The sequence below is a fragment of the Dipodomys merriami genome, unplaced genomic scaffold (assembly GCF_024711535.1).
Source record: "Dipodomys merriami isolate MVZ:Mamm:240054 unplaced genomic scaffold, mDipMer1.0.p SCAF_165, whole genome shotgun sequence".
NCBI classification, from domain to species: domain Eukaryota; kingdom Metazoa; phylum Chordata; class Mammalia; order Rodentia; family Heteromyidae; genus Dipodomys; species Dipodomys merriami.
The window spans coordinates 2,567,294-2,711,472 of NW_027202993.1; the positions used below are offsets into that span (position 1 = coordinate 2,567,294).

The 144,179-nt window shown below is 39.5% G+C and overlaps 1 long non-coding RNA gene across 1 annotated transcript; it reads right to left on the reverse strand.

The window, feature by feature from the left end:
• Window positions 1-24,995: 24,995 nt before the first annotated feature.
• Window positions 24,996-108,223, reverse strand: LOC138828816 (uncharacterized). Its single transcript, XR_011372374.1, has 3 exons — window positions 108,136-108,223; window positions 25,979-26,020; window positions 24,996-25,108 (listed from the first exon to the last, which is right to left on the reverse strand). It is a non-coding gene; the product is annotated as an uncharacterized lncRNA (long non-coding RNA).
• Window positions 108,224-144,179: the final 35,956 nt, after the last annotated feature.

A 144,179-nucleotide genomic window follows, 5' to 3' on the forward strand; every position in this document is an offset into this window, starting at 1 on the left:
CAGTTCTCCATCAAATGTGAATGCTAGCTTTGCCGGGTAGATCAGTCTGGGTTGGCAGTTATTGGCTCTCAGGGCTCGTATGGTGCTTTCCCAGGCTTTTCTTGCATTCATTGTTTGTGTGGAGAGATCTGCAGTAATTCTTATTTTTTTCCCATTGTAGTATAGCTCCTTCTTCATTTTTGCTGCATGCAGGATTGTTTCCTTATTATTCAGATCTATCATTTTTACTATAATGTGTCTAGAAGTGTTTCTCCTGGGGTCTTGCTTGTTGGGTGTTCGATAAGCTTTTGTGATGTAGTTAAGATGGTCGTTTTTGAGGTGGGGAAAATTTTCATTGATTATCTTGTTAAATAGGTGTTGCATTCCCTTGCTCTGGAATTCCTCACCTTCGTCCACTCCAATTATGCGAAGGTTAAATTTTTTAGCATTATCTGCTTGCTCTTGAATATCCCTTTGGTTTAATTTGAGTAATTTTTCCATATCTGTCACTTTTTGGTCCAGTTGGTGTATTCTGTCTTCTGTATCTGACACTCGACCTTCCATTTCATTCACTCTGTTGACAGTGGCTTCTATTGTGGTTTGCATGGAGGAAATGGATCCCTTTATGGATTCAATGTTGGTTCTCAGAGTACTGATCTCACCTCTCAATGAGGTATGTATTACCTCTAATTTGGCATTTATCTCACTTCTTATTGAGGTTTGTGCAGCTTCTATTTTTGCATGCATCTCTTGTTTGATACCCTGTATCTCTTTGGATAGTTCATCCTTGTGCTCTTTCAATTTCTGATAAATTTCTCGCTTTATTTCTTGAGTCATTGCCTCCAGCAACCCTTGGAAGTAGCCTTTGTCTTCCATTCCTGCTTTGCTCCCACTGGGGCTCTCCCCTGTGTGGCTGCTGGCTTTTGAGGTGAGCTTGCTGTCCTGGGTGGTAGTAAACCTTGTGATTTTTCTCTGTGATTTTCGCATGGAGGTTCAGGAGACTGCTCTTCAATTTTGTTTTGGTGTGTCTGTCTTTGCTTGGTTGCTGATTCTGTATTGGTAGAGAGAGTCTGTGCCTGATCTGGGTTCTGTTGGGAGCCTATTTCCAGCTGCTATTCTGACTTACTTAGGATTCTCAGCTCTCTGCTGTAGATTGCTGACAGTTCCCGCCTTTGGAAGGGTTGAGCAGCCTAGACTGCTTGTGTTTGCTCCTACGGGTGCTCTTGTGAAGAACAGATGCTCTGGATGCACTCTCCCAAATGCTGGAGTCTGCTATGGGCTCCTGATGTGTTTTTGTTTATTTGTTTTGGGCTGGTTGTGGGCTTGAACTCTAGGTTTGGGTGCTGTCCCTCAGCTTTTCAGCTCAAGGCTGGCACCCTACCGTTTGAGCCACAGCACCACTTCTGACCCTTTTTGCTTTTGTGATGCTGAGGAATCAGATCCAGGGCCTCATACATCCAAGACTATCACTCTATTGCTGAGCCGCCTTAACAGTCTGAGCTCCTGCTTACTATCAGGTGCTGGCAGCCTGTGTTGCCCAATTCCCAGTCTAGGGTATATGGGTGGAGTTTTGGTGGGGTTTGGGCTTCTCTTGTCCTGGGCCTCCAGGTCTTTTGTTGTCACAGGCGTGCTTCCCGGGGGAGTGTTGTTTCCTGGTTTTCTCCCCTCTGTTGAGGCGTATGCTCAGCTTTTTACTTCAATTGGGAGGAGTTGGTTGTGTTGTTCAGGTGCCGGATCCCCGGGCTTGGTTCCGGCCCCAGCCTGGAGCGCGCTTGTTAGGCCTGTGCTGATGTGTATACCCCCTAGGTTATACAGCCTGGGGGACACAGTTCAAATTTCTTCTACTGTTGGTAGTCTTGACCCAGGGGCGCTGTTCCTGGCTTGGGCATTTAAGCTCCCTTCCAGGGGTGCTCTTGCTCTAGCCTGGCCAGCTGAGTGTGCTCCACGGGCTGGTGGAGCTCTCAAACAGTTCCCAGTTTTAGTGGGTCCTGTGGTCCGGGTGCTGGGGTAGGGAGTCTAGGTCAGGGTCTGGGGATTCCCTCCAGCTCTGGTCTCCCTTGAGGGATACACTTCCCCTGTGGGGTACTCACCCTGGAGCTGGTTGTTTCTGTGTGGTGTAGGTCGTCAGTTGTTGTTGCAATCCGGGCTGGGTTGGGCGGTGGTGGCTCTGTGTGATTCTTTTCTGTCTCTGCCTCTGTCGAAGCTGTTGGGTCAAGAGTGTCCACGCTCAGGCAGCTTCTTCTCGGTACCTCTGGGGCCCAAGTGACCCCGCCGGGTTGTTGCGATCGTGATCGGGCAGGCGGGTGGTCTGCAGACAGGACCCTTTGTCGCGCCGAGCCGCTTTGGCGGGATGGAACCTCTCTGCTCGGGTGGAGAGTGCTGGATCGTTGCGATCGCGATCCGGCGGGCCGGGTGGTCTGCCGCAGGTCCTTTTGTCACTCTGCTGATGCCGAGCGACTTTGGCGGGATGGAGCCTCTCTGCTCGGGTGGAGAGTGAGGGGTGGGGGTGGGATCCTCGTGGAGACTCCCGGCTGGTAGGTTTCTCTGTTCCTGGTGATCTGCTGTTCTGCAAACCAGTACCAGATGTTCTGAAAGTGGCCCCCTGTGTCTCTGCTGTTTCTCTGGGGCTCCCACAGCCCCCGCCGGGCCGGCTGGCCGGTGGCTTGGCGCGCTGCCGCGCGGCCAGTAAAGGTTGGGGGAGGGGTCTTCGCTTTTCTCTGTTTTGAAATTCTTTTCCTCTTTCTTTTTTGTTATTCTCCGCCTCTGGTTTTTCTCTGAGTGTTCGTCTTTTTGTTGTTGTCGGTCTCTTGGGGAGATTAAGCGTTGGAACTCGAACTCTCTTTTTGGTTGGAGAGAGCTGTGGCGTTTCCCTACTGCCCCGTCGCCATCTTGGTCCCCCCTCCCTCCCCTCCTGCTTTAGCTTTTTTAATTCTAAGTTTATTCTGTTGTGGTCTGACAAGATATGGGAATTCAAATAATTTTTCTTTCAATTTGGATAAAATTTCTATGTGATATAGGATATGTTCTATTTTGGAGACTCTTTCATGAGCTGCTGTGAAGAATGTGTATACTGATGCTGAATGTATATTCTGTAGATGTCTGTTAGGGCTAGACATTCAATGTAGTTATTTAGGTCTTCAGTTTCTTGGTTGAGTTTTTCCTGCATGACCTATCCATGCATTTCAATGATGTGTTGAGAAATGTTTTTTTGGTTAAGTAATATTTGGTTGATGAAGTGGGGTGCTCCAGCCATTGATACTTAGACTTGATATATATACCTAATGGAGATGTGCTTTTATCAATATATAATGTCTCTTCCTAGTAATTTTATTTTGAATTCTATTTTATCTTATGTTAGTAATTCTACTGTGGCCTGTTTATGGTGTTCATGTGCTTGAAAATTTTCCTTCCAGCCTTTCAGTTTGAGTATGTGTTTTTTTTTTCAATAAAATGTGTCTCTTGTATATATTACATGCATGCGTCTTGTTTTATTATACTATTTAGTCTGTTTTCTAATTGGAAAGTTAAATCCATTGATATTGAGAGTTAAGTCTGTGAAATATCTCATAAGTCCTGCTATGTTATTCACCTGCTGTTAGGCTCTGTGTCTCATCTACTCTAAATATATTTACCTTGTTCACTGGTAGGGAGCATTTTATATAACCAGTTCCTGTTCTTCATGAGCTTCTCTATGTAGGATATATTTGATTAACTTCTATCCTGTTGATTTGGTGGAGATACATTGTTTCAAGATTTCTTTGGCATGAAATATTTTTATATATCCTTTTAATGTAAAGGAGAGTTTGGCTTGGGACCATATTTACGGTTGGTAGTTGATTGCCTTTAATGTTTGTCATATATCATGTGAGGCTCCCCTTTTTACCATATCAGCTAAGAAATTTGTATTTATTCTGACTGTATATCCTTTATATAATCTGTCTTTTCTCCTGACATATTTAAGAATCCCTTCATTGATGTCTAATGATCCTCTAATGGATTATGATGTGATGGTGGTTTGTTCTGTTCTTATACTGTTTGGTGTTCTAAAGGGCTTCTCTTATCTTAATTAGCCTCTCTGCTTGATTTCCCTGTCTTACAATTGGTTATTTTTTTAGGGCTTCTATCTCTTTATTAAAGCTTTATTTTAGGTTTGTATGGATTTTCTTTACAACTTTTTATTGGATGGTGGCTTGGGAGGTATGTGTTTTAGCTGTATGTTCTCTCATATCTTTTAACTTGGCATCCATTTTTCCCTTGGACTCTCTTGCCTTCTCAGAATTTATTTTTCTTTGTGTTTGGAGTCTCCATGAAATATTTTGCTGATCTTTGCTTGGTCTCATCTTGTTCTCAAATTTCCTTGCAGAGGTTTTGTATCTTTTCATTAATCACATTTTTCAGCAGTATTTGTAATGTATTTTGAAAAATATCTTCTAGATAATTGATTGTTCTAATGCCCGTTCATTTACTGTGTGAATTATATTACCTTGGCATGACTTTTCTCATAATTTTCTGATTTGTTCTGTCCATTTGAAGTGTTTCTTGGCTTTCATTTGGGGGAATGTATGATTTTAATAGGTGACTATCTATGTTCTTGGATGATTTGTCAGGTGTTTCTTTGGTCTTCTGTTGTGATTTGTTTTTCAGGAATTAGGTTTTTGTCTAGATCATTAAGTGTAGGAGAAGAGATCAGTTGTGAGAGATGTTGTGAAATTAATACTTGTGGTTCCAACGACAATTCTGACTATCCAGTGGTAAGGTGAATTGTGCCTGTGTTTATATGTGACTGTCTCTCTGTTCATGATTTTTTTTCCCAAGTGGCCCTTTCATTTCCACACTGCAATTGTGTTTTTGAATATGTTGGCCAACACAGTCACAGCAGTCACCTTCCTGCCTGGGTAACTTTTCATAGATTTCTGTTTTTTTGTGAAGACAGTATAAAATATTCTTTTGAATTGTGTATCAATATATAATTATGCCTAACTTGGTGTGACACCCTAGAAATGGAGTACCTTCTAGGACTCTAAATCTCTGTTTCGTTAGGGAAATCTAGGGTACATTCCTGTTGTTATTCTGCCACTGTTTTTCCCCTTCCTCTGGTTCATTTATTATATTGTGGATTTTTTTCACATAATTTAGGATTTGTGATGGTTGTATCAAGTTATTTTTGTTTTTCAGTTTGTGTTACTTTTACATAGTGATTTCTGGCTTGTATGAAGAGACAGTAATAATATGAAATGTGAAGAGCTAAAAGCTTAAAGAGGCACAATGAAGGCCTAAGTAACTACATTTCAGGCTAGCAACCATCTTGTGAGGTATGAATTATGAAAATAACCATGGGTTGGACCCAGAAATGACACAAAAGAAAAACACTTCCTGGACAACTGACACATAAACAATCCTCGGGAAAGCCACAGGAATTTTCTCCAAATGCATTGACCAAACATTGGTTGGCCATGCAGGACACGGTGACCCAGTGGCCAGACACTTCTTGTCAATAACACCTCAATAATATTAGCCAATCACATATGTATAGCTTAGTTTATTTAACTGTTAATCAATCACGTAATTTCTCATTTAAAACTTCCATAAAGTTGTTTGTTCAATACTGTAAAAACTGTGCTGATTCTATGCTTGGGGTCTCTTAGTGTCATGGGTTACCGATTGCACAGAGCACCAGCCTGGAGCTTGCAAATAAAAGATGCCTTTGTTACTTGTATTGGTTGGGTGGTCTTCGGGGGGTCTTGAGTCTAGTAAAACAAATGTAAGTTATTACATTGAAAGAAAGAGTGCAGGCATTTTAACCTATTTGCCACAATTAAATTAATATTAAGCAAAGCTACTTAACTCTTATTTACTCTTCAGAGGATGAGTATAGTACTGTTGGATATCTTGGAGGAAAAGACTTTAGACTGATTACAACTGATGCCTTTCATTGAAATTACTGGCTAAACATTCTCCTTCAGAAAGGCAAATGCTCCATTTTTTTTCGTATTAGTATTATAAAATCATAACATCTGCATGTTGAATTGATTTCCTCTGCTATTTTCAATACCATTCTTCATCTATTAGGTATCTAGGGCTTGGAATGACCCGTTCTTTAAAATACCTATATTGCTTATATTGTGATATAAATCTCAGTAATATTAATATGAATTTATCACTGAGTCTCATCTTGAGCTACATTCATATGTAATTTATGCAGTCTCAAGCAAGAAACCTATTTTACTCTTTTCTATTCTTTAAACAATAAATCTATTATCTTTAGAAATATGTTCTAAAGAAAATATGTTCTTTTATATTGTTCCAGTAAACATCATTTATTTCTAGTACATTTACTGAAATAAATATAAAGTATGGAACATGCAGACAACCCCCCCTTATCACTTTAATGTATATCCTTGGGGACTATGTTATATATAAAAATAAAAAAGTGCAATGCACATGTTTATACATGAATCATCTAATGGTTATGTCAATTAGACACAAGAACTATCATACCACATCAAGTCTCAGTTTACTTAAAGGCACCAACATATTAGTGTTCATGAATATCACTCATCTTTAGAAAATGACAAGTCACAACAAAGTTTATATTTCAAATTTAAGAAATAAAAATTACACCCAGATTTGATGTGAATATCTTGTTTCCAGGAAAACAGTTATTCAGCAAACAGGGAAACAAAAAATAAGGGCTTGTCATATAGAAAGAAAGATGTAAAAGCATACTGTCTTATTTTAAGATGATACATACATGCAAATCTTTATTCAAAGATACTATAAAAATTCATGAGCGGATTTGTGATCAGAAGTGATAGGTAAGCAAAGTAACTGGAAAACTGTATTTGTAAATAGTGCTTTCAATATATGATTACGTTTTCAATAAATACGCCTATAGATGATGATTTTGTATCTGTAACACATATCCAGTATTCTATATTTTAGACATACTCCCATTCTCTTACCTCGTTTCTTGATCAATATTCTTCTACTTTCATGATGTCAATTTCTACTATAGTAACAAGGTGGGTGTTCTCTTGGTTTCTACATCCAAAAAATTTTAGTATTTTGCAACGGTGTATAAACTCATGGAGTTTGACTGGGATGTGAAGTTTGAGGATACTGTATTCAGGGTATTAATTGGCTTGAAGCAGGCAGGAACCTATTGTGAATACACAGACACTCGGTATACTAAGAATTAGGGACTTGAACTCGGGGAAAGATAAAGGTCCAGGAAAGATCTTGAAGCTGAGATAAAGCAATGCAGCAAACATTAATCAACAATCATTACAAGGGAATGGAACATATATCTGATGTGTCTGGGTGGAAGTGGTGTGTCTGTGTGCTTGTTTGTGTGTGTGTGTGTGTGTGTTTGTGAGTGTGTTTGTGTGTGTGTGTGTGTGTGTGTGTGTGTGTTTGTAGAGAATTTTAGTGTGGCTTCTATATTTACAGTCCATAGGGCATTAATTGTTAAGGAGAAGGTGCCCTTACCAGAGCTCTGATACCATTGTCATCACTTTTTACTGCAAAAAAAAAAAAAAAAAAACACTTGCTTAATCTCTAACTAAAAAGGGAAAAATAAACTAACATCTTACATGATTGTTCTGAAAATTAATTGGCAAATTGAAGGCCAAAGGGAGAAATTGGAGATTAATACAATCTTTTTCCTCACTTCTGATTACTAAACTGTAATAGCTGTGATTTTCAGGAATCTCCTGTAATGTACTTACTGCTTAATTATTAATATGTTTAATAATATGAAACATATGATAGAGAAATAGATCAGCCAGCAAGCACAAAGACCTAGTGATAAGATTGAGCTTTTGAGCAGGGTTGCCACATCTTTTAGTAAAGCAATTCCTTCATATGAATTTCAAAGGTTATGGCTTTCCCTGTGTGATTAAAAGGTAAGAAAGTACTGTAGAAACAAAAATTCCTGTTCAGCCAAGTAGAAAGTGCTCATGTTCTCATCCTCATGTTGCAAATTTCCATTCCGTAAAGACTCTTTGTTAGTGTGCTTTCATTTAATATACTTCAGCACATCATCCTTCCCTGTTGGAGACGGAAAAAAAAGATAATTTTTTTGAATATTATCTTACATAAGTTAGTGTGTACCGGCATGATTTGTATAATTACAGAAGTTTGTAATTAATATAAGTAGGGATCATATCACAACTAAAAAATATAATTAAAATCACATAAGACTAGAAGTTACAGAATTTTGTGCATGAAAACATACATTAGATTAGTTGTAGAATTTCTATTTTGAGACAGACTTTATATTAAAGTATAAAGCAGTTTACTAAAGGTTAAAACATTTTAATAAAAAAAATATTCTTAAAGATATTTTTGCTTCATATTTTAAGAAGAAAAATGGTCCCAAAGTAATTATTTTTAAAAAATTATTTTCTTGTTTCCATGTGATTAACCTCCTAATTAGAAATCCAGATATTTAATTTAATTTAATTTAAATTAACCAAAAATATTTATTGAGTATATGAAACTTCTGCTCTCTACATTCTTCACACTAACTTTACCAAATATGATGAGTCTGAAATAATCAGTCTCTTTGTGACCTGTGTTGATATTATTTACAATGTGAGCAAAATCTTTAAAAAGTAGTATATAGTTTAGCTTAATTTCTCTGAAGAGACAATAAATGATATAATCAAAGGCTGAAAATGATAAGATTTAATTTTCAGAATTCAGGAAATGTTTTGACCACACTGGTTATTGGAGCCTTTGCAACAACCTCATGAGATAATTTATATTGATGAAGCAAAAATCCCAGTGGTTAGACATTTATGAATACAAAAATTCTGTCATTCTGAATATGTGGAGCTACATATCAAACATAGAATTTTTAACTTTTAAATACTTGAATATGCTAATACATTTAATTGCAGGGTAAATACTTGTTTTGAAAGGAGATAAAATTGCATTTACATTGAAAAGTAAACCTAAGTATTCATTTGAATGAAAGACAATGTTTAAACATCACACATTAAAGAAACAAGATATACAGTTAGTTGTTTGTCATGCCAATATGTTCTCTAAAATAACTAGATTAGTAAACCTAAATTATTGCTTCATAGAGAAATAGAAATTTAGTTTCCTAAAATTCATGACTATAACTTTTTCTCAATTACTAAAAAACTGTTTTATGATTTTTTCATGGAATCTTATTTGATATATTTTTCTTACTAATAATTGACCAATAACAATATAAAATATGCATGAACAAAGTTTATCTAACACAAGTATTTTATTCACAAGACATATCATGGCTCTCTTAAAAAATACTAGACAACAGTGTGTTCTTTATTAATTTTTAGTTATTTTGTTAATGGTTATTAATGTCAGAAGTGGCAATTCCATAATATGTTTAAAGCATTTGATTATACTCCCACCTTCTATTTTCTTTTCATTACTTCTTCTTCCAAAGATCTTCTGTATTTCACATAAAGTTACATCTTTATATATGCACATATAATCTAATTTGGAAAAATAATTAAGGTAAACTGCAATTTAATTCAACTTGTATAGTGGATTAACAAGATGAATAAAAACTTGAATATTTTTATTAACTTCTGAATTTAGCTATCATTATTATTATGGTTAGATTTAGGATCCCAGACAAAATTAGAATTAAGGTTAGTGAAATAGGTTCAATACAGGATGACTCATTGCAACAATGATACTCAGAAGACCCTATGTTGTAAAGGGATTTTACACCAAGAGGAGGGAGGATTAAGGGAGGGGGGCTAGTAGGAGAACAACAAAGAAGGGTGTAACAATGCTCAACAAGAAATATACCCATTACCTTACTCGTATAACTAATCTGTCTTTAAAGCATCTTTACAATAAAATAAAATTTAAAAATATAATAAAGATGGGTGTCAGTGGCTAACACTTTTAATCCTAGGTACTCAGGATGCTGATGTCTGAGGATCAGAGTTCCAAGCAGCCCAGGCAGGAAAGTCTGTGAGTCTCATATCTCCAATAAACTACTAGAAAACCATAAGTGGCGCTTTGGCTTAAGTGGTAGAGCACTCGCCTTGATCTGAAGAGTGGAGGGACAGTGCCCAATGCCAAAATTTAGGCCCCATGACCGACCAAAAAAAAAAAAAAAAGAAAAAGAAAACCTGACAGGAAATAGAAAAACACTTAAAAAATGTAGGCTCAAAATGCAAGTAAAATTTAGACCTACATCCTGAGCAAGAGAATTAAAGTGCAATAGAGGCTTGCTATTAACATTATGATTCGGTTATATGTAGGTTTAGGATTAGGCAAGGTGTTCCAGTTAGAGCTGGGGTTAGCATGAGAAAAAGATGTAAGATTTAAAAAGGTGCAAAATTGCAACATATTTTAAGAAGAATGAATGGCATCAAGGTTAGAATTAATGAAAACCAGTGTCTGTGTAACTTTAAACATTTAGACATAATTTGGCTTAAAGGTGAATTACATTTTGTTCTCCTTAGGTTTAGGGAAGGATAAGCTTTAGTGTAAAATTTAGTTTTCCAATAAGAAGTAGAAACAAAAAAATGTGTGATTGAATAATCTAGACAATTTTCCTTACAGTAACTATTTGGTGTTAAATCAGATTTTGATTAGGATTAGGTTTCTGGTTAAAGGGGGTTGAGAATAGGATAAATAAATTGGTTAAACTAGTTTCTCGTGCCTATTATCTTAGCTAGTCAGGAAGCTGATTTCTGAGGATCGCAGTTCAAAGCCTGCCAGGGCAGAAAGTCCATGAGACATTTATCTCCAATTAACCACCAGAAAACCCAAAAGTGGTGCTGTGGCTCAAGTGGTAAAGTTTCACACCTACAGCTAATGAACTGAGGGATCATGACCTAGAGTTCAGGGATCATGCCCAGGCCCAGAGTTCAAGCCCCACGTTGGACAAAAAGAAAAAGAAAAGAAATGTGTTAAATGTTAAGTAAATCTGAACTTATTTTAGGTTCTAGGAATTCAGGAAAAGCTTGGATATTGGAAGTATAATGTATTTCATAATATCAGGATTTGAGATCAATGGATATAATGATTCCTGTTAAGGAACAAGATAGATTCAGAGTTAAAAGTGAGAAAATCCATAGGGTTTAGGAAAACCTGCAATTTATTTCAAGAATTACAGGTGAAATTTCAATAATGATGACACAAAACAGGCATTTTTCATCAATTTTAGAAGTGAGATACTGTTAGTGTCAAGGATATGGTTACGATTCTAGCCATGATTGGATTTAGAGTGAAGGAGAAAAAAATGAGAGTCAAATTGAAGGTAAATTTTAGAATAAGCCTGGCAGGAATTAGAATGAATGTGAACTAGAGTATTGCTATTAGTATTAGAATCTACTTGCAATTAGGGTTATGGTTATTCTTAATGTTCCAGTTAAGATTAAGTTTAGGGTTAGAAAATGACTAAGATATTGGAAAAAAATTGAAACATATTTTTGGAAAGCTTATTTGAATCAAGTTAGGATGAATGAAAACAAGTTTACTTGTGTTAGTGTTAGTATTGACATATAATTTGGATTATCATTAGGGTCAGTATTTTGTTCTGAGTATGAATAGTGTTATGAATAGTAAAGTTTTTAGTATAATATTAAGTTTTCACTAACAAGTGGAAGCAAAAATATGAGATTAAACAGTAACTAGACCATTATCATTATATTTATTTCTCAGTGATCATTCTTGTAATGATTAATGAGAGTTTTCCAGCCAGGTTTAGGTTGAGAGTTAGAGTTAATTAATGGACTAGATGGTAAGGAAATCTGATATTGTTTTAGGGCACAGGGGTTCAGGAAAAGGTAGGATCATTGGAAACTACAGTATTTTTCCTGATTAGAGAATGTGAGGACAACTAAAATAATGGTTCATGTTAGGGAACAAGATAACTTCAGAGGAAGAGTCAGAAAATTTGTGGGAATTAGGGCAAACAAACTCATTTCCAGAGTGCAAACTGGAGTATTCATTAGAATGAATAAAAACTAGAGTATTTTTCTTAAACATTAGAATTGGACTATCATTAGTGTGAAAGTTAGGTTTTAGTTCCAGCTGGAGTTAGTGTTAGCATTAGGGAAATGGAAAGTTTAGGGTCCAACTCAAAGTAAATCTTCGAATAACAAGTCTAGTTAGAATTAGGATGAATGTGAGATAAGAAACTGCTAATAATATTAAGATTAGGGTATGGTTATTGTGAGGGTTAGCTTCAATATTCCAGTTAGGGTTATGGTTACAAAAATGGCAAGATAATGAGTAAAACTACAAAGTATTTTTAGAAGGATGAGTTAAATCAAAGTTAGGATGAATAAAAACTAATGTATTTTTATGACCTTTAGAATCCAAAGGCTATTAGTTCTAGGGCTTGGGTTGCTTTTCTAGTTCAGGTTAGACTTAGGCTTAGGGAAGGGTAAGCTTTCAGGTAAAACTGAGTTTTCTGCTAACACTTTCAAGTAAAATAAGTGTGAAATTTAAAGAAAACTACAGAGTTTTCTTAAGTTTATTATTAAGGGTTCAATAGGGTTAAATTTAGAGTTAGGTTTCTAGTAATGTTTAGATATATAGTTAGGGTTAAGAACTAGAGTAGATTTTAAGTAAACCTGAAACTTCTTTTTGGAGATAGAGGAGTTCATTAAAAGTTAAGATTAGTGGAAACTACAGAAGTTTTCATGATATGAAGATTTGAGGTTAATGATTAATAATAGGGAACGATTTCAGAGTCCAAGTCAGGGAATCTGTAGTATTTGGAGCAAAGTCCAAATCATTTCAAAGACAATGAGTATCTGTTAGGATATATTTTCCATTTATTTTAAGATTGGGTTACTATTATCATCAAGGTTATTCTTAGTGTTCTGTCCAAGATTTGAGTTAGGATTAGGGAAATGGAAGATTGAGAACTTGAGTGACTTACTTCCCCTGTGTTTGTATATGCACTATTCTAAGGCGTGAACTTTAGGATTGGGTTCTGCCTCTGAGCTTTTTGCTGTAGGCCAGCATTCTACCACTTGAACCATGAGTCCACTTCCAGCTTTCTTTGGCAGTGTGTTGGAGATGAGAAACTCACAGACGTTCCTATCTAAGCTGACATTCAACTGAGATCCCCAGATCTCTGCCTTTTGATTAAAGGTAGGATTAAAGGCATGAGTTACCAGTGCCCAGGAAAGTGCCTGAATTTTACTGATTGTTTGTACTTTTGTTCGAGATTGAGACTTGAATTCATTATCTGACAGCTTTGCTCACTAAGTAGCATTTTGCCACTTGAGCCATATGTCCAAAATGATTACTATAAATAACTGAAAATCATTAAATTTTCTTCAGGTGATATGTATCATTGGTGTTGTTCTAAAACTTATCCTAACAAAAAAAACTTATAGACCCTGGAGTTGATCAGAGCAAATTTTCATTCTTTGCTTCTAATTGCATAACAGTTTAGGGACATGATTTTTTTATTATTATTTTAAGTAGAAAGAAATTTTAAACAGTAAGAAATTATCATTAAACAAAGCATTTTATGCGTACAATATACCTTGATCAGTGCCAACCCTTTCAATGTTCTCATCCATCCTTCCTCTATGCACTTCTTCCTTCACTCTTCTTAATATTGTAGGATGTTTATTGGATTCCTTTCTGCATTTTCCCCCTTTTCTCCTGGTCATTCATCTACCTTTTAACCCTTCACCCCTCATTTGACTACCCACTTCCATATGATCCAGCAACTCTACTCCAGGCATTTACCTGAAAGATTACAAACCAGGATATAGTAAAGGTTTCATCCAGACCATTCTTACTGAATATGCCCAGATAACCTTCAAGAGAAAAAAAATCAAGAAAATGTAATACACACACACACACACACACACACACACACACACACACACACACACACACACACACACACACACACACACACACAGAGGAAATTCTACTTACCCATAAGAAAGAATATTTTAACATTTGTATCTCTCATTTCTAATTTCATCTGCCTAGTATCCCACTGTTGTCCTACTGTCCCTGTACTGCAGTAACTGAAACATGCAAACTGATGTAAAAGATTTTCAGGGTTATGGGCTAGCCATAATTTCCTGAATATGAGTTCTTTGCTCATTCTCTTTGTCTATTCATGCCTTTGAATAGTGATTATACAGATTCATTTGTACCATTTGCTACACAGAATAGAGATGAACCACTTGTATGTATGTATGTATATATACATACATATAAATACATATACATATATGTATGTATATATACATATATATACATACATACTTGGATATACATATATACATGGACATATGCACACATATGGATATATATTAAATACTTGAGTACATTTCATGTTTTCAAGAATTACAGAGCTAACAAAAATCACATGTATTTTCCTTTTCAATTTTTTCAAAATCTAAATAACTTTGTCTCTTTTGAATACCTAATTTTAAAGAGAATGTCATCATCTCTGATCTGTCAGGCTCCTTGAAATTAGATGTTCAAATAGGCTAAAATTATTTAGGATTTGGTGGAAGGGTTCTATTCAGGGGTTCCCTGTTTGCTAGATAGGACTCTGGTTGAATAGCATCAAGAAGCTCAACTACTTTTACCATACTTCTAGTCCATTTAATTACTTGAGGTCTTGAACTTTTTGCCCGGGTCTGATCTTAGATTGACTGAGACTTTGCTACCTATGCCTCCCACATAATTAGCTAGGAATACAGATGTGAACCACTATGGAAAGCTCATTCGTTAGGATGGCCGTCTTGGCAGTTTTTTCTCTGGCCTGGCCTCAGACCATGATCCTTGTCATCTCTGCTTCCCAATCAGCGGGAATTACATATGTGGGCTGCTATACTTGGTGTACATGACACCTTCTGTTTTATAAAAGAGGTTTTTACTGTAAAAATATGGTATAGAGGGGTTATAGTTACATGAGCAAGGTAATGAGTACATTTTCTATGAGGTATTGTACCTCCTCCTTTGTTTTTCCCCTACCCTTTCTTCCTCCCACCTCCACAACTACACACCCCCCTCTCCTCCCTTCCCTGCTTCCCCACCCATATTGTAAAGATTCTTTTTCAACATAGTGTCTTGTGCATCTCATTGTTACAACGGGTCAGCCTGCCCTATTTAAACATTTTGTTTTTTCCCTTGCCCTACCCAAGTTAGAGAAATGGTGTATACAAGATGCAGGGCACATACATTAAATACAGTGAAAAAAGGAGTTATACCTTGGTGGGGGAAAATACAAAAACAAAAACAAAAAGAAATCACATGGTAAATTATAAAGCCTATCTTGGGATTCACTTCGCTTAACATCATCTTATCTGTTGGTATGTACATAGCTTTTGAACTCTTATGCGTGTGCCAGATATACACTAGTTATTCCAAATAAGGGAAACCATGGGACCTATGTTTCTTTTGTCTGACTTACTTTACTTAATATAATTTTTTCCAAGACTCCACTTAGAGCTCCCCTATACCCCAGCAATCCCACTTTTGGGCATTTACCAAATGATAACACAGAAGTCCATACTAAGCTACCGGCACAACTATGTTTATTGCAGCATTATTTACCATAGCTAAATTATGGAACCAACCCAGATGCCTCTCAGTAGATGAATGGATCAAGAAAATGTGATACACACACAAACACTGGAATTCTATGCCTCCATCAGAGAGAATGAAATCGCCCCATTTGCTAGGAAATGGAAAGATGGGGAAACAATTTTATTAAGTGAAATAAGCGAGGCTCCAATAAGCATAGGTCCCATGGTTAACCTCACTTTCAGAAAGTAGTACATGGTACCATATAACCTTATAAGAGAATGTTATGTGAAATAAGATAGGGACACAAATGATTGTTTTTATTCCATGAGATTCTTATCTCTATGTTATCCCCCAAATAAAATTCGAAGGAGAGCTGTGGTTGAAATACAGAGCACCACCCTTGAGGGAAAAAGCTTAAGTGAGAAGGTAAGGTCCTGAGTTTAAACCATAATATCAGCACTAAAAAAAGTGATTTCTTTTCCTGGAGGTTTTTATTAAATTGCTCAGAATATAATCAACGTTGTATTTATGTTTAGCATTATTATTAAAATCATGTTACAATTATTGATGTTATTTTCTTAAATTTAACTTACACATTAATATCCAATACTGATAAGAGATGATTACTGTTTCACAAGTTTTTATGTCAGCTGAATATATGGATGAGAGGTGTATACAAGGAATTTGGGCTGAAAATAGATGTTTGAAAGCTCTTCACATAAGTAAATGATTGCTGAAGAAGCTGTGGACAATTATGAAATAAACCAAAGAAATTAGCAAGGAAAGATAAGGTATGATTCTGGAAAGCACACAATTTTGGAAGAAAAAAAACACAAGGAAAATATGTAACTTTTGGTAATAACGTTGTAACCCACCTACTCATTTGATTCCTTATTTCTAGTGGAAGGCATTTCAGTTAACTTCATTTTACAAAATTAAACATGATTGACATTTAATATTAACTGGCCTCTGTCTCAGGTAAGCAAAAAGCCAGGTGCCAGGGACTCAGGCCTATAAACCTAGCTACTCAGAGGGCTGAGATCTCTAGATCCTAGTTCAAAGCCAGGTTGGAGAGGAAAGTTGGTGAGACTTTTCTGTGCAACTAATCACGAGAAAACTGGAAGTGGCACTGTGGCTCAAACTGGCAACCCAATCTTGAGTAGTAAATCTCAGAGACAGAACCCAGGCCCTGAGTTCAAGCTCTCTGAAATTATTCTTAAAATACTTGTTATCAGGATTTCTTTAACTTGTTTAGAAGAATGTTTTAAACTTAGGGATTTTTAATTTCATGTTGTCAGCATTGATTTTTAAGATGTGCAGGGAAAAAATTATTTATAGTCAGAAAGGGTTTGTATTGTTTTGTATTACACATTGCCTCTACATCGAGAGATCAGCTGGAAAGCAGATGGCCAAATCCTGGCTGTTGGCAATGAAGATGGATAGGTATTTCTTTTAGCAAAGAAAAAAACTTATGAATTGGTAGCCTTTATATATAACACCTTAATAGTAACAATAAAATTAATATTATTACTATTACTATTTTTTGTCAGTTGTGGAGCTTGAACTCTAGGCCTGGGCATCGTATCTCAACTCTTCAGCTCAAGACTAGCACTCTACCACTTAAGCAACAGTGCCACTTCACATTTTCTGAACCTTTAGTTGGATATAAAGGTCTCACAGACTTTCCTGCCCTGGCTGGATTCGAACAGTTCTCAGTCTCCTTAGTAGCTAGGCCTGGCAGTAAAATTATTTTGAAAAAGAACAAACCCACGATTGTATACTTAAAAAAATCACAGTTTGGCAAGTGTATCTATAACATTGTTGTATCAATTAACTATAGGCACCAATCATTTTTACATCTCACTATGTTCTTTCCAATGCCAGATAATATTTCATTAATTTATTTTAATTTTTCCTAACAAAGTTCATTATGAATTCCCAACAGCACTATTTTCTAGTGAGTATAAAAATTCTTCAACATATTTATTTCAACAAACAGCATTTTGCACTTGTTTTTTTTTTTTTAATTTTGCCAGAGCTGGGGCTTGAAATCAGGGCCTGTGCACTCTTCCTAAATTTCTTTTGCTCAAGGCTAGCACACTACCAATTGAGCCACAGCACCACTTCCAGTTTTTCTGCTTACGACATACTGAGGAATCAAATCAAGTGCTTCTTGCATGTAAGGCCAGCATTCTACCACTAAAAATACTCCCAGTCACTGGGTCTTTTGTTGTTGTTGTTTTAAGATAGCATTTTACTATATGTCCTTCTGATTGCCTAAAACTTAGGCTGGCCTCAAGCTAACTTCTAAATCAGCCTCCCAAGTTCGGAGATTACAAACATTGACCACTATATTCAGCTCATGATTCTTTGTGAGAGAATACTCTTTTCAGATATAGAAAGTTATTCGGTCTTCCTTTGGATGGTTTTTGCATTCAGCAATTTTAATCACATTTCTTGTCCTGGTATGTTTCCTCTTCTAGATGAATAGAAATATTTCAGGTTCTTAACTTGAAGCTGATCCCTACTATCCAACAACATCACATTCTGGTGAATAGCACCAGCTAGCCTCATGAGCATAGCAGCCAGCTGGAGCTCAGCTATCTGATGGCTTTGGGCTCCAATAATGTAATTATTTCTGTGCACAGAATGAAAACTGTCATAGGTAATTTTGATTTATTCCATTCTGTTCTCAGCTACTTGCCATTCTCAGCTTTGTATGTTTTAAATTCTGTTAAACGTTAATGACTATTTCCAGTCACTCTCAAATGTAACATATATGTATTACTTTAAAATTCATTCAAACAGGCAAAAATATTAACGTAGTTGATTTCCACCAGTGGCTCATATTTTAAAACCTATCTACTTTAGAGGTCAAAAACTGAGGATTCAGGTTTAAACAGCCCATGCAGAAAATCTGAGATATTTCTCCAATTAAGAAAACAAAATCCAGAAGTGGAGATGTGGATCAAGTGGTAGAGTGTCATCTTTGAGCAAAAAGACCAAGCAAGAATAATACATTTAATTCTAACTCCAATATTACTCATGGAAAACACACAGACACAGACAGACAGACAGACAGACAGACAGACAGACAGACAGACAGACACACACACACACACACACACACACACACACACACACACACACACACATACAATCTACATTTTCCTAGATTCCCCTTCCTGAGCAGTATACAATGCCATTAACTTAATGTATGTTTTCTCCAAATTATTTTGGTAGGGATTAAACTACATTTGTATTTATGATATTTGTTTTGTACTTTTTGTTTTACAATTTTGTGTACTTATGTGAGAGAACAGTGTTTTGTGAAGACTAAACAGAAATCAATGTGTCAGTAAATAAGTAGGTGACAGGTAGACTGAAAGATGCAGATAAAAGCACTTGAAATTTTATTTCTACAAGTTTAAATATATATGCATATGTATGTATTTAAAATTTCTGCCAAGATTTTATTTTTATTAATAATGATCTATTTGTTACATTATATAAATTTAACATATTGTATGTTTCATAGTAGATTAATATTTATAGAATTTCTTTCCTTTGGAGACCAGGTTTTGCAGCGTAGACCAGGCTTTCCTCACCTGCTTATTCTCCTGTGTCAGGTTCCTGAGTATTGGCTGGTATTACCATGTGGTAGGATCGTACCATATCCAGTTATATTATTTACATTTTGTACAGTAGAATATTACTGTGAACAGCTTTAAGCCAAATATCTTCATGAGTATGAATGAATTTCTTGCTAATATGTTATAAATAGAGTTACTGAGTGAAGGCAATTATAGTAGGCTTGCCTGTACTCCCAGTACCCAGGAGGATTGTAAGTTTAGGAGCAGCCTGTGCTACACAGAAGTCCCTTTTAAAACAGAAAAAATCAGGTGAGCTTGGAAAAGGAAATATATTGTTAAGCAGGGTGATAGGAACACAAACAATTTAGTGTGTGTGTGTGCTTGTGCATGTGTGTGTGCTTGTGCTGGTCCTAGGGCTTGAACTCAGTCCCTTGGCACTGTTCCTGAGGCTTATGCTCCAGTATAGCACTCTACCACTTGAACCAAACTCCACCTCAATCTTTTTTAGAGATCATTGGAGATGAATCTGATCCAGTTTCCTCCAGACTTAAAACCTTGATCCTCTTTTCTCAGCCTCTTTTGTAAGTAGGATTACAGGCATGTTGTATTACTCTTAAGTAATATAGTAAACATCATGCCAGTTTTTACTCCTTCCAGCAATGTTTGAGTGTTGCACACACACCAAAGATAAAACCGCTCCATGTTTGATGACAACCAGATCTCATAATGCTGTGAGGTACGTATTGTTATGCTCATTTTACCTGTAAAGAATTTGAGATCCAGAGAGTTTCAATAATTTTGAGCCCCCATCTAGTATACAGTGGAGCATGTATTCAATTCCAACTAGTTCTGTTTATTTCAGAAAACGTGGAGTCATCAAGTGGTCTAGTAAACATGTGTTCTAGTGAGTACTGCTCTTTGCAAGTACAGTTCTGTGCCTGACAGATTACCTTTCTCTTTCTTTAACTGCACCCCTTTTCATAAGCTAAGGAAAGCACAAGTGATAAGAAGAACCATTTTTGAAGGAGAAATTGATAAGGGGGTTGACCTTGGTATCACATACATATTAGTCTGACCTCCCATTTGAGTTATGGCTCCAGCACTACATTTCTGTTTTTTCTTTTGTATTGTTATTATAAATGTGAATTACACTGAGGTTACAGGCATATAAGTCAGGTATGGATATATTTCTTTTTGAAAGGTCAGTCCTTCCCTTGCTCTCTCAATTTTTCTCACTGGTTTGGTTTTTTTTAACTTCCTTCTTCTTCTTCTTCATCATCATCTACTTCTATCATTATTATTATTATTATTATTATTATTATTATTATTATTATTATTATTATTATTATTATTATTATTATTGTGCTGTAGAGGTTTTAGTTACAATCGTGTGGTAAGGATTACATTTCTTTTTTCTTGTTTTTGTTTTAGTCAGTAATGAGGCTTGAATCCAGGGCCTGGACACTTTCTCTGAGCTCTTTTGCTGAATAATGGCACTCATATTGCACCACAGCTCTAATTCCCTGAGTGCATTTTTTTGGACAATTTTACCCTTTCACTTTATCTCTTTTTCTGTTTTCCCATTCTTCCCCCAAAACAAATTTCATAGGTAATTTTCAACATAGTACCAATTGAATACCAGTGTTGCACATGTTCATTCTTTGTCCCTCTTTTTCTATGACCCCTTTAACTTCTGAAAAAAATGACAAAAAGGAAAGAAAATATATATCATCTTGTTTCTGTTTCCTGGTCACTGGTTATTTTTGAGAATGTGTGTGTGTGTGTGTGTGTGTGTGTGTGTGTGTGTGTGTGTGTGTGTGTGTGTGTGTGTGTGTGTGTGTGTGTGTGTGAATACTGGGGCTTGAATTCAGGGAGCTGACATTTAGCTTTTTTAATCAAGGTTGACAGTTTAAGACTTGAACCAAACTTCCATGTCTTGATTTTGAATGGTTAATTAAAGATCAAAGTTTCAGTGGATTTCCTAACTAGTCTAACTTCAATTCACTTTCCTCAGATCTCAGGTTTCTAACTAGCTAGAATTACAGGTGTGAGCCACCAGTGGTACTTGGCCTACCTTCTTTTTGTTAAGTAGTTGAAATGTAAAAGACAGTTGCAACCATAGTAAAAAAGAAATCAATTTAGCTTTCCCAGCTTCATTAATTTTTAATATTTTGTCACATTTGATACATACAGAAAAACATTTTTTGTAAATGCTCCTGCAATTTGGTTTTCATATCAGATTTTTCGTCATGATGAACTTGATTTTTATAGCTTTTTACTTACTAAATATTGATGAGAATATGTTCAGAGGGCATTGATGACCTTTTGTTGGCTTTCATGCAGAAATGTTGCAAGCTAACACTTGATAAATTTGTGTGCAAGACCCCGATGATATATCCACATTCTTAGCCAGAATACAGTAGTGCCTGTTACAAATCATCTATATCTGACAAACCCTGACTCAGGCCTTGTTACCACCTTCATGAATGTCCTCTTAGTGTGCAATACTGACTCTCCAATGACCATGACAGAGCCCTGCTGCACGTTCTCATGACACAGCCAAGGTCACCAGTCAGGCGTGGCACCTACAGTATGATGGGAGACTGGTGACTGTTCCTATGGTTGAACGACACAGGAAATGTTAGGTCCTTAAGCTGTCATCAGTCCCCAGGGTTCTTCATGAGTATTCGATCCTAAGATTTAAGGAGACATCAAACTCTCTCTTCCTTGTGCAAGTTGTGGACAAGTTTTTCTTCTGGGGCTGTCATCTTCTGTGGAAAGATATGATCTGAGCTCTATAAGCCATTTTGTTTATTCTAGGCCCTTAGGGTAAGTCTGGCATGTATACTTAGACAAAAAGAAATGTAGTGATAAAAAATAGGAGACAACATTTTTCCTAGTCCATTTATTACTCAAATAGGTTTTCAGATTCTACCAATAATTCTTATTAGTAAGAAGCACTATCTCAAAAATAATCAGTGACCAGGAAACAGAAACAAGATGATATTTATTTTCTTTCATTTTTTTCATTTTTTTTACATTTATCTCTCTTTCAGAAGTTTAAGGGGGGCTGGGAAGGTGGCTCAGTAGTAGAGCGCTTACCTTGCATGCTCGAGGCCCTGGGTTCGATTCTTCAGCACCACATAAGAAAAAAGAAAAAAGCCGGAAGTGGCGCTGTGGCTCAAGCAGTAGAGCGATAACCTTGAGCTGAAGAGCTGAGGGACAGCGCCCAGGCCCAGAGTTCAGGCCCCATGACCGGACCCAAAAAAAAAAAGAAGTTAAAGGTGTCATTGAAAAGGAGGGACAAAGAATGAACATGTGCAACATTGAAACTTTGATCTCTAATTAACCATTCAAAATCAAGACATGGAAATTTGGTTCAAGTCGTAGACTGTTACCCTTGATTAAAAAAAGCTAAAGGTCATCTCCCTGAGTTCAAGCCCCAGTATTCACACACACACACACACACACACACACACACACACACACACACACACACACACACACAGACACACACACACACACACACACACACACACACACACACACACAAACACAAACACACACACACACACACTAGTCCTTAGTGCTCAGGATCCTGACATGGAGATCAGCCTTTTCCAGCTCAATTTATCCTAGTTCTGGTAAGGACAGCTATTTAAGCTGAAGTTTGGTGGATAATAGTCATTCCTTCTCATTCTTTTTGCCTGTTGGTGTTGTTGAGTCCACTTCAGGGCAAAATCAGTGCCTGACACCTACTTGCTGCCATGGCAAAGTTGGCTGTGACATCCTAGATGTTATGGCCATTTTATTGTGAAGCCGTGTGAGGACACCCAACCCCACACAATTTTCCCCAAGGTATGTGTCTCCTTTGCCCAGAAGTGCATTCAACAATTCAGCAACCAAAATATCACCCAGTTCCTGATAAACTCAGAGTATGTTTCTATTTCCTTTAAAAAAATTCGACATGCCTTTGATAATTTGTCATTGAATTACTGAAACAGAGTATATAATTTTATGTATTTGTAAGTCTTTGACCATCTTTCTTTAGCTCTTGTCATATTTCTATGTGTTTGCAGCTTGCGAAGGGAAAAAGATTTAATTCAATATAGTCAGACTATCGTTCAGAAGGATCTTTTTAGAACCTTGTGGAGGGAATGCCAACTTTCCATCTGGTGTTCTAAAGATGGCCTTCTTGGTACAGGAACTGAGTACACAGTCAAGATAAGAAGCTTGTCCTGATTTCTACTGACTTTCCTCTGTGGTCAGGGAGTTTGATCCCATGGCATATGTTTGTTTGCTACACTGGAGGGCCCATGCCTCCTCTGAAAAATCTAGGGCTTGGGGATAAGAGATACTAAAACTCAAAACCGAGCTTCCTACATCAGTAGGATTACAGGTTTGAGTCTCATGTACTCAACTTTTTTATACATACTAAACTCAGTTTCATTATATTCACTTTCATTATATTCACTTCATAGACAGATATATACAAATATATGTATATAATATTTATGTATAATCAGTGTTATATCTAGAAACACACAAATATATATTCATATAATTATAATCAAATTATATCACTACTTTCTCCAATAACATTTACACTAATGTTTTGTGCAAAAAACACGCAATTCTAAAATTTTAAATGCCTTTTTACTTTGAAAAATCATATTGAATCTTATATATTACATAATATACTATGTAGAACATAAAGAATATAACATGTATTTACATATAACTGATTTAATTGTGGAAATTTTTCCTGATTTTGTGTTTGTTCATCTATGTAAGCCTTCTTTCTTCTATTGATGATGGCTTTTACTTTCCAGTATACATATCTCCTATATATTGTGTCAAATATTTTCAGCCCAAAGTAGACTTTTTATATTATTGGAGCCAAATTTTCCTTCCATATTTGCTCAAGGCAAATGAATGCAATGAAAATGTATACAGATTTGAACTCATTGTTGGAAGAGAGTCCCACTTAACGCTATAAGTATTGTGGTATTTGTCCCAATTTACAGAATAGCTTTCTAGGACATCTGATCTGCTATGTCCTAGACCTTTTGTAGCCACCTTATCACCCCATACAGGCATGGCCTGGCTTCCTTCTCACTCTTGTTGCATTTAACAGCTCCCATTATATCCAGTAGGCTCTCTTCTACAGCCCCCTGTCACTCTGCTTCCCCGCCTCCAGAACAGGTATGCACGATTCTTCAGTTTGTAGGTTTAAAAAGAAATATATTTAGGATTCATGAATTCTAGAATATGTCAAAAATATTTACATATTAATAAAGTTAGAAAAATAAATAGAATGAACCTTTTACAAAAATCAGAAAAAAAAGAAAAATAAGGATTTTCTTAGGAAGGGGAGAAGGAATCTCAAAATCTAGATTGGCCTCTAAGTTGCCTTCAGACAGAAATTCTGCCTCAGAGTCTTCAAAGGGATCTACTTCCTCAATAAAGACAGGATTTTCTTCCTGAGTCCAGGGAGGGACAGATTCTAATTTATCAACTGGAAATTGGATCCCTTGCAAGAAGAGAGATTGGTCTGGGTATTCTGTGAGGAAAGATTCCCTTTCCTCAACTGAATCTAGATTTTGGACCTCACTTATTGGTTTTCCTAAACATAGACTGGAGTCATTTTCCATTAGCACATATTTAACCATCACACCAAGAAGTGTTTTTTTGTTGACTGATTTAGAGCTGATCTAGCTGGATTGTGAACATCAATGGAAGACATTCTGTATCGTCTTCTTCCTTGGTGGTATGTGTAGATACACCTGCATCACATGTGGGGTTCAGAATCAGTGGGATGTCCACAGGACTCAAAACCTACTTTGGCCTTTCTACAAATTGAAAAACACCCTCTACCTTCACAGGATTTCTGGAGATCAGCGATGGCTTCCAATCTCCATCAGTCACCATAGACGACATCACTGATGGGTTCTTTACCTGGAGTTCTGCAGAAGCTTTTCTACGGTGATGCAAACCTGAGAATGAAAATAGGTACAGGAGTCTTTGAGTAGACCCTCGTAGTTAAGGTGTCACTAAACTTCCAAGATGATCTAATAGGAGAAGCAGTAGGATTTGAGTTGGGACTGAACACTGATGAGGAGGTAGGCTTTTTCTAATGAGTGGCTACTTCCAAGTTCTTTCAAAAGGAGAACAGACATTACCTGGCAAAGAATATCCATAAAAGGAAATTTTGCCAAGCTGGGGAGTACTAAGGGCTCTTGGCCAATCAGAAACATCCCTAGAGACTCAGGTTCCATCCCTACTCACAAGCTCTGGGGCATCTAAACAAGGACTTCTTCCTCTTTTTCTTGGTCTCATGGGTTCCTCCAGCTGGTCCAGAAAAATATGTAAGCGGAAGAGCAGGTCTGAAGAGGCCATGATGAGGTTGGCATTCTGTGTAAGTTCTTTCAGGGTGTCATTGTTCTTGGGCTCATAGAAATCATCAGGGTAGAAGTCCATCCACATGGGGAGGATGAAACAAACAACGCTGTGGGCAGATTGAGTGTTGGGAAGTGGAAAGAGACTCCTGCAAGCAGGATGCTCCTCACAACCCACTTCTAGTAATTTCTCAAATATAATCCTCTAAAATTCTCCCTGTAATAGGAAGAGAAATTTTTTCCCCACTGGATCTGACTTGCTACACACAGCCCTCCCTGTCATCCATGAGAGTCCAAAAGCACAACCACAAACACAACTGTGTAATCTGCTATCCACTGATGTGCCAAGCCTCAACCCCCTGTTGAAAATCACAACTGGTGTTCAAAGAAGAAAGTTGAGTTTGATTCAGAAACGTCAAAGATACCAAGTTTTCAAGGATAGAATTCTTTGTGCCAGCGTCCATTTACTTCTTCACTTGTTCATCTTCTTCTCAGTTATGGTAGAAGTATCTGTACCAATGGGAGGAGAGAAGGAAGTTAACTCTATGCTTCTCCTTTTCTGAACTAACAGGACACACATAGGACTCGCTAAGTCCCACATGGTAATGTAAACATGACACACAAAATTGCAGATATGTATATACAACTTCATGGTAATTCTGTGAAGATGCTTATGTGCATCTGTCCAAATAAATGCACAATGGCTCATGCCTCTAATCCTACTAATCCGGAGGGTGAGATCTGAGAATCACAGTTTGAAGCCAGTCTAGTTTGTAAAAATCTAAATATACTTATCTTCAATTAACCAGTCAAAAGCCAGAATTGGACCTGGGGCTCAATTGGTAGTGTGTTAGAAATGGAACAGCACTCAAGCCCCCAATTAAAGTAAAAGTTGCCTCCTTTCTTCTGTCTATATTCCTTCAAAGGCCTCAAAGATAGTGATTTCCTAGGTGAGCGTTGACGTTGGGTGCCACTTGCTCCTTCCTTAAATCCTTTTCTCTCAGCAAGCAAATTACTAAGGCTCCACTAGCTTATGAGGCACATGAAATATTCTGGCAGCCCAGTCCTAAGGAATTAGCCAAAGACTGCACTTCTTTGTCTCAAGCCAAGCTCCTTTGACTAGACCCCAGTGAAACTGTCTCAGAGATGTACCTAGTATTCCAATATTCTGCCAGGGGGTATCATCAGCCCTGGGTTTGAAGGAGGAACACTAACTTCTTTTGTTTGTCATGGGGCTTGAACTCTGGGCTTGGGTGCTATCCCTCAGCCTTTCAGCTCAAGGGGAGCACTCTACCACTTGAGCCACAGCACCACTTCTGGTTTTCTAGTGTCTTATTGGAGAGGAGTATCATGGACTTTCCTGCCAGGGCTAGCTTTGAACCGTGAACCTCAGATCTCTGTCTCCTGAGTATCTAGGATTACAGGTGTGAGTTACTGGTGCCTGGCTTAGGAACACTAACTTTTTTGTTTGTCAGGGCTTGAACTCTGGGCCTGGGCCCTGTCCCTCAGCTCTTCAGCTCAATGCCAGCACTCTACCACTTGAGCCACAGCACCACTTCTGGCTTGTTTTCTGCTTATGTCGTGGTCAGGATTCGAACCCAGGGCCTCATGCATACAAGGCAAGCTCTCTACCACTAAGCCACCTTCCCAGCCCAGGAACACTCACTTTCAGAATATCCAGCAACTGCTCCATTGTCCTACACTCTGTGAAGTGGTGGAGGAAGTTTCCCACATAGAAGGGATCAGCTTTCTGGTAGGCAGGGACAAGGTCCATTACCAGAATTTCCAGAAAGCCTGAGTCCAGGCTCCATACATAATAAGGCACATTCAGGGTTTGGATGGACTCATTGTCACACTCAGGTGGTAAAAAAGAATGGATCTATGAAACATGGAAATGAGAGTACACTTCAAACTGAGTAATTGTAGTAGAGTGGATTGAAAAGTGCACAGCAAATATTTTCTGTCTACACATATAAAAGCACATAAGAAGAAGTTTCTAGTGTGGGCTAGGATGAGATTAAATAGGTTTACTGTCATAGTTATACCTGGCCTGAATTTCCTTGTGATTTCCTTGGTTTCTTCTTATAAAAAGTCCTGAGACATTGGATTCGTGGTTGGGCACTGATCGAATGTCTGCAGCATCGAGTGAGGCACTCACACCTCTCATGCTTGAGACCTGAGTCTCTTGACTTTGAAAACAGTACAGGAACATCTTTCTTGTTCCTGAGCCACAGGCCAAGTGAGCTGGCTTGAGCTAACTGTAGGTTACAGTTGCGTGGCTCTCAGAGATCTATATTCTATTCCATTGTGAGTGAGGTAGTGTCATCTCTCAGAGCCCAATGATCTAAGCTGCTTGCTCACATAAGACCATCCCCAAGACAAACTGGAGGCTGAAATCTCCCCTCCCACATCAATTTATACACATGTGGACATTGTCAAATCCCAATAGCCTCAGCTAGGCCTAGATACAGGCATGTCTCAACCTCAAATAGCCCTTCCTAGGTCAGATCCAGGCCTTATTTGTCACTATTCCTCTCATCCTGCACAAATCATTTTGCCTCTCAGGGCCCCCTCGGCCTGCCATGTGCTTCTTGCATCAATTTTTGACATCTACTTCCTAAGACATTATTAGGTTTTTGTTTCCTAATCTTACTTGCCTTTGAAACCCCAGTGTGCTTTCATCTGGAAAAAAGGCAAGTTCTTAGCGGTGGGAAAATCAAACAAGTATTGGAAAACACATGTATTGTTACACATATAGACAGACATTTTTACAGGTGTACATTCTTGTAAGATAAAAGAGTATTTTTGAATCTTTTGTCATATTTTATGACAGAGGGGAAGGGGAGAAGGGAAGAGGTGCATTGTTTTCTCATAATTCAATGATTTTTTTTAAATAGTATAGTTGAAGGAATGTAAGATTTAAAGATAAAAACCCTGCTCCTGTTCTTTTTATAAGCTAGTCGTTTATAAAGTATTCCTCACTAAAGTCTTGTCGTCTGTGTCCCATGAACTATCCTCCTCCATCAAAATAATCAAGGAAAATCCTTCACAAGTAAGTAGACAGTTGTCCGATCTCTGGATAAGTATTTAAGGTACAACTTTGCCTGGTAATTTGTGCGTGTACAAGTGTGTGGGAGTATGTGTGTATGAATGTGTGTCTGTGCATATTTGTGTCTTAGGGCTTGAACTCGGGGGCTATATGACAATCCCACGCTTCTTTCCCTTGACCTTATTGCTCTACCAATTATACTACAGTTCAGCTGCAAGCTTTTTTTTTAGTGAATTAGAGAGGAGAGACTCATAATATTTCCTGCTCAGGCTGTCTGAACTAAATATCAGTTATCAACCTCCTGATTAGCTAGAGTTATAATTATCAGCCTCCAGTACCTGGTGATAAAGCATTGTTAATGGAGGCAGTGGAGTTGCAAGTTTCAGTCCGGCTTCAAGACACTATATCATAAAACAGCAACAGCAAAATCCTATATCAAAATACAATAATAAGATGTAATTACAATACAATATAGTGATATAGTCTGCTAGCATAACTTTCAGGAAACCTTGGTTTTAATGATTTAGCAACACAAAACCAAACAAAATGTGCTAATTTTTGGAGACTCAACGATTTTTTAAATTCCATCTTAATAATTTCAAAACATAAGAAACAAGAAAAAATTCATACTTATGAGAATGTAAAAAGATTAAAAGATGGCAGATAATGAAATGGAAAATTCTACACTGCAGGAAAATTATTGTCATGGTGAATATATGGTGGTATTTTTATGGTGAATATATGATAATGTTCTTCAAAGCAGCAATAGATAAATATATATTTACTACACATAGTCTAACTTGTCTATATCTATCAACATTTAATCTTCTAGTGCACATTATTAATGTATTCATGTTTATGGTATATTCGAAAAAGTGACTAGCAGAGTGAGGAAGTTACCAAAATATATTAGCTGCAATGTTTTAGGAGATCAACTTGCTAATTATATTGACTATTCTATATATTAAACATGTAATGTGTTACCATTTTATCTCTAAGTATGTACAAACACTACTTCAAACTGAAACGGAATACAACAAGGTTTTGAAGGCATATGCCTGTAAAGCTAGCCTTTTGGGACATCATTTCAAGACCAGTGAAATTTTACCTGCAATGATCCCCACCCCTGGCTGTGCATGATGGAATACTTCTATCACCCTGGTCCATGGGGAGGTGAAAGCAGGAGGATTTCAATTACATGCCATACAAGGCAAGAACTACCACATGGCTCCCTCTCAACCAAAGAAGGCTAAACACTGGCTAGAACCTATATCCCCCACCAAGGTAAAAATAAAAATAAGAGCATTGTAGTATAAGAAACAAACGATATTAAATCATGCCAATGCAAAGCATCATGAACAACGCACACTCGGTGTTTGTTTCTCATACCTTTATTCTTAACTATAGCTTGGATTATATATGTGAGCCAGAGACACTAAGCAGTTCATCATTATAAAATGACTATTTGAGTGTCTGCTTTGACTCCAAGGTCTTTGATCCATTTGGAGTTGATTGTGGTGCAGGGTAATATATAAGGATCTAGCTTTATTTTTCTGCAAGTAGTAACCCAATTTTGCCAGCACCATTTACTGATGAGGCTGTCTTTCTTCCATTCTTTGTAAAGCTACCTTATCGAAGTTTAAATGGCTATATGTCTGTAGGTTCATTTCGGGGATTTCAGTTCTATTCCATTGGTCCTGAGGTCTGTTCTTTTGCCACTACCAAGCTGTTTGGATTACTGTGGCTTTGTAGTAGAGTTTGAAATTTGGTATTGATATTCCTCCAGCACTCTTCTTTCTGTTAAGGATAATTTTTGCTATTTGAGGTCTTTTATGATCCATATGAATTTTTGGATTACTTCATCTATTTCCTTGAAGAATGACGTTGGAATATTGATTGGTACCACATTGAAGTTATAGTCTTGGGAAGTATTGCCATTTTCATGATGTTGATCCTTCCAATTCAGGAGAATGGGAGGTTTTCCATTTTTACATTGTTTTGATTTCCATTAACAGGTTTTTAAAGTTTTCACCATAGAGGTCCTTTACTTCTTTGGTTAAGTTAGTTCCCAGGTATTTTTTGTGGTGCTATTACGAACGGAGTTGCTATCCTAATTTCAGCCACGCTTTTCTCATTGTTGGAATACAGAAAAGCCATTGACTTTTGAGGGTTAATTTTATACCTTGCTGCTTTGCCAAAGGTTTGAATCACCGTGAGTAGTTTAGGAGTGGAGTCCGTGAATAAGAGACTACCTAGGTCTCCTTGGCACACGCCGAAACTTTCTTAAGACACCCAGAAACACAACGAATCAAAGAAAGGTTAGACAAATAGGATTGCATGAAATTGCAGAGCTTCTGCATGGCAAAGGACATAGCTAGCAAGATCAATAGATCAACCACATATTAGGAGAAGATCTTCACTAACCACACAACGGACAAGGGCCTCATATCTAAAATATGCCTGGAACTCAAAAAATTAAATCCCCCAACAACAAACCCTCAAGGAAACAACTGCCCAATAAATAAGTGGGCTAAAGACTTAAAGACATACTTCTCTGAAGAGGAAAGGAGGATGGCCAATAAACACATGAAGAAATGCTCAACCTCCCTGGCCATGAAAGAAATGCAAATCAAAACAACATTGAGGTACCACCTCACCCCAGATAGAATGGCTATAATCAAGAACTCTAATAACAACAGATAACAACAGGGGATATGGACAGAAGGGAATCCTACTGAATTGTTGGTGGGTCTGTAAACTTGTTCAACCACTTTGGAAAATATTATGGAGGTTCATCAAAAGACACCACATAGAGCTCCCCTATGACCCAGCAATCCCAGTTTTGGGAATTTACCCAAATGATCACAAGACCATACCAAAGCTACCAGAACAACTATGTTTATTACAACATTATTTACCATAGCTAAGATGTGGAACCAACCCAGATGCCCCTTAGTAGATGAATGAATCAAGAAAATGTGGTCTATATACACAATGGAATTCTATGCCTCTATCATAAAGAATGACATTGCACCATTTGTTAGGAAATGGAAAGACTTGGAAAAAATTATATTAAGTGAAGTAATCCAGGCCCAAAAAACATAAGTGAAAGAAGCATAAGTCCCTTGTTTTCCCTTGTTTGCAATAACTAGTATATTTTTGAGACATGCAGAAAAGGTCAGATAAGTTGATGTTGGATGAGATATACCCCTAGAGAAAGATTCAAATACTTTTTTTCTTTCTTGCGATTATTTCAAAGATATTCATAAGATGATTTCTTTGTTGTTTTGTATGTCCTTTCCCCACAGTATATCCACTGCTTTCACTGTATTTGATGTTGGTATAATTTGTGGAGGGGAAGGAAAAAACACATTTTTAAAAAAGGATACAGGTGGACCCATTGCAGCAATGAAATATACAAGCCAATATTTTGAAAATCGAACTTTACAACTTTGGCCAAGAGGGGTGAGAAGTGGGGGTGGGGTGGGGAGGTGTGTGGTGGAGATAAAAAGGTATGGGATGGAGAAACAAAGGACAGGGCAACAATGCTTGATAAGAAATTTATTCAATAACTTGTCCATTTAATTGTAACTTCTCTCTATGTTATTTTCACAATAAAAAAAGTCTATGTGAAGCCAGGTGCCAGTGGCTCATGCATGTAATCCCGGCTACTCATGAGGCTGAGACCTGAGGATAGCGTTCAAAGCCAGCCCAGGAAGAAAAGTTCCCATAAGACACTTATCTACAATTAACAACTCAAAAGCTTGAAGTGGCTCCATGGCTCAATTGACCCAGTGTTAACTAACTTTGGCACAGAGTCTCAGAGTCAGTGCCCAGGCTCGGAATTCAAGCGCCACAACTGACAAAAAAATAAACATATAAATGTCTGAATTTCTTGTGAATTAAATTGACAGCTCTGGTATACAATTCTACAGTATACTACAGATTTCATTATATTTACGTTTAGAAAAAGTAGCAGCACTTGAATAAAGGACACTTTTTCATAAACTAGGGCAGATTGGTCTCTAATTAGAGGAAATTGCTGGGCTCATACATAATACTTTTGGTTGGTTTTTGTTTTGTTTTTAGGACAGGATGAGAAATCTTATTTCTACCAATGGCTATTTGGATATGTATGACATCATTCACAGGCCATGCAGAATTAATAGTAAAGACAGGACACAGTAAACTTGCAGTAAACTTATTTGTCTTTATGTGATATTCCGAATGATTTGTTTAGCTTATATTTCCCTATGGCCTATAGTTTCCTATTCGTGCCTTCCTCAAATACAAGCATTTTCCACCAATTCAGATTTGAGCCAGGCAATATGTAGTATTAGTGCCAAGAGGTGAGGAAAATTGTAACACAACCAGGAAAGCATGAAACCAACTCTATATTAGCTGGACACTGGGGACTCAGGCCTAATCCTAGCTACTCAGGAGGCTGATGATCACTGTTCAAATCCAACTGGAGTGAGAAAATCTGTGAGACTCTTCTCTCCAATTAACAACCAACAACCATAAATGGAGCTGGGGCTCCAGAGGCAGAGTAGCCTTGCTTACAAAAAGTCAGAGGCGAGGGCTGGGAAGATGGCTCAGTGGTAGAGTGCTTGCCATGCATGCATGATGCCCTGGGTTCGAGTCCTCAGCATGTCATAAGCAAAAAGAAAAAAAAAACATAAGTGGTGCTGTGGCTCAAGTGTTAGAGCACTAGCTTTGAGCTGAAGAGCGAGGGACAGTGCCCAGGCCCAGAGTTCAGGCCCCATTAACGGACCCCCCCAAAAAAAATCAGAGGCAGCACCCAATCTTGAGTTCAAGCAGAAGGTCAGGCACAAAAACAAAAACATTCAACACACACAAAAAAACAGAAACTGGAGAAAGCTCAGGAAAGGATGGCCTTGTCTACAAGACAAATGTACACATTACATGAATTGTGAAATGGTAACCTCACTGTACAATTAGTAATAATTACATTTTTAAAAAAATCTGAGAAATCCTGTAGCCATTAGCCCTTATGATGTGCATCTACTTTCTAGGATTTCAAAGTACCATCATCTGAGCTGGCAACACACAGGTTGTAGCCCGGGGTGATTAGAAAATATGAAACCAGAGATCCTTTCATATTGTCACGACAACTCTTATTATTTTAAGCAAAAAACAAAAAAACACAGAGGAAAGTAAACAAAATAGATGTTATGGTGAATTAAGCTGTTATTAAGGATTCCTGGCAGAATTATAATCTTAAATGATGAGTTAATGCATGTGTTTTCTAGATACTGAACTCACATGTGTCACTAAAATATCCATGGATTCATAACTAGAAATTCTGAAGTGTAAAGCATACTAATTAGTTGAATTTCATTAGGTAACCAATGCCGAGAACACAACATGGTATTAAGCCAGGTAAAGTTGTTTATTTACTGAACTGCTGCCCATGCCATACATGGTGGAAAGGGATGTACAAAAAATAGGGCGACTCAACCTCGGGCCTGGATGTATCTAGGCAAAGGATCGGATGAGGTGTGGCAAGGTAGGGGGAAAGACTAGCAATACTGCATCTGGATGTGACTTCAGGGCCTGGGATTCACCTCCAGTCAGATGGAAAGTGTGATCAGAGGCTGACCAGGTCGTGACTTAGTGAGAGGAGGAGGTGGCTGCCTCCAGGTGTGCCAGATACCTAGATAACACATAAAGGGTGGAAACTTAGCGAAGAAGTGAAAAGGCATCTGCATAGGGTCTGCATGGCCTGGGGCAGACCTAATATTAAATACACGTAGTACTGCCATGTGACTCCAGACTCTAAAAAATTCATTCTCAAACATTTTCTTTCTCTCTTTCTTTTTCTTTCTTTTTTTCTTTTTTCTTCCTTCCTTCCTTCCTTCCCTCCTTCCTTCTCTCTCTTTCTCTCTCTCTCTCTCTCTCTCTCTCTCTCTCTCTCTCTCTCTCTCTCTCTCTCTCTCTCTCTCTCTCTCTCTCTCTCTCTCTCCTTTCTTTCACTCACCCTCTCTCTCTCTCCTACTTCAGTATTCTCAACTCTCAAATATTGAACACTTGCTGAGTTGAACTCACAGGCTGAGAAGAGCAGCTCAATTAGTGAATGTGAACTTTAATTTAATGTTCCTTTATACCTCTACCACAGATCACTGGAATCAAATCATGAACACTCAGCAGCATGGAATATTAAGGCATTTAGGGGAGTAAGTAAAGCAATCAAGCTTACTGCATTCTGTGAAGTCCAACCTAGGAAAGTGTGGCAGACTCCTCCCTCCTCTTGAGCAATCTCAGCCCAGTTTCTGCATCAGGAGAGTTGACTGGCTCCATGTGAGCCAGTTACCTAAGTGGCACAGGTACTTGACAGAGACTTAGTCTCTGGTTGTGCTGAAATTAATGGCATGCTTCAAAATGATCCACTAATTTGTTGAGATTGGGACTTCCTAATTTTTTGGTTAGCCTATGATCAAATGGTGATCTATTTATTTCTTATTTCTAACCACGATCAGACCACTCAAAGTCTTTATCACACATGGAAGACATGAAGTTGATTTTCCCAAATGACATACAAGTTGACAGACAGCAAAAGTAAGTCCTTAATTTTGGTCGAGATGTGTTTTTAATGTGAAACAAAATTACTTAGCAAAATATCTGACTACTGTGATTATACTTGCAAACTCACCCTACATTTTTATATCAAATCACCTATATTAATCAATGATTAACTCAAATTACCTGTAATCATTTATTTCTGTCATATCTTTTAGAAGTAGGCAGAACTCACACCATAAAATAAAGTGGTAGAATTTGAGAGGATCACAGTTCTGAATCAGTCAAGGAAGGAAAAGAAACACTCATATCAACATACTAGGTAGGGATATTGGAATGCAATCATAATCCCTGCTTTCTGGGATGGGTGCAAAAATTGCTACTATAGGAGTAAAGTAACTTAAATGAGAAAGGATTGATGGAGTGGCTCCAGTGGTGGAGTACCTGTCTGGCAAACAGAACATCAAAACTCAAATCAACTTCCTAATGATAAAATAAGAAAAGGAAAGAAAAAACAACAATACTGACCATGTGTTCAATGTAAAGATTTACACTAAATTATCATAGTAATAAATGTCATCATTTATTTCTAGGGCTAAACATATTTTCTGTTAAGCCTAAATGAAAAAATAGCACACTATATATAAATCTTTGGTAAAACACAGGTCTAGCTTACAATGATGAACACTTAAGTTTGCATGTCCAGTGGTGTTGCAGGGTTGTTAAGGTTTATGGAAGTCCATCCTTTTGATGAACTTGACATGATGAAATTACCTAACCATACATAACCAGACAGTTTACTGGACAGATACTGCTGATACACACACACACACACACACACACACACACACACACACACACACACACACAAACACACACACACACATACACACACACACTTGTATGTATTTATATATTAACATGTAAATAAAAATAAAAAATTTGTAATGAATAAATTAATTGAACAGATACCTTTCTTAAAGAATTATTTTATCTGAACCAATTCATGTCTTCAAGTCTCTAATGCTATATCACATTTACATAGTTGCTGATCGCTTTCAGCTTTTTTAGGATATTGTTTTTTCTTTGTTTTTCAGATGAAAAAAGCCTGCCAATAAACATACTTGTATGACATTCCTTTCTTTAGAAAATGAAAAGCACGTTGTGTTATGTGGCTCTATATGAATCATCAAAATATATTTTTTATAATTTCAAGTACATATTGTCTTAGACTTAAATCTCATTCATTCTCTTCCAATAGTATCTATGGGAAGGAGAAAATGAAGGATCATACTGTTACTTTGGGAGCTTTGGTTATTAATCACTGAAATAAATATTATGAAAATGAAAAAATTATTAAAAGAGATGACTTGAAAGTTATCTTTCTACACACTCATGCTACTCCCTCAACTATATCATAGAACTTAAAATAAGTACCATTTTAGCTGTGTGCCATTGGCTCATTCTTGTAATCCTAGCTACTCAGGAGCTGAGGTTTGAGGATGGTAGTTCAAAGCTATCCCTGGCAGGAAATCTGTGACACTCTTACTTCCAATTAACCACCAGAAAACTGGAAGTGGCACTGAGCCCAGGGACAATGCCCAGACCCAGACTTCAAGCCCTATGACCAAGAAAAATAAAAAAAAGGAAAAAAGAAGGAAAAAGTAACATTTTTACAATTAATGTGCACATATAACATATACACAAAAATTTTCTAGAAATAAAACTATAACAGTCTCTGGACTGGCAAAGAAAAAGAGATTAAAGTGAAATTGCCTTTAATCATTCATTTAGACAATCTATACTGAGGGCAGGCTACTGGAACTCACATCACTAATTGAAGAGCTATAACTTGAGAGCATCACAGTTCAGAACCAGTGTGCAAGGAAAGTAATAAGAGTCACATATCATCCCAAATCCTGGCATGTTGGAATGGATTTGTAATCCCAGCTACTTGACAGACAGAAATGAGGAACTTAGCCTCTGTTTGGCCCTAGCAAAATTGATAACCTATGAGCAAAGTAACTAAATCAAAAAAGAATGTTCTAATGGTAGAATACTTGTTCAGCAAACAAAATATCAAAATTCATACTCATTTCCTAAAAGAGGAAAGAAAAATGAAGAAAGAAAGAAAGGAATAAATAAAAGAAAGAAGGAGGAAGAAAGAAAGGGAAAAAGAAGTATAAACAAAAACCTCAACATGCGTTAGATGTTAATAATGACTTTAAGTAATTTTAGCTATAAATGTCATCATTTAATCCTGGACAGAGACATTTTGAATCAAGCCTGAATAAGCCATAGCATGCCCCATACAAAGCTTTGGTAAAATACTGGTCTGGCTTACACTGTTGGACCAATAGGAATGTAAGTCTAGTGGGTGGGTTCTTCATAATAAATGTGTTATGATCTCAAAATGCGTCTTTATTTCTGGCATTTTACCTGAGTAATCTCACTTAAGTCTTTTCCAAAGGGCACTTTATTGGAAGGAGGAAAATCATTGATTCTGGTAGACAATTTCTGTTACTAAAAACTCCAGTATATAGTAAGGGAAGCAACTTCAAAATTATTCATTAGAGAGATGAGTTGAAAGTCATCTTTATACACACTAACTGTTTCCTCAACAAAGCCAGAGGATTTAAAATAACTAATATTTTTAAGTTAATGGGCACAAATGTGCATGATTTTTCCAGAAATAAAATGATCACTCATGAAACCTTACTAATACTTCAACGGATGTTTTCCAATTAGAGGAATCATCTTGATACATTTTCACACAATGTGTATCTGCTTGGTAACAGAACCTACAACTAGTCTAAGGCATCTAATAAAATTTATGAGGTGGTGTGTGGTTTCTGTCTGGTTCAAAGGAAGAGTTGGTATTGGCACAGTCCCTGCGGTGGAGCAGGACGGGGTTTTGAGGATGAAGGCCAGTCTGTGTAGGACTTTGAGAGAGTAGGGAGGGACAGGAAGGACTAGACTTGTGGAATAGGTGGGACTTTAGGATGGAGGCTGGCAGGTAGATGGGTTTTCAGTGTAAGAAGACTGGGTCACTGGGGAAGAGGCTGTTTGGGGAAGAGCTTTGAGAAGGAAGAACAAGGCTACAAAGAGGGAGGTTACTTAGAGGAGGGGTTCTGGTGGAGCACTGTGAGCTCTAGTAGGATATGTAGGGTGGGGTTTCCCATAAGGCAAGGAATGGAATGGAGGCAAGAGGCTGACAGAAGGTGGGGTTTCTGGTGCAGGAATATGGATCTATGAGGGAGAGGCTTTTCAGTGTCTGGCTTTAAGAGGACAGGGCAGTGCTAGGAAGAAGTGGGCTAGTAAGAGGCATGGTTTCTGGTGGAGAATGGCAGGTCTTTGGGAAGTGTGTTAGGGAGGAGGTGGGGTTTCTGGCGGGGCAGAATGTATTCACAATGTATAGAGAAGCTTTTCAGTACCAGGGCTTTGTTAAAGCAGGGATAGGATCCAATGGACTAGATTAGTTAAGACGGTTTTCTAGTGTAGCCAGACACCACTTCGAAAAGAGGAGTAAGGTTGGGTGGGGATTTCAGTGTTACAAGGCAGGACAAGGACTTTGGACAGGGTTTCCAGTAGTGCAAGGCAACTTTCAAAAAGAGACTACGGAGGGACAGGGATTTACAGTTGAGCATGGTGAGGCTTCCAGAAGGGGGCCAACTGGTGCAGTGGTTTCCAGTTAAGCAATGTGGGTGTCGAGAGATGGGATAGTGTGGTGGGAGATATTTAATGGGGGTTTTGTAGAGCAGGTCAGGGCTTACAGCCATGGGGCTAATTGGAGGAGGGGCTTTGAGAAGGAGTGGAAAGTCTACAAAGGTGTAGGATAATTATGGGCAGGGTATCTGTTGGAGTAGGGTGTGGATCTGAGGGAGCATCCAATAGGGTTGGATTTATCTGGGGAGCAATCCAAGGCATTGAGAGAGTAGGAATGGGAGGTGGAGAGACTTGTTGTGAAGCAGAGCTGGCTTTCCAAGCAGGAGATGGGCTATGTGAGAAGCTTCTGGCCAACCAAGGCTGGGCTTCAAGGGCAGTTATACGGAGGTGGAGGGTTTTTGTGTAGCATGATTGGCATTGTGGAAAGAGGTAGGGTTGGGGCTGTGTTTGACAAGTTAGGCCACTTAGAAGCAGACAGAGAGGGGCAGAGTTTCTGATGAAACCAGAAGGGACTGGAGGGAGAAGTCTGGTTGTGGGGTGGGGTATGAAAGAGAAGGGAGGAGCTTGGAGGTACTATGATATGGGATCAATGGGTTGATGAGGAAATAGTGTAGTTAGGGGCTGGGAATCTGGTGGATAAAGTGAGGATTCAAGGGAGAAGCCCGATGTAGGCTGGGTTCTTGTTGGAGCAAGGAGAGATTCCCCATTTGTTAGGAAATGGAAAGGCTTGGAAAAATTTATATTAAGTGAAGTAAGCCAGGCCCAAAGAAACATAGCTCCCATGGTTTCCCTTATTTGCAATATCTAGTATAGGTGTCAGTCAAGCCGAAAAGGTCAGATAATGTGATGTTAGGAAAACAAACCCTTAAATATGTATTTTAATGTTTTTGTTTCTTTCATGCATGTGTTTCTAACGCATTTATAAGATTATTTCTTTGTTGCTTTGTATGTCCCTCCCCCACAGTGTAACCCCCGCTTTCACTATATTTGATGTCAGTATAACATGTGGAGGAGATGGGGACAAACAAGTCGTTTAAGGATTCAGGTGGACCTGTTGCAACATTGAGAAGTACAAAATGTCATGTCAAAACCAGCTTTACAATGTCGTTGTGTGGGGGGGAGGGGGGTATGATTGGTTGGGGGGGAGGGAGGAGGCTGGGAAGGGAGGTGAAGGGCAAACAAAGGAGGAGGCTGCAATGCTTGGTAAGAAATGTATGCATTATCCTGCCCATGTAATTGTAACCCCTCTGTACAGTATGTTCTCAAATAAAATAAAATAAAATAACAAAAAAAAAGTTGTTGAAGTAAAAAAATTTTTTTTAAATGTCTCACAGTAATAATGGACACTCTATTGTCTTAAAATTGTGAATGAATGAAACTTTTACTCTGACCATTTTAGAAATACTAAAACTATGTAAGTAGTAATAATGTTTTAACTTTTTATAATATTGGAAGGTATACAAAAATTAATTAGGAAAATATAAACTGTACACAGATTGTTCATTCTGCAGCATCAACTTTAATCTAAAAGAATTTGAAACAATAAAATTGCCATATAGTGAGATTGTAGCATGGTTTTTTTTCCAGTCATCAAAATGGTGACTTAAACGATGTGTATTTATCTTTGGATGCATCGCTGTTAAAACATATCTAAGAAGGAAAACACTTCTATAGAGACCCTGAAGAGACTCAGAAGGATCTGTGAAATGATGTTGGAATAAAATTAATGACTAATTACAGTAGGAATTGATTTTCTGTAGGCCCAAAAATAATTTCCAGAAGAAAAGGCTGCATTGAAAAATAAACAAAACAACGAAAAGGAAGCAGGCAGGCAGACCTTGAAGTAAACATTATCCAATGAGCAATACCTATTGAGGCATGATTGCAATCTTCTTTTATTTAAGTTACAATTACTGACCTATGTTCTTCCCTAATGCCAAATAATAAAGCCATGAAAACGCAATAATCCTTTTCAAGGCCTTATACTTTACAAAAAAATTCGATGAATGTATTGCTAGAAAGTATAGATAAATGTCTGAGATGAAGAGTGAAGAACATATCCCCAATTTCAGGCTTCTCAAGATGAGAGGGGTACAAGCCAAAGCACAAGGGGAATGGACAGAAGTACATTAGTGCATACCTGTAGTTCCCAAGATGAAATAATTAATATAACAGGGTTGAAAATCAACATGACCATCACAGGATTTAACACTGGAGAGTAGAGAGAAGAACAGTGAAAAGGAATGGAAAATTACAAAGGATGCCCTTGCATATTTGGCAGAAGAGTGCGTGGCATTGAGGTCTAAACTATGTGGAGGTGTTATAGGAAACTACCTGTGCTCATATGGTGCCACATGCAGTGAAGAACTTACGATTTACAAGACATTGAATAATCATAAAAGTCTTGCTTCAGTAGTACAGAGTTAAACCTTGATAAATTCTGTTTGGAAACACCTAACAGACTATAAAACCAAGACCAGAAGATTCAAATTGTATATAAGTAACTTGACTGTTCACAAAAATAGAGTTCAAAAAATCAAATCATATAGTGTGGATGCAAAAGCATAACATTATTAAGGTAACCGTTAAACCACACACATTTTATGGGAGTAGTCCTTATTATAAAAGATTTATTTTCCTTACACATTTTGGATGTACAAAACCAACAAAAAACAAAAGCAAAACAAAGAAAAGACAATTGGCAATAGAGCTGGATGCCAGTGCTTCCTTCCTATTCCTAGATAGTCACGAGCCTGAGATTGGAATATCATGGTTCACAGATGTCTGGGGTAGCAATCCATGAGACATTTCTGTTCAATTATTCAATCAACGACAGAGTTAAACCTTGGTTCAATACTACAGACTCAGTCAATCATGAGTGAAAAAAAACAAGCAAGAGTTTGAGGCTCTGAGTCAAGTTTCATTAGTGTACATGTGTGTGCGTGTGTGTGTGTGTGCACACACACAAATGGAATGAGAGAGGAAGAGGGAGAGAAAACAGGGAATATTAAGAGTTTAAGGACTATCCTAACCATATATTAATAAAAATGAGGGAAACCATGGAACCTATGTTTCTTTGAGTCTGGCTTCCTTCACATAATATGATTGGCTTCTAAGTCTTTCCATTTTATTATGAAAGGGTCTGTGTCATTATTTCTGATAGATGCATAAAATTACATTGTTTCTATATACCACATTTTCCTGATCCATTCATCTCTTGAGGGGCATCTTGATTGGTTCCAATAATGCTCCCAAAAACATAGTTGTAGATTTAATGGGTTTTAGCTTGAGATCATTTCGACAAATGCCCAGGAGTTGGATTACTGGCTCCAGAGCTAAGTATATTTGACCTTACAAAATGAAGCTAATTAAAATGAACTCCAAAACATGGTAAAAACTGTCTTTTTTCAGATGTCAACCTTGATGTCCGTAGAGTATCTAGATCTTATTTTATTTCATTTGTCTTTTACCATTGGTTTATCCCTGGCAATCTCTGTCTTGATTCTGGTTCCTTCCATCTTGTATATACATTTATCTGATTTGGAGAAGGAAAGGGAAAAAATATAATGATGAAAGAAGTAAAAAGAGTAACTCATTACAACAATGATATTCACAAGATACTATATAATGGAAATGCACTTTACAACTTTGGAGTGGGTGGGAGGTATAGGTGTGGGAAGTGATAGGAGAACAACAATGGAGTGGGTAACAATATTCAATAAGGAATGCAACTTGCTCATGTAACTGTAACTACCCTGTATAGTATTTTTGAAATAAAATAAAATTTTAATATTGAGCCTATCCTAGACAAAATATCGTTTTCAAAATAATACATCTGTCACAGACCTTGTGAGTGATTCTAAAGTCAAGCTATTAGACTTGGAAAAGGATAGATTGGGAAGCCATCTCAAACAGCAATCGAAAGGCTGAGAGCTGTGCTCTGTAAAGGCCAAGCAGTCAAGGGAAGACAGGGGTATGATTTATTACCTCAAGAGTATTTAAGTTCGAGCTGTTGGACACTAAAAGATTAAGACTTCGGAGACACAATGGATGTCTGTGTTATGGTTAGAATGACTATTGTTCCCTTCTGCTCCCTAACAATGAGGGAGTCAATTGTCACTATGTCTACAAACAATACTTCATGTTAATAGTTGTAACCACAAGCTATATTGATGTCTTTGCGGACATACCTGCAGCCACTGACCACCACCCCCGGTAGTAGAATGAATATAAAGTATGTCAAGCAGGATTTAAGGATCCAGAAGTTGGCAATGACGCTTTGGGTCCTCTAGTGTCTTCTTTCCTATCACTTCCTGTGATTTCTTAGTTCTTTGTTCAGGTATCCCATCATCTTGGTTGTCCCATAGTTGCAGTTAGTGACAGTACTGATATTCTGAACACCTCAAAACAAACTATGACAAACACTTCCTCAAAGAACATTGACAAATGTATAGGAGCACATGGAAAGATACCAAACATCAGCAGTCACCCTATGATCCTCTAGCAAGAAAGTACAATTCAGGAGTATCTTTACTTCTGATAATATGAGATAGATAATTGTCCCTAGGTATTTGGTATTGCATACATTTTCAAAAACACATATACATTGTGAAATAATGTCATTCATTTCATAGATCACAGACCATGTGACTGGAGTGATTACCCTAACATCTTATCTCAGTTTCCTGATTCAGAATTAGATGAGTGTGAATTGCCTAATTATGAGCATTTCTCCAAGAAACTCAAGAACACAAAATGAAGTGTCAGGGTCAGGCAGTTACATACCTGTAAGGATTTTACATATATTAGAGTAATATACGCCTACACTGATCAGCATTCATGGCACATTGGTGTGTTAAAATGGTATTCAGATCAGAAATATGCTAAAGCTTAAAGTAGGATGATGGGCTATACATTTTCAACGCAAGAGTGATGATCACCCTCTGCAATTATTCTCAGTGGAGAATCCTTCCTGTACATTTTACTGACTTAGCATCTATTCTGGGCTTTACCATTATCAGGCAGGGTCACACTGTACTGAGCTACAATACTGCAGCAACCTTAGCTGCCTTTGAATTTTATCTCCAATATTGATACCAAGGTCAACTCTGCAACTCTAATCACATAGTTAGTGAACACCTGGACTTTTCATGTGTGGCTAAATATTCAGCTAACACTGCTCATTGCCAGTGTTAAAGATCTCACTCCTTTAGATTTATTTTGTATCTTCTTGTATTTCCAACACTGCTTTAGATGTTGGAGTTTGAAATAGAGCTTTTAGTTTGCATTTGATTTATGGAGGTGCTAGTGGTGCCAGTTGAACTGCATATATTATAATGTAAGTAATTTGATGTTTTGACATATAAATTTAATTTTGGCAATTGAGGAGGGGAATATACATGACTCACGCAAGTTTTTTATGTGTATTCGTATTGCTATATTGTGAACTTCCTAAAAGCCATCCATGGGAGCACATGTCCCTAATCCCATCACTTCTGTCACTGAGATAAGGCTTGAAAGGTCCAGACCACTTGGCGCTTCATAGTGAGAACCTTTCTACAAAGAAGAGGGAGAGAACAGCGAAAAGAGAAAATGAAATCTTCCAACTGTTTCCTTACATTTTCTTTACACTTACCCATTGAGACCACCATAATAGTATTGTTTATGACTTCTTTCCTACACTTTTACTGTTCTTTGCTTTTTTATTTATGGATCTCTAAAAATCATATAAGAAACACATAAAAAATGTATATAAATCATATAAGAAATCATAAAAAATAGTTTGTTAGGGATATATAATCCAAAAAGAATAATTTTAGGAAAGTAGTAAGCACATAAAATGTAATGCATTGTCATTGTTGAAAACTTCAGCAGTTGTATTTTTTACTCTCATAACAAAGTTTATAAACTAAGTTACAATAGTATTCCAAATGGAAAACAGAACTAGAAACATGAAGGGTAGCACTAAAGAATGCTACTGCTACCACTAATAGAGTAAGAATGAAATTTAGGCAAAATTCCTTCAGAGTAAAAGCCACAGGACAGCCCCAACATTACTTTCATTGTTCATATGAAGAAAAGAACTTTTTTGGTAGAAAAGACAAATTTTCACAGATATTAATATCAATTGGGTATATATTTCTTAAGGCCTTCAGGAAGGATGCTGTGACCATGTTGGTGGAAACTGACTTCTTTGAGACCTACTTCACAATGTGCAGACACCATTCCAAGCACTGCACTTGCATTAGGGTAATTTTAGTGCTCATGTCTGTTGTTCAAGTTAGGAAATGAATTAAGTATTTTATTAAAAACAGAAGTAGGCAAGAAGGCCAAACAAATTTCCTAAGTACCTAAGACTGATCAGTTGTCGACCTATAATTCAAATCCAGGTTTCCACCAGGCATATCTGAGGCTATTTTCTGTAACATTCATTACCTTTAAAGAGTTATGGAGTGGATGAACTCACATTATCTTCCTAATTATGGTTATAAGGGCAATAACAATGCTACAGAACATAAGCATTTTTAAATAAAAAGGGTGTGGATAATGAGAGTGTAAGTGATCTTTATACCAAATAAAGATCGGTTTAATTTCTACAAAAATACCTGAATAAACATCACTCACCGTTCACTGTTTATTATTCCTGGAGTAATTCCTTAAGGAGAACAAATCCCCTTTTTCTGATGAACACAGGCTTTTATCATTAAGTACCTTGAATACACAGGGAATAGTTTTTATGGATATATAATACAAAAGAAATAATTTTTGACTAGTTACTTTCTTGTTGTACTAAAGAAAATCTATTCCCTATTCTAAAACTTATATCAATTTAATGGATATTAGTTTTATCAGTATAAATTAGGTGTGCATAATATATGTAATGTATTCTATTACATAACATATAAATGATATATTTATAATACATGTATCATTATTGATATACTATAAATAATATTCTATAAATATTATAAATAATATATGTATAAAACTGGTTTTAGTATTATACTGTGAAGGATACAAGGAATGACAACTTTATTTAACTAAATATATTTGTATGTTTTAGTCACATAATTTATTTTTGTGCCAGTACTGATACTTGAACTATGGTCTGGGTCTTGTCCCTGAGCCATTTCACTTAGACTGGCTTCATATAGCTATCTTCATATCTCAGCCCCTAAGTAGCTGGGATTACAGATATGAATCATGTTATATATATTTTTTATTGTGAAAATACTGTACAGAGGGGTTACAATTGCATGGGCAAGATAGTGAGTAGATTTGTTATCAAGCATTGTAGCCTCCTCCTTTGTTTACCCTTCCCATCCCTTCCCATCCTCCCTCCCCCCACACCCAATCCTCCCCCCCCCCAAGTTGTAAAGTTCGTTTTTGACATGACAACTTGTACTTCTCATTGTTGCAACAGGTCCTCATGTTATATTTTTTGAATTCCATCCTTGGCATGTTCCTACATAATTATTTCTGAATGTTCAATTATGTTATGATATTCCATTTCTAAACCAATTCTGAATAAATAACTATTTATTGGGTAAAATGCTATGTTGCAATCGAACTTGTAAGGACCATACTTTACTATCAATTTTCAAAGACATTTCTAATTTAATTCCTGGACAGATGAGCAGAGAAATTAAATTATGTATGCATAATATACATAAACTACTATATTACATAAAATATAAATGATATATTTATAATATATGCATAATTAGGGATATTCTATAATTACTATAAATATTATATTATAAAACTGGTTTTAATATTATACTGTTAAGGATACAAGGAATGTCAACAACCCTATCTTAACTGTCTCATTTTCAACAGTATATAAACTATGCTATGAACATATAACTCAAGAAAGCACACACCTCTGTAATCACGTATTCACCTTCAAATATTCTCCTCAACATTATGAGGACAAGAAGTGGCACTGTGGTTCAAGTGGTAGAAGGCTCCCCTTGAACTGAAGAACTCAGTGATATGTTAACACCCAGGTCCTGAAATTAAACCCCAGGACCGACAAAAATACAATTTGAAGAATTAAAGCATTAGGGCTGGGTAGGAGACTCAGTGGTAGAGTGCTTGTCTTGCATTCATGAAATCCTGGGTTCAATTCCTCAGCACCACATAAGAAGAAAAAGTGGAAATGGCTTTGTGGCTCAAGCGGTAGAGCACTAGCCTTGAGATGAAAAGTTCATCAAGGACAGTGCCCAGACCCAGAGTTCAGGCCCTCCTACCACCACCACCAACAACTACAAATTAAAGCATCAAACAACCTGAAGTTGTTATCCAGAATAATGAGGGCAGCATTATCCGTTTACATGACTTAGTGACTTTAAGCCTAGTTTACCAGGGGAGGTAGTGGACAATTGTGTGTTTACCAAAACCTGCAAAATTCTTTTGTACTTTCCCAAGGAGGGAGAAAGGAGGGAATGTGAGGAGGAGGGGAGGTGTTTGGTGACCTTGCCTTTTGGTGCAGTGATTGTTTTCTAGAATAAATTCAGAGAAATTCTGCTTGCAATCCTAGTTGCATGGGGAATGAAGAAGCCATGCCCTGGAAGTGTTTTTATCCTGTCCTTGGCCTGGTTCCAACCACCACTGTATAATCCAAGTACCACTTCAGGACCAAGAAGCTGTGAAGACTACTGATCCACTGGACAGGTAGACCTAACCACAGCCAGAAAAGGCAAAAAATGCAATGCCCAGGGCAGCACTGGAAATCTACACCAGGGAAAGATTTTTTTTATATTTTTTATTGTAAAAATGCTATACAGAGGGTTTACAGTTACATGAGTAAGGTAATGATTACATTTCCTATTGAGCATTGTTACCTCCTCCTTTGTTTTTCCCCTACTACTTCCCTCCCCACCTCTCCAACTCCTTCCTCCTTGACTCCTGCCCGACATTATAAATTTATTTTCGACACAGTGTCCTGTATAACTCATCGTCACAATGCATCCCCATTTCAGCATTCTGCTATAACCTTTCCACTCCCCAAATTACAAAAATTTATATAAAAGATGCAGAACACTAAATCAAATACAGTGAAAACAGGAATTATACCATGGGGGTATGAACCTACAAAAGAATCGAATAGTGCATTATAAGTATATTAAAAACAAAAGGCAAGAAAAATAAAACCACTTGTGTCTCTGACTTGGGGTATATTTCGCTTAACATCATCTTATATGGTCATATGTACATAGCCTTTGATCTTTTGTGCTTGTTCTAGACATGTACTAGTTCTTGCAAACAAGGGAAAACATGGGACCTATGTTTTTTGGGCCTAGCCTTACTTCACTTAATATAATACTTACCAAGTCTTTCCATTTCCTAAAAAATGGGGCAATTTCATTCTTTCTAATGGAGGCATAGAATTCAATTGTGTGTGTGTGTGTGTGTGTGTGTGTGTGTGTGTGTGTGTGTGTGTGTGTGTGTGTGTGTGTTTGTGTGTGTATCACATTTTTTGGATCAACTCATGTACTGAGGAGCATCAAGGTTGGGTCCATATCATAGTTTTGGTGAATAATGCTGCAATAAACATGGTGGCGCTTGCAACTTTGGTATGATCTTGTTTGTGATCATTTGGGTAAATGCCTAAATGCCCAAAAGTGGGATTGCTGGGTCATTGGGGAGCTTTACCTGGAGTCTTTTCAAGAACTTCCATACTGGTTTACAAAGTGTTTAAACAAGTTTACACTCCCACCAACAATGCAATAAGAGTCTTTTAGACACATCCCCTCCAACATCTGTTGCTATTATATTTCTTGATTATAGCCATTCTAACTAGAGTAAGGTGCAATCTCAATGTTGTCTTGATTTGCATTCTTTTGTAGCTAGAATAGTTGAGCATTTCTTCATGTGCCTAATGGTCATTTTTATTTCCTCTCCAGAGAATTCTCTAAGTCTTTAGCCCACTTAGTTATTGAGCGGTTGTTTCTTTGAGGATTTGCTGTTGGAGAATTTAAGTTTTTGAGTCCTAAGTATATTTTAGATGTGAGACCTTGTCCATTTTATGTCTCATGAAATCTTCTACCAGAATGTGGGCTTTCTATTGATCTTGCTAACTATGACCTTTGCTTTGCAGAAGCTCTGATGTTTCATGTAATCCCATTTGTCCAAATTTTCTTTGATTTCTGTTTTTTAACTATTATAATATGTTTATTGTATACAGACTCCATTAGCACTTGGAATTTATAATTCCATCGCATCTTGTAATAGCAAATTACTAGTTTCATAAAGAGATTAATTAAAAAATTAATTTCTTAACTTATCTTTCTTTACTCTTTGTTTCTGGCTCTCGATAAAGAAATTTTCTGCCTGTACTAAAAAGCTCTCGAGTTTATCCTATTCCTTCATGCAATGTTTTCATGGTGTCTTCTTTTATTTTGAGGTCTTTGATCCATTTGGAGTTGATTCTCATGCAGGGTGATATATACGGATCTAGCTTTAGTTTTCTACAGGTGTTTAACCAATTGTGCCAACATCATTTACTCAAAATGCTGTCTTTCTTCCATTCTATTTTTTTGCTCCCTTGTCAAACATTCGGTGGCTATAGGTCAGGGGACTCATTTCTGACTCTTCAGTCCTATTCCATTGGTCCTCAAGTCTGTTCTTGTGCCAAACCAAGCTGTTCTTATTACTATGGCTTTTTCGTAGAGTTTGAAATTTGGAACTGATATTGCTCCAGTGCTGTTCTTTCTGCTAAGGATTGACAAACCTAAAGCCATCATTATACTTAATGGTGAAAAGTTAAGGACATTTCTTATAAATTCAGGAATGAGATAAGGATGTCTGCTCTCTCCACTACTCTTCAACTTAGTATTAGAATGCTAGATGGGGCAACAAGACAAGATGGGATCCAAATAGAGAAAGATGAAGTAAAACTATCCATCTTTGCAGATGAGCTGGTCTTGTATTCAAAGAACACCATGTACTCCACTCCCAAGTTACTTGAGCTGATCAGAAACTTTGGCAAACTAGCCGAGTATAAAATTCACCCTCAGAAATAAATGGCTTTCCTGTATTCCAATAATGATATGACTGTGGCTGAAATTGGGAAAGCAACCCCGTTTTAATATCCACACAAAAAATAAAATACCTAGGAATTAACTTAAGAGGTGAAGGACCTCTATGATGGAAATTTAAAAACCTGAAAAAGAAAATGAAAGCATAACTCAGGAAGTGGGCAACCTCCCACGCTCATGGATTGGGAGGATTAACATCATGAAAATGGCAATACTGCCAAAGGCTATATCCAAATTCAATGTGATACTTATCAATATCCCAATCTCACTCTTCAATGAAATAGAAGAAGCAATCCAAAAAGTCAGATGGAACAATAAAAGACACCGAATAGCAAAGAGGTCTTTGTGATAACCCTGCCTGTAGCTCACAAAACACTTAATTCTTAGGTCTGGACGATTGTTCCTAGATAGTGAATTACTTAAGTGTAATTTGAACGCATAAAACATGCATATAAAAATAGCATAGTTTCATCTCATGCGAAAACAACCTTTTTTCCATCTCAAATTTATTTCCTGAAAGGCATTTTTAGAGTGAATCTATTTTCATTTTTAGATGAAAGGCTTGTAGGAAACTATGTTCATAATCTGGCTCCTCCTCCCGCACCTCAACACCTAAAACACAAATTGCACAACGTATTTACAAGAAACAATAAAAAAAACCCTGGGAATGCTCAGATGCTGAACGTTTTTACAAAACCCAGAAGAAAACTCTGCTGACTGAGGGAGGGGCTCTCTGAATAAATTAACAAACAAACTCAAAAAAGCAGCCAGGAGTACAAGATGTGAGTGTCCCTGGTTGCTACTCCATGGACAAGGAGCATGGAAGGGCTTCCTGAGCCTACTGGAGAGAGCATGGAAGAAGTTTCCTTGCCAGCCTGAGTACAAAAGTTGGCATCACCCCTCCTGGGCCTGCCTTTCTTGTCTTCTCCCCACAGCAGAACAGAATAGTTCTGTGCTCCATGAAGGATAAATATTGTACAAGCTGATCCACAGACTGGCTTCTGTTTAATCTGTACTCTTTCCTAGGTGGGCAGCCCCTGCCCTGTAGTGTATGTGTGGTCCCAGGGGCTGATCCTCAGGGCCCAGGCCCACGGAGCAGGCATGTGCTAGATGTGAGTCAGTGACATTGTGTCATTCACGCAGCAGCTGCCGGGTTGCTGCCCTAGCCCAACAGCAGGTGCACCCTGATCTTCTCCCACAGTCCCAGGAGAGGTGCCCACAAGGGTCCGATATGGTCATGCTGCCACTAGGATCCTACTTCACCAGACAGATCAGCATGCCAGGTGAAGTGGCTGCCACCTGAATTACTAATTATTTTATAGAGCAGTATTAAACAAAGTGATACACATTACTGTATGATTTGTAATGCTCTATCCTTGAGTCTCTAGTCAAAAATCATTGAACTTTATACTAGCAAGAATGGATTTTATTGTTTGTATTCATAAAGCCGTAATGTAAAACTGAAATAAAAGTACAACAAATCTCTTAACCGTAAACACGTGATTAAATATCAGAATTTGAAAAATAATTTTATGTAAGTAGTACAAATAAAGTTATACTAGAATAGTAAAATACACACAAAATATATTACATTAGTTGTATTCAAGTGTAAAATAAGTAATTACAGACAGAATTCCTACTGGATAAAAACATTACAATGGTTTAACAAGTTGAAGTGATATAGTTTATATATTTTGTTTTTATAAAACTTATTTATATCTCTCAGTTCTGTTTATCTCAATGAAGGGAACTGTTAGAAGTAGATATTATATGTGGCACATCTTGCTTCCAGTACCATGAAGGGGAGTGGCACTTCCTTTTGGGAGTCCTGGGATGAAACCCACACCGGGCCCATGTAGACCGATCAGTGGTCCATGTGGTGACTCTAAGGGGTCCCAGGACACTGCATTGCTGCTGCAGCAAGTATAGCACTTGTTGCGGTGGGCTGTAGCCAACAAGGCTCCATTAGTGACCAAACCAAGCAACCCAGATTCAGATGTCAAAGCCAGGGGGAAGGCAGGGCAGACGCCAAGTCCTGCCTTCCATCAGTGCAGCCTACACTGCCAAAACTAGGCCCATTCCCCTGCTTTGGAGAACAACGATGGTAGGGGGTGAGCCCTTTGCCTCCAAATGGAGTATCCCTGGAATGGTACCCAGAGCTGGGCCCATATGGGCCAGAAGGGTGATGGAGGAGACTACACAGCAAAGCAAACGGGGCTTCAGTCCCTCGGTGCTGCAGCTGGTGTGCTGCAAGTCCAGGCTCCTCTGGCACGGTTGGGCATATGTAGGGTTGGCCCTGTACCTGACTCCACAGGGTCCAGTAAATGGAGGTCCACAGAGATGCTGAAGGGGCTCCAGGTTGCTGAGCTGCTGCAACTGTCACAAGCCAGCTGGCAGAGGGGCCAGCACATGGCTCCAGTCCCCCGCCCCCCTTAAAGCCTGATGATGTGAACCAAGGCTAGGCTACCTAGCCCTAAGGAGGCAGACTGCATTCTCAACCTTCCTTTACCCATGGACTGTGCAGTGTACAAACATGGTGTCCCCCACCCCTCACTCAGGGGACAGGCAGTGACCCCAGAACAGAGTCTCTCTAGGATGGGCCACACACTCAGGAGCACAGAAGACAAGTACCAGCACAGCTGGAGGAGGAGAGGGCAGCAGTGGCCTCAACTCCAGCCCCATGGCTGCCAGCTGCTGGGTGAAATGGAGCAACTGAGACTGGGAAGTTAGGTGGGATGCGTGGGCGGGGTTCATCTAGCAATTCTGGGGAGCATGCACACACATCCATTCACTGCACATCCACCATAAGGGAGTTGGCCCCACATCTCAATGGGTGACCTAAGAAGGCATCCACACCCATAGGGACTACAGAAATGGAGTTTCACATAATGACTTGGAAAGGGCTCCAGGGCACAGCCTTGGAGCAATGAACAATTGGCAAAAAAAAAAAAAAAAAAGAAAAGAAAAGAAAAAAGAAAGAAAAACGAAAAATGTCCTGATAAACTATTCATCAATGATAACCTATTACACTTTAAAAACAGTTTTGCTTTCCTCTTGTCCTATATTTTTGCATGGGGACTTCTGAATTAGTGTCCTGTTTCCCTCTTCCTTCTCTCCTACCTCTACTTTCTCCCTGTGCTCTCCTCTTCTCTCTCGTGCTATGACCTTTCTCCTCTCTTACCCCTTCCTCCTCCTGTCCTTTCCTCTTTCTCCTACACTTTCACTTTCTTCTACATCTTTATCGTCCTGGGGGTTGGACACGCACTAAGCAAATGCTCTGCTGCTCGCTACAGGCCTCCAGTCTGGACTTCATTTCAATGACACTCTATTTCTTTGCTAAAAACCCAACAAAGTCTTTTGATTCAGGATTTAATTCATTGTACATATTCTACATCATGAATATGTGCTACTTCATACAGTGTGGCTAATAGGCTTGGATTATGCTTTGGGCTTCAGTTAAACTCATCAGAAACAATGTCTTTGAAGGCAAACTAACGTGATACTGTTAATCCCACATTAATGAAATGGTTACTTTGTATCTTGCACAAGTACTTCCATATTGATCCCAGTTTAATGAACTGTCACTTTGTGGTAGCACCCACAGTAATACTAACCCAAGGATTGCTGGGGATCAGAAGATTAAGTCCAGACAGGAAAATCCATGAGATATGCATCTCAAATTAACTATTGAAAAGCCAGAAGAAAACTTGTGACTACGCGGTATAGTGCCATACTTCCACAGAATAAGCTGACGACAGGACGAGGCCTGAGTTGAAGACCTGTGGTGGGTGCACACACACACACACACACACACACACACACGCACGCACGCACGCACGCACACACAATTTCCCAGCTAGAGCAATACAATATCTGTTTTCCCAATGACATATCTGAGTTCCAATCCTATGTGTTTGATGTTTTTGAAAGCTGTGTCATAAACTTACCTAATTTTAATAAATGACACCCTGCTCACTATTATTTAATCCTGGTTGGAAAATATTTTAAGACACATTTTCATGTAGAAAATTGAGTTTTTTCTCCAAATTGTGACTGTCTTGGTTTATAAGAAAGAAAGAAATGTGCCTTTAATTTATTAGTTCATACATTAAAAAAGTAACCCTAACCCTAGAACAAGTTGCCTCTGCATTCAAAAAGCCACACAATATATATTAAATTTATACATCCTATCTTTGATTCAACTCACCTTTTTAAAATTATTTCTAGTTTTACTCAATATCTTGTCATTTTTCTAACACGAACCCTAACTGGAACATTCAGGCTAATCCTCACACTAATCATATCCCAATCCTAATATTATTAGCAGTTTCCTATTTCATATTCATCCTAATTCTATCTTGACTTGTTATTCGAAGCTTAACTTTCAGTTTGACCCTAAATTTTCCATTTCCCTAATGCTAACACTAAACCCAGCTGGAACTGAAACCTAACTTACAACCTAATCATAGTCCAAAATTAATATTAAAAAATACTCTAGTTTTTATTCATTGGAATGAATATTCCAGTTTGCACTCTGGAGATGAGTTTCAATTTGCCCTAATTCCAACAAATTTCCTGACTCTACCTCTGAAGTTATCTTGTTCCCTAACATGAACCATTATATTATTTGTCATCAGATTCTCTTATCAGGAAACACTGTAGTTTCCATTGATCCTACCTTTTCCTGAACCACAGTATTCTAAAGCAATTTCATATTTATTTATCATCTACTTATCAATGTTAACTCTCAACCTAAACCTGGCTGGAAAACGCTCATTAATCATTACCAGAATGATCACTGAGAAATATATGTATATATATACATCATGGTAATGCTCTAGTTACTATTCATTCCCACATTTTTGCTTCTACTTGTTAGTGAAAGCTCAATTTTATACCAAAACTTTCCTATTCATAACACTAATCATAATCAGAACAAAATACTGACACTGATTTTAATCCAAATTATACGTCAATACTAACACTTACTAGTTAGTGTTACAATAGTTTTCATTCATCCTAATTTGATTCAAATATGCCTTCCAAACATAGGTTTCTATTTTTTCCAATATCTTAGTCATTTTCTAACCCTAAACTTAATCTTAACTGGAATATTGAGAATAAATATAAGCCTAATTGCAAGTAGATTCTAATATTAATAGCAGTACACTAGTTCACATTCATTCTAATTCTTACCAGACTTATTCCAAAATTCACCATCAATTTGAGCCTCATTTTTTTTCTCCTTCACTCTAACCCTAAACGTGGCTGAATCCTAACCATAACCTTAACAGTAATGGTATCACAATTCTAAAATTTATGAAAAATGCTGGTTTTGTGCAATCCTAACTGAAATTCCACTTGTAATTCTTAAAATAATTTGCAAGTTTTCCTCAACCCTACAGATTTTCTCATTCTTATCTCTGAACCTATCCTGTTCCATAAAAGTAATCATTAAACCAATTGATCTCAAATCCTGATATTATGAAACACATTTTACTTCCATTATCCCAGCTTTTCCTGAATTCCTAGAACCTAAAATAAGTTCAAATTTAATTAACCTTTATCCTATTCCTTTTTTTTCTTTTGGTTGATTGTGGGATTTCATCTCTGGGCCTGGGCATAATCCCTGAGTTCTAGGCATAGGCATGATCCCTGAGTTCTTTAGCTCAAGGTGTGCACTTTACCACTTGAGCCACAGCACCACTTTCTGATTTTCTGATGGTTAATTGGAGATAAAATTCTCACAGACTTTCCTGCCTGGGATGGCTTTGAACTGCGATCCTCAGAAATTAGCTTCCTGAATAGGTAGGATAATAGGCGCGAGCCACCAGTTTAATATATTTCTTTACTCAATTCTCAACCCCCTTTAACCAGAAACCTAATCCTAATCACAACCTGAATTAACAACAAATGGTTAATGTAAGGGAAATTGTCTGGATTCTATTCAATCACATATTTTTTTGCTTCTACTTCTTAGTGGAAAACTTAATTTTACCCTAAAGCTTATCCTTCCCTAATCCTAACAAGAACTAAAACAGTAACACTTTAAACCAAATTATATATGAATGTTTAAGATAACATGCATACTTGTTTTCATTCATTCTAACTTTGATGTCATTCATTCTTCTTAAAATATGTGGCAATTTTACACAATATCTTACATCTTTTTCTCATTCTAACCCCAGCTCTAACTGGAACACCTTGCCTAATCCTAAACCTACATATAACCGAATCATAATGTTAATATCAAGCCTCTATTTCACAATTATCCTATCTCTTGCTCAGCGTGTAGTTCTAAATTTTACATGCATTTTGAACCTAAATTTTTAAAAATGTTTTTTTATTTCCTGTTGTTTTATTTTTCATTTTTAAATTTTATTTTATTGTAATGAGGCTTACATAGGGATTACAGTTACATGTGTAAGGTAATGAGTACATATCTTGTTGAGCATTGTTACCCCCTTCTTTGTTGTTGTCCCACTATCCCTTCCCTCTCCCACCTCCATCACTCTTCTCTCCCCATGTTGTAAAATTCATTTTCAGTACAGTTTTATTTTTGTTTTTGTTTTTGGTTTATCCTGATAATCCACTGTACATCTTGAATTAAGTTGCAGTTTAGCTTAAATCTTCCAAATTACTTTATATGTGCATATATGAAAATATAATTTTATGTGAAAAACAGAAGATCTTTGGAGAAAGGAGTAACAAAAAGGAAATAGAGGGAGTAAAATCAAATATTTTTAATAGATTATGGAAAGAGCATAATTAAACTGCCACTTCTGAAAATTAATAACCATTAACAAAATAACTAAAAATAAATAAATAAATAGCACACTGCCTTCCAGTGTTCTTGAAGAGAACCATGATATATCTTGTGAAAGAAATAATTGTGTTAGATAAACTTTGTTCATGCATAATTTATATTGTTATTGGCCACTTATTTAACTTAATGAATAAAAATTTATCAAATAAGATTTCATGACAAAAACATAAATCAGTTACTTAATAAATGTTTGAGAAAAAGTTATAATCATGAGTTTTAAGAAGCTAAATTTCTATTTCCCTACAAAGCAATGATTAAGGTTTACTAACCTAGTATTTCTAGTAAGTTTAGAGAACATAATTGGCATGTAAAACAATGAACTGTACATCTTGTGTTTTGGATTTTAAACGTTGTCTTTTATTCAAATGAATACTTAGGTTTAATTTTCAAAATAAATGCAATTTTATCTCCTTTCAGAACAAGTAATTACCCTGCAATTAAATGTACTAGGATATTCAGGTATTTAAAAGCTAAATTTTCTGTTATGTAGCTCTACATATTCAAAATGACATGATTTTTCTATTTGTAAATGTCTAACCTGTGAGATTTTTTCTTCATTAATATACATTATCACATGAGGTTGTTGTGAAGGCTCCAGTAACCAGTGAGGTCAAAAACATTTCCTGAATTCTAAATTTTAAATCTAATCATTTTTAACCTTTGATTATATCATTTATTGTCTCTTCAGAGCAATGAAACTAAAATAAATACTACTTTTTAAACATTTCACTCACATTGTAAATAATATTAACATAGGTTAAACAGAGACTAATCATTTCAAACTCACCATATTTGATGATCTTAGCGTGAAGAATGTAGAGAGTATAAGAACCCTATACTCAATATTTTTGGCTAGATTAAATTAAATGATATATCTGGATTTCTAAATTGGAGTAAATCACATGGAAATAGGAAAACAAGAAGAAAAATGATTACTTTGGGATCACTTTCTTCTTAAAAAATTTTTTATTGTGAAAATATCGTACAGAGGGGTTACAAATATATGGGCAACGTAATCAGTTCATTTGTTATCAAGCATTGTTGCCTCCTCCTTTGTTTCCCCTTACCATCCTTTCCCATCTCTACCCCTTCACCAGCCAAAGTGGTAAAGTTCGTCTTTCGACATAACGTCTTGTACATCTCATTGTTGTAATGGGTCCAACGGTATCCCTAAAATTATGAAACAAAAACTTCTCCAAGAAATGTATTTTTCAATAAAATGTTTCAATTCTTAGGTAAAGTGCTTTATCCTTCAAATATTGAGGGATAAAATTTTTCTCAAAATAGAAATTCTGCAAATAATCTAATGTATGTTTTCATGCACAAAATTCTATGACTTCTAGTCTTGTTATGTGATTTTCATTATATTTTTATTGAGAAATGATTCCTAATTATATTTATTACAAACTTCTGTATTTAAACAAATCATGCCTGTACATGCTAATTTACATAATTTAATACACAAACAAAATTATATTTTTTCCTGTCTCCCACAGGTAAGGATGAGGTGCTGAAGTATATTAAATGAAAGCACTCTAAAAGAGAGTCTATGTGTCTTTCCCCTTCTCCTCCACAAATTATACCGATATCAAATACAGTGAAAGCAGGGGTTATACTGTGGAAGAGGGACATACAAAGCAACAAAGAAATAATCTTATAAATGCATTAGAAACAATCGCATGAATGAAAAAAAAAACATTTGAATACATATCTTAGGGTTCATTTCCCTAACATCACCTTATCTGACCTTTTCTGCTTGATTCAGACATATACTAGATATTGCAAATAAGGGAAACCATGGAACCTATGTTTCTTTGGGCTTAGCTTACTTCACTTAATGTAATTTTTTCCAAGCCTTTCCATTTCCTAACAAATGGGGCAATGGCATTCTTTCTGATGGAGGCAACAATGAGAACTACAAGTCGTTATGTCGAAAACGAACTTTACAACTTGGGGGGGGGCGGGGAGGATTGGGTGGGGGGGCGGAGGGAGGATGGGAAGGGATGGGAAGGGGAAACAAAGGAGGAGGCTGCAATGCTTGATGAGAAATGTACTCATTATCTTGCTCATGTAATTGTAAGCCCTCTGTACAGTATTTTCACAATAAAAAATAAATAAAAATTAAAAAAAATAAAAGAGAGTCTATGTGGACTGGAAATTTGCAACATGAGGATGGGACTCATGAGCACTTTCTACTTGGCTGAACAGGAGTTCTTGTCTCTACAGTACTTTCTTGCCATTTAAGCACACAGGGAAAGCCACAAAATTTGAAGTTCATATGAAAGAATTACACTCATAAAAGTTGTGGCAACCCTGCTCAAAAGCTCAATTTTATCACTAGTTCTTTGTGCTTGCTGGCTGATCAATTTCCCTATCATATTTACATATTATTAAGCATATTAGTCATTCAACTGGCAGTACATGGCAGAAGACTCCTGAAATCACATCTATGGCTGTGTAATATTTAGAAGATAAGGAAAAGATTATATTGATCTTTAATTCCTCCCTTCTGCCTTCAATATAGTAATTAATTGTCAAAACAATCGTATAAGATGTTAGTCTATTTTCCAAATTTAATTAGAGTTTTTTTTTTTTTTTTTTTTTTTGTCAGTCGTGGGGCTTGAACTCTGGGCCTGGGCGCTGTCCCTCAGCTCTTCAGCTCAAGGCGAGCGCTCTACCACTTGAGCTACAGCGCCACTTCCGGTTTTCTGGTGGTTTATTGGAGATAGGAGTCTCACGGTCTCTCCTGCCCGGGCTGGCTTTGAACCACGATCCTCATATCTCAGCCTCCTGAGTAGCTAGGATTACAGGCGTGAGCCACCAGCGCCCAGCTAATTAGAGTTTAAGCAAGTGTTTTTTGCAGTAAAGTGATGACAGTAGTATCACAGCTCTGATAGGAGCACATCCTCCCTAACAGGTAATGCTCTATGGACTGTAAATATGGACGCCACACTAAATTCTCTCTCTCTGTCTCTCTTTTTCTCTCTCTACTCACACACACACACACACACACACACACACACACACACACACACACACACACACACACACACACACACACACACACACACACACACACACACATAGTGCTGCCACCCAGACACATCGGAGATCAGTTTCATTCCTTTGTAATTATAGTTGATTGATGTTTGTTCCCTTGCTTTTCTTTGATTCAGGATCTTGCTTGGACCTGTATGTTTCCCCGAGATCAAGTCCTTTCTTAGTATACCGTGTATCTTTGTATGTTTCATGCCAATTAACAGTAACTTGAATACAATATCTTCAAACTTGACATTCAAGTCAAACTCCATGAATTCATGCTACTATTCCAAAATATTAAAATGTATTGGATCTAGGGACAGAATGCCCACCTTGTTATTTTAGAAAGAATTGACATCATGAAAAATAAGAATATTAATCAGGTACTGAGGTAAGAGAATGGAAGTATGTGGGAAAATGTAGAATACTGTATGTGTGTTAGAAATAGAGAATAATAGGCTCATTTATTGAAAACTTGTCATCCTATATTGAAAGCTCAATTTATGTATACAGTTTTCCAGGTACTTTTCTTACCTATCACTTCTGATCACAAATCTTCTTATGAATGTTTATAGTATCTTTGAATAAATCACACAATTTGCACGTACTTATCATCTTAAGGAAACACAGTCTGCTTCTACGTTTTTCATTATATGTGACAAACCCTTATTTTTTGTTTCCCTGTTTGCTGAATAAATGTATTACTGGAAACAGAATATTGACAGCAAATCTGAGTGTAATTTTCATTTTGTAAATTTCAAATATAATATAAACTTTGTATTGACGAGTTATTTTTTTAAATGAGTGATATTCATGAACACAATATTTTGGTGCCTTTAAGTCAATTGAGAATTGCTGTGGTAGTTCTTGTGTCTTTTGACTTACCCATTATGTTATTCATGTATAAACATTGCATTGCACTTTTTTATTTTTATATATAAAATAATCCCCAAGGGTTTACTTTAAAGTGATAATGGAGGGAGGTTGTCTTCTTGTTCCAAACTTTATATTTACGTCAGTGAAAGTACTAGAAACACATGATGTTTACTGGAGCAATATAAAAGATGAGAACGTATTTCTAAAGAGAATGGATTTATTGATTAAAACATAGAATAGAGTAAAATAGTCAGGTTTCTTGTTTGAGAGTGCATAAATTTCATATGAATGTAGCTCAAGATAACATTGAAAGATAAATTCATATTTATATTACTGAGATTTACATCAAAATATAAGAAATATAGGTATTTTAAGAAATTGGTCATTCAAAGCCCTAGATACCTAATGGATGAAAAATGGACTTGATAAAAAGCAGAGGAAAACAATTAAACATGCATCTATTATGATTTTATAATACTAATATGAAAGCAATGGAGCTTTTCCCTTTCTGAAGAAGAACGTTTAGGCACTAATTTTAATGTAAGTTATAAATTGTAATGAGTCTAAAGTCTTTTCTTCCAAGATATCCAAGAGTACTATACTCATCCTTTGAAGAGTAAATTAGTAATTATTTTCATTAGCTTTGCTTAATATGAATTTATTTGTAGTAAATAGGTTAAAATATCTTCTTTCTCCCAAATTTAATAACAAACATTCTGTCTCTTTCTGTTTCTTCATACAAGCCTGAAATCACTACTTCAACGTAATATAAGCAGAAAAACAAAAATAACCTGATACAACAATCGCAAATCCTAAATTATGTGAAAACATCCATAATATAAAAATAAATCTGAGGAAGAGGAAAAACAATAACAGAATAACAACAGAAAATTACCCTAGTAATCTCTAATGAAACAGAGGTTTATAGTCCTAGCAGATACTCCATTTCTAGAGGGTCACATTAAATCAGCTATAATTATAGATATGCTATAAATATGTCTATAGATATGTCCATAAATATAGAGATAATTATAAACATATCATTCATAAGAAGATTTTATACTGTCTTCACAAGAAAATAGAATTCTATGAAAAGGTTCCAGCCAGGTAGTTGACTGCTATGACTGTGTTGACCAACACATTCAAATGCACATCTGCAGTGTGAAAATAAATGGGCAACATGGAAAAAAGCAGGAACAGAAGCGTACATCAGAGAAAGCCACATCAATACACATAGACAATTCACCATACTACTGGACAGTCCGAACTGTCACTGTAACCACAAATATTAACATCACAACATCTCACCACAACTGTTTTCTATTCCTACACTTAATGGACCTGACGAAAATGCAAATCCAGAAAAGCAAATCATAACAGGAGACCAAACAAAGACCTGGCAAATCAACCAAGAACATAGAGAGTCACCTATTAAGATCATAGATTCCCCCAAAAGAACACCTCCAAATGGACAAAAGAAATCAGAAAAATACAAGAAAATAGATGTCAAGGTAGTATAATTCACACAGTAAATAACCAGGCATTTGAACAGACAATCAAGGACCTAGAAGAGAGTTATCGAAACTTATTACATATACTGCTGAAAAATGTAATTAATGGAAAGATAGAAAACCTCTACAAGGAAATTTGTGAACAAATGAGACCAACCAAAGATTAGCAAAATAATTCATGGAGACTACAAACAAAAAAATCAATAAAGTCTGAGAAGTCAAGGGAGTTCAAGAAAAACTGGATGCCTAGTTAAAAGATATGAGAGAAGACACAGCTAAGAAAACAAACCTTGCAAATCCCCCACCCAAAGAAAAAATGTACAGAGGGATGGGAAGGTGGCTCAGTGGTAGAGCACTTGTCTTGCCTGCCTGAGGACCTGGGTTCGATTCATCAGCACCACATAAGCAAAAAAAAAAAAAAAAAAGAAAGAAAGAAAGAAAGAAAGAAAAATCCTGGAAGTGGCACTGTGGCTCAAGTGGTAGAGCGCTAGCCTTGAGCTGAAGAGCTCAGGGACAGTGCCCAGGCCCAGAGTTCAGGCCCCATGACCGGACCCCAAAAAATGTACAGAAAGTCCATAAAAGACCTAAAACAAAGCTTTAATAGAAAGATAGAACTCCTAAAAAATTACCAACTAGATGACAGGGAAATAAAAAACAAAGTAGAATGCCTCCACAGCAAATAGATGACATAGAAGATAATCTCAGGGCCAAATACAGAATAGATCTAATAGGAAAGAGGAAAAAATCACTTAGAACAAATCCAAGAAATAAGAAATGATCTTGCCAGAACGTCAAGACTCAGTTAGAAGATCAAATTTCGGAGAGATTGGTATCAAGGAGAAGAGCAGGAAACTAAATGGATGGGAAACATATTACAGAATTCTATCAGAGAACATGCCAAACATCCAAACAGATAGGCTCATTCAGAGAAGAGAAGCCTTTAGAACAAACACAGAATTCTAGAACTGAACAATCCACCATGACATCCTAATCCATTAGAGGATCATTAACGATCAAGGAAAGGATTCTTAAAGCTGCCATACAGAAAAGATTGATTATTTATAAAGGATATACAGTCAGAAGAAAAACAGATTTCTTAGCTGATATGGTGAAAAGGAGAGCCTGGAATGATATATGACAAACACTAAATGTAAACAACTACCAACCGTGAATAAGGTCCCACGCCAAACTTTCCTTTACATTTAAAGAATAAATAAACATATTTCATGACAAAGACAACTTGAAACAACGTATCTCCACCAAATCAGCATGATAGAATTTAATCAAATATATCGTACATAGAGAAGATCAAGAAGAACAGGAACTGGTTATATAAATGTTCCTTACCAGAGTTCAAGGTAAATTTATTAAGAGTAGATCAGGCACAGCTCCTAACAACTGGTGTATAACATATCAGGACTTATCAGATATTTCTGTCAACTCTCAATATCAATGGACTTAAATTTCCAAATAGAGGACATAGATTAGGTTGCATTTAAAAACAAGATGCATCCTTCTAGTATCTATGAGAGACACATTATCAAACACATTCTATGAAGCTAGAATTAGACTCTTCCCCAAATCACATAGGGACTCACCAAAGAAAGAGAACTATGAATTCAACTCTTTGATAAGCATTAAAGAAGAACTTCTTAATAAAATTCTCACTAACCAATTTCAGCAACTACCAAAGAAAAATCATATGGTATGATCAAACAGGATTCATCTTAGATACAAGTGGATTTAATATTCTTGTGAATAAACGTAAAACAAACTATCAGCAGAAGCAGGGACAAGAAACACATGATCTTCTATAGGGATGTAGAAATAGCTTTGAACAAGCTCCAGTACCGCTTTATGTTTAAAAGGTCTGAGAATCAATATAATACTGAGTATGTATATGACACAGATAATTAGCATTTACCTCACGGTGGAAGCCTAAAGACATTAACATCAGGAATGAGACAAGGATGTGCACTCTCTCTACTACTCTTCAATATGGTAGTGGAATTTCTTGCAAGAACATTAGACAAGAGAAAAACATAAAGCAGATCCAAATATGGAAGAAGTAAATCTATCCCCTTTTACAGATGAAATGACCCTGTATTTAAAGGACCCTGCGGCTTCCTCCCTCAAGTTAGTTCAGGTGATGCTACCCTTCAGCAATGTACCAGGGGGAAAAACCACAAGAAGCATTAGTTTTTCTGTTACCAACAATGGGAAGATCCATGGGGAAATCCAAAATACAACCTCATATGTATTAGCCTCAAAAACAAATCAAATCTAAACAAAACAAAACAACAACTACAAAACTAGGAATTAATTAATTTAACTAAAATTGTGAAGGACCTATATGTGAAAACTTTAAAACTATAAAAAGGGAAATTGAAGGAGATTCAAGGAAATAGAAAGTCTTTCAATGTTCCTGGTTGGAAGAATTAACATTTTAAAAATTGCAATACTGGGCTGGGATGTAGCTCAGTGGCAAAGCGCTTGCCTAGCAAGTGCAATCTCCTGGGTTGGATCCCCAGTGCCAAAAAAGAAAAGACACACATAAAAATTGCAATACTTCCCCCAAACAATTGGCAATGCAATACTCATCAAAATCCCAACAATATTCTTCAGTGCAGTAGAGAAAGCAATCCAACTTTAATATGGAATTACAAAATTACAGATGATACAAAATGCTTAGAAATGAATTTATGGGCCTATAGTCATCTTACACACATACACACACACAGAGAGACACACAAATACACACACACACACACACACACACACACACAAACAATGGGATTACATTCAACCATCAGAAAGATGACTTTTCACCAGTGGTAAGGAAAATGAAAGGTTTGGGAAAATTACATTAAATGAGAAAGGAATGCAGACACAGAGCAATATAGGTTTCATGGATTCATTCACTTATTGAAACTAGAAGGTGCATACAAATCTATAAGTAAACAAGACAGATTCTACTTCGTCCCAGTTAATATGGCCATTACTAAGAAAACTAACAGTAGCAAATGCTGGCCAATTGGGAACTCTATTACACTGTTGGTGGGAAATTAAACTGGTTCAACTATTGTGGAATGCAGGACGGAGTTTCCTGAAAAGACTAAACCTATATCTCCCTTAAGCCCCAGTAATTTTCCTCCTGGGCAGTAATCCAATCAATAACAAACAGCCTCACATGAAAGCTCCCAGTATATCCATGTTCAGGGCCCAGGCCCAGAGTTGAAGGACTGGAAAAAATTTACCACTGCTGGTATTTGTTTCCGCAAATATGAACCGTTTGATATAAGATAACAAATGAATCTATTTCCAATAGCTAGTTTAGGACTTAAAGGTAGTGGGTGATAAAATGGCTCCTTTGTTGAGTGTTAAGAGAAGATGTAGGCAATCCATGAAATGGGGATATGTTGTTGTTGTTCGAGGTGCTTGAAGTCTGGGCTTGGGCACTGTTCTTCAACTCAAGGTGAGTGCTCTACCTCTTGAGCAACAGTGCCTCTTCTGGTTTTCTGGGGGTTAAATGGAAATAAGAGTCTCAGGGACTTTCTTGCCCAGGCTGTCTTTGAATTGAAGTCCTCAGATCTCAGCTTCTTGAGTAGCTAGGATTACAGCTGTGAACCACTGGCACCAGGTAAAAATGGGGGATTTTTAGAAAAGAAAATCGCCCTCTTCACCTGTATCTAAATCTCAGATATTACTATTAGAACACTTCACCTTTTACTCATTTCATCAGATATTTGTAAATTTTCTCTTTTCCTTCATGTGGGAATACTGCAGTCAGTATCAATTCAGCTGGGAGACTGGATCAATTGTATGGTAATTACTAGCACCTAATTTAAGAACTTTTACATCAAAAGAAATAAAACCCTCATTTGGAATAAATGTGTTTTCTTTTTATTACAAATCTGTGCTGGATTACTTCCTAATGTGATATTGGACCTTCTATGAGAATGATGCCATTTTCTTTCTCTTCAGTCTTCTCCCACATATGGTCAAATATTTAAGAATTCAAAGATTTGAATTGATAATTGATTAAGCTGACTTCTAAGAAAATGTGAATTTCTGGAATTTGGTCTGCTGTCTTTTTTTTACATGCACAGGATTTCTATGATTTATTTGTTCTACAAGGAATTCTACTTTCTAATCTTTGTGTGACCAATATTAGTCTCTCTGATCAGACTTTCTGACCCTCTCTCTGGAGTCTCATTTGAGTTTGCCTCATAAAAATATTTTAGCTATCGGCTAAATGACTCTCAGCTTCAGTTTTTTGCCTGACTTCATGTAGGCTGTAATAGCAACCCTGCTTGGCTGTGCTTACTGGAGTGCTTTTTGTGTGTGTGTGTGTGTGTGTGTGTGTGTGTGTGTGTGTGTGTGTTTTGTTTTAGAGGTCTAGGATTACTATTCAAGTTAGTAGTTTCTCTTGGCCCCTGTGATCCCCTGGCCTAGAGTCAATGGGTTTTTTTCTAAAACTACAAAGAACAGCTTACTAAATTCCTGTTTTAATTGTCCCACAATGAGGCAATCAGGCATCATTGCAAAGCCATCAATAGTGCTTTGTAACCACTTACAGAAGTTGTCTATCAAGATGGCTTTCCAAGGTTGACTGTGAAAATTGTTCATTTCCAACTAGGCACCATAAAGTACATCACATTCCTGGGATCAAACTTTTGGAAGGAAGGTTCCTCTTCTTTCCTTCTCTTATGATAAATTAAACCGTAATATTATTCAGTTGTGGAGCCTGGAGCACATTTTCTCAAGAATATTCTGTAGTGTAAAAAAGGACCAACTTTCAAAATAAAGGTGAAAATACTTGTCTACTACAGACTGATTTATCTTGTTTATATCTGTTGATATTTTCATTACCTCAAACACATGGATAATTTATATTGGTATTAGACAAGTGGCAAAGGATTAATGGAATAAGCATTCAGTTTACTTTTGTATATCCAATATAATACATTAGCCCATTATGGAAAATTAACTATAACTGTAGAAAAATGTCAGGAATATAAAATAAGCCTCAAGATAGGGTGTGGAAGATGGCGGGGGAGAAGCTGGAGGCTAAACAAACTTTAGCATAAAAAGCAGTTTTAGTGTTCCAGTGAACAGTACTAGGCCAGAGAATTACACCAAGTGTGCCATCACAATACAGAGAGTTTGGCTAGAGAGGGAAAATCAAGGCAAAGAGACAGATCTGAGCACTTGCCAGGAGCTGTGGCAGCGGCAGCAGCTGTCACACCTGCCACATGGTCTGGGACAAATGCACCAGATGCAGCGGGCAAGCTGATTCTACACAACACCAGCAAGAACTGACAAGGAGCAGATATCTTCACACTGCAGATAGCAGATCAGAGATAACCCAGGAACCAAGACTCTGGCATCATGAGTAGAAGCCTGACATACTCACTCCTTCTCATGGATCAGAGGAGGGAAGGCATTCATCCCCCACCCCACTACTGGAGAGCTCCATCTTTGATACTGACAAAGGCTCTGCTGAGCTGCCAGTTCCAATTCAGCCTTGGGAGATAACAAGACAGCTATTTGGCAGGTCACAGGAACCTGCCCAGACCTGCCAGGCTCAACTCCACCCAGGAAAAAGTTACCCACCCCAGGCAGAGGAAATCTGCCACCTGGGAGTGGCTTTCTTCACTGGGTAAACAGAGCCAGAGGCTGCCCCTCCCTATAGCAGCCTAGTCAGTTGAAATTCAGTAAACATAAACTCTGAGAAAGGCTCCAGGCTGTGCTCTGTGAGTGTCTCAGAAGCTAGCCCCTCAGGGAAAAGCTACTGTTTGCTGAAAGGCCTCAACTCAACCCAGAACCTAGCCTCATCAAAGCATCACCAAACAAGAGAAAACAGATATCTCCCTCTTTTGCAATACTCAAAAGAGATCCCTCTCCCACTGAACTAGCCTGAGAGGAGGATCACAAAATCCTCGCTAAAGCAGAGCATTATCTGCTTGCCCAAACAAACTGCCTTAACTAACCAATCAAGCCACAGGAAAACCAAACACCACAAGCAGACCAGGGACTCCACCAAGAGGCTCGTTACTGACACAAGGGAAATACAGAATCTTCCCATCCCTCAGCCCACAAAAAAAAATCAAAGTACTTTCTTATTGTTTTTGTACCTTATTTTTATTTATTTTTATTTTTTTGTTTTTTAAAATTTTTGTTTTTATTGTTTATTGTTTTCTTCCTCATATAATTTTTATTTTAGGTGAATATATGTGTGTGCTTATTTTTTAATCTCTACTGAACTTTTGATCCTTTTCTTTCTTCCTTTCTTTCTTTCTTTCTTTCTATCTTTTCTCATTCTTTTCACTTCTTCTCTTTCATTCTTTTCTGCATGACTTAATTGCTGTTCTGCTTAACCTCAAATATACCTGTCGTCGATTATTAGATCTTATACTCCATTGTGTACACACTTAATCCAGAAATTTATTACTCAATTCAAAACCTCATAGACTTAAATTCTTTAATAGCAGTATTACCTCTTTATACCCATATAATATTTTAAAACATTTTTATTTTTCTAGTTTTTCATATTTCCTTTCTATGCCTCCCCTCCTCTCATCCCATCACCATTCTTCTCTGAATACTGCTTCTTCAAACTTGCAGTTTTTAAGGGTTTCAATTTTTAATATTAAATTTTTGTTTTTCCATTTTTTCTTGTGATTTTTTTCCTTTTTCTTCCCTTTTCTTACTCTTTTTTCTCTCGCTGCTATCATTCTGTCCAATCAATTTCCCTCTTTGAGATGAGGACATGGTTAAATCCACTCTTCCTCACCTTCCCACATCCCTCCAATCCTATTGTTCCCCAAATTTTACCTAAACCTAATAATTTCTGGTTGCCAAATTCTCCTTTGCTGTTCTTAGTCCATTAAGACATAGTTGTTTGATGTTCAATAGATTGCATCTCTTAAACCAGATTGTATCTGCAGACTTTTGACTGTGCAACTAGGGACTTTGGTTGATGCTTACCTTAAAATAGTGTTCTAGCACAAAACATGTTATTCTCATCCCAAATGGGCAGAACAAGCCTGAAAAACACAAGAAAAATGGCAAGCCTGGGGTTCTCAACTCCCATTCATGACAATCAGGGGAGAGAATAGATAAATAATAATCCAGAGGAGAGTTCCCAAAAAGCTCTACAAACAATACAGGTAAACAGGGTAAATGAAAAGAGTTAAAACCTGCAAAACTCTCAGTGTGAGCATGATAGCGAGAGAGAGAAGGCAAACCAAAGATCAATACAGGAGACTCATGAGCTTGAGGAAGCTACTCAAAGATTGATACAGGAATTTCGTGAGCAGATTGAGAACACTCAAAGAGAAATAAAGGAATGGTGTGAGCAGGTTGAGATCAGACAAAGAGATAGACAGGAATTGTGAGTGTAGGTTGAGATCAGTCAAACAGATAGACAGCAATTATGTGAGCTGGCTGAGAACAGACAAAGAGAAAGTCAGGAATGGCGTGAACAGGCTGAGAACACTCAAAGAGAAATACAGGAAATGTGTAAACATGGGGATCTTAATCAAATAGAAATACAGGAACTGAGAGATCGGGATGAGAAAGGACAAAGATGAATGGATGCATTCATGGAATACAGAAACAGAGAGCTGAAAGAAATCAGGTAGACAGTAAAGGGAATGCTCATTGGAGAACAACAGAAGGAATGGGAGTCCTAGGAAACCATAACAAATCAACTAAGTGATTTGAGAATAAATACTGAACACCAAATTAAGGAAATAAAGAACTTCTTACAAGATCTAGAACAAAGGTCCAACAAAGAATTTGAAGTCATCAAAGTCGACCAATTAGAAGGAGAAGAAATAAAAAATGAAGTAGAAAGTTTGACAGTAGGTTAGACCATGTAGAAGATTGAATCTCAGGGATTCAATACAGCCTAGATACTATAGAGAAAGAACATAAGCCCATCCAAGACAAATCCAAGAAATATGATTTATCTATTCAATTCTATTTGGAAAACACCATCAGAAAGCCTAATCTGAGGATAATGGGTGTAAAGGAACACCTAGAGTCAGAAGTTAATGGTCTAGGAAATTTGTTTAACAGGATCCTAGCAGAGAACTTCAAACATGCAAAAAGATAGGGCTATTCAAATACAAGAAGCTTTTAGAACTCCAAATAGACCAGACCAGAACAGGACATCCTACTGTCAAATTATTATCCGCACAGGATCAATTCAGACTAAGAAAAAAATCCTTAAAGCTGTCAAGGAGAAAAGATCAATAACCTATAAAGGGAAACTAATTAGAATCACCTAAGATTTCTCAGCAGAGACAATTAAAGCAAGAAAAGCCTAGAATGATGTATGCCATAACCTAAAGACAAGCAACTATCAACCAACAATACTGTATCCAGCTAAACTCTCCTTCATAACTGAAAGTCAAATAAAAATCTTCCGTAGCAATGAAAAATTGAAACAATATATCTCCACCAAACCAGCTCTACAAAGATACCTAAAGATGTCCTACACATAGAAAACCTACAAGACCACAATAAACACCAAGAAACCACACCCAAACTGAGAATCCAAGAACCATAGGAAGAACCCTGTTGTGGCAGCCACAAAGAAGGTGAATAAAAGGGCAAGAACTCCCAAATACCTCTAAGTCCTACCTCTTAACATTAATGGGCTTAACGCTTCAATTAAGCGACATATACTGTCTAGTTGGATTAAAAAGGAAGATCCTTCTACCTATTGCCTTCAGGAATCCCACCTTGTCCATTAAAAACTACACATTTTGAATGTGAAAGGCTGGAACAAAATCTATCCAGCAAATGGGTCCAATAAACAGGCAGAAGTTGCAATACTAATATCAAATAAAATAGACTTCAAATTAAAATTAGTTAGAAGAGATAAAGAAGGTCTCTTAATACTAATTAAGGGATCTCTACTTCAGGAGAGATTACAATTCTAAATCTCTATTCCCCAAACAATGGAGCATCCGAATTTATCCAAGAAACACTACTTTCTCTCAAATCTCATATAGATCCAAATGAATTAATTGTTAGGGGCTTTAATACACCACTATCCCCACTAGATAGATCAACTTGGCAAAAACTCATCAGAGAAACCACAGATATAAAAAACCGCATAGATCAACTAGATTTAAAAGACACCTACCAAATATTTCACCCAGCAGCATCAGAATACATGTTCTTCTCAGCAGCACATGGAACATTTTCCAAAATAGACTACATTTTAGGTCACAAAGCAAACATTTCCAAATTCAGGAACACTGAAGTAAAATCGTGCATTCTCTCAGATGACAAAGGAAAAAAATTAGAACTCAACACCAAAAGCAACAAAAGAAAGTCCTGTAACATATGGATGCTGAGCAACACACTGTTGAACCCCCAGTAGGTCATGGAAGCGATTAGAAACGAAATTCATGTGTTCATGGTATTCAACAAAAATGAGCACACAAACTACTAGCTCCTCTGGGACACAGCAAAGGTGGTACTCAGAGGCAAGTTTATATCTTTGAGTTCTTACATCAACTAATTCGATAGATCTGAAACTAACAATTTAATGAGACAGCTGAGCCTCCTTGAAAAAGAGCAAGATAAACCCCAAACCAGTAGATGGAAAGAAATAATTAAAATTAAATCAGAATTAAATGAATTAGAATAAAAAATAGAAAGAATCAACAAACAAAGAGTTGGTTCTTTGAAAAAAATCAACAAAATAGACAGACCCCCAGCAAATCTTATCAGAAAAAGAAGAGAACACACCCAAATAAACAAACTCAGAGATGAGAATGGAAATATCACCACAGAAACAAACAAGATTCAGAAAATTATAAGGGAATGATTCTCAAACCTTTATGCTAATATGTTTGAGAACATGGCAGAAATGGACCTTTTCCTAGCAAATATCAACATGCCAAAACTAAATCAAGATGAGTTAAACCATCTTAACAAGCCCATACCAAGCATTGAAATAGAAATAGCAATAAGAGACCTCCCAGCTAAGAAAAGCCCAGGACCAGATGGTTTTACAGCAGAGTTCTACAAGGCCTTCAAAGCAGAATTCACACCAATGCTCCTTCAAATTTTTAATGGAATTGAAAGAGAAAGTTTACTACCAAATTCATCCTATGAATCTATAATAACTCTCATCCCAAAACCAGGCAGGGACTCATCAAAGAAAGAGAACTATAGACCCATATCTTTGATGAACATTGATGCAAAACTTTTCAACAAAATTTTGGCGAATCGACTTCAACAATTTATCCAAAAAATCATAGGTCACAATCAAACAGGATTCATTTCAGGGATGCAAAGCTGGTTCAATATACGCAAACAAGATAACGTAATTCACATCAACAAGAGCAAGAATAAGAACCACATGGTTATCTCAATAGATGCAGAGAAAACACTTGACAAGATCCAACACCACTTTATGATGAAGTTTCTGCAAAGACTAGGAATCCATGCAACCTTCCTCAGTACAATAAAAGCTGTATATTAAAACCTCAAGCCCGTATTATGCTCAATGTTGAAAAATTAACTCCATGTCCTCGAAACTCAGGAACGAGACAAGGATGCCCACTCACTCCCTTGTTCTTCAATCTAGTATTAAATTGCCTAACTACAGCAATAATACAAGATGTAAACATCAAGGGGTTCCAAATAGGAAAAGAAGAAATATAACTCTCCCTTTTTGCAGATGACATGATCTTGCATTTAAAGAATCCCATGGACTCTGCTCCCAAATTCTTCAATATGATTCAAAACTTTGGCAAAGTAGCAGGGTATAAAATTAGCCTTCATAAATCAATGGCTTTTGTATATGCCAACAATGAGAAAAGTGTGACTGAAATCAGGAAAGCAACTCCATTTGTAATAGCCCCACAAATAATAAAATACCTAGGAATTAACCAAACAAGTGAAGGACATCTATGGTGAAAACTTTGAAAACCTGAAAAACGAAATCAAACCAGAACTTAGAATTTGGCAAAAACTCCCATGCTCCTGGATTGGAAAAATCAACATTGTGAAAATGGCCATACTTCCCAAGGCTATCTACAAATTCAATGTGATACCTATCAATATTCCAATCTTATTCTTCAAGGAAATAGAAGACGCAATCCAAAAATTTATATAGAAAAACAAAAGACCCTGAATAACAAAAACAATCTTTAACAGAAAGAACAGTGCTGCAGAAATATCAATGCCAAATTTCAAACTCTACTACAAAGCCATAGTAATCAAAATAGCTTGGTACTGGCACAAGAAAAGACCCCAGGACCAATTGAATAGACTTGAAAACCCACAAATGAACCTAAAGACCTGTAGCCATCTAATCTTCGATAATGGAGCTAAAAAAAACAGAATGGAAGAAAGACAGCCTCTTCAGTATATGGTGCTGGTAAAATTGGTTAACTACTTATGGAAAACTAAAGCTAGAACCTTATATATCACCTTGCACCAGAATCAACTCCACATGGATCAATGACCTCAGAGTCAAAGCAGACACTCTGAAAACATTACAGAATGGAGTAGGAGAAACCCTAGGTCTCCTTGGAATAGGCCTAAATTTTCTTAATAGAGCCCCAGAAACACAACAAATGAAAGAAAGGTTGGACAAATGGTATTGCATGAAATTGCAGAGCTTCTGCATGGCAAAGGACATAGCTTGGAAGATCAATAGAAAGCCCACGCATTGGGAGAAGATTTTCACTAGCCATACAACAGACAAGGGTCTCATATCTAAAATATACCTGGAACTTAAAAAATTAAATCCCTCCATAACAAATCTTCAAACAAACAATTGCCCAATAAATGACTGTGCTAAAGACTTAACGAGAAACTTCTCTGAAGAGGAAAGAATGATGGCCAATAGACACATGAAAAAATGCTCAAGTTCTAGCCATTAAAGAAATGCAAATCAAAACAACAATGATATACCACCACATCCCAGTTAGAATGGTTATAATAAAAAATTCTAGTAACAACAGCTGCTGGAGGGCATACTGACAGAAGGGAACTTTACTGCATTGTTGGTGGGAGTGTAAACTTGTTCAACCACTTTGGAAAGCAGCATGGAGATTCCTCAAAAGACTCCACATAGAGTTCCTTTATGAGCTGGCAATCCCACTTTTGGGCATTTACCCAAATGATCACAAACAAGACCAAACTAAAGCTACCAGCACGACAATTTTTATTGCAGCATTATTTACCATAGCTAAGTTATGGAAACAACCCAGATGCCCCTCAGTAGATGAATGGATCAAGACAATGTGGTATATATACACAATGCAATTCTATGCCTCCATCAGAAAGAATGACATTGCCCCATTTGTTAGGAAATGGAAAGGCTTGGAAAAAATTACATTAAGTGAAGTAAGCCAGGCCCAAAGAAACATAGGTCCCATGGTTTCCCTTATTTGTAATAACTAAGTTCAGATAAGTTGATGTTAATGGAATGAACCCCAAGATAAGTATTCAAATGTTTTTTTTTTGTTTTTTTCATTTTACACAATTGTTTTTATCATATTTATAAGATGATGTTTGTCTTGAGCCTCCCTCTCTTTTTCGTGTTCTTTGTTTTGTTGAATGTTGCAGATCTGATGGGAGTATTCTTCTGCTGGTGTTCTCGTAGTAGTTCTTGTCCTCAGCTCTCTCATGGAATCTTGTTGTTTCAGACATCTGAGAGCTGTGATGGGAAAGATGGGCTGGCCACATTCCCAGGCTCTGGGAAATCCTCTATTCTCCCACTCAGTGACTAAGAGGTCAATAAGCTCTCTCATGGAATCTTGTTGTTTCAGACATCTGAGAGCTGTGATGGGAAAGATGGGCTGGCCACATTCCCAGGCTCTGGGAAATCCTCTATTCTCCCACTCAGTGACTAAGAGGTCAATATCCTAACCTACTCCAAAGTTTCCTCGATCTCTTGCTCACCACTCAGCCACCTCTACTTTCCTCAATGGCTGGTAGTGGTGTCAACCAACAGAGGTAATTCTGGTGCTGCAGGGCAGCATGGAATGTGGGCATGGCCAGCATTCTTGAATCCCATTGGTCAGAAAGAACCAGGAAAGAATGGGTTTGTGGCCGGAATCCTGTGATGCAGGCAGCATGGGTGGAGTAAAAATGACAGCGGCTTCGCCAGACCCTTTCACAGGGAACTCTGTCCAATTCAGTTGGGTACAAAAGGGTGACCTGCTTTACTTGGATGGCTGCACAAATTGTTGTGTATGGCTGTTTGTTGCCAGTCTCAGACCTTGAACTCAGGATCTGGGCACAGTCTAAGAGCTGCATTGGATCAAGGCTAGCGTGAGCCACATGTCTCTTCTTGTGGCTTTGTTGCCACTTAAGTTGGACAGTGGTCTCAAGGACTTTCCTGCCTAGGGTGACTTTGAACATGACACTCCTTTCACAGCCTTGTAAGTATCAAGGAGGAGTGCTGAGAGCCACTGTTGCCTGCCTAATCATTGGTCTTGCTGATGTTCTTGGACAGACCGGTGAGTTCCCTATCCTCAGGTTTAAGTGGTGGTAGCTGGAACCCACAGTTTGAATCCTGGTCCTGCCACTTTCAAATGGCAGGAGATACTAAGAAACTCATTTTATCCATATGAATACCAATGGAATGTGATGTGAGTCATGATTGAATGGGCAGTTCTTTGAATGATTCCAGTATAAAATTATATACAATGATATTATAGGACACTGATCGATTTTAGTTAATACTTTATTAAGCATTTCAACAATCACATTCATTAAATGGAGGCGGAATGAAATACCTAAGAATTGGGTGTCATATAGCATAGAGATGTCATTTTTCTTGCCAGGACTGGGATTTGAACTCATGGTCTTGGTAACTGTGTTGCACCGTGTGGGAAGGGGAAGCTTGCCTCCTTGAAGTCAAGAAATACAAGTCTGTTCCTTAGGCCTGAAATCGATCATCTGCACTAAATAAAATCCTATTCATGTACATTTTAAATATATGATTTATATTTACAGATATATGTATGTACATATTGAGTTCAGTATATTTATTCATTTTATTTTTTGTTTTGTTCACGTATTGACTTTATTTTATTGTCTATTATGGCACATAGAACATTGATTACATTGATTACATATGTTATAGGTGTACATATGTATTCTGCTTCATATCTGACACCCAGGATTTTCACAGAAAAGGAAAACATGTGTCACCATCAGCTTTTTATTCCATGATTCGTTGTTTGGGAGTTCTGACATCTGATCTCATGGCCTACAGGGACAAATTCATGAATGGGTCACTGTCAGCATGGCATCCTGGGGCAAATTGAACTGACAGGAAGTTCCCAGGGCCTGAGATTGAGCCCCAGCAGTTGACAAAATAAGAACAGATTGACACTCAGATGGTAGTACGCTAATAAATATATATCTTTATAGAGTGCCAGAGATGTCTATCCATTATTCAGTTATATAGACTACATTACTACCATTCTTGGGTATTATTATGCCTCCATGTAATTAATGTTCTTGTTTTTATCCTCACTGAAATGTACAAGTCGTTATGTTGAAAACTAATTTTACAACTTTGGTGTGGGGGTGGGGTGAGGAAGGGGGGTTGGGGAGGATTGGATTTGGAGGCGGGGGAAGGATGTTAATGGATGGGAAAGGGAAACAAAAGAGGAAGCTACAATGCTTGATAAGAAATGTACTCATTATCTTGCCCATGTAATTGTAACCCCTCTGTACATTACTTTCACAATAAAAAAATAAATAAATAAACTCTTAAGTAAAATTGGCGCCCTGAAATCATTGCATCCCTGTAAGAAAGAGTATTCTTTTAATGTTTCATATTATATAAAATGAACCAGCCGACTAAAACCATGATGTCTAATTTTATACGAGTATCATTCATGAGCAACTCATTCAACAGTGACATTTATAACATTCCACCATTATTCTTATAGATTGAAATGAGTCTCTTAGGATCTCCCATCATGCAGAAGTGACATGACTGGGATTCGACTCTAGTCCTATATTGCCCTGCAGGACTATGGCCCAATAGCCCAATAGCCCACCAGCCTTAAGCAATGCAAGGTGAAGTACCCTTTGGAGCTTTGTCATTCAGACCCAGATGGTCATGGTGCAAAATCTAAAAAGGTCATCCCACCACTTATTTTCTCTGCATCCCCCCCCTTGTATGGCCTGGAGGTCTAGGATCCCAGGATCATCTGTGGTTCCAGTGGCTGCACTACAGCCTAGGGTGATGGAAGCTGAGGCAGAGTTGCCATGACCTGAGTTCAAGAAATTGCTTGGCAAAAAAAAATTTCCCTGGCTTGCAATTGTTGCCATTTTATCTGCCAGGCTTTGGATTTGAACTTAGGGTCTGGGTAACTCTGTAGCACTGTGGATGAAAGGGAAGCTCACCATGCTTGAGGACAAGAAAGTCAGGCCTGCTCCCTAGGCCTGAATTCATGCCCCAGCCCTGGGAAACACACTATTTATATACATTGTAAAGATAGGATTTGTACCTACCTATTGATGTTCAGTCCATATACTGTTTGTTGTGGTTATCTATTGTATTTCTGTTTTATTCATTTATTTACCACTTATTTTATTGACTGTGATAACACACATTCCATTTATTATATTGATGACATCCTATCACATATATCTAGATTTGTAGACATGTTCTCTTTTATGTCTTACACCCAGGACACTCAGAGAAAAGGAAAACAGGTGTTACACTCCACTTTTTACTCCACGATCCAAATGTTGGCAGTGCTGGGACCTGAGCTCAGGGCCTAGCAGACCCAATTCATGAATGGGTGTGTCAACATGGCAAACTCTAGCCCAGGAAGCTGCCAGGCAGTTCCCAGACACTGAGATTGAGGCACAGTGGTGGACAAAATAGCCATACATGGATAGGCAGGTGGTAGTTTACCAATAAATATATGTTTGTATAGAGTGCCAGAGACATCTGCCTAGGATTCAAGTATATCAACTAGGTTCCTACCAACTCTTAGGTAGTTATTATGCCACCATTGAAGAATCTTTTCATGCTTAATAGACTATTCATGAAGATCAATCAGCATCCTAGGATCATGGCATCTAATTTTAGACTAGACTGATTGATGCACTGAGAAACTTCTCATTCAATCATGAGTTTGCTCACATTCCATCGGTATTTCGATGCATAAGAACGAGTGTATTGGGAATTCCACATATTGGTATGTGTCAGGACCAGGACTCGAAATCAGGGCCTACATTGCTGCATGGGCCTATGGCTTCCCTTATAGCCAACTATCCTTCACCATTGCAAGGTGAAGTGATCTTTGTCAGCATGTCATTAAGACCCAGGATGGTCACCTTGGAAAGGAACAAAATGTAAAAATCCATCCCGCGGCTTTCCTCTCTCTCTCCCTTTCTCCCTCTCCCTCTCTCTCTCCCTCTCTCCCTCTCCCTCTCCCTCTCTCTCTCTCTCTCTCTCTCTCTCTCTCTCTCTCTCTCTCTCTCTCTCTCTCTCTCTCTTTCTCTCTCTCTCTTACTCTCTCTCTTTCTCTCTATCTGTGTGTGTGTGTGTGTGTGTGTGTGTGTGTGTGTGTGTGTGTGGCCCATGGCATCCCACCACCCTGAGGTGATTGAAGCTGAGGCAGAGTTACAACAAATTGAGTTTAAATCCTTTCCCTAGAGAGTCCAGGAAGATGACGGAGTTGGAGCTGGAGTCTAAGTAAGCTCTCACATAGAAAGCAGATTTAGAGTTCCAGTGAACAGTCCTAAGTCAGAGAATTACACCAAGTGTGCCATCACAGGACAGAGATTTAGGCCAGAGAAGGAAATCCAGGCAAGGAGACACTTCTGAGCCCTTGCCAGCAGCTGCGGCGGCGGAGGCAGCTGTAGAGGTGGCAGCCGAGTGCAGCCGCCACACCTGAGCAACACAGAGTCCAGGACGAAGGAGCCAGATGCAGCAGGTGAGTGGATTCTACTCAACACCAGCAAGAACCGACAAGGAGCAGACATCTTCATCCTGCAGTTCGCAGACCAGAGACGACCCAGGAACTAAGACTCGACGTGAGTAGAAGACTGACTTCCTCAATCCTTCTCAGGGAGCAGAGGAGGGAAGGCCACCCCTCCCCACAGCACTGGTGATCTCCATCTTGGATACCGAAAAAGCTCGGAGGAGCTGCTAGCTCCAGCTCAGGCCTTGGAATAAAAAGAGTCATTTAGCAGGTCACAAGAACATAACGGCAGCGTAACCTGCCAGACTCAGCTCCACCCAGGGAAAAGTCACCTAGCTAGGGAGCCAGCCGGAGGAGTGGGTTTCTTCACTGGGTAATCAGAGCCAGAGGCTGCCCCTCCCGCTAGCAGCCTCATCAAGCAATTGAAAATCAGGAAACAGAAACCCTGAGAATGGCTCCAGGCTGGGTTCTGTGAGCTTTTCACAAACCAGCCCGGGAAAAGCTAACAGAAACTAGCCTCATCACTGCATCCCCCTCTTTTGTGATACTCAAAGCAGATCTGTCTCCCAATGAACTAGCCTGGGAGGAGGATCGCGAAATCCTGGGTAAAGCAGAGCATTTTACTGCCTGTTCGAACAAACTGACCAAAGAAACCAACCAAGCCACAGGACCACAAGCAGACCAGAGACTCAAACAAGAAGCTGGTTACTGACACAAGGGAGATACAGGATTTTTCCCACTCCTCCCAAAAAAAAAAAAAATCAAAGAAGTTTTTTGGGTTTTTTTGTTTTTTGTTTTTTGTTTGTTTTTCTTTTTTTTCTCTTCTTCATCTACTTTTTTAATTTTTAATTTTTGATACCTTATATAAAATTTTTTTTCTTTTCTAAAACTTTTTTCAATCTTTAGTCTTTGCCTTTTTTGATAAAAAAAAATGTTTTCCAGAAACTTTCTTTTCCTCTTATAATTTTATTTTGGGGATATGGGAGTGGGCATTTTTGCTTTCTTTTTTGGTTTTCTTTCTCTTTTTTTTTCTCTTTTTAAATTATCTTTTTGTTTTTTGTTTAGCTCTACTGAACTTCTCATCTTTTTCTTCTTCCTTTCTTATCATTTTCACCTGCTCATCTCTTTCGTTCTTCTTTATGTGACTTAATTCTTGGCCTGCACACCCTCAGATAAACCCGTAGTTGACTATTAGACCCTATCCCGCATTGTGTACACACTTAATCCACAAATTTATTACTCAAGTCAAAACCTCTAATACTTAAATTCCTTAATAGCAGTACTACCTCTTTATACCTATATAATATTTTAAGCATTTTTATTTTTAAGTTTTTCACATCTCCTTTATATCCCTCCCCTTCTCTCAATAAATTCACGTTCTTATCTAAATAGATTGTTATGGATTCTACATAATTTTATTAATTTTTACCTTTCTATTTTTTCTGGTCTCTTTTCTTTTCCCGTTCCCTTTTTTTTCCTCTCTCTCTAATTTCATCCTACCCAACCTATTTCCTGCTTTGAGATTAAGACTTAGTTAACTCCCCCTGAGCCTCCCCACATCAATCTATTCCTATTTTTTTACCCACATCTCTCCATAACCCTAATAATTTCTGGTCTTCCAAATTCTTCTTTGAGGTTTGTAGCCCATTAACGTATAGTTGTTTGATGTTGAATAGATGTATCTGTTGAACTAGATTGTATCTGTAGAATACTGACTGTGCAAATTCAGACTTGGGTTCATGCTTGCCTTAAGATAGTGTTCTAGCACAAAACTGGGGCTATTTTCATCTCAAATGGGCAGAGTAACCGGGAAAAACACAAGAAAAATGGCAAATCCGGGTATCTCAATTCCCAATCCTGATAATCAGGGGACAGAACAGACAATGAATAATCCAGAGGAGAATTCCCAAATAGCTCTACAAACACTGCTGGCAAACATGATAAGTCAAAAGATTGAAAGCATACAAAGGTCTCTGTATGAGCATGATAGGGGGAGAGAGGAGTCATTCCAAAAGTTTATACAGGAATATCATAAGCTTGAGGAAGCTATTCAAAAGCTGATACAGGATTTGCATGAGCAGCTTGAGAATACTCAATGAGAAAAGCAGGAATGGAGTGAACAGGCTGAGAACACTCAAAGAGAACTACAGGAATCCCATGAAGGGGAGGATGATTATCAAAGAATAATATAGGAATTGAGAGAGCAGGAAGAGAATACACAAAGATCACTAATGGCATTCATGGAATCCATTAACAAAGAGCTGAAGAAAGTCAGGGAGACCACAAAGGGAATGCTGAATGGAACCCAACAGAAGGAATGGGAGTCCAAGGTAACCATAACCAATCAACTAAGTGATCTGAGAATAAACACTGAACATCAAATTAAGGAAGTAATGAAGTTCATACAAGATCTAAAACAAAGCTTCAACAAAGAAGTTGAAGCCATCAAAGCTGACCAATTATAAGGAAAAGAGATAAAAAATAAAGTAGAAAGTGTTGACAGCAGGTTAGACCATGCAGAAGATAGAATCTCAGGGATTGAAGACAGCCGAGATATTATAGAGAAAGAACTTACAAACATCCAAGACAAGTCCAAGAAATATCATAGATCTATCCAAGACTTGGAAGACAACATCATAAGGCCTAATCTAAGGATAATGGGTGTAGAGAAACACCTAGAAAGAGAAGTTAATGGCCTAGGAAATTTGTTTAACAGGATCCTAGCAGAGAACTTCCCAAACATGCAAAAAGATAGGCCTATTCAGATACACGAAGCTTTTAGAACTCCAAAAAGACCAGAACAGAATAGGACATCCCACTGTCACATTATAATCCACACAGGATCAACTCAGACCAAGGAAAAGATCCTTACAGCTGTCAAGGAGAAAAGATTAAACACTTATAAAGGAAAACCAATTAGAATCACCTCAGATTTCTCAGCAGAGACAATCAAAGCAAGAAGAGCCTGGAATGACGTATGCCATGCCCTAAAAACAAACAACTATCAACCAAGAATACTGTACCCAGCTAAACTCTCCTTCATAACTGAAGGCCAAATAAAAACCTTCCACAGCAAAGAAAAATTGAAACAATACATCTCCACCAAACCAACCCTACAAAAGATTCTTAAAGATGTCCTACACATAGAAAACCAACAAGACCACAATAAATGTCAAGAAACTGTACCCAAACTGAGAATCCAAGAACCATAGAAAGAACCCAGTTTTCCCAACCCCAAAGAAGGTGGATAACATGGCAGGAACTCCCAAATACCTCTCAGTACTTTCTCTTAACGTTAATGGACTGAACTCTCCAATTAAGCGACATAGGCTGTCTAGCTGGATTAAAAAACAAGACCCTTCTATCTGCTGCCTTCAGGAGTCACATCTTGCCCATAAAAACAAACACATTTTCAATGGTAATGGGTGGAACAAAATCTACCAAGCAAACGGCCCCCATAAACAGGTGGGAGTTGCAATCCTAATATCAGATAAAATAGACTTCAAATTAAAATTCATGAGAAGAGATAAAGAACTCCGCTACATACTAATTAAGGGATCTTTCTTTCAGGAGGATATTAAAATTCTAATTATCTACTCGCCAAACAGTGGAGCACCCAAATTTATCCAAGAAACACTACTTTCCCTCAAATCCCATATAGATCCAAAGACATTAATTGTTGGGGATTTTAACACACGACTTTCCCCACTAGATAGATCAACTCTGCAAAAACTCAACAGAGAAACTGCAGATCTAAAGAGCTGCATAGATCAACTAGATTTAAAAGATATCTACCAAACATTTCACCCAGCAGCATCAGAATACACGTTTTTCTCAGCAGCACATGGAACATTTTCTAAAATAGACCACATTTTAGGCCACAAAGCAAACTTATCCAAATTCAGAAACATAGAAGTTATACCTTGCATTCTCTCTGACCAAAAGGGAATAAAATTAGAACTCAACACCAAAAGCCACCAAAGAAAGTTTGGTATCACATGGAGGCTGAACAACTCACTGCTGATTCACGAGTGAGTCATGAAAGAGATTAGAAAGGAAATTCAAATGTTCATGCTATTCAACAAAAATGAACAAACAAATTACCAGCTCTTCTGGGACACAGCAAAAGAAGTACTCAGAGGCAAGTTTATAGTTCTGAGCTCCTACATCAACAAATTGGAGAGATCTGAAACCAAAAATTAATGACACATCTAAATCTCCTTGAAAAAGAGCAGCAAGATAAACACCAATCCAGTAGATGGAAAGAAATAATTAAAATTAAATCAGAATTAAATGAATTAGAATCCAAAAAAACTATAGAAAGAATCAACAAAACAAAGAGTTGGTTCTTCGAAAAAATTAACAAAATTGACAGACACTTAGTAAATCTTATCAGAAAAAGAAGAGAACACTCCCAAATAAATAAACTCAGAGACGAGAATGGAAACATCACCAAGGAAAAAACCAAGATTCAAAACATTATAAGGGAATACTTCTCAAAACTTTATGCTAATAAGTTTGAGAACTTGACAGATATGGACATTTTACTAGCAAATATTGACATGCCAAAACCAGCTTAACAGGCCCATATCAAGCATTGAAATAGAAACAGAAATAACAGACCTTCCAGCTAAGAAAAGTCCAGGACCAGATGGTTTTACAGCAGAATTTTAAAAGGCCTTCAAAACCTAGTTCACACCAATTCTCCTCCAACTCTTCAATGAAATTGAAAGAGAAAATTCACTACCGAACACATTCTATGAAGCCATCATAACCCTCATCCCAAAACCAGGCAGGGACTCATCAAAGAATGAGAACTATAGACCCATTTCTTTGATGAACATTGATGCAAAACCACTCAACAAAATATTGGCCAAACGACTGCAACAATTCACTCAAAAATCATACACCATGATCAAACAGGATTCACTTCAGGGATGCAATGCTGGTTCAATATACGCAAATCAATTAATATTATTCATCACATCAACAGGAGCAAGAATAAGAACCACATGGTTATCTCAATAGATGCAGAAAAACATTCGACAAGATCCAACACCCCTTTATGATGAAGGTTTTGGAAAAATTAGGAATCCATGGAACATTCCTCAATAAAATAAACAGTGTATATGACAAACCTACAGCCAGCATTATACTTAATGGTGAAAAACTAAAGCCATTTCTTCTTAACTCAGGAACAAGACAAGTATTAGAATTAGTATTAGAATGCCTAGCTACAGCAATAAGACAAGATGCAGACATAAAGGGGATCCAAATAGGGAAAGAAGAAATAAAACTCTCCCTCTTTGCAGACGACATGATCTTGTATTTAAAGAATCCCATAGACTCCACTCCCAAATTACTCAAACTGATTCAAAACGTTGGCAAAGTAGCAGGGTATAAAATTAAACCCCAAAAGTCAATGGCCTTTCTGTATGCCAACAATGAGAAAAGTGTGGCTGAAATTAGGAAAGCAACTCCATTTGTAATAGCCCCACAAATATTAAAACACCTAGGAATTAACTTAACCAAAGAAGTGAATGAACTATATGATGAAAACTTTAAAATCTTGGAAAAGGAAATCAACACAGAACTTAAAAAATGGCAAAACCTCCCATGCTCCTGGATACAAAACATTAACATCATGAAAATGGCAATTCTTCCCAAGGCTATCTACAAATTCAACGCGATACCTATCAAAATTCCAATCTCATTCTTCAAGGAAATAGAAGAGGCAAGCCAAAAATTCATATGGAACAATAAAAGACCCCGAATAGCAAAAACGCTCCTCAACGGAAAGAACACTGCTGGAGAAATATCGATACCAAATTTCAAACTCTACTGTAAAGCCATAGTAATCAAAAGAGCTTGGTATTGGCATAACAGACCTCAGGACCAATGGAATAGAATTGAAAACCCAGAAATGAACCTACAGACCTATAGCCATCTAATCTTCGATAAGGGAGCTAGAACAATAGAATGGAACAAAAATAGCCTTTTCAGTAAATGGTGATGGCAACATTGGTTAACTACTTGTAGAAAACTAAAGCTAGATCCTTATATATCACCCTGCACCAGTATCAACTCCAAATTGATCAAAGACCTTGAACTCAAAGCAGACACTCTGAAAACATTACAGGATGGAATAGGAGAAACCCTAGGTCTCCTTGGCTCAGGCCGAAATTTTCTGAATAGAGACCCGGAAACAAAAGAAATCAAAGAAAGTTTGGACAAATGGGATTGCATGAAGTTGCAGAGTTTCTGCATGGCAAAGGACATAGCTAGCAAGATCAATAAAAAGCCCCGGATTGGGAGAAGATCTTTACTAGCCATACAACGGACAAGGGTCTCATATCTAAAATATACTTGGAACGCAAAAAATTAAATCCTCCAACAACATATCCTCAAATAAACAACTGCCCAATAAACAAGTGGGCTAAAGACTTAAAGAGAAACTTCTCTGAAGAAGAAAGATGTCCAATAGACACATGAAGAAATACTCAACATCCCTAGCCATAAAAGAAATGCAAATCAAAACAACATTGAGATATGCCCTCACTCCAGTTAGAATGGCAAAAATCAAGAACTCTAACAACAACAAATGGTCGAGGGGATGTGGACAGAAGGGAACCTTACGTCATAGTTGGTGGGAATGTAAACTTGTTCAACCACTTTGGAAAGCAGTATGGAGGTTCCTCAAAAGACTCCACATAGAACTCCCCTATGACCAAGCAATCCCACTTTTGGGCATTTACCCAAATCTTTACAAACAAGACCACACTAAAGGTACCAGCACAACTATGTTTATTGCAGCATTATTCACCATAGCTAAGATCTGGAACCAACCCAGATGCCCCTCAGTAGATGAATGGATCAAGAAAATGTGGCATATATATACAATGGAATTCTATGCCTCCATCAGAAAGAATGCCATTGCCCCATTTGTTAGGAAATGGAAAGACTTGGAAAAAATTATATTAAGCGAAGTACGCCTGGCCCAAAGAAACATAGGTCCCATGGTTTCCCTTATTTCAATATCTAGTATTTGTATGAGTCAAGCGGAAAAGGTCAGATAATGTGATGTTAGGAAAATGGGAAAATGATCCCTTAGATACCTATTTTAATGTTTCTTTCTTTCACGCATGTGTTTCTAAACCATTTACAAGATTATTTCTTTGTTTCTTTGTATGTCCCTCCTGCACAGTATAACCCCTGCTTTCACTATATTTGATGTCAATATAACTTGTGGAGGAGATGGGGAAAAACAAGTCGTTTAAGGATACAGGTGGTCCTGTTGCAACAATGAGAAGTACAAGTTTTCATGTCCAAAATGAGCTTTACAAAGTAGGTGCCGGGGGTGGGGGGAGGGAGAAAGTTTGGGACTGGGAAGGGAGGGGGGAAGGTGGGAAGGGATTTGAAGAGTAAACAAAGGAGAAGGCTGCAATGCTTGGTAAGAAATGTACGCATTATCCTGCCCATGTAATTGTAACCCCTCTGTACATTATGTTCAAAAATAAAATAAAATATTAAAAAAATCCTTTCCTTGGAAATAATAATAATAATAATAATAATAATAATAATAATAATAATAATAATAATAATAATACTATCTGGCTCAGAACTCGCACCATTTTTCTCCCACAGCTGGGATTCCAACTCAGGTCTGGGTAAATCTATAACACTGTGGGGGAAAGGGAAGCTCACCATCCTTGAAAATTATAATATCAGGCCAGGTCACAGGTCCTAAATTGAAGCCCCAGCACTGGAAATAATAATGTACCACCTATTTTACACATAGGATCTCTATTTACATATATGTATAGAATGCATCATGAGTTCAGTTTAGTTACTCTTTTTATTGTGTGTCTTAGTCATGGATGCATTTGTGTTTTATTGAGTATGATGACAGACATAACTGTACCGACACAGATAACAACTTATTCCTATGGTTATAGAGTTGCCTATATAGAATTCTCCATCCTCCCTGAGACCCAGAACTTTCACATGACAGGAAAACAAGTGGATCGATGGGCTTCTCACATTAGGATTAATCTTTTGGCAGTATTGGGATTTGAACTCAGAGCTTAGCAGGCCCAATTGGCGAAAGGGTCTAGGTGAGGATACCAACCTGTGAGCAACTAAGTAGCTAGGGGTTTCCCGGACCTGAGTTTGAAGCTCGGGGTGGAATCCCATCTACCATGTTGTCGGGTCTTCGTTCATCCCACAAAAGATGGACAGGGTCTGTGGAAAGGTAAGTGCGACCACTCGCCCGTTTCCAAGCCTCCCTCATCGCAGGAGACAATCAGACGCAGCAGGGAGTCAACTCAAGCAGGAAAACTCATTTATTAACACAGATCAAGCCGTTTTTAAAGCAAAAAAGAGTGGATGGCATGAGAGGGGAAGAGGAACCAATCACTGTTAAGGTCACATACTATCATGCACCTAAGCTTCCATGGTCTGGTTACATACACATACTATCATGCACCTAAGCTTCCATGGTCTGGTTACATACTGTAAAGCAAATCGGGCTCTGCCCACTCAACTCCCTATCAGCGCCATCTTTACTGTCCATGTGCTCTATAGATTCCCTCTTTTTTGTTTAAATGGCAGACCCACCTCCAAGTTAGTTATCTTTTTCCCTCCTCTGTAAAGGTTATTTTAAAAGGATTCCATTGGTATGGATAGCATTGGCCATCAGTCCCACCACAGTTAGAAATGTCCAAAGCAGTTCAATTAATTCCTGGGCATATATAAAAGTCAGTATCTCGTAAGGCCATCCTCTTCAAAACCTGGGAGCAGCCTGGGTATTGGGAGTTCCACACATGTGGCATGGTGCATCCTCGTGGGCCCCCATACTCAGGCCATTCTACTATAGTCCAGAAAAACAAGGAAAATTTAAAACAAACTGCAGACATAGCAGAACAATCCTGGGTACCTGGTGTCTTTTAAGTAAGCCAGTTCCTTGTACGTGCCTTTAAGCGAGCACAGTGTTCAAGATGACTTTGAGCTTTACTTTAAGCTCCAAATGGCTCCCAATATCTTCCCCTGTCTTTGTTTAAGGAAGTGAACCCACCTATTTTAGTTTGGGTGGATCGCCTTGTCTGCCTGACCCATCATCGAGAACTTCTTCAGAGCAAGGGACAGACTGACACCCCCTCTTACCCATTTCTGGCTGCGATTCCTCCCTGGGAGAAATTTATTCACTTGGAGCTTGATCTTATGTAATTGGCTGGCTAAACTCATAAGAGTTTTGCAGTGCACATATAATGCAAGTAAGGCATAGAAAAACAATCAGCAAAAGCATTCCCAGGCCAAGTAATGTCATTAGCAGTCTTTTAGCATTAGTCAGGGATGGGATAGCAGTCTTTGCCACTTCAGAGTCCAGAGGTGGGGGTTGTTTTGGAGCAGATTTTAGACATGTTTACAGGAAAGCATAACAAAAGGTGGTTGTACAAGCAAGTAGTAAAAGAACAATTAGAGCCAGTAACATTAAAATAAGTGCTCCTACACAAATATTAAATGGTCCATACATAATGACATAGGGTGGTGATCAAAATGAAGGTCAGGCCTCCAGGTCAAAGGAACAGCTTCTCTTGAAGTCTATTGATGATTTCTGCATTGTCAGTGCAGATCACTGTCCAGGTCACCTGTTGGGGTGAGGGACTTGAAAGAGAGACACTTTAAGAAGGACTGCTTACAACAATCCCCCCGCCAAATGGCTGGGAGGGGGAAATTGCCCCCTACACCCTGCAAGTCCCTCTCCACGATGATCTTGGGGTTCCTCGGCCCTGGGCTGCCAGCGCCTGGGTAATAGCCTCAGTCATGGCAGATGTCTGAGCCTGTAAAGCTAAAGCTAGTGATTGGGACTGGTGCTGTTGCATTCCCACATCCTGTGAGGCCACCACCCATCTGCTCAGTGAACTCTCTCAATCCCGCACAGGCCGTGCAGTGGTATGAATTCATCCCTTCCCAGACCAGTAGCTTTACAAACTGATCCCGGAGGTTCCCTGCTGGAAGCTTGTAATGAATGCTCTGTTGGACTCAGTCTACAAACTCAGCTAGAGGCTCACCAGGTTTTTGCCTCACTCCTGCTATAGGGGACTCAGTAGGCCTATCATCCAGTTTGTACCAAGTGACAAGTCCTGCTTGCCTCACCTAGTCATGGTATGGACCAGGTATTGCCTCCTGTTGGATGCCAGTGGAGTACCCTTCCCCGTCCCTGTTAACAAGGCATAAGTAATAGGTATCATGGGTTGAGCCTGCCGGTTATTTTCTACTTGCCCTCTACATTCCTCCTTAAAGAAAGCACACATTTAATAAACTGAGAACTAGTGAGGACAGCTTTAGCCACATCCAGCCAGGCTTTAGCAACACCTGGGTGATAAGCAATGTCCTGTAATAAGCTCTGGGCCAAAGGAGAGTTTGGGACATCCTCCGCCACCACGTTGCAGAGCTCTTTAAGATCCTTAGCTTCCCATCGATACCATTCCAAGGGCCTGTTTGCTCTTGGTGCCAGATTGAACGTTTACACTTGGGGTAGCAAATCCTGTGGCCTAGGGTCCATGCTCTCAGGTGGCCCTTCCTTTCCAGGGTAGGCCTCCTAGTAGGTTACTTCCCCCGCCCTACACCCCTCCGTGGATGGTTTGTAGGGGTCCGATTCTTGCAGGTATCTCTCACAGATCGTGTAGGGTTCCGTACCTCCCCTCCAATCGGGGGAATAAGGAGAGGGGCTATGACCATCAGGGGCATCTGAATCAGAGGGACTAACTTTCATCCTCGTTTTGACTTCCATGGTGCATGTTTCAGTGTGTTCTAGGTCAAATTTGACCCATTCCTTTTCCTTCTCACTTCCCAAGTCCTCCTTTTCTCCTCCTAGGCCTAATATTGCCTCCTCCTCCTTCTTCTGTAAGATAGCATTACCCATAGTAAGGGTTTCACTTACGCTGACACACTGCTTAGCCTCTGCTGGTATTTTTTCCTTTCGTGCCCCTTGTTGGGAGCCAGATGTTGGGTCTTCATCCATCCCACAAAAGACGGACAGGGTCCGAGGAAAGGTAAGTGTGGCCGCTGGCCTGTTCCCCAATCTCCCTCAGCCAGGGAGACAATCAGATGCAGCGGGGAGTCAACTCAAGCAGGAAAACTAATTTATTAACATAGAGCAAGCCATTTTTAAAGCAAAAAAGAATGGGTAGCATGGGAGGGGAGGAAGAGGAACCAATCACTGTCAAGGTCACATCCTATCATGCACCTAAGCTTCCACGGTCTGTTTAAGCACTGAACATAAAGCAAATCGGGCTCTGTCCACTCAACTCCCTATCAGCGCCATCTTTGCTGCCCATGTGCTCTACACCATGTGAGTACTGATTCTTGGATCTTTCCCCTTTCCTCCAATTTCTAAATGTGATCCTTATTGTCACACTTCATGAACTCTTAATTAAAAATTATTGTTGTGCCATACGTCTTGCCTATCATTTCCTATGAGAATCATGCATGAACTAAACTCTTCCCTAGACCTGAATTCAAGAACCTCATAACATTTATAGACATGTTAAATATACGAGTTATATTTACATCTATATATTAAGTCTATATTGTGTTTGTTGGAGTGAATCATTATGTTTTATTATTGATTTATTGATTAAGCATTTATTTTACGAACTGTGAGTGCACCCATAATATTTACTACATTTATTCTAATCTATTCCATAGCATGTAACTTTACAGACATATTATGAACTTGCACAGAAAAGGAAAACAGGTGTCACACTTGAAAACTTACACCAGGAAGAAATTTTTGGCAATGATGCGACCTGATCTGAAAGCCTGAGAGGTCCAATTCTTGAATGGGTGAGTGTCAGCACCACAGCCTCTAGCCCATTCAGCTGCCAAGTCGATCCCAAGACCTGGGATCAAGCCCCTGTTTGGCCAAAATCGCAGTAACTTTCTATGACGATGATGGTACATAAATAAATATAAATATCTAAATTTGGCCAAAATCACAGTAACTTTCTATGACGATGGTGGTACATAAATAAAAATAAATTTAGATATTTAGGTACTGCCAGAGGTGTGTATCTAGTATTCAATGACATATACTACGTTCCAACCGATTCTCATGTATTTAGTGGGGATGCCATTTAATCAATAATATTGTTTTAATGCATAATAAACTATGAATTAAAATCAATCTGTGTCCTGTGATTATTGGGTCTAAATTTATTCTAGATTCATTTTGAGGGACTACTCATCCATCCATGACATTTATCACATTTCCATGGTATTCCTATGGACAGGCAATAGTTTCTTAGACTCTCCAGCCCCTTTTAAATGGCATGATCAGGATTCGAACTCAGGGCCTAGCATCCAGGTTGGCCTATGGCTTCACTGACAGCCCGCCAGCCTTCAGCAATGCCAGGTGAACTACAGGTTGCAGCCATGTCATTCAGACCCAGGATGGTCCCCGTGCAATGAAGAAAAATAGAAACTGCTGACCTTCTGTGGTTCGTGGCTTTTTTTTTTGATGGTGTTTTCATTTTGTTTTCCTGTTAGTCCCTGAGGCCTAGGACCCAGGATGGGCTGTGGGTACAGTGACTGCACCATCCCAGCCTAGGGTCATGGAAACTGAGGAAGAATTGCCATGACCTGAGTTAAAGCCCCGTGCATGGCAAAAAATAAATTAATTAATTAATAATATTACTGAAGCTCCCTGTCTTGGATTTTGTGCCATTTTGTTGTTTGCCAGGCAGGGATGCATCTTGGGATCTGGGTAATTTTAATGCACTGAGCGGGTAGAGGAAAAGAAAGCTCTCCTCCCTTGAAGACAAGCAATTCAGGCCTGTTCCCTAGAACTGAATTCAAGCCCCAGCCCTGGAAAACATAACATTTATAGACATGTTTATTATATGATTTATACTTACATCCATATATTCAATTTATATCGTGTTTGTTGGAATGATTCATTATATTTTATTATTTATTTATCTACTTACCATTTATTTATAGACTGACTGTGAGTGCACCTATAACATTTATTACATTCATTCAAATCTATTCCACAGCATGGAGCTTTGCAGACATATTTTTACATCATACCTGACACCCAGCACTCGCACAGAAAAGGAAAACAGGTATCACATTTGGAATCTTTCTCGAGGAAGACATTTTTAGCAATGCTGGGGCCTGAACTGAAGCCCTAGGAGGCCCAATTCATGAATGGGTGAGTGTCAGCATGGCAGCCTCTAGCACATTCAGATGCCAGGTGGATACCAGGACCTGGGATCGAGACTCAGGTTTGGCCAAAATAGCAATACTTTTCTATTCAGACAGTGGTATAAAAATAAATATATATTTAGAAATTTAGATACTTCCAGTGATGTGTATCTAGTAGTATTCAATGACATATACTACCTTCCTAGTGATTCACAGGTATGTAGTGAGAATTCTATTTAATCAATAGTATTCTTTTAGGGGCTGGGAAAGTGGTCACTGGGAGAGTGCTTGTCTTGCATGCACGAGCCCTGGGTTCAATTCCTCAGCACCACATGATCAGAAAAAGCCGGGAATGGTGCTGTGTCTCAAATGGTACACACTATCCCTGAGCTTAAAAGCTGACGGAGAGTTCCCAGGACCAGAGTTCAGGCCCCACTACCGACAAAACACACACACACACACACACACACACACACACACACACACACACACACACGTATTCTTTTAATGCATAATAAACTATGAATTAAAATCAATCCACAGCTTGTGAATACTGGGTTTAATTTTATGTTAGGCTGATTGACAAACTACTCATCCAACCATGACATTGATCACATTCCTCTGGGGTTCCTATGAACAGACAATAGTTTCTTAGGTTCTCCAGCCCTTTCTAAGTGCCATGACCAGAATTCAAATGCCTAGGTGTTCAGATTGGCCTATGGGTTCGCTGCCAGCCTGCCAGCCTTCAGCAATGCCAGGTAACCTACAGGTTATAGCTGTGTCATTTGGACCCGGCATGGTCACCATGCAAGGAAGGAAAACCGAGAAACCGCCGACTGTCTGCAATTCGCGGCTATTTTTCAGTGCCATTTTCAATTTGTTTTCCTGTCATCCCCTGAAACCTCGGATCCCAGGATGGGCTGTGGGCCCAGAAGCTGCACCATTCCAGCTTAGGGTGATGGAGGCTGAGGCAGAGTTGCTACGACCTAAGTTCAAGCCCCGTGCCTGGCAAAATAAATGAATAAATAAATAAAATAAAATAAATTTTAATAAAGTATATAAAAAGTAAAATAAAAAATTTTAAAAATTTAAAAATATTAAAAATACTAATGGAGCTCCCTGGCTTGGAATTCGTGTCTGCTTTTTTCTGCTAGGCCTGGGATTTGAACTCAGAGTCTGGGAATCTCTAATGCACTGTGGAGAATGGGGAAACTCACCCTCTTTGAATACAAGCAATTCAGGCCTGTTCCCTAGGCCTGAATTCAATCCTCAGCCCTGTTAAAGTAATATTCATCCACACTTGAAAAAAATTTTAATATCTACATAATTATGTTTACTGTATATTGCTTTCAGGGTATTTATTTTGTGTATTATTCATTCATTATATTTATTGACTATTACTATACTTATTACACATATTAAATTTATTACATATTATGAGAACTATACAGATTTGCATATATATTATATATCTTACTTCAGACCCAGGACATTCACTGAATTTCTATATTAGATGATCCCATGCTTAGAAAAACAGAAAGAATACACCAACCAAAGTCTAATTTATCCCTAGGCACCCCAGTTGCCCACATCTGTAATCCTAGCTACTCAGGAGGCTGAGAACTGCACGATGAAATTTCAAAGGTAATGAAGGCAGAAAAGCCTGAGAGAACTCATCTCCAATTAACTGGCAAAAAGCCCAGCTACAGGTATGGCTGAAGTGGTAGAAAATCAGCTATGAACAACAAAGGCAAGAAAGACCAAGCTGAGTTCAAGTTCATGGAGGGAGAGAGGGAGATAAAAGGGAGAGAAATCCTCCAAAAACAGAGAACAAAACAACAGTAGAAAAATCCCACATAATTTATGGTACCAACCAAACTGGAAAAAAAATAATGAAGTTATGCAGTTGTATAACTTTACATGAGCATATATGCTCTTAGGTACACTTCAAAGCTACATTTTTAATAATATATGCATATATATTCATAATGAATATATAATATATCTTTAAATAAACTAAGAAACCAGCCAATGAATAAATACTTCTGAATTAGTGCCTTAAACATAGCATTATAAATTATTTATACTAAAAGTATATTCCAGGTTTATTTTCTCAGAATCAATCTTTAAGAAGTTTGTTCACGTGCCTGGCAGAGGTGGCTCATGCCTATAATCCTAGCTAATCAGGAGGCTGAGATTTGAGGATGGCGGTTCAAACCCAGCCTGGACAGGAAAGTCGGTGAGACTCTTAATTCCAATAAACCACTAGAAAACCGGAAGTAGCATTGTGACTCAAGAAGTAGATTGCTTACATTGAGCTGAAGAGTGAAGGGATAACCCCTGAGTTCAGGCCCACGACCAAAAAAAAAAGTTTTTTCATACAGATCATAAAATTCTAATACTTTGAGCTTTAGGAAACTCAGAGTCTTATGCCAGAGTTTTATGCTCTTTAGGCGAATACTCCACTACTGACTACATCCCACTCCCAATGTTATTGTTTTTCATTTTACAATCTAGTTTATTCCCAAAATGCTTACAAGTACCTGCTGTCCTCACAAAAGTGAGTTTTTATTCAGAAACACAACTTTTTGTGCTATGACTCCCCTAGTGTATTTCGTTGTAGGCACGGAGGAAAACTAACATGACACAAATGTAGAGTTTATAAATATAGAAATAACTCTAAATATAAATAAAATCAACTGTCCCAACCTTCTAGGGAGAAATGGTGTCCTTATTTTCATGTTCACTCTTCATAGAAGATGGTCAAAATAGAAACACCAATGTGCTATGATGAAATGTAAAAGTTTAAAGTCTTTTTTTGAAAAACTTTAGTGTTATAAAATCAAAATATATCAAATAAAGGTGAAGTGAACTGAAAAAATATTAAAAATGCTAATGAAGCTCCCTTGCTTGGAATGTGTGGCATTTTTTTGTCTGCAAGGCCTGGAATTTGAACAAGAGGTCTGGGTAACTCTGTTCCACTGTGCAGGAATGGGAAGCTCACCATGCTTGAAGAACAGAAAGTCAGGCCTGTTCCCTAGGCCTGAATTCAAGGCTTATCCCTGGAAAGCATATTCCTTATATACATTTCAAAGATAGGATTGAACTTCCATACAGATGTTCAGACTATATTATGTTTGGGGTGGTTATTCATTTAATTTTTTGTTTTATTCATTTATTTACCATTTATTTTATTGACTGTGATGATACCTAATAATGTATTATATTGTTTGCATCCTTTCACATAGCATTTAGATTTGTAGATGTCTTCTCAATCATGCCTGACACCAAGGACTCTCCCAGAAAAGGAAAACAGATTGGCTTCTTAATCCAAGATTAAATTTTTGGCAGTGCTAGGATCTGAACTCAGGGACATGCAGTCCCAATTCATGAATGGGTGAGTTTGAGCACGGCAGCCTCTAGCCAATGAAGCTGTCAGGTGGTTCGCAGCTGCTGAGATCTTGCCCCAGGATTGTACAAAACAGCATTACGTGGATAGGCAGACAGTGGTATACAAATAAATATATATTGGTAAAAAGAGCCATAGCCGCCTATCTATGATTGAATGACATATATTACGTTCCTACCAATTCTTAGGTATTTATTATACTACAATTAAAGGAATAGTATTCTTTTCATGCTTAATAAACTATTAATTGGGATCGATCCGTGTCCTAGGATTATTGCATCCAATTTTAGACTAGACCGATGCACAAACTTCTCTTTCAATCAGTATTCCTATGCATAGGAATGAGTCTCTTGTGATCCCCTGTCATTGGTAGGTGTCAGGACCGGGATTTGAAGCCAGGGCCTATGTTGACAGGTTGTCCTATGGTTTTCTTGATAGTGTGCCAGCCTTCAGATATGGCAGGTTAGATCAACTTTGCAGCTATCTGATTCAGACCCAGGATGGTCACTGTGCAAACTAAAAAACATAAAACCCCAGACTTCTGCAGCTCCCCACTTTTTGTTCTATCCCACTTTTATCCTCATGCAAGCCCTCTGGGCCTAGGATTCCAGGATTGGGTATGGGTCCTGAGCAGCAGCTAGCCTAGGGTGATCGAGCTGAGGCAGAGTTGCCACGACCTCAGTTCAAGCCCCATGGTTGGCCCCCCAAATAAAAAGAAAAGAAAAGAAAAATTAATTAATTAATTAATGAACTAAATTTTTAAAAAAAGCTCCCTAATTTGGAATTTCTGTCAGTTTTCTTTCCTAGCCTGGGATTTGACCTCAGGGTCTTTGTAAATCTGTAGCAATGTGAGGGAAAGTGCAGATTTGCCACTACTGGGGTTCATACCCCATGCCAAGCCAAAACTAAAAATAAGTCACTCAGATTGGCAGGATGAGTAGTTTTGGAGATGGGAGGGAAGGGATGGTAGGAGGAAAACAAAGGAGGAGGCAACAATGCTCAATAGGAAATATACTCATGACCTTGCTCAAGTAACTGTGACCCCTCCGTACAACATTTTTACAATAAAAAAAGTACAAGAAAGAAACAATGTAGTGTTCAGAGAAGCACTTTGTGAGTAAGGGACGGACGTCTGAATAGTTGTACAAAATTCTACACTGCTTTTTTAATGTTCATTATGTAACTGAATAAACATAACTCCTTTCATTAAAAAATTAAGTCACTATCTTGGAACTGGCCAATATTTTTACCATTGGTTGGATTTGATCTCACCCTCCAAGTAACTCTTTTGTACCATGGGTGAAGGCGAAGCTTACTGTCCTTGACAAAATGAAATTCAGGCTAGAGTTCCCCTGGCCTGAATGGAGGCCCTGCAATGGAAAAGATATTTCTACACATATGTAATATAGGATATATACTTACATAATTATGTTTATTACATATTATGATTTTTATTATTGATTTTGTATTTATTTTTTATTTGATTCATTTATTTATTGAGTATTTTATTTAGTGTTATCATACACATATTTATTACATTTTGCACATCTATTATAAAATTATACACAATAATTTAGGACATTGACTCATTTTTCATTAAAACTTTTTGTGTTGAAACATGATACATAATTAAATGGCATTTGTAATAATCTTCACATGTTTAGGGTCTCTCTCAAGTATGAACTTTGTCTTATTTATCTTTGAACACGTTCCTATAGGGATTTCTTTAATGATTTATACTCAGAAGCGTTTTTTTTGGACAGACAAGTTGTGGGATAAGATTGTAAGGGTGAGCCTAGAAATGTGGCTTACAGGTAAAGAGCTGGCTCAACATGCATGATGACCAGGGCTTGAATATTCAGTGCCACATACTCAGAAAAAGCCAGAAGCAGTGGAGTGGCTCAAATGGCAGAGTGCTAGCCTTGATAAAAATAAGCCCCAGGACTGTCATAAACAATTGGCCAGATGCGGGTGGCTCACACCTGGAACCCCAGCTTCTCAGGATGCTGAGATTTGAAGACCACAGTTCAAAGACAGCCTAGGCAAGGAAAGCCTGTTAGACTCTTATGTCCAATGTACCACCAAAAAAAAACCCTAGTGGCGCTGTGGCTCAAGTGGTAGAGTGTTAGCCTTGAGCTGAATTGCCCAGGGACAGGGCCCAAGCTTGATACAAGACACACAACTGGAAAAAAGTAAGGGTTAATCAAAGTACTTTTCCTATCTGCTAATTAGGAGAACGTTCCCTGGAAAATAAATGCTGATGTAAACCAGAATTGGAGTCAGAGCTTAAGGTTGAAGTGTAACAGATCCACTTGCCCAGGCTCTCAGACTCTAGCATTATAACCTTGTGTGCTAAAGGGATCTGAATGGTCCAATGTTGAAAGGCTTAATATGCTCCCCAAGCCCTTTGTGATAAGCACTTGACTTGTATTGTCAGTGTCATTACAGTCCTAAACCTAGCAGAGCACCAGTAGCTTAAACTCATCAACCTAGCTAAGGAGACTGAGGTCTCAGGATTACAGGGTGAAGCCAACCAGGGCAGGAAAGTCTATGACACTCTGACTTCCACTTCTGAAAGGTCAGGTGTTCAATAGTTTCTTATGTTTCCTTTGGTGATGAGAAATTACTTGAACTCTAAATGTTATTAGAATTCTTGTGCTATAGAAGAAGGAAAGAAACATCATTGACCCATCCAAGGTTCAAATGAAATTCTCAGGATTCAAGCCCTAGCCCTGTTAGCAGGGAGAACTCCAGTGTAACACTGTATTTGAAGGACAGAAAACAGTATCAAAAGCCAGGCTAGGTGGAGAGACCTAGGCTTGTAGGATTAGGATGCAGAAGATACACACTCAACAGGGAAGTGAGCTGCAAACCACTTCATTATATTCATTCCAGACACATCCAGCAATGAGGGGAAACCTGAAATATTTGTTACAGTTACACCACGGTCAGGCTTTCTCAGCCTCTTCAAACGATGCATAACCTTCCTCCTTTAGGTGAAGGGAGCCTCAGGCTATCTTTAGGTTACCAATCGAGAGTCAGTTTAGTGAGAGAGAGGGCAGGAACACAGTAGAAAAACCATGCTCTCTGTTCTTAGGGAGTGGATTTTTTACTCTACATCTGTCAGATTTGAAGGCCCTTCTTCTACCTCTGCCAGTCCATTCTCCTTCCTTCATTCTCCACATCATTAATGCAAATCCCCAGTCGAACGTCAGGCAGGGCCGTTTCTCTTCTATTTCCAAGCACCTGAGTTAGAACTTGGCTTTGCCTTCTTGGTTCTGGGGCCGTTATTCTGCCTGAGAAGTGAAAAAGAGACAGTCTTCCTGCTCTGTGGTTGTGTGAAGGCGATGCTGGTGTCCTGGCACACTGCAGAAGGACTCATGACTGGGAATTGTTCCCTTCTTTCCTCCTGACATCCAAGACCAGATTCATGTATCATTTTTCTATCTATCTATCTATCTATCTATCTATCTATCTATCTATCTATCTATCTATCTATCTATCTATCTATCTATCTATCTATCTATCTATCTATCTATCTATCTATCTATCTATCTATCTATCTATCTATCTATCTATCTATCTATGTATCTATCTATCTATCTATCTATCTATCTATCTATCTATCTATCTATCTGTCTGTCTGTCTATCTATCTATCTATCTATCTATCTATCTATCTATCTATCTATCTATCTATCTATCTATCTATCTATCTATCTATCTATCTATCTATCTATCTATCTATCTATCTATCTATCTATCTATCTATCTATCTATCTGCCTGCCTGCCTGCCTGCCTACCTACCTATATATCTCTTTGACATTTCTTAGATTGAACTCAAGGACTGGGCATTGTCTCTAGCACTCTACTACTTGAGCCACAGCACCAATTCTGGCTTTTTCTCTGTATATACTACTGAAGAATAGAACCCAGGGCTTCTTGCATGCTAGGCAAGCATTCTCTCACTAATCCACATTCCCTGCCCCCTCATCTTTTTTTCTTAATGGTAGTTTTTACATAAGTATGCTACAGTTTGTGTCCTCAAGTGTAATTTTCTGAATACCGGTTATTTCTATAAACCCTGATCTTCTCTTCCCTTGCCTTATTTGTGACTGTTCCTGGATTGGCCTCATAATAAAATGTAACTATAGGCTGCTGAGAGCTGCAATGTGCATTGTATAAGGACAGAGGCCTGGAACCCTGGAAGAGCAAAGCGATGGGGCTGAAATAAAAAGAATGATGCAGTATGCGTAACAAGCATATCTGAAAAATCAATCAGTATATGAAAGCAAAAGCTTTGCATACAGTCTGTTTGCACTCAAAGAATTAACATACACAAGTAAGAAAGTAGGGCACTGATACATAAACTTGGCCTTCTCTTTTTGAATTTTATTTTTTGGACATCTCAGTGCTTAAACTCAGGGTGCAATGTGTTCCTCAGCTGTTTTGCTCAAGGCTGAGCTTCTCATACTGCCATAGCTCTACTTCCAGCCAACTGGTCGTTAATTGGACTTAAGCAACTCCCAGACTTTCCTGCCTGGTCTGGCTTGTGTTTCCTGCTAGGCTTTCTCTCCCAAAACTGGAGCTCTATCTTCTAGGCCACTACTCCACTTCTGGTTTTCTGGTGGTTTATTGGCAATAAGAGTTTCACAGACTTCCTGCTTGGGCTGGCTTTGTAAGGCGATCTCCTGAAGAGGATTCAAGCAGCTTTCCTCAGGGATTTACCAAGGAGCCACTCCACAAAAACCTTTAATCTAAATCTCAGGAGGTACTAGATAAAAATAGAAACGTGCAGATACTTGTAGTGTGTCCTAGATAGTTAAGGTTGGAGACACACAGCACTCATAATTATCAGATCATTTTATAGGCAAAAGGAGCAATGCAGACAGTATGACGATCGTTCCAGCTTTTGGTCCTCTCATCCTGAGACAGTAAATTCACTGCAGCTCAATGCTAAGTGACAGAACTGGCATGTCCTGTGGACATTTGCTCCTCAATCCTGTGACACTCATTTCTCACTTTTGTCTTCCAACCTGTGACCAGAGTGGAAGATGAGGAGAGAAAATCCTTCTCTGAGAAAGCAGCTATAAAGAACATTGGGTAGTCTCTTATAAGTTCAAACCATTGGAATGACCCACTAAGAAGTCAGATTGTCCAGATTAAAAAAAAAAATTAAGAAAAGAAAGATGGTACCAGTGGCTGCTGACTGTAATCCCAGTTCCTCAGGAGGCTGAGATGATGTAAAGAATCTGAATTTGAATCCGGCCAGTGTAAGAAAGTCCTTTACACTGTTATTTCTAAGAGATCACAGAAAAACCCAGAAGTGGGCTTTGACTCGAGCTTAATGCACTACCCTTGAGTAAAAGGAGCTCAGGGACAGCGCACAGGCTCATAGTTCAACCCCAGGACCTGCCCCCTCAAAAAGAGCCTGTATCTCCACGTCTTGGTCTATGTATGGATGTATTCCTACAGGTGAATCTCCAGAGTAAGAGTAGCTATGATGAATGGCACCAAGCGAGGAAATTTGTATTCAAAACTATGAGTTCATAACACAGAGGATGCTTTTATGACATTGCATGTTCAAGGGCTCCACTCACTGCTCCCAGGATAGCCTGAAGGTTGCTCTGCATCCCAGTCCTGCTGGAAGAAGTCTTTCTCATTGTCTGGACAGGCAGACAAAAGTCCTCAATCCTGTACAGCTGTGTAACAAGCAACTCTATCTGGGCCACTTAGTGAGGAGGAGTGTGGGCAGGCTCTGAAAGTCAAACGATCTCTCTCCCAAGTGCTCTATTTTGACAGGAAACCTTCATTTATGCCACCTCCCATGGAAGGCCAAGTTCTGTGCACTTATACTGCCTTTGTGAGACTATATTCTGATGTTCAGATACAGGGCTCAATATAATTCAGGAGTCCTTCTGGCAAACAACTAGGGCACTTAACTTAATTAAATGTTTCATAACCTGCGATGATGGGCCTATGATGCCTCTCCTAGCTTTCCGGAAGCTTTGGAAATCCAAGAACATCTCAGATATCACAAAATTTCCTGTCATCTAGGGCTGGTGAAGCGCATCAAGTTTTGAAACCTTTGACCTCTCCTAGTTGGGCTCTGAGAGGCTAAGTTTTGTGGTTAAACCCAGGGCGTGGGTGCTGACCATGATCTCAGAGCAGAAGTCTACTGCCTTCCCATTTTGTGTCACAGCTTCACTTCTACTTTCTGTGTGTGTTTGTGTGTCAGTAAGCGAACGCACGTGGGAGTGTGTATGTGCATACACTAGTCCTGGAGCTTGAACACAGGACATGAGCACTGTATCTAGTTTCTCTTGTACAAGGATTGCCCTCTCTTACTTGAAACACAGAGCCATTTCAGGCTTTTTCCTAGTGATTTGGTCCAGAGTATTCAAGCCTAGGGTTTCATGTATGCAAAGCACTCTACCCCTAAGGTACATTCTCAGCCCTCTACTTCAGGTTTGTTAATTGGCTTATGTCTTTTTTGTTGTTGTCAGTTGTATGAGTTGAAGTCTGGTTCTGGGTGCTGTCCCTGAGCAATTCAGCTCTAATCTTGTGCTCTACCACTTGAGCCACCGGTTTTCTGGTGGTTCATTGGAGCTAAGTGTCTCACGGACTTTCCTGCCCAGGCTAGCTTTGAACCATGATCCTCAGATCTCATCCTACTGAGTAGCTAGGATGATCAGCATGAGCCACAAGCACCCAGCTTCCACTTCACGTTTCTTAGTGATGAATTGGAGATAATAGTCTCATGGGACCTTTTGTGTCTGGGATAGTTTGGAACCCAGATACTCTGGTCTCAGCTTCCTGAGAAGCCAGGAAGACAGACCTTGGCGATACAACCCTAGGCTGTGGCACTCTGCTGCAAGAGGTTCCTTGGCTACACGTGGTGGAGTGCTGGCCATGAGTCCAAGAGTTAAGGATCAGCGCCTAGACCCTGAGTTCAAGGTTCATGACTGAGAAAAAAACAAAACAAAACAATTGTCCGCAGTAGACAACTCACTAGTCTTCATTAATACATAATTTTGTCCCTGCCATGGGGACATATCTGAGCCTCAATATTCTTGTCTGCCTAATCATCCAAGTTGTGGAGCTATTACAAGGGCAAGATGAAAGAATGCACCCTTTGAAGGACAAAACACATTACACTCTTTACAGTATTCAGCACACAACATCCAGTGAGACTCATCACCCAGCACCCAATGCAGGACTCAGAACACTGCACCCTGTGAAGGACTCAGCACATAGCATCCTGAGCAGGACTCAGCACACAGCACCACACGAAGGACCCAGCACCTCAGGAAGAACTCATCACATAGCTGTATCCCACAAGATGTCATTAGTATTGGGTGCTTTCATCAGTATCACCATTTTTTCAGAAACACATCACAAACTGCACAAAGTTCACATCTAATCACTGAGATTGGTGGGGGTTTTTTTGGGGGGGAGGGAGTCAGCCATAGGGATTGCACTAAAATGTTGAGGGTACTGTCCTATGAACTTTTGCTTGAGCCACAGCACAGAATTTCACAGACATCCTGCCAGGGCTGGGTTTTAAACCCATCAGTGTGAGATCTCAGCCCCCGAATATCTTGATGACAGGGGTGAGCGAGGCAGCAGCATGTGGTTCTGTGGAGCTGGCTTGCAGTGGCATAACTCTGGCTAAGTCAGGTTAGATGGCAGCTGTCAGCACCAGACTCATGGCTTGCTCTGTGATGAGGTATTTGAAGTCCTATACTTATAGAGTTGCATTCACAACATTCAATCATATTTTGGTGCCAGTCCTGGGTCTTGAGTAAGAGTCTAGACACAGTCCCTATGGTTTTGCACTCAAAGCCAGTGCTCAAGTGCTTGAGTGACAGCACAACTTCCGAATTTTTATATGCATGTGGTAGTGGAGAATCGAATCCAGGGCTTTGTATGTACAAGCCATCACTATACAACTGAGCCCCAGGAATGACAAGTGTATAAACAAATAAATATGTAGATTGACATATATATGTATATATATATATGTATACATATGTATAAAATAAGAGAAAGTTGTCTGTATATTATGAAATTACATATATTACTAGTAATTATTGACAAATAAATTATTCCTTCAAGTTTTAAGTATCATGGTTGAATATATAACAAGGTATTAATTGAAAATTAGTCAAAGTAGTATAATTATTGTGTATAATTTTATAGTATACTCATACACTACTAATTTAATGGTTACTTTTATAACATTCCATTTGTATGGATGTATATTGGCATGCATTTCTTAGAATCTCCCAACAATCATTAGTGGAAGTCCCAGGATTCGACCTCCAGGCCTAAGTTGAAGTTTCGGTTATGGCTTCCCTCATAGCCAGCCAAACGCAAGATCATGTACACTTTCTGGGCCTTTTAATTTAAGCCCAGGATTGTCAGAATGCAAAGGGGAAAAAATGTAAGACCATGTTATTGAACTTCTCTGTTTTATCCTTCTCCTTTTTATTTTTTGCCAACCCCGAGATTTGAACTTGGGTCCCAGGAACCAAGGGTCAACTGTGGCAGAGATGCCAAGACCTGAGTTCAAGCCCTGTGCTTAGCCAAAGGAAAAAAAGCCCTGGTTTTAAATTTGCACCACTTTTCTGGCAGGCCTGGGATTTGAACTCAGGGTCTGGGTAACTCTGTGGCACTGTGGTTCAAGGGGAAGCTCACCGTTCTTGAGGACAAGAAATTTTAGACCAGTTCCCAGGGCCTGAATAGAAGCCTCAAAATGAAATAATAATATTCATATATGAGATTTATTTACATGCATGGGTTTAGTGAGTATGACGTTTATTACACTTATTTCTTTAGTATTATAATACACATAACATTTCATTTATTACATCCTATCACACAGGATATATTTGCATATAGATTATATATCATACTGAAACCCAGGATATTTTTCAGGAAAAAAAATGTGTAAAAAGTGGCTTCTTACTCCATGAATAAATTTTTGGCCATGCTGAGATTTCAACTCATGGCCTAGAATGCCCAATCCATAAATGGGGTCACAGTCTTGGCTCACCATCCTCTGGAAAACTGAGCTGCCAGGAAATTCTGAGGACCTGTGATCAAGCCACAATAGTGCCCAATATATAGAGGATATCATTAAATTATATATATATATATATATATATATATAGTTACCAATTATTAGTTTAAGTTATTTCTCCATTTAATGAAATATAATGGCTGAATACTTATGAAAGAATTAATTAAAAATTCGTCAATATCCTTCCATTAGAGGAATCATACCATGGTGTTAGAATGGAAGATTTAAGTTCAATAATTTTTCTGTGGCATTCTAAAATAGAATCATGAATTAACTGCAAATTTAATTATTACTTTGATTACTTTGATAATATTCCATTAGCATTCACATAAATAGGAATGAGTTTGTCAGGATCTCCCTCCATTTGTGAGTGGCAGTCCTGGCATTCTAACTCCAGGCCTAGATAATTTATTTCAAGTGTAAACAATTGGAATAACACTGTGAAGATTTCAGATTGTCATGATTTTAAAAAGAACAAGAAGAAAAGAAAGCCAGGTGTCAGTGGCTCCTGTATTTAATGCTAGCTCCTCAGGAGGCTGAGGTGTAGAGAATGCCAATTTGAATTCAGCCAGGGCAGGAAAGTCCTAGACACTCTTAATTCTAAGAGATCACAGGAAAATATGCCCATGGGTTGGGCCTGTACCTCAAGGGCAGAGCTCTACCCTTGAGCAAAAGGAGATCAGGGATAGGGCTTAGTCTCCTATTTCAACCTCGGACCTGCCAAAGAAATAAAAGAATTCAGTAACTCCATGTCTCTGTGTGTAGATGTATGGACGATGGGCTTTCAGCAGGCTGCCCATGCCCAGACCCCTAACCTGGGCAAGCTGGGAAAAGCCCTCAGAGAGTACTAAGTATGAGCCAGTAGCTTGAACAAAGCATCCTTCTCTGGTATTTAATAAGTGAAACCCCGAAGGCTTGCCTGGGCTGGTGTATGCAACAGATGCATTACATTCTGGCTGAGGTATTTCATTGGGACATCTAGCAGCCAGCCACTACCTCCAGGGAGACCACAGTTGCTAGGCTATATGAGTTGTGGAAGGTTCTGGCTCCATATTTCCTATCCCTCTGTAGGATGTGAGCCTAGATCTCTGAGGCCTGGTGGCTATCACTCATTCACCATTCCTCATTGCCGAGTCTCAGGCTGGTCCCAAATCCTGGCAAAGATATAAAATGGCCAGCGATTTCTGTGCTGAAATCCCACCCTCCTAGATCCTGTTAGAAGTGAGCCTTGGGCTGTGAATGTGGCTTAGTGGTAAAGTGCTTACCTAGAGAGCATGAAGCTCGAGGTTCGATTCCTCAGTACTACATAAACAGAAAAAGCCAAAAGTGGCACTGTGGCTTAATCCCAGACCCTTAGTTCAAGCCCAAGATTAGCAAAAACATGTGAGCTTGGTGAGACATACTCTTCTGGGACTCAGAGGAGGGCCGAGGTTATAGGTAAGAGGGAGATGGCAGGTGCTGATGGCTCACCCCTATACTCTTAGCTACTCTGGAGGCTGAAATCTGAGGATTATAATTGCAAGACAGTGCAGGCAGGAAAGTCTATATGAGAATCTTTTCTCCAATTAAACACCCCAAAAGCCAGAAGTAGAGCTGTGTTCCACGTAGTAGAGTGCTAGCCTTGAGCATAAAAACTCAGGAATAGCATCCAGGCCATGAATTTCAACCCCAGGAATGGCACACACACACACACACACACACACACACACACACACACACACACACACACACACACACACACACACACACACACACACACACACACACACACACACACACCAATATAGAGCATTTGCCAGTCAGTCTACCAAGTTCCATCTCTAGGAACTCAATATTTTTTAAAAAGAGAGAGAATGGAAGGAAGGGCTTGCTCCAGGAGGTGATATAACTAGTGCCAAAATTCCACAGGAGTTCTAAGATGTGGAACAGGACAGAGAGCCTCAGGCAGAAGGTACACAGCATGGGCAAAGGTCCTGAGGTGTGGTGTAGAGCAGGTGGTGTGGGAGGAATGAAGGCTCTGTGTCTTCAGGCAAGTATGGCTGAACACTCAAGGCTGGGTCAAGGTTTGTACTTGAGTCACAGGTAGGGCAGAGGGTAGGGTCCAGAATGGGGCCCAGGGGAAGATTAGCTTGATTTTTCACCATGGACCCCAGCCATTTCCTGTGGCTGAAAGCCTATTTTTCACAGCCATTGACCCTAAGGCCTCCTTTGCATGGAGGAATCAGGGCAAACGCAGGGAAGAACACTTGCTTAAGAAAAGCTTCTACCCAGTGCCACCAGTAACTCAACCCTTGTAAATCCTAGCTGCTCAAGAGATTGAAATCAGAGATCGTGGTTCAAAGCCAGCTCAGGGGAAGAAAGTTAGTGAGACTCTTCTTGCCAATGAACCACCAAAAGCCAGAAATGGAGCTGTGGCTCAATTGGTAGAGTACCAGCCTTGAGGGAAAATATTAAAAGACCAGAGCTTAGACCCTGAATTCAAGCCCCAGTATAGGCACAGAAAAAATAAAGAAGATTTCAGAAGCTCAAAATCCAATGTGGAGAAAGGCCATTATCAGCTGGGCGAAGGTGGATCAAGCCTGTCATCCTAGCTACTCAAGACTGAGACCTGAGGATCAATCAAGATTCAAAGCTATCCTGGGCAGTATCTTACCTCCAATGAATCACCAAAAAGCTGGGAAGTTGAGCTACTGTAGTTAAAGTGGTACCGCACGAACCTAGTGTAAACAAGCTAAAGGATAACATCTAGGCTCTGAGTTCTTGTCCCGGTAAACACACACACACACACACACACACACACACACACACACACACACACACACACACACACACACACACACATACACACAGACTAACATCATTAGCAGGTGCCAGCAATTCTAGCTACTGAGCTCTTAGGATGGCAGCTTGAAGCCAGCCCAGGCAGGAAAGTCCATGAGACACTTATGTCCACCAAACTACTAAAAAAGATGAAAGTTCAGCTGTGTTTCAAGTGGTAGAATGCTACCTTTGAGCAAAGGAAGCTCAGGGACAGTGCCTAGGCCCAGAGTTACAGCTCAAAGATTTTTTTAAGACACACTTTGCCAGCCCCGCAGGCCATAAATCCAGATTTTGGTCATCCTAGATCTCACCTCCACTTCCGCCACTTCCACAGTACTGCCACATGTGGCCAGTGTGTGGCCAACACTGGGTTAAGAAGTGAACATACACAAGGGGGGAGGGGCATAGCCAGGTAAAGACTACTACGCCAGAACATTGATTCTCTCATCTCCCAGCTCCCTGGCCCTGGAATCTAAAGTCTGTGCCTCTGTATTCTGGGCATCCGAAATTGTCTAGAAGGCCAAGCTGGGGCCAGAAGATCGACTTTCCTGTGATAAAGTACATTTACATTACCTAGACACCGACCAATATTTCCAAGCCACCTTGGTCTCACCTCCCATGTAGCCCTGGATCCTCCTTGCTCGGGTGGCCTTCAGTCAGCTGTCAAGCTTGAGTTGGCCAGACCCACCAGCAAACCCCCATTCCCCACTCCATTGCCAGCCTGTTGAGAGGGATGTCAGAAGCCCAGCTGAGGAAAAGGACAGGACATCATATGACTGAGGCCCTCCATCTGAGGCATGAGAGACCTATGCCAGCTGGCACTGCTGTACCAGAATCTGCTGGAGGCGGCCAAATATTTGGACAGCCAGACTTGTGCCCCAGAGAAAATATGGAACACAGGCCACTGGCAATTTTCGACTCATTGTAGATGCTGATAGGGAGCTAAAGGCAAGGTTGGTGTGGAGGAAGGGCACCATCTGAAGTCAGAAAGAGGAGGACAGGAACCTAAGAAGGGGGCAGAGAAGGATGAGGGAAAATTACACACACACACACACAAACACACAGACACGTAAACAGACACACACACACACACACACACACACACACACACACACACACACATACACACACACGGACATTCCAAGGCCTCAGCTGTTCCTGAGAACAGAACCACGAACTCCCTCCATTCGGATCATATCTGACCAGTGAGAAGATGGCACTATCGTACTCAGTCCAACTGTAGACACAAGACTGAGCCTCTAACATATCTGGAATGTCTCATAACCCAGCATGGAATTTCCTACCATACACACTGCTATGTTGAAAACTCAGCCACCTCTTTGTTTATTGCTGGTCATGGGGTTTGAACTCTGGGCCAGGGCACTGACTTTCAGCTCTTCAGCTGAAGATGATCACTCTACCACTTGAGCCACAAAGCCAGTTCCTGTTTTCTGGTGGTTCATTGGATATGAAGTATCACCAAGCTGGCCTTGAACTGTGGTCTTTACATCTCAGCTTTATGAGTAGCTAGGATGACAGTTGTGAGCCACCAGCAGCACCCTGCTTTAGCCACGTTCATATTCCCAGAGGAAACTCAATTTGTCAGGACACGAACTTCTTGCAGCCCTTGACTTCAAACTTTGACACTCAGCATCCAAACCCATCCTTCAATGGAGAGAATACAGGCACAACACTCCGATCTCTTCACCATTTACCCACTCACTGCCTGCCAAAGGCCTCGTCCTCTTGAGTTCTTGGTAAGGCACCGCCCATCCTACTGTGGCTTCAAACTGGGGAAAACTTGGGGAGTTCTTAGAAATGTCTGTAAAGTGAGGCCAGCACCTGGTCTCCACAGCACCCACACACACACACACCTCCACATTTTTGCAGGCAAAGATGTTTTACTTTCTTTCTTTTTTTTGGTTGTGTGGCTTGAACTCTGGGCCTGGGTGCTGTCCCTGAGCTCTTCAGCTCAAGGCTTGATCAACAGCACCCCTTCTGGTTTTGTGATTGTTTGTTGGAGATAAGAGTCTCAGAGTCTTTCCTACCCAGGCTGGCTTTGAACTGGGATCCTCAGATCTTACCTCCTGAGTACTGAGGATGACAGTCATGAGCTACTGGCACTTGGCCAAAGATAATTTTCCATGATTGTCATCTTATCCCCTTAGGAAACTAAGATCTGAGGACTGCAGTTGGATGCCACCCTTTGCAACAAGTCCATGAGAACTCTTTGTTTTCCAATTAAACCCAAAAGAGCTAGAAGTAAAGCTCTGGTTCAAAGGTTATCTTTGAGCATAAAAGACAAAACACCCCCTAATTTTAAGCATTTCCTAGCAAAATCCACCCAAGAAAGGGAAGCAGGTGGGCACACGGGTGCTCAAAACTCACACATAATAATCAAGACTCTCAGAACTCTCCCACCCTGCTATGATTCTCTAGATAATTTGTCCTACACCATGGCAGTCTTAGATGGGCCTGACCATGCACCAAATTAGGACGTTCAAGTACGATCTCATACTGAGGATCCCCTGAAATTATCAAAGACTCAAGATCTCTCAGAGTTCTGCCTCAACACTGGACAGTAAAGTGAGATCTAGTTATCCAAACACATGATATGGGAACCAAAGGGTTTCTTGGTCAAGGGACTGAGACTGGGGAGCTCTAGGTCCCTCTCTCTTGGGAAGGTGAAAATGGCTAATCTATCCCAGGAATGTTCCTGTGTTTGAGTATTAACAAAAAAAGCAACCCTGCTCAGAGCCCAGTGCCTCTGGTTTTCCCACCAGTTTCTACCTAGCCCTGCCTCACCTTCAGCCTGCCCTCTCTGAATCCCAAATCTGCCATCTAGATTAAAGACTGAGCCACGAAAGAGACCCCCTTCTGCCACTGAGAATGGAAGTCACAGGGCCCTAACACCTTCTAGATGAAGTCTCAGAGCAACATGGGTCCCAACTCCCGCCCTCATTCCCAGGCTGCCCTGTGCCAGTGGCATGCTTACCTCTGTCTCTCATGGAGGAATAAACACCAGGGGTGTCATCTTCAGATTGAGCCCAATTGAGCACTCGAAAGTCCCAGCCCCCAAGGATGAACTGCACAGGCATCCTGCAGTGAATGACAGCCAGGTCGTCAACCGTGATACCAAGTTGCCAGGACTTTTAATAGTATTGTGGCTGGATCAAAGGCTCGATCACTGGTAGTCTAGGTTGTCAGGTGAAATCATAGCTAAAATATCCTGACACCCCTGACCTGGAATCATCCTCCCTCTTCATCATCCTAATTATCACTTGCCCCCACCCTTCACACTCCCTCTCCCCAATACCTCCCTAGCCCTTGGACATTTTCTTCTTATCTGACCAGAAAATAAACTCGTTGGGGCCAGGGATGATTAAACCTGGTAACCCACCCTGATCCCTAGGGTCTACTGAGGCTGCTTTCCTCTGCACTCGGTTGAGTACACAGCTCTTGGATGTCATGAACTTGCTCAGGGGTCAGTGGCTTGATCCAACATACTGGCTTTAATCTCTGAAACTGTCCCCACAGAGATTGTGTGAATGGTTGGCTCCCTTGATCCAGGGACTCCAAAACAAGTCTTGCATGTTCTCCCTTCTTCCTTCCTTTCCTCTTTTTCTCCTTCTGTCCTTCCCTCCTCTCTCTCTTTCTCTCTCTCTCTCTGTCTGTCTCTGTCTATGTCTCTCTCTCTCTCTCTGTTTCTCTCTCTCTCTGTGTGTCTTTCCTTTCTTTGTGTCAGTCATGGGCCTTGAACTCGGAGCTTAAGTGCTATCCCTGAGACTTTTACTCAAGGCTAGCAGTCTATTGCTTGAGCCATACAACTTCTGTTGTTTTGTTTTTGGTAGTTAATTGAAGACAAGAGTCTTACAGGCTTTCCTGCCCGGGCCAAAAGCCTCCATCCTTGGATCTCAGCTTCCTAAGTAACTAGGATGACAGGCTAGAAGCACCAGCATCCAGCTCAAACCAAGTTTTCTTCATGTTCTGTGGAAACAGTCCTGGAACCTTTCATTGTCTAAGACCTCCCAGAGCATGGTGCACACTGTATAGGTTTGTTGGATAAATAAATGAGCATCTGTCTATGACAATACTACAGAAAAGTCCCATCTGATTCAGGTATGTATCCCCTGTAATTATTCCTCTGATGAAGCCTGATGAAGCTCTCCCACAGTTCTCTCTCTTCCCTCTTCATGCCCTCCTGGTGGCACCACACTTAACTGTTTTGACTCCTAGGATGTGAGCTATGATGTACTCACTGGATTCCAGGGCCTCTAGGATGCCTATCTTCTCAAAGATCTCTGTCCAGCGGCTGACCAGCTCTGTGGCAATCAATTCGCCACTCAGGTATGAACGAGTTTGCCATGAGCTGAATGACTGGCTCAAGAGGCCTCCTCTCCTCCCCCTGGGACCAGCCAGGATGGTCTACCAAATCCCGCCCCCAAGTTTCATGGTGCAGACAAAGGATCTTTGAGGCAGCCTGGGATCTCAGAGTCTCCCATAATCCAGTGCAGTTACTGGGAATCGTCTCTGCTCACAGCTGCAGGCTGAGGATGTCAAGGTCACAATCTCTGCTCCCCAGGACGTCCCCGACTGAGGTGGTCACCCTAGAGAGAACTGAAGGAGATTCAGCAGCTGCCAGAGAAAGGCTTAGTCAAGGCACAAGGTTCAAAGCAAGAAATAATCTGGCCTGGGAACTCTGCCTGTGACGCTTTGAACGTCATTGTTTGGCAGCTGAAAACGTCCATCCAAGGCATTAGTGGAAATTGCCAGCTTAAATAAAAAAAAACCTGGAAAATGTAGCATTTAAATTGTCCCAATCAAACTTAAAGTGTTCCAAAATCAGTGGTCCCCTTTTGCTTCCAGACAGCCTACAGCAGGTTATGGAAACTGGGATTTATCGATCCCTATCTAATTGCCATATCCTGATAACAAGCGGGCTCCAGCAGGGGGAATGGACTTGCCTACCACTGTCCAGCTTGAAACATCCCAGATAGGACACAGATTGGAGTCTGCAGGACTCCAGGGAGGATTGACCACTGGTGCACTGCCCCGGGAGAGAAACCAGGCCACCAGTGGGGCCCCGGAGCCCTGGGCCTGGATGTCCACAGAGGCCATAAACGCCCTAGGTAAGGATCCCCTCTCATCCTCGGTCATGGTGAAACATCTTCCATGTCACACTGTACGCCAGCCCCCAAAACCTCATAGCTTCACAGCCCCTGCCCTATCCTTTCTCCCATCTCCTTCCCTAATTATGTTTGGCAGACACATTCCCAACCCTTGAATTAGCTCCAACTATACACTGAGAGCAGCGTGTCTGTCTGGAAGAGTGTGGCTGTGGACACTCTTGCCTCACCAAACTTCTGGCCTGGGATAGAAGGACAGGTGTCCACTCGAGTTCACACAGGTCTCCTAGTGGAGGGCCACGAGAGCCCAGCAGCTATTGTGGGTTACAGGAAAAGGGGAAAAGTGAGGTGGAAAGGGGAGGAAAGGAATGTCTACTGAAATCTTCATAAAGGATCCATGAAACTGTGAAGGAGAAAACAAAAATTGTGGCTGGGCTCATACTTGGTACTGATGAAAAAAGAACAACAACAAATACATACACACAGAGAAATAAAAGGCTTTTGCTATTTTTAGACATGGTGACACACACACACACACACACACACAAATCCAGAACAGTGACAGAAGTGTCTTCCATGCAGTACCTGCAATTTGTCAAATGATCACTCACCTGAGCACAATCAGGCTGTACAAGGAGAAAGATGATCGATCTCTCTCTCTCTCTCTCTCTCTCTCTCTCTCTCTCTCTCTCTCTCTCTCTCTCTCTCTCTCTCTCTCTCTCTCTCTCTCTCTCTCTCTCTCTCTCTCTCTTTTCTCTCTCTCTCTCTCTCTCATACACACACACACACACACACACACACACATACACACACACATACACACACACAGACTCAGAGTAGTGCCTCTCTTAAGTTTGTTGGTTACTCATCTGGGACAATGTACAGCTGGAGCATGCAGGTTCCCATTCCCCATTCCCTTTTCAGAAGCAAGGGTTCCCACCCAAGGGGAGCACCAGTGTAATGACACAGCACCACCCTGCCTCTTGCCTTCTCCAGGGCCAAACTCCTCCCCTTGGGTACAACCAGCATTAAATCCCCAGACAGGTGGCTCCTCATAGCAAGAACTGAAAACAAGCAGGGGGTCATGGGTCCCCAAATGGGTGTCTAAGCTGGGGTGGGCATGGTGTTGAGGAAATGGATGGGGTTCTAAAGACTACAAACATGGACACATTCCCTACTTCCAGCCTAGATGCTTCTGGGCAACTGGGTGGATTCTTGGAGGGACAAGGAGAACAGATGGACCAGGAGCACCAGCAGATGCTGGAAGAGCTGGGAAATGTGACCAACCTGTGAGTACTGTTGACAGCTGGCATAGGGCAAGGGGGGGACAGGCCAGGTGTATGGGTGTCAGAGAGAGTGTGTTCCTCCAGATATTCACCTTTCATCTGACCCCCAGTGCTCTCACCTCCCTAGTCGGATTTTCTGATACCCTCCTCAGGTGAGAGGATGACTGAGAACAGAGGACAAGAACTCACACAGCAAAGGGTCTCTATCTTCTGCATCCAACACCGCCCCCACCCCCAGAAAAAAGGAAAAGACCCGAGAAGGCAGGTGTGGAGTTGCTGCTCCCCACCTCTTTATAAAGCCACAAAATTCCCACCTAGGAGAGGAAGGGTGAACATGTGGGGTTGTGTGGTTCCCACTGCTCCAGGCCAGGGGCTTGGTGATGCCACCTTCTCACCCAACCCTGCATCTCCCCATTTCCTTGGACACTGACACTAGTGATAGGGGTGGGATCCTTGGGTCGACACCAACTTCCCCACCCCCCACTCCTGGGGAGCATTTGTGGCAGAGCCAGGGCTGGCCCCTGGCACTGGTGAGGCAAGGTTAGGATGTGAGAAGGGAAGTGGGAGTCGCGAGTCTGGGTTGGGGTGGGGAAGAGGGGATTTGGAGAGGTCACAAGGTGCGGGCCCCTGGGACGGCCACTCATGTGTGCTGCTAGGAGATGCTATAGGCTGCCATTCTGGGTGTAGTGGGCAGCAATGGCAGCATCATGGCAGATGCTCAGGCCCAGAGCAGAGGATGGGGGTCAGTACATGGTCAGGGCCACAAGCTGGCCTGGGGCACATCACTGGATGACTCTGAGAGGTGCTGCAGGTCCGAGCCAGCAGCCCATGTTTGAAACGTAATGCCACGGGTAGAGCAGGAAAGGGGGCCAGGACAGGGGTAGGAAGGTGGCAGGACTGAGCCCGCCTTAGGCTCAGCTGAGCTCCTGGCACTGGAATCTCAGACTCAATGCTTACTTGGCCTCTGAGCCTCCAATGGCCTGTGGGAGGGATGTGCTTGCTGTGCTGGCTTTGTGTGCTCTGTGCTCCTAGCCCAGACCCGTGATCCTACAGGAGCAGAAGCCAGACATTGATGCCGCCTCCCATGGTGCTTGTGCCTGCTCTTCTGTCTGCTGTCTCTCTCTGACCCCCACTTCTCTCCCGGGCCGCCCCACCCATGCTGCACAATTGAGCCAGCCCCCATGTGCCCCTGGCTGCAGCAGATATGTGCCCCCTCGGCCACGTCCTGTCCTCTCCTCAGTCACGCCCCCTCCCCACTCGACCACACCCCCCATCCCTGACCTTGTGGTGCCCTGACTCCCTAAGGCTAACAGGCCATGGAAGAAGCAGCCTCACCTCAGCTCAGGGCTTCTTCTGAACCCCAGCAGCTGCCCATGGCAACGAACCCCTCCCTCAGTCCAACAGCTGGGAGAGACTATTCTCTATCCACCTCACACACTAAGCAGGTGCACGGTTACCCTCTGTTAGTGTGTGTGTGTGTGTGTGTGTGTGTGTGTGTGTGTGTGTGTAATTTTCAGGGATACCTACCTCACAAGGACTCAGAACATAGCACCTTTTTGGATGACAACAAACAGCATAGTTTAAAAAATTAGCACAAAGAAACCTGTGTAATGGACTCATCACAATGCGCCTTTTGAAGGACTCAGCACATAACAACCTTTGGGATCCTCATGGTAATCTAATGACCAATAAAATTAGACATGTCATTTTGACATCACCAAGCTTAAATATCATAGAATTATGACAGCATGTCATAGTGAAATTATAGACATATTGTGAATGCCTATTTTGTGATTTCATTCTAGTTCAAGCAAGCAATATTGGTGGATATCAGAAATCCATTGTGACATGAAAATCCTTTTGTGATATCACTGTGCCATTGTGATATCATTAATCTGTTGTGACATCACAAAGCTGTCCTGTCCATTGTGACCTCCTCACCAATGTGACATCACAAAGCCATTGTGATATCACATTGCTGTTGTGACATTACAATCACCCTGAGACCTCCCAAACCCATTATGACATCTTTAGCACTTTTGTAAAAACACATGGCCTTTGTGACACCACAATCCCTTTGTGTATCTATATCTTCATTGTGAAGTGTCAATTGAGATCAGATATGCCATTGTGAGATCACAAAACATTTACAATATAATCACAGGTGTGACATCACATTGTCATTATGACATCAGGTCATTATGATATCCCAAATCTATAATGATATCATACCATTATGACATCACATTTTCATTGTGACATCATATTTACATTATGAATGCCTATTATGTGATGTCATTATATTTCAAATGTGGCATGCGGGTTCATATAAAAAACACATTTTGACTTCATAACCATTGTGACATCACAATCCCTTTGTGACAAAACTTTGCCATTGTGATATCTCTAAACAAATGTGACAACACAAACATGTCCTGCCCTCGTAAGTTTTGACATGTTGCCAGTGTGTTATGTTAGGCCCATTGAGAGCTCATTCTATTTTTGACCTCATATTATTTCAGGTATGACATAAAATATTAATAATGTACTGTGACATCTTGAGTATTGTGACATCACACTGCTAGATGTAATGACCATTGTGTCACATTGTCACATCACAAATCTATTCAACTTCATCACATTTGTGCCAACAAATGCCTTGGAATCCTCACAATCCCATTCTAAACTCATATACTCATTGTGAGCTATTGACAATTGAGGTGTCAAATGCCATTGTCACATCACCAATCTATACTGCGACATCATAAAACGATTTTGAACTCATCACTATTATGGCATCACCAACTAATTGTGATTATAACAACATTCTTATGACATTATAATTTGACATCATATTGCAATTGTGATATTACTGTACCATCATGCTTTCACAAACCTATTATGACCTCATAACATCTTAGAAAATGCACGATCTTTGGGACATCAAGCTCCTTTTCTGAACTTGTATCATTGTGAACTTGTAGCAATTGAAATTTGAAATAAAGTGTGATATTACAAACTAGTTTGACATCACTTATGCATTTTTATATCATTAACACTTTGACAAATGAAACCTGTTAGGATCCTTAGCACTTTTGACAAAAAAAATGGCCTTTGTGTCATCACAGTTCATTTGTGTATGTCATTGTGACTTCATTCTCATATACTCATTATAAACTAATGGCAGTTAAGATCTGACATGCCATTATGTCCTCACAAACCCTTTGTGACATCATGAAACTGTCGTTATGATATCATCAGCTCATTGTGACATCACCAAGCTACAGTGACATCATAGCATTATGACATCGCATTGCCATTTTACTGTCATAGACACATTGTGAATGTATATCCTGTTATTTCACTCTATTTCAAATGTGGCATATCAGTTGATATCAGAAACATATTGTGACCTCATAACCATTGTAACATTATAAACCCTGTGTGATGTCATAATCATTGTGACACCATATTGTTGTTATCACATTTTGGCTTATGGTGACAACACAAAATGAGAATGACATTATAGCATTTGCCATTATGTCATTGTGACATCATATTCACATTATGAATGCCAAATCTGTGATTTCATTGTATTTGAAATGTGGCATGTGGGTTGATATCAGAAACTCATTGTGATGTCATAACCATTGTCACATCAGAATCCCTTTGTGACATCAATTTGGCACTGTGACATCACAATAGCAATATGATGCTACTAAAGCACCATGATATCACAATGGTCATGAACTCACAATGGGTTTCTGATATCAACCGACATGCCACATTAGAAATACAATCAAATAACATAATAGGCAAACACATGTCTATGATATCAGAATGACATTGAGATGTTACAATGCTATGATGTCATTGTAGTTTTACATGTCCGTGAGCTGATGGTGTCATAATGGCAACATGATGTCATAATTATGATAATGTCAGAAAGGATTTTTTTATGTTTAAATGGTATGTCTGATGTCAGTTGTCAGTTCCCCATGAGGATATGGATACAAAAATGTTCTGTGATGCCACAGAGGCCATGTGTGTTTTCAAAGGTGGTAAGAGGTCATAATAGGTTTCAAAGGGCACAATGTGATCCATAATGTCACAATGAAAATGAGATGTCCCATTGGGTTTTTGATGTTACAATGGTGATGAGGTCAAAATGGTTTAGTGATGTCACAGTTTGTAATATCAGAATGATACATCCAATTTCAATTACTCATAATTCAATATGAGGATACCGGGTGATAGAAGGAGCTTCATAATATGTGGTCATACTATGTGAAAACCCAATGGAACAGTGATTTCACAATGACAATGTGATGTCTCAACATCATGTTATAATAATTTTTTGATGTCACAATTGGTGATGTCATACTGATGAGGGGGTCACAATAGATTTGAGATGTACCAAGGGGTTGGTGATGTCACAATGGCATGTGGGATCTCAATTATCACTAACTCACCATGAGTATATGAGGAGTTTGGGAAGGGATTCTGATGTCACCAAAATATTTGCAGTCAAGATAGTGAAGAACTAACAGGTCTGAGATGTCACAAAGTGACACAATGGTTATGATGTCCAGGGGTGTGTTATCATGATGTTAAATTGGATTTTAGATATCTCATGTCATATTTGAAATATGAAGTCGAACACAGATTTTCAACTCACAAAGGGCCTAAGAAATCACAATGGCATTTCACAAAAGTTATGAGGACAGGAGAGGTATTTGATGTCACAGTGGATTAATGATATAACAAATGCAAAGTGTTGTGACAAAGAGATTTTGATGTCACAAAGGTTATGAGTTCACAATGGTTTCCTGATATCAACCCACATAGCACATTTGAAATAGAATGAAATCAAAGTATAGGCATTCACAATGGGTCTATGACATTAAAGTGACAAGGGGATATCAAGGCAGCAATGTTTGATAGGATATGTACTCATTACCTTACTCATGTAACTGTAATCCCTCTGTACAGTACACATACAATAAAAAACGTACGGAAGAAAAAAAGAGAAAAATGGTATTGTGTCATTGCGGTTTTGTGAATCACAATGAGATGATGGTGTCATGATGACAATGTGATTTCACAGTCATAATTATTGTACAAAGTATTTGTGACGCTACAATGCTATGTGTGATCACAATTTTCATTAGTTCACTATGAAGATATGGGTACTCAAAGGGTCTGTGATGACACAGAGGTCATGTGTATTTTAAAGGTGCGAAGAGTTCATTATTGCTTTGTGATGTCACAATGTGATTGTGAAGGCACAACAATAATGTGATGTCACAATGAGTTTGTGATGTCACAGTGATGATGAGGTCACAATGCGTTTGTGATGTCACTAAGAGTTAGTATTATTACAATGACATGTCCAATTTCAATTTCTACTAGTTCAAAATGAGGATACAATTTCAAAGAATCTTAAGCTCCAAGGACCATGAACTGTTAGTCATACGTGTGATATGCTGCCATTAGGATATTTTAGGGCTTTAGTAAGCTTATATTCTGTTTTGACTCTGACAATATGAACATTGTGACATCACATTGATAGACATCAAGACCATGGTGTCACATTGTGAACTCACAAATGTGTTAAGACTTCATCACATTTGCCTCAACACATGACTTTGGAGACAACACAGTCCTTTTGTGAACTCATATCTTCATTGTGAATTAAAGTTATTTGAGAATCGGCATGCCATTGTGACATTTCCAACCAATTGTGACAGCACAAACCTATTATAGTAGAAACACATTGTGATCTAATAGCCATTGTGGTAGCACAATCCTTTTGTGACCCCATATGTCCATAGTGATATCACTAACCCACTGTGAAATTCCAATCCTCTCATACCCAATCCAGGTATGAAATGTGATACCCGAATGCAGTGTGACATCTAGATCATGGTGACATCACACTGATAGATGTTCTGAGCATTTTGTCATATTCTGACAACACATACCTGTTAGGACTTCATCATTTTTGAGACAACGCATGACTTTGGAGACATCACAGTCCCTTTGTGAGCCCATATCCTCATTTTGAGTTGACAATTGAGATCACATGTGTCATTTTGATATCACCAACCCATTGTGATATCACACACCTCTTGTAAACTATCACCAGTATGGCATCACCAATTGTGGCAACAAAACTTTATTAAATCATCATATTGCAACATCCCATTGCCATAGCGATATCACTGTTCCAATGTTTTTTCAAAAACCTAGTATGTCTTCATAGCATTTTAGAAAATTCATGGCCTTTTATATTTCAGTCTTCTTCTGTGAACTCATATCCTCATTGTGAAATAGTAGCAACTGAAATTGGACATGTGAGTATGAGATGTGACTTCACAAAACGTTGATTTCATCACCAATGTGACATCACAAACCCATTGTGAGCTTTCATTGCCACTTGATATCACTATCACATTGTGACATCCCAAACCTGTTTGGACCTCTTAGCACCTTTGAAAAAACACATGGCCTTTGTGACATTACAGTCCCTTTGTGTAACTATACCATGATTATGAACTGACAATTGATATAAGACATGCCATTGTAACATCATGAACTCTTCGTGACATCACCAGTGTGACATAACATTCTCATTATGACAGGACCAACTACTTTTGACATCACAAAACTATGACAAGATAGCATTATGAGATCACATTGTCATTGTGATGTTATAGAGAGATTGTGAATGCCTGTTTTTAATTTTTTTTTTTCGGTCATCGAGCTTGATCTCTGGGCTTGGGTTCTGTCCCTGCTCTACAGCTCAAGGCAAGCAATCTATCACTTCAGTCACAGCACCACTTCTGGTTTTCTAATGGTTTTTATTGGAGATAGTCTCATACACTTTCCTGCCTAAAGTGGCTTTGAAGTGCAATCCTTAGATCTCAGCCTCCTGAGTAGCTTGGATTACAGTCATGAGCCACTGGCTCCAGGCTTTTTCATTCTTTTTTCAAATTTGACATGTGTGTTGACATCAGAAACATAATTTGAACTCATAACCACTGTAACATCATAAATAAGCAGTGACATCAAATTGTCATTATGACACCTTCAGCTCGTTGTGACATCACCAAACAACAATGGCATCATAGCATGATAAATCACAATGACATTGTTACATCATAGTCATAACAGTGTGAAGGCTTATTCTGTGAATTTATTCTATTTCAGAAACCCATTTTGACCATATAACCATTGTGATATCACAATCTTTTGTGACATCATTAATCTGCTGTGCCATCACAAACCAGTCCTTATAAGTTTTGTGACATGCTGCCATTGTCATATGTTAAGCCCTTTGTGAGCTCATAATCTGTTTTAAATCTCATATTTCTGGTATGACATGTGATATCAGAAATCCCCTGTGACATCATACTGCCAGCTATCATGAGTATTGTGTCACATTGTGACATCACAAACCTGTTAGAACGGCATCACATTTGTGACAACAAATGCCTTTGGAGACATTACAGTCCCTTTTTGAAATCATATATTCATTGCCAATTAATGACAATTGAGATCTGCCATGCCACTCTGACATCATGAACCCTTTGTGACATCACAAACTTATTGTGACCTCATCACAAGAATGGCATCGACAACTAATTGTGGTATGAAAGCATTATTTTGACATGATATTGTGGTATTGCCATTGTGATATCACTGTCCCATTGTGTTTTTTACAAAACTATATGGTCACATCACATCTTAGAAAATTCATGGCCTTTGAGACTTCAAGCTCTTTCTGTGAACTCGTGTACTTATAACTTCTAAGGCAAAGAGACAAACCATCAAGTCACATTTAGTATAATAATCCAATTTACACTAGAAAGCGGACTGTGATTACCTTATCCTGGACTGGATACCCAGGTGCAAGAGCAGCCTTGACCACCAAACCTCAGAACTTCAATGGGCAGCCCCACCCTTTCTTAATTGGTCTGCAAACCACCAGTCAAAAATTATGATCTCCAAAACTCCAAACCTCAATGAGCAAGGTTTTTTACTTTTCCATTCCTCCCTCCTTCGCTACAGACTTGTCCTTCCTTCCTGGTCTTTCCCTATTTCCCTTCCACCACTTCCTTCAGGCCTCTCCAGTCTCCACAGGCCTGCCCTCCTCTGCCCCAGTGACCTCTTGCCAACCTTCTGCTCTCCCTCAACTTCCTCTTTTCTCTTTTCCCTTCCTGCTGTCTCACCACTTTCTTCCATCTGGGTAGCTCTCATTTTTATGTCCCCTTCTAATGCTCTGAAAATGCAAATTATATATAGGTTGTACCCCTCCTCACACCAATGTGTCGTCTGCCTAACAGTTTTCAATCGTCACTTCCCAAACTGCCCAATGTTCAATTACTTCTTGACAGCTCACCATGTGAGGCTTGACACCACCACCTTTAGCGGTATTCCCCTCACTCTCCGGTGGGCCAGGCCAAGAATTTACAATGATTATGGGCTACCACAGATAATTCTGGCCTCACTGGTTATGATAGTTTCCTCATAGTGAATTAGAAGAAATTGAAATTTTATATGTCATTGTTATATTACTTGATGAGACATCACTAAACCGTTGTGACCTCATCACCATGGTGACATCACAAACTCATTGTGATGGGCTGGGAAGGTGGCTCAGTGTTAGAGCGCTTGCCTTGCATGCCTGAGGCCCTGGGTTCGATTCCTCAGCACCACATAAGCAAAAAGAAAAAAACCGGAAGTGGCGCTGTGGCTCAAGTGGTAGAGTGCTAGCCTTGAGCTGAAGGGCTCAGAGACAGCGCCCAGGCCCAGAGTTCAGGCCCCACGACCGGACCCAAAAAAAAAAAAATCTCATTGTGATATCACATTGCCATTGTGTCACCATGCTCACATTGTGACATCCCAATCTTAATATGACTTCAGAAGCTTTGAAAGAAAGCATGGCCTTTGTGTCATCACAGGACCTTTGTGTACCCAAATCCTCATTTTGAGCTAATGACAATTGAGATCAGACATGCCATTTTAACATCTCAAAACCTTTGTGACATCATCACCACTGTAACATCACATTGTCATTATGACAACATCATCCCATTGTGACATCATAAAACAACAATGACATCATAGAATTATGACATCACATGGTCATTGTGATGTCACAGATACAATGGAATGTCTATTCTGTGATTTCATTCTATTTCAAATGTGACAGGTGTGTTGATATCAGAAATAGATTGTGAACACATAACCACTATGGCATCACAATACCTCGATGACACTACATTGCCATTATGATATCACTAACCCACTGTCTCTCCTACCTCATAAATGTTTTGACATGCTGCCAGTGTGATCTCTGGCCTCTCTAAGCTCATAAATTGTTTAACTCATAATACTTCAGGTATGACATGTGATATCAGAAATCCACTCTGACATCATGACCAATGTGACACCGCACTGCCAGATGTCATGACCACTGACTCACATTGTGACATCACAAACTTGTTAATACTCATTGCACTTGTGCCAACATATGTCTTTGGATACATTATGCCTTGTGAACTTATATATTTATTGTTAATTGGAGACCTGGCATGAAATTTTGACATCAACATCCCATTGTGAAATCACAAATCTATGTGACCTCATCAGCTGTATGGCATTACCAATTATTTGTGACATCAAAACAATACTGTCCCATGTAATGGTAACATCACATTGCCAGTGGGATATCTATGTCCCATTGCATTTTCACCAATCTCTTATTTCTGCATAATATTTTACAAAATCCATGGCCTTTCTGACTTCTAGCTCCTTATGTAAACACGTATCTTCATTGTGATCTAGTAGAATGAAATTAGATATGTAATGGTGATATTACAAATTCATTGTGACATCTCTATCCATGTGTGCCTTTATCAGCACTGTGACATCACAAACCAATTGTGACATCACATTTCCACAGTGATATCACGATCACCTTGTGATATCCCAAATCTGTTGTGACCTCTTAGCACCTTTGAAAATGGACAAATGACATCAAACATGCCATTGTACCATTACAAACGCTTTATGACATCATCTCCAGAGTGAGATCACATTGTTGTTAGCATACAATCAGCCCATTGTGATATCCCTAAATGACAATGACATCATAGCATTATGACATCACATATTCATTGTGATGTCCTAGAGACAATGTGATTGCCTATTCTGTGATTTCATTCTATCTCAAATGTGGCATATAGTTTGATTTCAGACACCCATTGTGACCACATCACCATTGTGACATTACAAACCCTTTGTGACCTCATATTGACATTATGATATGATTAATGCAATGTTGCATCACAAATCTGTCTTGTCCTCCTAAATTTTATAACAAGCGACTAACTTGACCTTGGCTGGATGCCCAGAGCTACATGCAGCCTCAACCATGAACCCTCAGAACTCCACAGAGCAGCCCAGCCATTGGTTAACTGGTCTTCAAACAACCAACCCCAAAACTAATGATCTCCAAAGCTCCAAATTTCAAAGGACAAGGCTTTTTCTTATCTCCTCATCCTTCTTCACTACAGACCTGTCCGACATTTCAGGTCTTATTTTTTTCCTTCCACCAATCCCTTCTTCTCTTCAGGCTGTTCTACACTTTACAGGCCTGCCCTGCCCGATCCAAGTGGCCAGGTGCCATCCTTCAGCTCCTGCTCTCCCTCAATTTCCTTTCCTGCCAGCTCTTTATCCTTCTGCAGTCTCATCACTTCTTTCCTTCTAGGCCTTTCCGCTTTTTCTGTCTCCTTCTGTTGCTCTGAACCTGCAGCCTATATTTAGGCCGTACCCTACCCCTACTGCAATATGTTTCCTACATAACAGTTTTCAATCATCACTTCCCAAATGTCCATGCCCAATCACTTCTTGGCAGCTCACCATGTGGGACTTGACATCCTATCACCTTCAACAGCATGTCCTGCCCCTTTCAGCGGCATACACCCCTCTCTATGGTGGTCCATACCAAGAGGTCATGATGACTATCTGTTCCTGTGGATTATACGAGCACTGATGGTTATTACAGTGTCCTCATGGTGAAGTAGGAGCAATTGAAATTGGACAAATAACTGTGATATTAAAAACTCATGACATAACTAACCCATTGTGACCTCACCAACACTGTGACATCACAAACCCATTGCGACATCACATTGATATTTTAACACCAGGATCACATTGTTATATCCCAAATCTATTATGACCTCTTATACATTTTGAAAAAATACATAGCTTTGTGACATCACATTTCATTTGTGTACTCAAATCCCCACTGTGAAATATTGACAATTGAGAATCAGACATGACATTTTAATATCAAAAACAGTTTGTGAGTTTATCACAATTGTGACATCACATTGTCATTTTGACACCATCTACTCCTTGTGAAATCACAAAACTAAAATGATATGATAGCTTTATAACTTCACCATGTCATGTGACTTCATAGACACATTATGAATGCCTTTTCTGTTATTTCATTCTATTTAAAATGTGGCCTGTAGGTTGATATCATAAGCAAATCAAGAACTCCTAACCATTGTGACATCAAAATCCCTTTGTACATCACTCTTCCATTGTGATATCTCTAACACACTGTGACATCACAAACCTATCCTGGCATCATAACTTTTGTGACATGCTGCAATTCTAATACCTTTGGCTTTTTTGTCCTCATAATCTGTTGTCGACCTCATTAGATTTCACATATGACACTTGATATCACAAATTCCCAGTGACATCATGACCATGGTGATATCACACTGCCAGATTTCATAACCATTGTGTCAAATTTTAGCATCACAAACCTTTTAGTATTTCAATATATTTGTGACAACACATGCTTTTGGAGAAACCCCAGTCCCTTTGTAAAATCCTATACTTATTGTAAGTTAAAGACAATTGGGAACCATCATGTCATTGTGACATGCACAACAAATTGTGACATCACTAATCTTTTGTGACCTCATCACCAATTGTGACAACAACACAATATTTTGACATGATGTAGTGAGTTGACATTGCCATGATGATATCTGTCCCATTGTGTATTCACAAACCTAATATGATCTCATAACTTTAAAAAAATTCATGTCCATTAGGCCTTCAAGATCCTTCTGTGAACTAGTATGCACATTGTGAAATACTAGCAATTGACATTGGACCTGTGTTTGAGATATTACAAAATTATTATGTCATCAAAAACCTTTGGTGACCTCATCACAACAGTTAATCATAAAGCTATCATGACCTTAAGTACCTTTGAAAACACACATGGCATTTGTGACATCACAGTCCCTTTGTATGCCCATATCCTCATTGTGAACACATGACAATGGAATTCATATATGCCATTGTAACATCACCATTTGTGACCCCATCACAAATAAGACAACAAATATTCATTATGACACCATTATGTCCTTGCAATATCACCAATTTATAATGACCTTATAGCATTATGACATTATATTGTCATTGCGATGTTATAGACACATTGACACATTGTAAATGCCTATTTTCTTAGTTCATTCTATTTCAAATGTGGCATGTGGGTTGATATGAAAAAACCATTATGATCTCATAAATATATGGCATCACAATCACTTTGTGACATCACAGTGCTATGGTGATATCATTAACACACTGACATCACAAACCTGCCCTGTCCTCATAAGTCTTCTGACGTGCTGCAATTGTGATGTCTTAGGCCTTTTATGAGCTCGTAATCTGTTTTCAGTCTTATAATATTTGTTATGATATGTGATATCAGAAATCCACTGTGATATCATGACAATTGTGACATCATACTGACAGATATCATGCACATTGTGTCACACTGTGATATCATATTCCTCCTAGGACTTCATCACACATCTGACAACACATGCCTTTGAAGATACCACAGTCCGTTTCTGCACTCATAGTCTCTGTGATTTCATGACAAATGAGATCCTTTATGCCATTTGGATATCACCAACAAATTGTGGCATCATAGACCTATTGTGACCCCTTACCTGTATGGCATCACCAACTAATTGTGACATCAAAACCTTTTGTGATGTCACATGACAGAATGATCATGACATCTGTCAGCGTCATGTCACATGGTCATAATGTTAGTGGATTTCTGGTATCTCGTCATACATGAAATATGAGCTTGAAACAAATTATGAGGGCAAAAAGGTCTAAGATATCACAATGTTAGCATGTCACAAAAGTTATGAGGACAGGAGAGTTTTGTGATGTCACATTGTGTTAGTGATATCACATTGGCACTGCTATATCACAAAGTGATTATGATGTCAAAATGATTGTGTAGGCACAAACATGCGTTTCTGATATCAACTCTCATGCCACATTTGAAATACAATGAAATCACAGAATAGGCATTCACAATGTGTCTTTGATGTCACAATGAGAATTCTTTTCATAATGCGATTATGTCATTGAGTTTGGTGAAGCTCTCATAATGAAAATGTGATGTCACACTGTTGAGGATGTCACAAACACTTTTTGATGTTATAATGGCATGTCTGATCTCAATTGTCATTGGTTAACAACAAGAATATGGGTACACAAAAGGACTATGATGTTGAAAAAGGCATGTGATTTTTCAAAGGAGCTAAGTGATCATAATTGATTTGAGATGTCACAATGGAATCATGATGTCACAATGACAATATTGTCACAATGGGTTTGTGATGTTGTGTTATGATGATGTCAAAATGGGTTTGTGATGTCATAACGAGTTTGTAATATCACAATCAAATTTCCAATTTCAATTGCAAATAATTCACAAGGAGGATACTGTAATAATCATCAGGGGCATGATAATCTATAGGGTCCGATAATCAGCCAGGCACTATCTCCTGGCCAGCTGGAGAGGACAAAGTATGCCACCAAAGAAGGTGGGGCATTCTGTGGGAGGGGCTGTTGCATTAATCCCCACCTATTGAGCTATTAAGAAGTGATTGGGCTTTGGGCAGTTTCTGATGTGACAGTTGAAAACTGTTAGGCAGATGGAGTGGGGAATGGGTACAGATTTTTTACAGGCTACTTGTTCAGAGCAATAGAAGGAAAGAGAAAAAGAGAAAAGTCCTGGAAGGAAGGAAGTGGAAAATGTGTTCATATCTCTGGAGTAACATGAAAAGGAGCTTGGGGCTCTGAATTCCAATTGTGTTCAATTTAAAAATCAGCCCTCTGAACTTAAGAAGAAATGAGGCAAAGAAAAATTCACACACTTCTACCTCAAAATACAGGCTTATAAAAGACTGAATCTCCAATATGTGCCAGTCCAAACCCACCAAGAGTTTAAAAGCACTGGACACTGGAGAAAACAGGGAGAATAATTTGAAGTGAAGAAAAGATTTGAAGATATATTCTTGTGAGAGTCAAAAATGAGAAGAAAATCCGCAAAAGGAACTTAGAAAACACAGAATAAAATGAAATTCAAGTACATTAGCCTGGGTGAGCATGAAGCAAATTAGGGGACCACAGATCAGAGGCCAACAGAAGCACAAGACAGCAATGTTGTCATCCTTGCTAACAACAAATGAGGCCAAGAAGAGATACTGATGTTGCATTAAGAAATTGTGGCCATGAAAATGGAGCCAGACCTGATATAAGAATGTATTAGGGTGAAGTACATGTCTGTGGAGAGCTGCAGGAGCCACGACCAAAGACGGCGCGGTCGTAAGGCGCGGCCGCAAAAATGGCGCGGCCACATGGTGCGGCTGCGACCAAAGATGGCGCTGGCTCCCGCCTTCCGTCTTCCCGGTGACGAGTGTTCTCTGTAAAAACAACTCCTTATATGGCTATGACTTGGCTCCTAGTTTGCTTCTGTGTTTGCGACCCTATCGGTATATGCCATGTGGTGCTTCGTGATTGGCCATCCAGGAGGCTTATAACCGGAGCGCGGGTGGTGGGGGAGGGGGAGGGAGAGAGAAGTGGGAAGAAGAGGGAAGAAGAGAAGCGGCAGAGAAGCTTGTAGCAAGGTCCTGAATAAACTGCATTGAGAAGAATCCCGGGTCGCGTCTTCCTTCCTGGTCGAGGTGGTCGCGACAGCTGGTGGCCCATACGGGGAATTCAGTTCTCTCTGTTGTCAGGGTGGTGCACAGGTAAGTTCCCAGGAAAACGGGGAATCCTCGACAGGAGCGGGGCTAAGTTCCCAGGTGAAGTGGGAATCCGCGATTAAAGCGGGCATAATACGGGGCTCTTCTCTGTAGATAAAAGAGAGAGCAGAAACTCGGGAAGAAATAAAATACAGGCCTAAAGTGAAAGTAACAAAAAATAAAAATTTTAATAACTGAGATGGGCGCCGCGACGTCACATCCAATTTTTCTGGCCCTGGAAGAGCTACTACGCTCAAAAGGACTAAAGTTAAAGAAGGGTACTTTACAGAGGTTCCTTGAAAAATGAAACATTGTAGCTCCTTGGTTCATAGTGTCCGGAAGCCTTACAATAGCCTCATGGGATAAATTAGGGAGGGAGTTGGACTTTGCCTATGAACAGGGCACATTAAAGGCAGGAGTCTGCCCCATTTGGAGATTGATTAGTGGCTGCCTTGGAGGATCAGATCTGCTGTGAGATTATAGAAAATGGACAGCCAGCACTGGAGCAGTTACAGGAGGAGAGGTCAGAGAAGGCAATCAGTGAAAAGGGAGACAGTGAACAGGGCAAAAGGGGGCGACTATACCCAGATCTGTCCGAGCTAAAATTGGAAAGAGCGAGTTCCAGCGAGTTAGAGGAGGAAGAAGTGAGAGCACTTATTCAACAGATGAAAAGGAGCCGTATAAAACAAGGGGAACGTAAGCTAAGCCAACCTGCACTTAATGAGGACTTAGAAAGAACTTCCGGTCCGACCCCTTTAGCTCCTCCTCCATATCAACATAGAGCCAATGGGCACACGTTTTGCCCGGACACTTGGCGAACTGCTCGAGCAGAACTCGCCTTCCCAGTTTTTCAAGACAATAATCAACAGAGATTCCATGAGCCTCTAGAATTTAAAGTAATTAAGTCCCTGGCTGAGTCTGTTCGGACATATGGGCTTACAGACTCTTTTACCGTAGCTCAAGTGGAAGCTATAATGAGATATTGCATGACCCCCTCTGATTGGGCGAGCCTAGCATGGGCATGTTTGAGTCCAGGCCAATACTTGGATTGGAGGGCATTTATGCTAGAATTTTGTAATGAACAGGCAGCCATAAATCAAGCGAACGGACGTCAGGTTTGGGACAGAGACATGCTCTTAGGACAAGGTCGCTTTGCTAATGCTCAGATAGGATATTCCCCTGAAGTGTATCAACAGATAAATGATGTTTGCATTAAGCCGTGGAAATCACTACCAAATAAGGGGGAAGTTAGCGGCAATCTCACCAAGATCCTGCAGGGGGCTACGGAGCCTTTTTCAGATTTTGTGGCCAGAATGGTGGAAGCAGCAGGCAGAATTTTTGGGGATCCTGACATGGCTATGCCTCTTATAAAACAATTAGTCTATGAGCAATGCACCAAAGAATGCAAAGCCGCCATTACCCTGTTTAAGCATAGAGGGTTGGAAGCATGGATGAAAGTGTGCAGGGAGCTGGGAGGACCTCTAAATAATGCAGGCCTTGCTGCCGCTGTATTCCAGTATTCAAATAGGCCGTGGGGCTCTGGAGTGACATCTGGAGTATGTTTTAAGTGTGGTAAGGCTGGTCATTTTAAAAGAGATTGCCCAGAGAGAAAAGGAACCGGAAGGGCTGGAGGAGTTACAACGGGTAAACAACCAGGGCTGTGCCCCAGATGTAAGAAAGGAAAGCATTGGGCCAATGAATGTAGATCAGTCAAAGTTGTTAACGGCCAGCCCTTGGGCCCCATCATGCAGCCAAAAAATGGGCAGAGGGGCCCCCGTCCCCAGGGCCCACAAATGTATGGGGCAATGGAGAGCCCAAATGAGGAAATTTCCCAAGAAGGATGGCCTACCCTGAGGCATCCCAAGAACCGCGGAGAGCCACTACAGGCTCGGCAGGACTGGACATCCGCACTACCACCAGACTCGTACTAACCCCACTAATGGGCGTTCAGTTAATAGAGTCAGATTTTCAAGGTCCTCTAGAACAGGGCACAGTGGGGTTACTACTTGGCCGGTCTTCCGTTACTCTTAGAGGGCTTAAAATTCACCCAGGAGTTATTGACCCAGATTATACAGGTATACTTAAAATCATGGTAGAAGCCCCAAAAGGTATTGTAGCAATTTCCCCTGGAGACAGAATTGCCCAATTGTTACTCCTGCCTAGCCTACATGAAAAATTTCCTGCCATACAGTCTGAGAGAGGTAAAAAGGGTTTTGGCTCCTCTGGAATTGGGTCAGTGTACCTAGCCCTGGATTTAGACCAGAGACCCACGCTTGAGCTGGAGATTGAAGGAAAAGGATTATAGGACTGTTAGACACAGGGGCTGATCGTAGCATTATTGCTAAAAAGGATTGGCCGAGAGGGTGGCCATTACAGGCCTCAGAACAAACCCTGAGAGGGTTGGGCTATGCCAAAGCCCCTGACATAAGTGCAAGACCCCTCAACTGGAAGGATGGAGAGGGACACTCTGGAAACATCCAGCCTTATGTTTTAGAATTGCCTGTCTCCCTGTGGGGTCGAGATTTACTAAAAGAGATGGGGTTTTCCCTTAGTAATGAATATTCTCCTACCTGAAAGTAAATGATGTTACAAATGGGCTACTGCCCAGGGCAAGGACTGGGAAAAAACTTGCAAGGCTGTAAAGAGCCTATTGATGTCCACCAAAAACCCATTTTCATAGGGGCTGCTGAAAATCAAGTTCCCATTACCTGTAAGACGGAGGAACCGGTATGGGTAGCTCAGTGGCCTCTATTCTCCGAAAAGCTTTTAGCCGCTCATAAACTGGTAAAAGAACAAGTAGCCCTGGGCCATGTGAGACCCTCAGTTTCACCATGGAATACTCCAATATTTGTGATAACAAAGTTGGGTAAATGGTGATTACTTCATGGTTTGCGTGCCATAAACGCACAAATGCAAATTATGGGCCCTGTACAAAGAGGGTTACCTTTGCTTTCCACACTCCCTGCCCATTGGCTTATTATGGTAATAGATATAAAAGATTGTTTCTTTTCTATCCCCTTGCATTCCGCTGATTGTGAGCATTTTGCCTTTACTGTGCCCTCCTGTAACCATGAAGAACCTGACCAAAGATATGAGTGGGTCGTGCTGCCTCAGGGTATGGCCAACAGCCCCACTATGTGTCAGCTGTTTGTCGGCAGGGCTATATCTCCTGTTAAAGAACGGCATCCTAAACTCAGGGTGGTCCATTATATGGATGACATTTTGATAGCTCATAAGGAAGAAGCTGGGTTACAAAAGGCCTATGCAGGATTGGTTTTTGCCTTAAGGGAACAGGGTCTTTATCCAGCACCAGAAAAAATACAAACAGGCAGAGTGGTGGAGTACCTGGGAGCTAAGATACATCCCAGGTCGATCATGCCCCAAAAATTGACCCTGAGAAAAGATAACTTAAAGACTTTAAATGATTTTCAAATATTGTTGGGGGATATTAATTGGATAAGGGGGTATTTGAAATTGCCAAATTATGAATTAAAACCCTTATTTCATATGTTAAAAGGAGATATAGATTTAAACTCCCCAGGAGACCTGACTGAGAACGCCCGATTTGCTCTTAAAAGGGTGGAGGAGGCTTTAAGTGCCGCCTGTTTAAACAGGCTACAAGATGGCCAACCCTTTGATTTATGCATTCTTCCCACTGAGACCCAACCAACTGGTGTACTTTGGCAAGAGGGGCCTTTGATGTGGTTACACTCTCATGTTTCCCCCGGAAAGGCGCTGGAGTATTACCCTGAGGCGGTAGCAGGCTTAGCTCTGCAAGGAGTTCAACAGAGTTTACAATTTTTTGGAATTTATCCGCACTCCATCATTGTTCCCTACAATGCCTACCAAGTTCAGACCTTATGTACCACTATTGATAATTGGTCCATTTTGAGATGCATGTTTCCAGGAGATATTGATAATCATTTGCCCAAAGACCCCCTACTGAGATTTGTAAAGGAACATCCAGTGATTTTTCCAAAGGTAACTGCCCAAAAGCCTATTGGAGGGGCTATAAATATTTTTACAGATGGTTCCAAAACGGGTTGCGGGGTATACGTCGCAGGTAACCAAGACCCCGTGCAGCATCAATTTGTCCCTGGTAACCCACAGATTGTTGAGTTGATGATTGTAATTGAAGTATTTAAAGCTTTCCCCTGTCCCTTTAATTTAATATCAGATTCAGCCTATGTAATAAATGCTTTAAATATATTGGAAGCGGTTGGTTCAATAAAGGCTACCTGTTCTGTTCTAGCTCCCTTTACCTTGCTACAATCCCTTATATGGCAACACAAGGAACCCTTTTTTCCAATGCGTATTCGAGCACATACAAGCCTCCCAGGACAACTGACAAAGGGTAATGCCCTGGCTGATGCACACACTAGTGCTGAGTGGGCGCTCCATGCTTCTTCTGTTGACTTAGCAAAAGATTTTCGTGCCAAATTTCATGTAAATGCCAGGACTTTACAAAGCCGCTTTTCCCTTTCTAGAGCGGATGCACGTCAAGTGGTAAAGGAGTGTCCCCGATGTATTATTTACCATAAGCCCCCTATGTTTGGAGTTAATCCATGTGGTTTAAGACCCTTACAAATATGGCAAATGGATGTAACTCATGTACCAGAATTTGGCCGCTTAAAATATCTACATGTTTCTGTTGACACCTTTTTGGGTGTTATACTTGCCACCCCCCTGTCAGGGGAAAAGGCTACTGATGTAATATCTCACTGCCTGGAAGCGTGGGCGGCCTGGGGAATGCCAAAACAGCTAAAAACTGATAATGGTCCGACCTATACTGGGCAGTGCTTTGTTTCCTTTTGCACTCAAATGGGTGTTACCCTGGTGCATGGACTGCCCTATAACACTCAAGGACAAGGAATTGTGGAAAGAGCTCATCGTACTATCAAGGAAATGTTAATAAAACAAAAAGGGGGAGCTGGACCCCTGATGGCCACAGCAAGACAAAGAATAGCCATGACACTTTTCACCCTAAATTTTTTTTTTAATTTTATTTTATTTTATTTGAGAACATACTGTACAGAGGGGCTACAATTACATGGGCAGGATAATGCATACATTTCTTACCATGCATTTCAGCCTCCTCCTTTGTTTACCCTTCACCTCCCTTCCCAGCCTCCCCCTTCCCCCCACCCAATTATACCCCCCTCCCCCCCCACACCGACATTGTAAAGCTGGTTTTGACATGACATTTTGTATTTCTCATTGTTGCAACAGGTCCACTTGAATCCTTAAACGACTTGTTTGTCCCCATCTCCTCCACATGTTATACTGACATCAAATATAGTGAAAGCAGGGGTTACACTGTGGGGGAGGGAGGTACAAAGCAACAAAGAAATAATCTTATAAATGCGTTAGAAACACATGCATGAAAGAAACGAAAACATTAAAATACATATTTAAGGGTTCATTTTCCTAACATCACATTATCTGACCTTTTCCGCTTGACTCATACCTATACTAGATATTGCAAATAAGGGAAACCATGGGACCTATGCTTCTTTGGGCCTGGCTTACTTCACTTAATATAATTTTTTCCAATTTTTTTCCATTTCCTAACAAATGGGGAAATGTCATTCTTTCTGATGGAGGCATAGAATTCCATTGTGTATATATACCACATTTTCTTGATCCATTCATCTACTGAGTCACCCTACATTTTTTGAATTTGGATAACGCTGGTCGCTCAGCGGCGGATAGGCATAATTGTTCCACTCCTTCAGCCTTAGGATCAGCTTTGTGGAAGGATGTGCTCACGGGCCTCTGGACTGCCTGTACTGTGGGTGCCAATTGTCATTTTAGTAAGAATTATACGGTATTTAGCAATCAGCCTACACCCGTGTGTGTGGTTTCCCCTTTTGTGTTTTTGGTAATTAACAACACCTCTGTATGCTCAGATGATGTATGTGCTTGCACTAATGAAACCTGCTATTATGCTACCTGCTGGAGTTCTCAGTATCCGTTAGCTATAGTTGCACGCATCCCACTTTGGGTGCCTGTGACAGTAGATGCTTCTCAAGCTGTAACCTTGTTTAGGCATAAGAGAGATTTTGGCATCACTGCGGCCATTGTAACTGCTATAGTTGTGGCTGCTGCGGGTGCGATGGCTGCTGCTGTCACCATGTCACATACTGTGCACACGGCTCAGACTTTAAATAACTTATCGGCTACTACAGCAAGAGCTCTGGATTTACAACAAGCAGCCAATGCACAATTTAAAGGAGGACTGATGTGGTTAAATCAAAGGGTTGACCTTGTGCAGGAGCAGGTTGATATCCTGTGGCAGTTGGCTCAGCTGGGATGTGTTCAAAAATATGAAGGGCTTTGTATTACTGCTATTCAGTATTATAACTATACCCAAGCAGCAAATTTGTCTAAACAACTGTCAAGTTATCTTTTAGGCAACTGGACGGGGGAATTCGACCAATTGATGTTGCAGCTACGATCGGCCATTGTCGCGATAAACTCTACCCGGATGGATGATGCCCTGTTACAAGATGTTTCCTCCTGGATTTTGACAGCTGTGGATCATTTGAAGGAGTGGGCGGGAATGGGCTCCCTTATTGGTATCCTGGCATTGGAGATCTTGCTGTGCCTGTGGTGCATATGTCAGATTAGGAGCTCGCAGCGCAGGAGTATGGCTAAGGTAGTCCAGGCCTTCACTGCCATTGAGGCCGGACAGTCCCCCTACGTGTGGCTTGCCACGTTAAAGGAATAGCACAGGGTGCGAGGCAAACGCACTGCACTTGGGAATCACTCCCTGGCGTGAGCCCAAGAAGGGCATGTTGGGTTGCAAGTGGGTTAATGCCCAAGATCCCACCTCTGCAAAAAAGGCAACGGATGGGCCTGATCATCACTGGGGAAGGCGCCCCTCCGCCAAAGACCAGTGCAAGGTCCTCTCATTAAAGTTTTAGACAGAGGCCCAACCTCTACTCTTACCTGTTGCTTAATAAAACAAAAAATGGGGAGCTGTGGAGAGCTGCGGGAGCCGCGACCAATGATGGCGTGGCCGTAAGGCGTGGCCACAAAAATGGTGTGACCGCATGGCGCGGCTGTGACCAAAGATGGCGCTGGCTCCCGCCTTCTGTCTTCCCGGTGACGAATGCTCTCTGTAAAAACAACTCCTTATATGGCTATGACTTGGCTCCTAGTTTGCTTCTGTGTTTGCGACCCTATCGGTATATGCCACGTGGCGCTTCATGATTGGCCATCCAGGAGGCTTATAACTGGAGCGCGGGGTGCGGGGGGGGGGGGGTGGGGGAGAGAAGCGGGAAGAAGCGGGAAGAAAAGTGGGAGAGAAGCTTGTAGCAAGGTCCTGAATAAACCGCATTGAGAAGAATCCCGGGTTGTGTCTTCCTTGCTGGTCGAGGTGGTCGCAACACATGTCTATTATAAGCTTTGAAGAGTGTCACCAGAAATTCAAAGCAACAGAGAAAGAGGGGAAAAGTAGCTAGCAGAGAAGACGAGGAAGGGCTGTGTCATAGAAGATGAGGCCAAGAAAAGAGAAAAGGAAAATATCAGCCTCAAGAAAGAGATTGTTACTCTTCAGAAAGAGTTATAGGATCACATGCTCTGATAGAGAATTCCAGGCAAAAGGAAAGAGCATTAGGAAGAAAAACAGAAGAGCTAAACAAACAATTGAAAGATCTGTCGCAAAAATACACTGAAGTCGAAAACTAGAAAGGGAAACTAATAGAGTAAAAGCCCGAAAAGACTGCTGAGATCTTTACCATAAATGTAATGCAGAACCATCTTGTCCCAATGGTACAGGAAGAGGTGGAAAAAATACCTCTCAGTAGCACCTTTGTGAACTTAAGGGAGGAGCTGTAGAGCAAGCAAAGGTGTTGTGAGAAGGAGCAGCAGTTGTCCAAAGGAACTCTCCTGTGACCCTCGAAAACACTTGTAGGTTAAGGAGCTCATTGAGAAGGAGAGTGGGATCATGAAAGCAAGGTTGAAAGAAAAGGAGAATAATATGGAAGAAGTATCCAAGGTTCAGAGTACTATACAGGAATTAAAGAACCTAGAGACCATAAGATACAGGAAAACATTTGAGCTGATCAGGTAGCTTGGGAGACCACTCTAAAACCAGTGGGGTCTCTAGAATTACTAGTTGTTAAGATTAAGGGAAGAAACAAAAACAGTCGTAATATGTGGGCAAATGTTGACACTGGACTTGTGAAAAATGTAAACAGGTTCAAGCTTTCTTTCAGTTTATGTGTAGATATTTGCACCCTGGTAAATTGCTCCAGACAACTGCCTAAAACTGTTCGAAAACCAGTGGGGCCTCAGGCTGACAATCCTTTGTAATATGTGTATGTAATTTCCAAACAGGTAAATGCTGAAAAGCTGGAACATATGGAAATAATTCATATGTGAGGAACCTCAGATGGTGAATTTGGGAAAGTGGACTTCACAGAGGTAAAGCCTGGAAAGTATGGGTATTCATATCTGTTAGTAATAGTGGACAGTTTTTCAGGCTGAGGTGAGGCATGTAATAATTTCTTGATTTGGCTTACCCTTATTTGTGGTGTACAAAGATGGCCCTGCATTCATGGTCCAAGTTCTCAATTATTAACTAACGCTCTAGGAATAAATTGGAAGTTACAATCCATTTATAGAACTCAGAGTTCAAAGCATTTGAAAGAATTTAATTTATTTAAATTAAATTAAATACACAGACTAACTTAAATACAGAGACTGTCCATGGCTAGGTGAGCCTCCTCCACTTTGCTCTCCTTCGAACAAGATGTGGCCCTTATGGTAAAGGATTTAATCCCTTTGAAATACTTTAGGGTAGACCAAACCCTTTGGTTCCTAAATTTGGGAAGGCTATATTAACAGAAATGTCTAACTACAATCTGCAGGCTTTACAACATATTCTTTTATGTACCTATCCTTTGGTAACTAAGGCCCACCCTCCACCTAAGCAAAACTCCACCTGAAGGGGAGAGGCCAAGATGGTGATGGAACAGCAGGTAAACACCACAGGTCTCCCCAACCAAATATAGTTTGAATTTCAATGCTCAGTTTTTCCAAGTGACCCACCAAAAAAAGGGATTACTCAGAGAGGTACAATAAGTGAAAAAAAAGAAAAGGGAAAAACCTACACAAACAGTAAAGTGGAAATAACCTTCAGCCACCCCTTGTTGGTGATGGGGCTCCACGCTGAGCAGCTTAAGTGGTGGAGCTTCTTACCAGGCTGCTTAAGTGGCCTGGCTCTGGACCCTCAGAGGACCACATATCCACAAGCATTCCAAGACATCCAGAAGACTCTCACTTGCTGGTGCCAACCCAGAGAATAGAAACAAATCTCAGAAGACAGAGCTGGCATGAAGACTCCCCTCAACCTCCCTGGCATGGAGCATCTTCCTGGCTGGTGCAAGCAGCACCACCCAGTCTGGAGCAGCAGCAGCTGTCAGCAGTGGCAAACGACGCTATAATCACAGCGTTGCACCTCTGTCCGTCTGCTGTAAACAACCTAGCCTAACCTGGAACAGCAGCAGCAGCTGGCAGTAGTGGCAAAGCACTCAGACTCTGGGCACAATGCTTCTTAGCTCTAGCTCACAGGAACAGCCCAGACAAGCCAAGGGCTGCAGCGGTAGCTGGGGCAGGGACAGTTGCAGTGAACAACTCCAGACCCATGTCGCTTTGTGCCTCTCCATACTGGCCCACATAAGCAGCCCAGCCCAGCCTGAGGCAACAGCCCTGGTTAACACCTCACTCCTGGTGGGGTGGAGGGCCTCTCCATACTGGCTTGCATAAGCAGCCTAGCCCAGCCCATGGTGGCAAAGTTGGTGAACAAACCCAGACATGAGGCAGGGTTTGGTGCTGAACAACCCCAGAAAAAGCTCATGAACTTTCCTACCTGGGCTGGCTTTGAACCTGAATACACATATCTGAGCCTCCTGAGTAGCTAGAATTACAGACATTCACACCAGCAGGGTCTTACTCTTACCAAACCCCTAACATTTTCTACAATAGATCACAAGGAATTTAAGCAAATACAAGAGGATCAACATAATACCCTATATTCAATCTGACCATAGTGAGATCAAACTAATTCTCAATAACAAGGCATAAAGTAGGAAAACCTTAAACACATGGAAATTAAACAGCACTCAGTTGAACAATAAATGGGTTACAGAAGAAATTAAAGAAGAAATTTAAAAGTTCCTACAATTCAATGAAAATGAATAAACATCACAAAGAAATCTATGTGACCAAGCGAAAGCAGTCCTGAGGGGCAAATTTATTGTTCTCAGTGCACATATCAAGAAAATAGAGACCAAGTAAACAATCTTATGAAGTAACCAAAACTGCTAGAGAAACAAGAAAAAATTGAACCTAAAGTTGCTCGGCAGACAGAGATAATCGAAATAAGAGCTCAAATTAATGAGATAGAGACTGAGAAAATTATAAATAAAATTAATTTTAAAAAGCTGTGTTTAAGGAAAAAATCAATAAACCTGATGGACCACTGGCAAGAGTAACTAACAAAATAAGAGAGGAGACCCATTTCAATAATATTAGAGATACCACAGGGAAAATTACAACCAACATCAAGGACATGAAGAAATAATTCCAGACTCTACTCACAAAGAAAGGAAAACCTAGCAGAGATGGATATACAGAAATAGAAATTGCTATCCCCCCTTTCCTTTTCAGCCATGTTTCTCCACCATGTATGGTGGTGGCAGCAGTTCGGTAAATAAACGTCTTTTCCTACCTTAATAGTGTGTGGCATTCTCTTCATAGGCTACCGAATGAAACCTAGCTTTTTAATATATCTTACATATGGGGCCATGACTTGGATACGGTTTTTGATTTGGAAATGTTAGAATTTCCTAACCACCCCTTTTCTGTGAACCAAACTGTCTTGAGACACCACGCGAGACTTTTCACCAATACCATTGCTGGCCTTCACATCCATGTCCACACCACTTCTCTACTCTGGTGAGTGAAACTACTCTCTATTGCTCTATGTTGCTCAATCTCTGTTCAGATGTGGCACCACACCAGAGAGCTCCTATGGCCTTTAACCGAAAGGCTGGTCACTTCCGAAGCCGAGGATACTTGGTTTGGGGGGCATGGCCATTAATCTCTAGTGGGCTATGGGAGAAGTCGCAACACTGCTTCTGCCTCGTGATCTCTCCTTCATTCACCAGACTATCTATCCTACACATTTAATGGGGTGCTGCAAGTCATGCCTGAGCTGTGAAACCCCTCTGAAATGCCTCTTGTGCTCCTTGGGTAGGAGAGCACCTAATATTTTTATGTTGTTGTCTGATTTAGACAATTTTTGCCTCTGCAATGGTCAGAAGTCTGCTTACAATCAGGCTCTCTTTGCTCTCTGCTATTCATGTCTAACTTTCTATATATCTCCCTTTCTTTTCTACAATTATTTGTATTGGGCCCTGAAGAGTGTGACATAGGCTAGGTTCAAGGAATCCCCTCTAGATTCCCTCTAAAAGGCTAGCCAAACTAGGCTTGATTTTTGTTCAGGCTTTCTTTGCATTGTTTAAGAAATTTGCCATCTTGAGTTCATCAACTTGGCCAAATGGTGGGTTAAGCGTTTGGCCCCCTCCAATCCTGACCCTTCCACCAAGCTTAATTCTCCTCCATCCATCTATTCAAATGTGTCCTGCTAACAAGTTGCTCTTTTCACAGACTCTGGTAACTGAGGCCCAACCATCTGATGTGCTATGTTAGCAAAGATGTCTAAACATTGTTGTCAAAACATTTTAGGTTTTGAGTTTTGCCTTTTTGGTTTTGTGTTGTGTAATCTAGAACTGACTACATGACTCTTTTTTTGGGGGGGGGGGTCCGGTTGTGGGGCCTGAACTCTGGGCCTAAGCGCTGTCCCTCAACTCTTGAGATCAAGGCTAGTGCTCTACCACTTGAGCCACAGGGCCATTTCTGGCTGTTTTCTTTTTGCTTATGTGGTCCTGAGGAATAGAACCCAGGGCCTCATGCATGCAAAGCAAGCATATTAGTATATGTGTGCTAAGATTCTCCCATCTAACAATTTTGTCATTGCAGAATATTTGTTGGTCAGTTCTTGATAAGGACCATGTAAGCTCTACTTATTCTATTTGATCACCTTGTTGCTATAATGGGAAATAACAAAGGCCTTTTGTGGCAAAGATTGCAACTCAAAGCCAGCCTGGGCTGAAAAATCCCTAAGAATCCATCTCGCAACTAACCTGCAAAGAGCCAGTCTGGAAGCATGGCTCGAGCCTCTCATCTCTAACCAGAAAACACTGCAAGTGTTTCTATAACTCAAAATGGTAGAGTGCTAGACTTCAGTAGAAGTGCTCAGGGACAGTGCCCAGGCCTTTAGTTCAAACCTCCTTGAATACCAACTGGAACAAACCATCCCAGCAATGAGCACTTAGACTCAGCCAGTCTGGGGAACAAGTGAACATGAAAAGGAGTAAGAGGAGATGATATCACATCAGCCATTTTGTGCCTCCCCTGTCAAGACAAACCAGAGCCAGGAGGACAAGAGAAGAAAGAAGACTGCCCATCTAATGTCCACATCTCTCTAATTTTCAAATGGACAGGAATTTATCTTCTTGCCTTTGTCACTTGACTTCTTCTCTACCTAGTCGCCGGTTGTCAGAAGTAGCTAGGGACATTTCTACCAACATTTCCAGCCCCAAGTCTTTCCTCTTGCCATTTATTTTCTCTCTCGTATTTTTTTCAGTCCCTCAATGCCTCATGAGACATTGGCATACTTCGTCCAAGAGACTTGCCTCCTCCAGACTTCATCTAAGGACTCATTGACCAAGTGACAGCTGTTGCCTGCTGCCTTCTCCCAGAGGGGATCACAGCTCAGCCTTTTACACCTATTGTTGACACCCCTTGCAAAGAGGAAGTAGTTGGAGAGAATCTTCGACCTTTTTCATAATTATCAAAAGGCTGGAATGTAAGGTTTGAACAGTGACACCTCCCCACTTCTTGGCTAAGTTTCCACCCAATATCTGTTACATAGGTAACTGGCAGACCTAGAAGCAGTAACCTTCCCCTCCTGCTAGGACACATCCTGGGCCACTTCTGGTCACCAGAGTCCCATCTGACCTTAGGAGGGTCCCAGACCATAAAGTCACATTCAGATCCAGTGTGGCCACACCTTTTCCCCACCTGGTCACATCTGTTCCTGTCCCTGGCTTAGATAAGTCCGGGCCCAGAGGTGGGTCGCCCCCCTTCTTTTTCAGCCATGTGTCTCCACCATGCATGATGTGGGCAGCAGTTCAATAAATTAAATTTTTTTCCTGCCTGAGAAACAAAGAAATACAAATTGCCTAAACAGAACTAAGAAGAAATAAATCAATTAAACATTTCTATAACATACAATGAGATAGTAGAAATAATCAGAAACCTTCCAACAAGAAAAGCCCAGTATCTGATGGATTCACCACAGAATTGTAAAAGGCCTTTAAAGAGGAACTAATACCCACTACCCTCAAGCTCTTCAGAGAAATAGAAAGAGAGGGAGTAATCCCAAACTCATTCTAAGAAGCCAATAACACATTCATCCCCAAACCAGGCAAAGACCCAACAAAATAACTACATACCAATCTCTTTGATTAAGACAGTTGCTCAATAAAATTGTAGCCAACAGAATCCAGAAATATATAAAAAAATCATTCATTATGACCGAGTAGGCTTCATCCCAGAGATGCAGGGATGGTTTAACATATGTAAGTCAATAAATGTAATCCATCACATCAACAGATCCAAGGACAAGAACCAATGTTAAAGCTCTAAAAAGTATGAATAGAAGGAACATTTCATAAGATAATAAAAGCCTTACATGGCAGATCAAAGACCAATATTATACTTAATTGGGAAAAACTACTACCAATTCCCCTAAAAACAAGAACAAGTCAAGGATGCCCACTCTCTCCACTCCTCTTCAATATAGTTCTGGAATTCTTAGCCAGAGCAATAAGGCAAGAAAAAGACATTAAAGGGATCCACATAGGACAGAAAGAAGGTCAACTATCTCTTTTTGTAGATGGCAATATTTTATAAAATAACGATCCCTAAAGCTCCATCCCCAAACTCTTAGAGCTTATAAACCAATTTGACAAAGTAGCAGGATACAAAATTAACCCACAAAAATCAGTCACCTTTCTGTATGTCAACAATGTACAAGTAGAAAGGGAAATCAAGGAAACAACTCCATTCACAATAACCTCAAAAAAAAAAAGTATCTAGGAATTAACCTAACCAAAGATGTAAAGGGTCTATTTCATGAAAACTATAAAAGCCTAAAAAAAGGAATCATAGAGATTACCAGGAAATGGGAAGAAATGGGAAAAACTATTTACCAGCAATATATCAGACAAGGGTCTAATATAAATTACATATGGTGAACTCAAGAAACTAACCCTTCACAAACCTAAAAAACCAATCTTGAAATGGCCAAGGGAGCTAAAGAGAGACTTCTTAGAAGAAGAGATAAAAACGGCAAAGAAATACATGAGGAAATGTTCATCATCCCTGGCTGTAAGGGAAATGCAAATAAAAACAACTCTGAGATACCACCTTACCCCATTCAGAATGGCCCACATCCTAAATTCAACCAATGACAAATGCTGGAAGAGATACAAAGAAAGAAACATTACTACATTGCTAGTGGGAATATACTAATAACACCACTTTGGAAAGCAGTCTGGAGGTACTTACAAAACCTAAATATTGACCTGTCCTATGAACTGGCCATACCACTCCAAAGCATCTACTCTGAACAACAGGATCCAGTGTACATAGACATACACACCTCTATGATTGCTGCAGCACTGTTTACAATAGCCAAGATTTGGAAAAAACCCAGATAAGCCACAACTGATTAGTGGATCCAAAAAATGTGGAACCTATATACAATGGAATACCATGAAGTCATTAGAAAGCACAAAATGATGGTATGTGCAGGGAAATGGATAGAACTAGACCAAATTATTTGAGTGCGGTAAGCCAATAACAACGACACAAACGGCACAGGGTCTACCTGATATGTGGATGCTAAAGCCAAAATGCAAGAAGGTATGACAAAGTAAACAGGAC